General features: G+C 45.1%; 2 protein-coding genes across 8 annotated transcripts; one reads left to right on the top strand and one right to left on the bottom strand.

Moving 5' to 3' along the window:
• Positions 1–25,973: 25,973 nt before the first annotated feature.
• LOC146339397 (aldo-keto reductase family 1 member B1-like) lies at positions 25,974–53,568 on the bottom strand. Its single transcript, XM_084809250.1, has 10 exons — positions 53,425–53,568; positions 46,738–46,905; positions 44,264–44,380; positions 41,363–41,440; positions 40,284–40,406; positions 33,802–33,908; positions 32,462–32,543; positions 31,100–31,183; positions 28,816–28,898; positions 25,974–26,545 (listed from the first exon to the last, which is right to left on the bottom strand). The coding sequence occupies exons 1-10, from the start codon at positions 53,488–53,490 to the stop codon at positions 26,503–26,505; spliced, it is 951 nt and encodes a 316-aa protein (XP_084665376.1). The 5' UTR covers positions 53,491–53,568; the 3' UTR covers positions 25,974–26,502.
• Positions 53,569–53,642: 74 nt separating this feature from the next.
• Positions 53,643–110,688, top strand: BPGM (bisphosphoglycerate mutase). Of its 7 annotated transcripts, none has more exons than XM_084809254.1 (4): positions 53,643–53,736; positions 87,028–87,093; positions 91,246–91,901; positions 109,074–110,688. In XM_084809254.1, exons 3-4 carry the CDS (start codon positions 91,301–91,303, stop codon positions 109,253–109,255), a joined length of 783 nt encoding a protein of 260 aa, XP_084665380.1. In that variant the 5' UTR covers positions 53,643–53,736; positions 87,028–87,093; positions 91,246–91,300; the 3' UTR covers positions 109,256–110,688. The 7 variants fall into 7 exon arrangements, with proteins under 7 accessions (XP_084665380.1, XP_084665382.1, XP_084665381.1 ...); XM_084809256.1 differs by having other exon boundaries at positions 87,032–87,093; positions 109,074–110,682; XM_084809253.1 differs by lacking the exon at positions 53,643–53,736 and adding an exon at positions 79,072–79,239.
• The last annotated feature ends 293 nt before the right edge of the window (positions 110,689–110,981 follow it).

Genomic DNA, 110,981 nt, shown 5'->3' with positions numbered 1-110,981 from the left:
GCTGGACAAGTTGTGATTCTTCAGGTTTTGGGCCTACAACTCCCATGATTCTTCACCATTGGCTATACAGGCTAGGGCTGATGGGAGTTGTACGCAAAGAATCTAGAGAGCCACAAGTTGCCCATCCCTGACCTAACAAGTGTTCAGTAGTAGGTAGCAGCTGTCTTGGCCCTCCATCATTGCAATGCTAAAGCAAAAGGTATATACAATTCTTGCCCTTTCCAGAGCGTTTAAGGTTGAGGAGCATGTTAGAGAGGATGCAACTTGACTAGAATTGCTAGTGGGAAGACTTCAAACTTCATTTGTCATTGCACGTAATAGGCAGTAAGCACCTCTGAATCAGCAGCCTTTACTTTTGATGGCAGACTAAAAGCAAGTGTTTTGAAGCAAGCGCTTGCTTATTAGGATCCAGTCCACGGATTCCTATTTAATTCTCATTGCTAGATAAGGTCACTAAACAGCAGGAAGGTATGTAGGATTTTACTGCCCCCAGGCTAAGGCCTTTTATCTTATCTGCAGAGCAGGATCTAGATATTCTTAGGTGAAATTGGCTACTTTCAACAAGCTTACGTGTTTACTTCTCTTTCACTAGCAAAAAGCCACAATGTCAATATGCAGACTAGCAACAGTTTAGCTACACACATATAAGCATACTCAAACAAATATGAATGTGTGAAACAACGATTACACCCCAAAACTTCCTAAAGATAACCCTAAAAATCTGCATGCTTGCATCTCAGCAACCTATTACACCAACTCTCTTACCTGCCCGGGAAAAACCACACAATGTATGAACAAGTCTCTCCCTATCTCCCCTTTTAAATACTTGTGGTGCTGTCATGGAGGCAGAGCAAAGAGGTCAAGATGGACATTTGGAGAACCAATGGAAGGAGTAGCATTGTTTCCCCAATCAGTTAATGATAGAAGATAGGTAGAGTAAGAGTCAGATAATGACCTTGAGAAGAACTAATTGAATTGTAACCTGTGTTTAAGGCGGCTACTGGTCCACTCAACAACAAGGCTCTTACTCAGATTTAATCCTCCATTGTGTATTGTTAAGGAGCTAGTCCCTGATATTCCTGTTCTGCTTGATTTCTTTTCCACCCTGTCATGAGGTATCAGAGTAGGTTAGAGTATATCCACATCCCATTTTATTACCATAACATTCCTGTTAGATATGTTAGATTGAAAGGGAGTAATCTTCTTATTTGTTAACATAAAATGAAAACGATGGGGACTAGCCCCTTAATAACCAGGGTTGCCACCCATTTGCAGGGAACAGTGTTCTTCTGCTTCAACAGCTTCAAGACAGACAGCATTTCAATGAAGGAAGCTTTTCTTAGCATGAAAATGTAATGTTAGGAAAGCCTTACTTGTTGCATTTTTCTTTGCTGTGCCTCAGTGAAAGACAGAAGCATCCTGCCTGAATAAAAGCTGGCATCCTGTTCCCCTCATTTCATGAAAGAATACCTTGCCCCCTTCCTTTGTAGTTGGTAACTCAATACCTGCATTCAAAGACTCCTGCTATCTTTAGGGAGTGATTCAAGCTGGAGCCTGTTCTTTCCTTCAAATTCAAGTTGGCTGGACATATCCTGATGGATTTGGGGTAGTCTAAATGACTTTCAGGACCCCTTCCTGCCCAGTGCCTCTGATTGCAAAGGGATTCAGGTTCTAACTCTGTAATTCTTGACTCCAAGGCAGCAGTGGGCCAAGGCAGGGAGATCTAGGGGCCATTTTCACAACCCAACAACTAACAATGGGTTCTCTTCAAGGGTTGTTCATGGTTAACAAACCGTGTTTTGTTAGCACAGCTTGGTTTCACACAACACAACCAGACATGATTCAAGAACAGCCTGTGGTTCAACGGCAACCCATACTCAACCTGTGCTCTGGCTTGTTGTGTTGTGTGAACTCAGCTAATGCCTCTTAAGATAAGACAAAAGACAGTTGATAGCCAGTATCATTCCAGTGATATGTTTCAAGGATGGCCCAAGGAGGCATAGGATAGGTGATGGGCAGAGATGATTTATCTCCCCCCTCCCCAACAACAACGGGAAGCAGCAAACTAAGTTTGTGTGTGTAGCAGGAACTAAGTCTGTGTTGGAACTGGATCTGAAGAGGAGGCAGAGAGCCAACTTTGTTCTCTGCAAGAAATCCTGTGGCACTGTGGGTTCCCCTAGAACAGGGGCAGGGGACCTGTGGCCCTCCAGATGCTTTGGGCTTCTACTGAGCCCCAGCCAGCATGGCCAAAGCTCAGGAATCATGGGAGTTGTAGTCCAACAACATCTAGAGGAAAGGCTGCAGTTTCCATAGCCCTGCCCTAGAAGACTGATGGGGGATGGGAGTCAGTTGGACCACTAATGTTGTGAATCGTATCATATGCTCAATATGTATCGGTGTAAAGGGATGAAGTGCCACCTTTTCAACATCATTTTGATGCACCAGTCAAGTCGCTAGCTCCTGAAACCCAAAGTTCTGGGGCCTAGTTGGGATCTGAGAGCAGAGTCTGCTGAGTCTGGGGGTAGTGCCAAGGGTGGGATGGAACCTGGTGGGTTTGGTTAGGTCCAGAGACAAGCATTGCTTGGTCCAGGGGCTGTTGCTCAGTGGTAGAAGGCACTCTTTGCATACAGAAGGTGGAAGGTTCTATCCCTGCCGTCTCCACTTAAAGGACCAGGGAGCAGGAGATGAGCAAGCCGGGCTGGGATAAGACGTTTTGTTGCCCGAGGTGGAGCTGCAAATGGCTGCTCTCCCCTCACCTCCAAAGTAATGGTACATGGTATGTAGTACCCAAAGCCAGCAATATTATTTTGGCCCCTGAGGCAGACATTCTCATAAGTACCTCTCCTCCTCCGTGGAAGTGAAAATACAATGACAATAAATTAATAACTAACCATTTGCTGCCATGGCAAATCTGCTGCCTGAGGCAGCCATCTCACTCTGCCTAATGGTAGGGCTGGCCCTGCTAGCAAGACCTTTGCCAGAGATCCCGGTGAGCCAGTTAGAGCTGGCAAAATACTGGACTGGTTGGACAAATAGCATGACCTGGTATAAGACATGCCTCCTGTGGTGGGTCCAGGGAGAGAGTTTTGCCAGTTAGGCTCCAGAACCATGCACAAAAGTTGTTGTTTGTGTGGTGTAGTGGTTAGAGTGTTGGACTAAGAGTAGGGAAACCTGGGTTCCAGTCCCTACTCGGCCATGAAGCTCACTGGGTGACTTTGTCCAGTCACTGACTCTCAGCCTAACTCCCCTCACAGGGTTGTTGTAAAGATAAAATGGAGAGGAGGAGGATAATGTAAGCCGCCTTGGGTTCCTTGAAGGAAAAAGGCAGGATATAAATGTGATAAATAAATACATCAGTGTTTTATACAGCTTTAAAATATGGCTGGGAGGAACAATCTTGCTCTCTTTCTCTTGTAGCACCTGGCCTGAAATCAACAAACGAAGAAACACCCACCCCGGCTCCCCAGGCCAGATTTCTTTCCCCTGGTCATTCACTTGGCAGAGCAAATGGATGATATGAGCTGGAGGAAGGTGATGAAAGGTTACGGACCGTATCCCTGCAGCAGAAGAGACAAGCAAAGACAACAGTAATTTTGGGGCAGGTGGTGAACAGCATACCTCAGTGAGAGACAGCAACAGATCTCTTATCAGGCGAGATTAGACCTCCCCAAGCTGGCGCCCTCCAGATGTGTTGGACTACAACCCCTATCATCCCCAGCCAGACAGCATGGCAACTGGAAGGGGTCAGGCTGGGGAATGCTGGGATACATGTTATACGAAGTGTGTGTGTGTGTGTGTGTAGGCGCAGGAAGAGAGGAAAACAAAACCTGATTTGATGCAAGATCTTGCCTGATTCAAGGTGCAATCTTATGCGTGTTTAGACAGAAAAAAGGCCTACAACTCCCACTGGCTGGGGCCTTTTTTTCTGTCTAAACATGCATAGGATTGCACCCAAAAGTTCTGGAGATCTCAAAAGCTTGCTCACAATTTTGTCCATTTTTGCACTGGTCCTAATCAGGGTATTGCCTGATCGTGCATTTTAGGATTTTCCAGTGGACCAACATGGCTTAGGGAGCAATCCTATGGCTGCTAGTCTGTGGCTAGATGGCCATAGGATATGTGGTTTTCCGGGTACTGACCCCGGAGCCCACACTCTGAGGTTGGTTCCCGGAGAACCGACCTCCTGGAGAACGGCCCCATGCTCCCCGCTTGGAAGAGGAGCATGGAGCGGCCGAAATGGGGCATTCTGGGGCAGAGAAGGCGGCAATGCCAGTATGACACATTCTATGTGTTGTCCGGCAGCCTCCTCCCCTGCTCCACCGTCCCATGGCTAGACAGCAGAAATTAGCTGTCTAGCTGCAAATGCAGGGCAGGAGAAGCGTGGGGGGAACGATCCCCTCCCTGCTTCTCCTGCCCTGCATTGGATAGGCGGTTCGGAGGTGGCCGCCTAGCCCCATAGGATTGCGCCCCTACTTTGTTTTTTATGGTATGGGCAGGTTACTGGAAATCAAACAGCAGGAGAGTGCCATTGCCTTCATCCTCTGCTTGTGCAATCCCAGAGGTATCTGGTTGGCTGCTGCTGCTGGAGGAAACAGAATCAGATGGACACAGGGCCTAATCCAAACCAGTAGATCTGAATGTGTTCTGTTGTGTCTTTAGTGAGTATTATTTTCACTTCAGTGATTTGGGGCCCTCTACTGTGGGTGTTTGGAACTGTGCCTCCTAGATTAGGACAGCCTCTTCACAGTATTTGAAGGCGAAACCAGCTGTCACTGTGTGCCCCACGAGGTATAAAGGCGCAAGGAGGATATAGCGTCACCAAGATGGCATCGTATCGAGGTGTAGATCTGGGTCCCACAGGTGTTTAAACTGGTGCAAGTTGTAAACAGGGAAACCAGAGCCAGCCAAGGCCCAGGTTGCTGTCCATTTCCAATGTCCTCTGTGAATGGCTATCCACCTTGGTTCCAGATGCAGATGGTTCCAACTGGGTGCGGGTTGGGTGACTTACAAGACCTTCTCCAGCCAGTGCTTCTGTTGGAGACCCTGCTTTGCTCTTTCCCCAATCAAGTGGGGCTTGCAGGAGCGGGCTGAATCCTGAGGTCGGGACTCAGTTAGGTCCTGCAAGTGCCAGCTGAGAATGCAGCTAGTTTTGACCTCTCTGCCCCCTCTCCCTTCTGAGCGGGTGGGCTTGTGGGAGGGAAAGGGTCATGCTTAAGGCCTCATGGGCTGGAATGGCCAGCTTGGTGGGCCAAATTGCCCTGCACACCACAGGTTCTCCATCGCTGCCATAAACCTATCACGTTTCATGCAAATCACACGCAGAGCCCTTTTGCATGGGTCTTTCCAGTTCAAACCCAGGTGTTTGGGTTTAACCTTAGCTGGCTAAAAAATAAATCTGGAAGCTTGTTCTGCTCTGTCCACCCTCCTGCCCCTGCCTTCATAGCTGGGTAGAACCAGTTGGATGTGGTTCTTTGACAATGAGGAAAATGATTATCACCAATTAAAGCTGTTGTGAATGGTCACCATGGTGCTCTGCAATGTCACACACTGTACCTTGCATTCCATGGTCATTTGGCCCTACAGTTTACAACGGTGTATTTCCCTCCCAGGTGTGTTTGTATGTCTGCCAAATGATAGACAGTTGAGGATAACGCGTCATGCAAGGCCTCTAGTCCATGAAAGCTCATGGCATAATAAATCTGTTGGCCTTTAAGGTGCCCCAGGATTCCGTGTGTGTGTGCCAACAATGATGGAAAAGGCATCCTGACAGGGATGCCGGAAGAGTTTTTAAGAAGGGGGAAGGGCGCTCAGTCAGTCCCGTCCAGCCCAATACTACACTGGAAATTAAATTCAAAAGAAATTGCAACAGCATTGAAAAGACACAGTTCATGAATCTTACAGAATGGTAGAACCGGAAGCTCACTTTTCAGGGCTTGGACACTCTCCAGCTTCAGGGCCAGAGTCAAGGGTAGGTATAGTTGGGCACCTCCAGAGAGCCCACACCCCAGCAGGAGCCCTTTGATGAGCATCCTCTGGACTTGCTCCTCCTCTGCACTGTTGCAACCGGCTTGTTCTTGCTTTGGCTCAGACAACGTTGGTGGTGAGAAGGACGGCCAGCCAATGCTGCTGCCGACTTCCTCACTGGCTCTCTGCCTGTCAAGCAAGGAACTGGCGACGACGATGGTGAGACGGTCGACTTGCTGAGGAAGGGGCCCCACTGAGGGGGTCTTGTCCAAGGGCCCTTGAAAACCTGGAGCCGGCACCATCAAGCTCAATTCTCCCTCCTGCCATCCCCACATGAGCTTCCAGCTCAGCTCTTTCTCCCATAGCAAAGCTTCCAAGGTGAAGCAAGCAAGGCTGTGCAGTCAATTGCTGAGGCCTAGAAAATGGGCTACATCTCTGCCTTTTCCTTTGTAAATTAGCCTCCACTACAACAGCAGTTTTTGGCCTGGAGTGTGGGGTTCATCTCCTGGCCAATTCTAGGGGAGGCTCAAGCCCCTTCTGCCGCCCTCCCTCGGGATCCCTGTATTGCTGGCCCATGAAATTCTGTTGCCTGAGGCAAAGGATAAGATGGCGCCAGCCTCCATTCCATATACAGAGGTCAACTGGATGGCGGTTAGATATTATTTTACTACTGGCAATGGGATAGGGTCCTCCAGCACCCCTGAGGGCATCAGGCTACTTTAGGGGGGTGCAGGACACACAGCATTGTCCTCTACGAGAGGGGCATGCCCCAAGGAGGGGCTTAGGAGGAATGGCGGGGGGGGTGTCTGCCAACACTGCCCCCCTCCCAGCATCTGCCATCTGAGGTCTTTGCCTCATTCAGCCTAATGGTAGGGGTGGCCCTCGGTCCCTGCATTTTGCACATGCTCAGAGGTATCCCCACTCTGATCAATTCACATTCCAGGGCTCTGCCTTTGCACTGGATAGAAGTCCCAAGGCTGAGCCGCAGCTCAGAGTTTGCCATAGGGGTTTCTTGGAGGAAAAAAGGTGGGATATAAATGAAATAAGTAAGATAGATAGATAGATAGATAGATAGATAGATGTTAATATAAATGAGCCCCACTGATGGTCTCATTATTGGCATTTTCCTCTACCTGATGGGCAGCCTCTAGTGACCACTTCTTGACAGAAAAACAGAGTTATGTGAGATTAATGCCAATTCTTTCCATTTGCAAATAACAAAGGGCAAACGTCAGCACCAGCTCTAGGTTTCTGAGGGCCCTTGAGCAGGACACCCTCCATGCCTCCTCCCTGTCATGAGGCTAGCCCCACACCGCCATGGTCACCATCTGCTCTTGCTCCTCCTCCTCTTCCTCATCGTTGCCACCACTTGCTTGCTCGGCAGGCAGAGAGCCAGGGAGCAAGGAGGCCGTGGCATCTACTGCTCTTACTTCTCACCACCACCATTGCCTGCGCCAGAGTGAAAGACAGGTGGACAAGTGGGTTGCAACGGTGAAGAGGAGGAGCAACTGCAGGGAACTCTTGTCAGTGGGCCCCTGCTGGAATGTGGGCCCTTGGCAGCTGCCTGACTGTTCCCACCCTTGACGCCAGCCCTGGCAGATATGCATCTTATGTATTTGACTTGATGGCGGCAAGCTGGACCAATTAGTTGCCTGGTGTGTGAAGCAGGTATCTCAGATCAAAAGGCATCACAGACATAGAACATCTCTACACCAGCCTAAAATCCCGCATTTAAAATGGGGCCTGCAGCTTCCATTTTAAATGCAGGATCACGACGGACTCCCTTTACACCCACTTCCTTCCCCCCGCCCCTTTCCTCCTCCTTTCCCCCCTTAACTCAGTCTTCCATATATTTCATTATACAGTCACTAGATGGTGCTGTGGTCTAGCTCCTCTTATTGCTGCTTTTCCTTTTTCAGGGAGGGACCTCAAACTGGGTAATTTGAAAGCTCCTTATCTCTGATCTTTTAAAAAATGGAATAAGGGTCATTTAGTGCAGGAGACGTTCTGGAAATTGACGACGTCATGTAGAGGTGTAATGGCCCCAGGAGTGTAACCAAGTCACCTGTTGTTCTAGAGGGGCCTAGAGATCCATAATGCTTGGCTTAGGTTCATTATAAGTGCAATTTCCTTGCTAGTGGGCCTCTGAGCATGAGGGATAAGTCAAAGGTCAATAGCGTGGCCTCAGCACATTCCATGCTAACCAAGGCTAGTATCTTATCAGGGCCTAGGATGTGCCTGAGAAGTGAGGCTATGTTTATGCTGAGTTACAGGTGGCTGTGCTGGGAAAGTTCTGATTGTTTTCCCTCTGAACAAGTACTGTTAGCCTACGCTGGGAAAGTTGCAAATGAATGTGAATTAATGCTTGCTTCTGTCATGCTGTCTCAATGCTGACATGTATGGTATAAAACCCATTTTATCCCATGGCTCTGGGTTCAGAGAAGCTCTCTGATTCAACCTTTGGGTACGCCGGTGTGCTGTAAGTACTCAATAAAGTTTCCATGTAAGCAAACCTGGATCTGGCTTATCACTATCTCGGCACCTCCAAACCTTAGCAGCCCACGGCCAGGGCATACAAAAGGACCCAAAAGCTCTGTGTGAAGAAGCCCATAGGCTCTTTTTCTCTACAAGTCAGTCTTTTTCCCCTTATTCCTCCACCCCCGAAGAGAACATAAGAAGTTGCTTTACACCAGTTCAGATTATTTGTCCACCTGGCCCAGTATTGTATTGTCTACTCTAACTGGCAGCAGCCCCGCAGGGTCTCAGGTAGAGGTCTGCCCCCAGCACCAGCTAACTGATCTAATGGGAGATGCTGGAGACTGAACAAGGGGTCTTCTGTGTGCAACGCATGGAGCTTCTTCCATTGAGCTTTGGCCCCCGAAGCTCACGTGTTCACTTAAGCTTGACATGGCATTTGCCAATTTCGCCTGCCAATCTACAGCTATGCCAACCTTTTGAGAAGTTAATTGCTGGGTCAGTTGACTTCACAGTCTTGTTCTTGGGCTACAAAATGGCACCTCTTCTTTCATCAATGCTGCAAAACACCCGCTGCATGGCCGCTGCTTCCATATCTTCCGGGGTCGTGCTGCAGCACAGACCAGTCAGATCAGGACTGTCGCCTTGTTCCCTATGCGACCAAGAGAGGAATGTGCTATGCTGCAGAGCATAGCCCTGGAAGATGGGAATGCATCTCTGTGTTGCCAGGGCAACTTGGCTGCTCTCCTGCTTTTCTGGAGCTGAGTAGTCCAGCACCGGAAGAATGAGATGCTGATGATAATCGTGGCTGCAAAGAGCTACAGAAGAAGCACATTTTAAGGCATGTTTGTGGGTTTCCCCTGAGGATTTCACGCCCTGCAAATATCCAAATTTGCCCCCATTTTCTGCTGGGTGATAGTTTCATTCAGCCTAAGAGTGCAACCCTATACATGTTTAGCAAGAAAAAAGTCCTAGACCTCCCAGCATGCTCCAGCCAGCCATGCTGGCTGGGGCATGCTGGGAGATGTAGGGCTTTTTCTCTCTCTAAACATGCATAGGATTGCGCCCTAACTATTTTGACACTTGGATGACTTATTTTCCAGATGCAAGCGTATCTTCTAAATGCTCCGAGGTATGTGAAATGTGGGAATGGACCCTAGCTCGGAGACAGAGCACGTGCTATTGCATGCATGAAGGTCCCAGGCTCAAGTAGCAGGGCTGATCGTGGGTGGGATCCTGGAGTGTCACAGCCAGCCAGCGGAAACAGCACTCGACTAGGTGAAGCATAGCTCTTACTCAGCATAAGAGAAATCCCGGCCTCTTAATTTGAAAGGCACTTAAGTTTCAATCAGACTGCAGACACCATCTGAACTCCCCCAACCCCCGGATAAGCCTTCTATAGAAAAGCCTTCCCCAACCTGCTGCCCTCCAGATGTTTTGGACTTCATCTCCCATCAGCCCCAGCCAGCATGGCCAATGGTCAGGAATGCTGGCAGTCCAAATCCCTTATATACCTTGCTTTTCAACCAAGATTGGCTCCTAAAGTGGTTCACATTACGATTTTGATCTGCCCGCAAGTTACAATAAAAAGGTGTGCAGTTCACTCTTCTAGGACAATGTGTTTTTTCTTCTTTCATGCATTTTGGGTTGCTCTTGCCCTAGGCCGATCTACATTGCGCCCGGCATCGCAATGAAGTCAGTGTATTCTCAGGTTAAATGCAATCGCATTAAAACTTGATTATCCACACTCACCCCGTTTCCCCATTCCAGTACTTCGTCGAATGCGTAAGCACGGTTCACACTCCAGCACCACGCTGTTTTCCAGCTCTCCAGAAAGGCACCTCTCATTGGAGGAACAGCAACTCTTCCTGTTTTAGCCGATTCCCCGCCCACCTTCCCTCTCTTCCTCTATCCCTGTGTGTGTGTGTGTAAGGATGGCGTGAGCATCCTGTTGGGGCTTGAAGCCCAGCGAGAAGTTGCCACTCCGCCCCCCCCCCCGGACACCAGTTCCCTCAGCAAGAAAGGGGAAGAAGGCAGCGCCTCTCATCCTCCCCCCATCATTGCTACAGTGGCAGTGACATGGGAGAGGCTGGTAGTTCTCCATAAGTTCTCCTGGCCTTAGGAGAAACGACCAGCTTGTCCCTTGCTGCTGCTGCTGCTGCGGTAGCAGGTGGGGGTGGAGGGAAGAAGGAGGCACCTCTTCTCCCCCCGACCTACTGGAGGCCAGGGTGAGAGGCTGGGGGGGGTGTCTCCCGATGCTCTTTTCCCTGCGCCAGCCCTTGATAGCCGGCGTGAGAAAGAGGGGCAGTGGCGGCAGCACCCAGCACTTGGGTTGGGGGGGGGGCTGCTAGCATCTTTGAAGCTTTGATGACTGCCCTGTGTTTGTCCACCGCTCATGAGTTGGCGCTAAAATTGTCCATGGAGATTTTTATTGATGTTAGTCCATGAGTAGTGATGATTGTCTGCCTGGATATGTGTGTGTGTGTTTTTCCGTGCTGTGAACATGGTGAAAAAAATTATGCTTGCCTGGGCTTGCCCGGGCAAGTGTGCAGAGAAATCGGGCTGGAGAAGCTACGATCCTTCGAAGATTTGAAGATAATGCCTTAATTTTTTTTTTTTAAGCCAAAGCAGGGGATAGAAGGAGGTAAAACTTAGTGTCATTTGAAGGGAGAGAACAAGCTCCTGCAGGAAGCCTGATTCCCAGGCGGTCGGTCACCCATCCACGTACCAACCAGGGCCGACCCTGCTGAGCTTCCGAGATCAGACAAGTGTGCGCACATCCAGCCCTTTGCTGGTTGATGAAGAAACGTTGAGTGCTGAGGAAGCTATGCAACCAGTATCCGGAAGACTGCATGGGGGCGTTGAGAGCTGTGATTGGACAGGAGGGAAATAGAAACACTGCCATATATGGGCAGGCGTGGGAGGGGACTACGACCTTATACGGTGACGGACACGGAAAAGCAGAGCACATGAATGGGAAATACCGGAATATCGGGGTATTGAAAGCGGTAGCAGGGAAGTGGGAAATTGTGGTTCCAATATGAGGCGGGGACGGCGTAATGTGAAAGACGGGGGGCGAAACTTCGTTGGAAGCGTAAAAACTCTAAGAGTAGATCGGCCCCTAGTGTGCTCGGCTCTGTGCGTTTTAAAATGGGGCCCGTTACTGAACCTTCCTCAGAAACACAGTTGCTATTCTGATGATGGCAGAGAGATAGGATTTCCACCCCCTCCTGCTGTGTGTTTAAAGAAGTTTCATCAAATATTTTGCAGCATCTGGTGGAACATGGAGAAGCTGGCATCGCCTTTTGCTGGCGATGATGGTTGAGAGAGCATTTCAGTTCATCATGTCACCCCCATTCTGTAGCTAACTTGCTAACTGCTGGGCATTATGACTTGGTAATAGCCAAGCTCTCCCTTTCCCAATACTGCAAACCCCATGCTTTTAAAAAGCATCCATTGGTGCCTATTCGCAACATGGGGGGCATATTTGTGGGAGTTGCTGCTGGGGAGAAAAGGGTTAACCCTCCCCTCCCCAAGGCTGTGACTCTCCTCAGCACCCCCCCCCTTTAAAAAAAGCTTCCACTGGCAGCAAAGGAGGCTTTTTAAAAAGCCTAATATTCACAGGGGAGGCATTTGGGGGGGGGGAGTGTGCTGCGTGCGAGTACGAGTCTGTATTTGTCTGGGCAATCATGCCGGGGGCCGCTGCCAGCAGTAGGGTGGCCCTGCCCACTGCTGGCATGCACCCCCCAATGTGCTTGCCCAGAGCGAGTTAGGCTAAAAAGAGTTCCCCACCTCTGCTCTATTTAGCCCAGTTGACAATACTGGTCTAGATGGACCAACGGTCTGACTCCGGGGCCGGCCCTACCATTAGGTAATTGCCTCAAGTGGCAGATGCTAAGAGGGCAGCAGTAGCAGCCTTCCAGCTGTTCTCCTCTGTTGCAGGACAGAGCTGCGTATGCCACACAACCTGATCTGGGCTCGCTAAATGAGCCTCCTGCCTCTAGTGTAGTGGAGGACACTCTCTCATTGCCAGTGTTGAAGTAAGATTCAACTGCCAGTTCAGCTGGCTTCTGTATATGGATTGAGAACAGGGCGCCATCCTGTCCTTTGCCTCAGGCAGCAAAGCATCTTGGGCTGGCCCTGCCTGACTCAGGATAAGGGATGCTCCTATGTTCTCTATTGTGACCCTGCCTGACGATAAAGGCTGGGATTCCTCCCTAGAAGCGTGCCCCAACCGGGCAGACATAGACAGGCCTGGAAGGATGAATCAGCTGTTTAGTGATCGCAGGAATGCTGAAGGCTAGCCAGGAAGGAAACATACAGTTACAGTTTCCACAGAGATGTTAACTCTCCTTGCTGGGCGCATTCACAATAAGGCCTGTGAAGATACCATCAAAGCACTGGGCAACATGACCTCCCTGCTTGGTAAACAGAAGCTGCCGGGAAATGACCAGGCGTGGCAGCATTGGCCTTTTCTGATGCTTTGTTCAAAGGCATATCTTCCACTGTGATGCCTCTCTTGTGCTTTGACTGGTGTACTAGGATCGGGGTGGGGCGGGGCGGCCACTTAAGCATGGCCAAGAGGGGCGGACTGCATCGCCAGAAAAAGAAGGCGAAAGAGGACACGTTTGCTTGAAAGGTATACATGCTGATCTATATTGTATAGAAGCACATTTGGAAAAAATTACTATAATTTAAATACAATGCATCTTAAGATTTGGGAAAGTAGACTGTGACCTGCTGATCTTTGAGCCTGGTCACAATCTTGCTGCAGTCCAGATGCTAACTGGCGATGGGTAACTCCAAGACCCAAACTGCTCTCCCTTCTTAAGGTTCTTTATCTTTAAAGGACACTTGGACTACAGAGATTGTCCTCTGTAAAGTAGGACAAACACCTGTAAAACGGTTCTATCCTAAACCAATCACGGACAACAAATAAAAGGTTTCAGGAAAATTATTTATATCCAAATAAATAACAAATATATAACAATTTTTATATAAAAACTAATATTTCATACAAAGTTTAAAACAATAGATTAGCCGTCCAAAAGTTTATCATACATACATTGCTATACTGATTTCCGAAAAAGGCTATACAAATATACAACGCCTATATCCCAGTGTCTAGGCTTTTTGTAGGAGTTGGCCAGTGTGCCAGTATTTTAAAAAACTGTTGTAAACAACAGTCCTGTTTGTTTTTTTATTGGTGTGGTAAATGGCCACTTTAGACGGAAGGAACTAATCATCTTTCTATCTAGGAGGGAATGTTCTTGTCCCTCACTCCTTTTTTTTGCATTCAGGTACCAACTGCATGATGAGGATTACAGAATCCATATAGTTCATATTTACTGGTTCAATGCTAAAAATATAACACAATGAAAAGATTGTTGTAATGACTTCTGGCTGGGACCGATGTCACTCTGGCAGCTTCCCACGGGTGCTCCCCGTGGGAGCTTTCTCAAACAGCTTTTTAAATGTTGAAAAACCTTTTCATCTCCCCCCTGAACTGAAAGAGGGGGGCAAGGCAGTAGCTCTGGGTAACAGCTTGGAGAAAAGTAACCCCCATGAGATAGTGGGGGGGGGGCTGGATTCCAGGATTATCTCCCCAGAGCTTTACCAATGCAAAAAGCTGTACTGAGACTCCTATTTTATAGGAGAAAACAGGGCTGACGTGTTCCATAGCTTTAAGAAATATCAGCAACTTCTGAGGGATGATTTAAGAAACATTAAGAATATTTGAGAACACCTGAGGACCTGTAAGATCTGTTTGAGAGAAACATGTCTGCGCAGAGGAGAAGAAAGGAGCTGGCATTAACTCCCCCCGCATTATCTGTGTCAAAAGTGTCAAGAACAGAAGATATAGGGGAATTATTTACGCCAATAAAGACTTTATCTTCGCAATTTACGGAGCAACTCAAAAGGCTGGATTTAATCCAAAATTCCATCACCGCCCTGCAAGGAGCTGTAGATTTAATTAATGTGTCACGGCAAAAAGTGGAGACAAAAATTAATGAGCTGGAAGACCAAGTGGCAGGAAATAGGGGTGGACAAAAGTCACTTACCTTTTCTCGCAGCTTGTTCGCGGTGGGGGGGAGCGCTTCGCTGCTCCCCCCGTGAAGTTCAGGCTGGGGGGGGAGGCTTCCCGCCTCGCCCGGCCGAAATTCAGGCCGGGGGGGGAGGCTTCCCGCCTCGCCCGGCCGAAATTCAGGCCGGGGAGGAGGCTTCCCGCCTCGCCCGGCCGCGAACACAAAAGTAAAAAAAAAAAAAACCAACGTCCCCTGATAGGCTACGTGACGATTCACGTAGCCTATCACGGCTAGATCTGGAAAGTCAGCCGTGATAGGCTACGTGAATCGTCACGTAGCCTATCACGGGTAACTTAAAAAAAAAAGCGCGTACGCGAATGGCGGCCCCCATAGGGAGCCGCCATTCGCGTTCCTTATTTAGTTGCTGTAGTCTACGTAAATGTTTACGTAGACTACGGCGAAAATAAGGGCAACGCTATTTGCGTTGCCCTTATTTTCGCCGTAGTCTACGTAAACATTGACATAGACTACAGCGACCAAATAAGGAAGGGGAATGGCGGCTCCCTATGGGGGCCGCCATTCGCGTACGCGCTTTTTTTTTTTTTTAAAGTCACCCGTGATAGGCTACGTGACAATTCACGTAGCCTATCACGGCTGACTTTGCAAATCTTGCCGTGATAGGCTACGTGAATCGTCACGTAGCCTATCAGGGGACGTGTTGTTTTTTTTTTCTTTCATTGCAATGGCGGGGGCGGCAGCCGGTCGAAAGACCGGCTGCCGCTCCCGCCCTGCTCGAACACCGGACGAACCGCCAGCCGGACCCGCCGCCGGGAGGGACATTCAGGGAAGGTAAGTCCCGTCCCGGGGGGGGTGCGGGGGGCGGGGGGGTGCGGAGGATTTCTCCCCGAAACTTGTTCGGGGGGCCGAACACGTTGGCACTCGGCCCCCCGAAGTTTCGGGGAGAAATTCTCCGCCATCCCTAGCAGGAAATGAAACTACAGCATGAATTTGTTTTAAAAATATCTCTGATAAAATTTCTCAACTGGAGGCCTTCATGAAAAGATCCAATGTACGTATTATTGGGATTAAAAATTTGCTTAATGATGTAAAATTGCCTGTTTTTGTGGATAAACTTTTGCATGAGATACTCCCTATCCCATCTGATTATTTACTTGATATTGAGCAGGCATTTCGTGTGCCAAATGCTAAAGGGACTGATTACACGATCATAGCTCAATTTGCAAAAGTCTCCACAAAGAATTATATCCTGCGTTTGGCACAGGAGGCTGGAAGCCTTTCCTGGAAACGAGATTTATGTTATTTCCAGACTACATCAAAGAGGTGGCGAATAAAAGAAGGCAATTTATCAAAGAAAAGAATATGGCAAAACAAATGAACTTACAATATTACTTAAAATAGCCTGCTACACTTTGTATTGTGTCTGAAGGTCAGATGAAGAAGTTTCTAAATCATGAAATGGCGGAGGCATGGCTGAATGTAAAAATGCGTGAGAATTCTGTTACAACCCCATGAACCGGAATCTTTAAACAATCTTTGTTAACTGTTTGTCTTTAATCTACATGATCCAGGCTAATTCAGAAGATACATGATTATATATATATTGGTTTACTCTCTTTCATCTTTTATGCTTTCTTTTCTTTATATTTTTTTATTTCAAAATAGATAATATATCTAGTATAAAATATATTACTGATGGTTGAAGGTTTATATTAAGTTTTATTATTATATAATACTACATATTTTATTATTATTATTATTAATAATAATAATAATATAGGCTTTTGGGAATGAATTGTAGATATAAGATTGATGATATGATATAGAAATGTAAGGTTGTTTATTAAACTGTAAGATCGTTAAGGTTATAGATATAGTTTTTAAAATAGAATGGCATCAGAGGCTGGGGGGTGTTGGAGTTTAAACTTAGTTCTTTAAGGGGAAGGGGGAGGGAAGGGGAGGAATTTTCTTCTTTTTTCTTCACTTCCTTTCCTCCTCCCTTTCCCCCCCTTTTTTTTCTTTTTTTCTCTTTTTTCTTCTCTCTTTGTTATTGTGGTGTCCTCATCAGAATATTGTACTGTTGGGAAATTGAAGTATTGATTAGATTGCTGGTAATTTTGGTATTGTTTATTTTACTTATAAAGATAAAATAAATAAAAATATATTTTTAAAAAAGAGAAAAGATTGTTGTAACAAGGGCTGTAATTATTGTCTATATATTTTTTCCTACAGATGAGGACCAGTTTTTGGTCAAAAGGTGTTTGGGATATAGGCACTGTATATTTCTATAGGCTTTTTTTTTTTAATCGGTATTGCAACTATGTCTGTATGATAAACTGTTGGACTGCTAATCTATTGTTTTAAACTTTGTGTGAAATATTAGTTCTTATATTAAATTTGTTATATATTTTATATACATAATTTTCCTCAAACCTTTTGGTTTTATTCTCTGAAAAGTAGGACACATGGAATCTGCTAAGACTAACCCATACAATATGCTTATTATAATATTGGCTCGCCTTACAGACTGGCGGTTATAATTGCTGAGATAAATGATCTCAAAGCAATTTTATTCAGCAGGTCAGCAATCCTAACAAATTTTCATCAAAGTGTGCACAGTTTCTTCTCTACAGAAAAGAAGCAATGAGTCTCTCTCTGTGTATCACTGAGCGAACACAGCTGGTGCATGCCCATGGGATTGAGGCCAAAATAAGGCCACTGAGAAACAAAAGGGACATATCACTTGCTTGGGGGAACCCCAAGGGTTGCAGGAGCACAAAAATATTTTAAAACAAAGAAACTTGAGGGGGCAACCCTGTCCACAGAAAAAAAAAACTACCCAGTGAGGACTGAGCATGCTCAGTAGCTATGGAATTGAGAGTGACCATTGGAAAATACCTGATGCAATACGTGACGGAGTTCCTCTCCTGGTATGAACATACCCGTTCACTCCAATCATCATCTGAGGCCCTCTTCCAAGGGCCTTGTCTGAGGGAGGTTTGGAGGATGGTAACAAAGGAGAGGGCCTTCTTGGTGGTGGCCCTCGAATTGTGGAACGCTCTCCCCAATGAGGTCCACTTGATGCCAACATCTTTTCGGTGCCAGGTCAAGACTTTCTTCTACTTGCAAGCATTTGACAGTGTATGATAAGGTCTTTTAATGGGTTCTGGGATTTTTATTATTGATTGTTTAAAATTGTTTTTATATTTTTGTATGCTAATGGTTTTATATTATGTTATTATATTGTATTTTCATGGTTTTAATCTTTGTAAACTGCTCAGAGAGCTCTGGGTATTGGGAGGTATAGAAATGTAATAAACGAAATAAATGAAATGGGCTCGAGTGCCATTTTTTGGTAGAAAGGCAGGGTACAAATCCAATCCAATCAATCAATAAAAGAAAAACAGAAAGTGAAATTATGAAGCTGTTGGGCAGAGCAACCCTATGTTTTCCGAAGAAGCACTCCAATGTTGGAGTACTCCAAACATCCAGTGCTCTGCCAGCAGGCACCCAGCAGAGCAGAAGGAGCAATGGAGGTAGGGATGGACAAAAGTCCCTTACCTGGTCCGCAGCTTTTTTTGGGGTGGGGAGGAGCTCCGTTTCTCCCCCTGAAATTCTTGGCAGGTGGGGAAGCACCCCGCCCCTCCCCGCCAAAATTCTGGCCGGGGGGGAGGTGCCCCATCCCTCCCCGCCGAAATTCTGGCCCGGGGGGAGCGCCCCGTCTCCCCGGCCGCGAAAGAAGAAAGTAAAAAAAAAAAAAAAGTGATAGGCTACGTAAAGATTTACGTAGCCTATCATGGCTAGATTTTCAAAGTCAGCCGTGATAGGCTACGTAAATCTTTACGTAGCCTATCATGGCTGACTTTGAGGGGGGGAAGTGCGTATGCAAATGGCGGCGCCCATGGGCGCCGCCATTTGCATTCCTTATTTGGGCACGGGTAGTCTACATAAAGATTTAGGTAGACTACGGCGAAAATAAGGGCAACGCAAATTGCGTTGCCCTTATTTTCGCCGTAGTCTACATAAATCTTTACGTAGACTACCCGTGCCCAAATAAGGAATGCAAATGGCGGCGCCCATGGGCGCCGCCATTTGCATACGCACTTCCCCCCCCTCAAAGTCAGCCATGATAGACTACGTAAAACTTTATGTAGCCTATCACGTTTTTTTTTTTTTAACTTTACTTGGAAATGGCAGCGGTGGCAGCCGGTCGGAAGACCGGCCGCCGCTGCCGCCGCTGCCGAACCGCTGCCGAACCGCCACCGGGACCCACCGCTGCGAGGGACATTCGCACGAGGTAAGTCCCATCCCGGGGGGCGGGGGGGGGAGAATTTCCCCACCAATTTCGGGGGGCTGAATGCGTTAGCATTCGGCCTCCCGGAGATTCGTGGAGAAATTCTCCAACAACCCTAAATGGAGGTGATTTCACCTCCTGGTCCTCCTTTCTGTTCCTTTTTTCAATAGACATGGTTTTGAGCATGCCTAGTGGAGTCGCTGGAGAAGGAAATGGCAACCCACTCCAGTATTCTTGCCAAGAAAACCCCATGGAACGTATCACAAGGCTAAAAGGTATGACGCCGGAAGATGAGCCACTCAGGTCGGAAGGTGTCCAATATATTACTGGGGAAGAGCAGAGGGAATTTCCAAGTAGCGCCAGAAAGAGGGAAGCGGCTGGGCCAAAGCCGAAAGGACACTCAGCTGTGGATGTGTCTGGTGGTGAAAAGAAAATCCGATGCTGTAAAGAACAATATTGTTTAGGAACCTGGAATGTAAGGTCAATGAATCAAGGTAAGCTGGAGGTGGTCAAACATGAGATGGCAAGATTGAACATCAACCTCTTGGGAATCAGCGAACTAAAATGGACAAGCATGGGCGAATTTAATTCAGGTGACCATTATATCTACTACTGTGGGCATTGGCAAGAATCCCTTAGAAGAAATGGAGTAGTACTCATAGTCAACAAAAGGGTGGGAAAAGCAGTACTGGGGTACAATCCAAAAATGATAGAATGATCTCAGTACGAATCCAAGGCAAACCATTCAACATCACAGTAATTCAAGTCTATGCCCCAACCACTGAGGCCGAAGAAGCTGAGGTTGATCGGTTCTATGAAGACCTACGAAACCTTCTAGAACTAACACCAAAAAAAGATGTCTTTTTCATTATAAGGGATTGGAATGCTAAAGTAGGAAGTCAAGAAATCACCGGGATAACAGGCAAGCATGGCCTTGGTGTACAAAATGAAGCAGGACAAAGGCTAATAGAGTTTTGCCAAGAGAACATGCTGATCATAGCAAACACTCTTTTCCAACAGCACAAGAGGCAACTCTACACATCGACATCACCAGATGATCAATATCGAAATCAGATTGATTATGTCCTTTGCAGCCAAAGATGGAGAAGCTCTATACAGTCAGTAAAAACAAGACCTGGAGCTGACTGTGGCTCAGATCATGAACTTCTTCTTGCAAAATTTCGGCTTAAATTGAAGAACGTAGGGAAAACCACTAGACCATTCAGGTATGACCTAAATCATATCCCTTATGAATATACAGTGGAGGTGACGAATAGATTTAAGGGACTAGACCTGATAGACAGAGTGCCTGAGGAGCTATGGACAGAGGTCTGTAACATTGTTCAGGAGGCAGCAACTCAATCCATCCCAAAGAAAAAGAAATGCAAGAAAGCCAAGTGGCTGTCTGATGAGGCTTTACAAGTAGCTGAGGAAAGAAGGGAAGCTAAGAGGATCTAAAGAGCCTCTTGTTGAGGGTGAAAGTGGAGAGTGCAAAAACTGGTCTGAAACTCAACATTAAAAAAACTAAGATCATGGCATCTGGCCCCATCACTTCCTGGCATATAGAAGGGGAAGAAATGGAAGCAGTGACAGATTTTATTTTCTTGGGCTCCAAGATCACTGCAAATGGTGACTGTAGCCATGAAATTAAAAGATGCTTGCTCCTTGGGAGGAAAGCTATGGCAAACCTAGACAGCATAGTAAGAAGCAGAGACATCACCTTGCCGACAAAGGTTCGTATAATCAAAGCTATGGTTTTCCCAGTAGTAACGTATGGCTGTGAGAGCTGGACTATAAGGAAGGCTGTGCACTGAAGAATTTTGAATTGTAGTGCTGGAGAAGACTCTTACGAGTCCCCTGGACTGCAAGGAGGTCAAATCAGTCCATCCTAAAGGAAATCAACCCTGACTGCTCATTGGAAGGACAGATACTGAAGCTGAAGCTCAAATATTTTGGCTACCTAATGTGAAAAGTCACTGGAAAAGACCCTGATGCTGGGAAAGATTGAAGGCAAAAGGAGAAGGGGACAGCAGAGGATGAGAAGGCTAGATAGCATCACCGATGCAATTAATATGAACTTGAGCACACTCCGGGAGAGAGCGGAGGACAGGAAGGCCTGGCATGCTATGGTGCACGGGGTCGCGAAGAGTCGGACACAACTTAATGACTGAACAACAACAAGTGGAATCGCACAGATGGGGGTGATGGCGGGAGCTGGGAGGCTTTAAGAAGTTGCAGATCCTCAGAGCCTCCCCTTCCTGTCCCCTGCCACTCATTTGCATCCTCACCAGGTGCTGGAGCTCTGACCTCAGGTGGGAAAGGCATCACAGCACTTTCTGTGAGCAGCTGTGATTTCCCCTCCTGAGGTTGTAGCAGTGTCTACAGCCTTGAAGGGGGAACTCCAAAATATCCTATGGTCCTTGGGGTGCTCTCCCAGGGGCGACAGGATTGCTCCCTTAATGTTTTACTGTTTTCAGTGTTCTTGTTTTTTTTAATGTACTAAAGTTTTATTGTTTAAATTTTTTGTACACCACCTTGATTTTTTTCAAATCGCCTGGAAGATACTCATAATAGCAAGGTTACAGAATCTCAGGCCCAGGGACCAGGTCTGGCCCTCTGGGGTTCTCAGGCAGCCATGCTCCCTTCTCCGGGCCCCACTCCCTTCCCTCCAACAGCCAATAATTCGTTTCTGGCTTTTGTCCTATTTTCCCCACTCTAAAAGGCTGAAATGCCTCTCCTAAGGCTTAGTTACTGACAGCGGCCAGGTTTGGATAAGCACAGGGGGGAAAGAAGTCATTGTGGCTTCTTTCCCCTACCCTGTGCGTGCCGCCCACGTGACTGCCATTTCCCTGGCATGGGTTATCATGTCATTTGAACCCGGCAAGGTGTGTGATGTGGCATGGGTTATCATGTCATTCTAACACAGCAAGGTGTGCAGTGGGGGTGGCTTCTAAACCACCCCACAAACCCTATAACAAGCCATGGATTGTGGGGTGGTTTAGAAGCTACCCCTACCGTGCACATTGCCAGGTTCAGATGACATAATGTGTGCTGCATCATGATAATCTAAACCTGGCCAGCAAGAGCTTTAAGTCACAATACACTAGCCTTTTGGGCCCTACCCCCTTTACCTTCAGGCCCACCCAGCATGGGAATGCAGCTCAAGAGCTTCTCTGAAATGGAATTTGTCCCTTGGATTGAAGGAAATTCAACACGCCTGCATTAATAGAATCCAATCCTTGGCATAAGCCAGACCAAGTTATTGGCAGAAAGACTTTTATGTTGGTGGCCTGAGCATCTTGCCAGGTTGACTTCGGACCAACTAGGGCCAATTCAAAGTTTCATGCATCGCAAGAAGAATTTGGCACTAACTGGCAAGGTTTCTCCTAAATACCTTCTCACACATATATTTTGGAGTGGTTGCCTGTGATGCAGCCTCTGCGCCCCCATTCCTCCTGGAAAATCTGACGTGTTAGCAGGCCTGTTTGTATCAATTTAAATCAGAAGGAGTTATCATACTTGTGTCAGTAATGGAGTAGGGAGTTGGAATGGCCATTAAACCTCAGCAGTCACTTGTAGCACCCTCATCTACCAAAACACCCTCTCTTAACCTGAGGGTTCATTTCTCCCAACAAAAAACTAATATTGGTCTTACTGGACACCACAAAGGCTCCACCACAAATAATTATCTCTGTTCTCGAGGTGTTGGTGGTGCAGAAATTGAGTCCCTTATCCACATCATGAAAAGGTGTGCAGTTGTAAGCCTTTGGGGCAAAACCTTGGTAATCATTTAGCTCTGGGAACCTCAGTAATGTTTTGTTGAATTACATCCCTGCTATCAACTGGGAGGTCATGTGTGCATTAGGGTCAGCCTAATGCATGGTGCTTTGAAACAGAAAGAAGTCATTGCCTTCTACACAACTTCCTGTTCTTATCTGAACAGGCATTAATAGATGTGAGTGCAACTAAAATGATCTGGAGCAACTCCCTATGGGGGAAGGTTACAACAACTGGGATTGTTTAGTGTGGAGAAAAGGCGAGTGAGGGGAGACATAATAAGAGGTGTACACAATTATGCATGGTGTGGGGAATGCGGATAGGGAGACATTTTTCTCTCCCTTTCATAATACTAGAACCCAAGTTCATCCCATGAAGCTGATTGGTGGGAGATCCAGGACAGATAAAAATACTTCTTCACACAGCACAGTTAAACTACAGAATTCCCTACCACAAGATGTAATTATGGACACCAATTTGGATGTCTTTAATGGGGGGGGGGTTTAAACAAAGTGCTGGGGAAGGCAATAAATGGCTACTAGTCCTGATGGCTATATGCTACCTCCAGTATTAGAGGCAGTGAGCCTATGTACACCAGTTGCTGGGGAACATGGGCAGTGACACAGTGTGATTTTGTTCTTGTCATCTTCCCTAAATCCACATATATATGTCCCTTAAGTAGTTAAGTTTATATCGTAAATGTAACAAATGCAGTGAGAAACTAAAAGGATGTATGCAAAGCTTGATGCTGAATGCAACTTGAATTGTAAATATCCTGAGTGTATCCTTTTAGTTAAAACTTTTAAGTGTCAATAGAGGTTAATGTGACAACAATTCTGTGTAATATCCATATGAAACATTCTAGCCCAGGTCAGGAGATTGGAGAATGAATGGTTTCATTGCAGGAAGGCCAAATAGGGATACTTTGGTATGTGCTGAAGATTACCAAAGTATCAGTTACAAAAGATGGAGATGGGCCAATAAAGAGGGGTATCAACAGATGTTTTAATAACAAAGAGCAGTACTTTACAATCTTGAAAGATGTTGGGGAGTCAGAAGGATGTCAATTTGTCAGTAACAACCATCAGTCTTGGGATCTGGGATCAACAAAGAACACACAGAATCCCTCCTTGATGCCATAGGCCCCAAGGAAGGAAAAAGAGTATAAAACTCAGGAGCCTGCCAGTGTTCAGGAGGGGTGTAGTTGCATCTGGATCATTGTATATGCACACACCAACAGTACCCTTGATCCACAGGACATATGTCATCAAGTGCTCTGGCCAAGTGCTTGGCAGCGTGTGGTATGTGTTGGGTAGAATTCAGGGAATAGGATTTTACCATCCAGGGCATAGATAAGGCACAGTTATCTTTGTACTGTCATACTCACTGTTTTGGAGGTTTTCATACAGACAGCAGGTTCTGGCTTGAACCTGGCTGAAACTGTATGCCTGTTACACAAGCAGGCTCTGGCTTTAGCTTGGCTGCAGGGAAGCTGTGTAACAGAGACTAACTGTATATTTAGTCATTTAATGCACCATGTTTGGGTTATGACCAAGGAGTGTGTAGTTACTAGGACGTGAATGCACCATGTTTGGTCACCAAGGAGCATGTAGTTCCTTAAGTTGTTTGTAACTAAGAGGTGTGCTGCCTCTTAAGCCTCAAATAGTTTGCAACTCTCTGGGGAGGCTCAGCTGTTTGTTTCTTTATTTTCAATAAATATTTTTCTTTCATCTACATTGGTTGTGTGTGCTCTATCTCCACCTCATAAGATCCTAAACTCTTCAGCCTGATCAACTGAAGAGTCCTGGGTATAACATAAAATTCAAGTCTCACAGCAGGATGGTGCTGTTGCACGCGTGTCCTGTGGGTTTCCTGTCGACAGCTGGTTGGCCGCTGTATGAACAGAATGTTGGACTGGATGGACCCTTGGTCTGATCCAGCATGGTTCTTATGTTCTTAAGATGATAAACATGAGAACATTTGGTCAACTTTTCTCAAGACTTAGGCGTCCTAATCAGCAATATTTGTCTTTCCAATTTATATGACCACTACACCTTAACCCATTTCCCCCATCCCCATTTTAACTCTCCCCATTTATTTTTTGTTTGAATGTCATTTTATTTGAATTGTTAAAAAATGGTAACTTTAAAACCTCTTCAGTTTTAATGTGCAGCGTGAAAGAACTTCTTTTGTCCGTCTAGATTCTTCCACCATTCAGCTTCATTAGATCACTCCAGGTTCTATTCTTAGGAGACGGGTAGAAAAACATTTCCCTTTCCACTTTCTCCCATGTATAATTTTGTACAGGTCTAGAATGAGCACAGTGTTCATTCTCATGGTTTGGAGGATTTTCTGAAGGCAGCCGTTGTGCCTTGGGGGAGGAAGCATTGGTTATTGTTGTTGTTGTTCAGTCGTGTCCGACTCTTCGTGACCCCATGGACCACAGCACGCCAGGCCTTCCTGTCCTGCGCTCTCTCCCAGAGTGTTCTCAAGTCCATATTCATTGCATCAGTGATGCTATCTAGCCATCTCATCCTCTGCTGTCCCCTTCTCCTTTTGCCTTCAATCTTTCCCAGCATCAGGGTCTTTTCCAGTGCCTTTTCTCTTCGCATTAGGTGGCCAAAATATTTGAGCTTCAGCTTCAGTATCTGTCCTTCCAATGAGCAGTCAGGGTTGATTTCCTTTAGGATGGACTGATTTGACCTCCTTGCAGTCCAGGGGACTCGTTATACTGCTACTGAAAAGATGTGCAATAGGTTCTTTTGCCTGCTTCTGATGGTGCACCTCAGCTGGTCCCATCAGCAGAAGCTAGAATGCTTTGCTTGCAAATTACAAGAAAGAAGACAGTGGAACTGTGGCTTCTTTCTATGTTGCTAGCCAAGCCAACTGTATTCTAGTCTGCTCAACTGTGATCAGGCCAGATTGTTTGGGTCCCTGTAAAACATGTGTCAGTGTTTTCAAAGGAGTTGTTTAATGGGTTGGGGGTCAGATCCCCAACTCTGCCTTATACCCAGTCTTTTGGGCAGGTTATCTGTCCTTTGTGACTATTCACGGCTCATAACAGCCATTCTGTGGCGGTGCCTAGGACAGTTCCTCAAATTGCCTAATGTGCCCACTGGCCCAAAAAGGTTGCCTGCAGTAAATAATGGTCTCCATTCCTTTGGTCAGCATTTTGCATCTAGCTGTCTCCTGCTCCCCCCATTTTACTCGTAGACCTTGGGATTGTAGTAAAAATGAAGTAGATCCCACAAACAGAAAGTCTTCTGTCCACTTCTGCTCTGGTATGACAATGTGAGCAAAACAAGCTTTCTGCATCTGAATATGTTCTAAAAGTGTTTTAAAATAAAAAATAGAACAGATAATGGTTTTTGAAATACTACATAGCTGTATTATCAGAAAAAAAATATGCAAAAACCACGAGTAACCAGAAAATTTTATTAGAAGAAATACTGTCAGAAGAAAATATTCCAAATCCTTGAAAGTGAGCTACCTAGCTTTAACACCCCCCCCCCCACACACACATAAACACACAATCACTGAAACTCTAAAGGCCTCAGTCTGGAGTCAAGGCAAAACAGTGTTCAGAAACAGTCATTTTAAACACAAAAACATTAAGAACCGCTTTCCCCACAAAGTTGCTAACACTCTGCCTTTTCAGATGGGAGGGGAAACTAGTCTGACCTGGCTTCAGAAGCATCAGCAGTACAGAACTTGAAGTTACTATTCATCTCCCTACAATTCCAGCCAGGTGCCTTGGCAAAGATGATCCTGCCAAGCGAGGACGATGAAACAACTGGTTCTTTAAAAAATGCCGTCACTCGGAACATATCGAATCTAGGCTGAAAAGGTTTACAGATGCTATGTAGAGAGGGCAGATTATATTTTGTTTAAAAAGCCAAGAAGAGCAACACAAAGAGTTCACACTGTGGTTTCAGCAGAACCGGACTTTTAATATTCAGCTTTGAAAGGATAATCTTTGTGATTGATGCACCTAAGGAAAGAAAGCGTTAGTCAGAAGATGGAATCAAACTTTACTTATACTACTGCCTATTTTCGGGGAGTGGGCAAAATCAGAAGTGTGAACTATATACAGTAATACCCTCAACGTGATATCCCCAAATGTCTCAGCAATGTCCAGCACAGGCAGGCTTGTGAAGTTTGTGCCCCCCTCAACAAAATGCAGCCTACCAGCCATGTACGCTGGTCTGCCAGGGCGTCATAAGCCTCTTGTTTATAAGCCCTTAACGGCTTGGGGCCAGGTTACCTGAAGGATCGCCTCCTCCCATATCTGCCTGCCCGAACCTTAAGATCATCATCAGCGGCCCTTCTCCGTGAGCCCCTGCCAAAGGAAGTGAGGCGGGTGGCTACTAGGAGGAGGGCTTTTTCTGCTGTGGCACCCCGGCTCTGGAATGAGCTCCCTAGTGAGGTTCGCCTGGTGCCTACATTGTACTCCTTTCGGCGCCAGGTGAAGACCTTTTTATTTTCCCAGGCATTTTAGCTTTCTAAATTTTTATCTTTGCTGTTTTAAATCTGTATTTTAAACTCCTGTACTGCTGCTAGGTTTTATTGTGGTTGTATTGTTATATTGTGGTTTTAATGTTCTATATATTTTAAATTGTTTTATTGTGTGTTGTTTGGTTTTAATTTTTGTGAACCGCCCAGAGAGCTTCGGCTATTGGGCAGTATAGAAATGAAATAAATAATAATAATAATTGTTTTTGCTGCCTTCCCCGAACTGCAAAGACTGGATGTTGTCAAGTACCTGTCAAGCTGCACTATATGGCTGATAGGTCACATGCCGTGAGATCCTGCCTGCCTGATCCAGTGCCATGTGAGTGGAAGTCTGCCCGCAGCATGAAAAGAATTACCATTTTAATTATGTACTTGCTGTATAGTACAGGATGTCTAAAGCGGTTTTATGATTTTACAGCAGGGTCCAGAAATAAAGCTTGAAATTCAGTAATAGGAGATTGGGTAAACTGTGTGAAGGTTGTCCTGTCTACAGCAAGAAAGCCATTAAAAGATCTTAAGGAAAAAACCAGAACCATACAGTGGTCAGCAGACTGGATCTCAAATGGCCACAGAACATAAATGCTCACAACTGTGGAAAAGCCACATTAAAGCGGGCCTGAAAATGGAAAGCATCTATTTTACCTCCAGAAACACAGATAAACAGTAGTAGGAAACAATTAAATAAACATTTCCATCCCTTTCTAGTAGGACACCTCTGGGATGCAGAAACTAGTTTTGGGATACATTTTGACAGGCCAACTATCAAGAGATTGAGGCTGGCCCCAAGGTTGCTCTGAGAGCAGGCCAAAAGATTGTATCCCAGGATATAACAGGTATGCTTCCCAGCCACTGTTTCGGTGAGTAAGGAACATCATGGTCCCCCTTTCTTGTTAGGTGTGCCTTTAATAATTTAAAAACACCTGGAAGGGGCAGCTTCAAAGCTCTCTTTCGCAGTGGCTGGACTCCAATCTACATGTGACACTAAACCGGGGGGGGGGGGGGGGGGATGCTGTCCTGCCAAATTTGACAGTGGTGAAAAATATTTTTTCTAGAAGAAACCCCGTGCTTTTAGCACTGCAGAGCGCCATTTTCTCCGCCCAGAAACAAATGGTGCTTTTAGCACGAAAAGGGTCAAGTTTGCAAACAAAATGTGACCCTTTTAGCTCTACAAAGGGAGGTTGCTTTTTAATACTTAAATTACTGACTGGTTGTTAGCTGCCTGCAAGTCTTTGGACATCAGGCGGGGTATAAATGTTTTTATATTAATAAAGAAAACAAACCATCTACTGACCTAACGCACGAATGTCTTTTTAGAAAAAAAACTAGAAGTGCCACCAGCTAAACTTACAGCTAAATGTGACCAGCGATAGCAAGTGCCTGCAGGACCGGTTAAAGCCTGACCCATTTAGCAAGTTTGAATTATGCATATGAATAAAAATTAATTCCAAAGAGAAAACTCCACTTCGTTTCGAGATGATCAACACACATCATCACAGGCATCATCTTTTGCTATGTGCTGAAAACAGACTGACATCAGTCCCCTTTATTTTTTAAATAAATATTTGTATTAAAAATATTCTTTTAAGGTACTGCTGCCCAACTAATCACCTTTTCAAAAACAAAGAGCATTTGATCCATCTAAGCAGTTACCTAACTAAGCACTGCAGCACTATTATATGCTGATCTGGACATCCGAGTCAGATGCTGGCAGAATTGCTCCTTTAAAGTTTTCCAAATACTGTTACTTACGTGCTCAGCGCACACACTCTCCAGTTCCGGTTGAAGCTGAGGATGGTTTCCATCTCCTTCTTAGACAACTCAAAGTCAAACACCTAGAAAGGAAGGGGGGAAAAGATATCCAAATAATGCTGACAAGAACCCAAAGATTCACAAGAGTTGTGGAGGTAACACAATTTATTGCATTCAGAGAAATTGGAACGAGTTCAGAGAAGGGCAACAAAGTTGATCAGGAGACAAGAAACAAAGTCCTGTGAGGAAAGATGGAAGGAACTGGGTATGTGTAGTCTTGAGAAGACTGAGGGGGCACTTTTCAAGTACCTAATGGGATGCTACACAGAAGAAGGACACAACTTGTTCTCTATTATCCAAGACTGTAGGACACAAAATAATGGGCTTAAGTTTCAGGAAAGCAGATTTTGGTTGAACATCAGGAAAAACTTCCTAACGGTCAGAGCGGTCAGACAGTGGAACCAACTGCCTAGGGAGGTGATGGGCTCTCCGTGGCTGGAGGAATTCAAGCAGAGACTGGACAGCCATCTCTCAGGGATGCTTTAAACTGGATTCCTGCACTGAGCTGTGAGTTGGACTTGAAAGCCTAAATGGCCCCTTCCAACTCTTACAGTTCTATTGTATGTATGTACTACAACGACATTCTGCCCCACAAATCTTTAACACACCATATGTTGGAGTTATTCCGTTTTACCCTTCTTAAAATCTTGGCAAGTAGGTCAGAGATAGTGACTAGCCCAGGGTCATGTAATATGATTGGTCTCCTTGGTGTGTGTGTGTGTGTGTGTGTGTGTGTGGTGTTTTGGGGACAACCCCGAAACAGGGAGAAGGGAGCAACAAAATGATTCACACCATTTCTAGGGGGATGGCGAGGAGACTTACAGTGGTGGAAGGGGGTTCCTACTCTTTTTCCCTTAAAAAACCACTTATAAAAGCAGCAGGAGCGGAGTGCTATTGGGAAGGCAGGCAATGGAAGTGGCCAGAGCTCTGTTCCTGCTGCTACTAAATCTACTAGAAGACCTGGCAGCTTTTAGAAAGGGGAAAAAAATGGAAGGAAGGTGAGAGGAAAATGGTGAGCCCCCTGTGCCACTGAAGCAGCTGGAGTGGTGAAATCCCAGGCCCTGAATAACCACTTGCTTTGCAGTGTGGACAGGCATAGAGCATGACACTGGAGAAAATAATGCTTCTGTTCAATGCCATCAGAAACCCCCATTTTAATTCTGCTTCCAGCTGATACAGAACAGCAACTTTTCCACACTGGGACTGTTCAGTGCTGGTGAAGCAACCCAGGTCTTATGTTGACCTGTTACCCCTATCCTCTGCCTTGTCACATGAAGAAATGCCAGGGTGACCCAATGAAGAAAGGGGTCAGGGTGAAAGCAAGTTCTGAAGAAAGCTACATCTTATTTCTTTTCTCTCTAGAGAAGTAGCAATTCAGGAAACTTCCACCAAATTCACAGCACTTTACACTGGAATTATCTGGAGGAAGACCATGTAAGCCAACTTGGGCTCCTTGCAAGAGGGAAAAAGAAGGGATATAAATGTAGCAATAAATAAATGAACAAATAAGTATTATTTCATGCAATACTGATAACTGAGCCATAGCAAAACTAGGGAGATTGTGACATTGCCAATTACTGTTCTAACTTTTTTTGCTCTTGGTATCTGTGTATGCATGTCCCATATCTGCCAGCTAAGGAGGACAAGGATTCTTTTTTAGAGCAACGCCATTGTGGCATCCATAGTCAAGGATATCTCTCAAACTGGAGAAGCAGTGCTAGTCCTAGGGGGTTGAGAGGACAGTTGGGGGTTGCAGCTGGTTCCCCATACATAGTTTACTGCTATCCCCTCTCTCTCCGTTTTCAGACCCTCCCCAACCAGCTAGATTATTCACTTAATAGTAGCCTTAATTTGTATGTGCGGGGGTGGGCAGGAAGTAGATTGACAGAAGTTTTGGACTTAAACTCTCAGCATTCCTGATCATTGGCCATGCTGCCAGGGGCTTCTGGGAGATGAAGTCGAAAACATCCTCCATTCAGAGCAGTGGTTGAGAATGTGGAACCCTCCAGATGTTGGTGGACTGCAACTCCCATCATCCCTAGCTAGATGAGGGATGATGAACATTGCAGCCCAACAACATTGGCAGGGCCACGTGTTCCCTATCCCCTATGTAGAGGATGACACATGCTATGAAGGGCCCAGATGATCCAGTTGGGAGGGTTCCACCCTTAAAACCAGCCTAAACGTAATTTTAAATGATTTTTAAAGTTCTTTTTAATCTTACCTTGAAGTTTTCCTCAATACGTGAAGGGGTGACAGATTTAGGAATGACAATCACATTTCTTTGGATATGAAAACGGATCAGGACCTAATAAATCAGGACAGGGCCAAACACAGTAAGTCTTTCTGTTCAGTCAATGAATTATTCCTCTCTCTTTCAATCTCTCTCTCTACATATAAAGAGCTTTGCCAGGGAAAAAATACACAGGACATCAGCTTAGCAAAATGGCACCCCTTTCTGCACAGTCGGGCTTCACCTCCAGAACTTCAAAGCCCCAGCCAGTGGAGGTTAATTACTAAGGGACTCAAGAGATGCGTAACAGGACAACTGAGCAGAACCCACGTCTGTCGCTAAGCATAAGAGATCATATCCCTGAAACTCCATTAACTAATCGGGAATAGTTACCCACAATTGCTAACGTTTAAAAACCTCATCTCAACTCTACAGCATTGAAGAAATGGAAAAGTCTTGCCTTTGATCACCATGTGATTGCCTTTGATCACTATGCGATCACCCCGGGCTGTAATACAGCAGGATATTTTAAAAAGTACTAAAAGGGCAATTAATCCACACTACACAATCTTGAGTATTTGCCTTGCAGTTAACAGCTTCTTTCTTCAACTGAAGTAGACTGTGGGTGGGAAAAAGGCAGACTGGGATCTACTGGCAGATTTCTGGGTGATTTGCATTAAATATGCAAAGGAGATTCTCATTAAGAACACCCCTACCACCACCAACACACACACTGAAATTTGAAATGGCACCACCTTTTACTGTTCTTTTGTGAGACAAGAGCATCTTTTTATTCAACCAGGCCTTTTAAACAACTTGTGTTTTAAACATACAACATCTGGGTTGCATTTTACCATTCAGTGTTTTACATTATTACTTTGTATTTGCAAATATTGCATTTTTTCTCTCTGTAACCAGTCCAGGGAACATGTGTTGATGGGTGGTCAAAGAAACAAACATAATAATAATACTAAGGGGGAGAGATACAGCAGCCTTCTCGAACCTGTCACACTCAAAATGTTTTAGACTACAATTCCTATCAGACCCAGCCAACATATCCAATGATCAAGGATGATGGGGGGGCACAAGTTGGGGAAGGATGGGATATAGGAAAGAGAGCCCTTGGTATCACATTAAGGGTGCCATCATATGTGTGTTTAGATTGGCTTGGGCATGCTGGGAGTTGTGGGAATTTTTTCTGTCTAAACATGCATAGGATTGTGCCCTAAGTGGCTTCCAAGGATCTTTTGCTCAATCAAGCCTGCCTTCTGCTCCCTCGTGAAACTCTCCTCTTCCTCCTTCTGCCAATCCACCAGGTTCTTTGCTTATGTACATACACCCTGCCTAACACACCTGAGCAGCAGTTTTATTGTGCTTAGTAGCAATCTCCTTGATCTTGGGATCATCCAGGAGAGATGGATCCTCTGGCTTGGCCCTAGGAAAAACAAAACAAAAGCCAACAGTTAATTAACAGCACTAAGAGAACTTCCTAACCATTTAATAGGAACAGAATAGTTACTGCTGGCCAGAGACTGGCCAGAGGTGGCAGAGGACAGAACTCCTCAACCTTTTAACAGGAAGTTTCATCAAAGGCAGTTCTTCTCCGCCACTGTATGACTGGCTGAAGTTACCTCTTCTACACAACTATTACAAGTACAGAGCTGGTATAGCGTAGCAGCCAAGGTATGAATCAGGAAGCCTACCATTTGAATCTCGCCCCTGCCAGGAACTCACTCAAGAGCAAGCCACTTTCTTTCAACCTCGGTCCTCCCATCTGTAGCGTGGGTCATAACAACTTGCTTTACAGGTCTTACCTTGTGGCAAGATTTAGAACTAGATAATGCACGTGAAGCACTTTGAACGCCTGGAAGGGATGTATAAAGGTTAAGCACAAGAGCCCTGTGCAAGCAATCCTGCTACAGATCACTTATTGGCAGACTTGACAACCTTCTCTGTCATAACACTGGCAGACACCTTCTATTACTTAGGTTTTATATATTCTGGACTGCTGGACACAGACTAGTTATTCCTTAATCCACTTTCATTACCCATTTATCCACCAGGCTGGGGTGGGTGAAGGGTTTGGGGAGCTCTGAGCTCAAGGCACATTTTGCCAAGCACTAACAAAGCGATGGGGAACCTTCAACCTGCAGGGGCTCATCTGGCCCATGGGGGCTCCCCATTCAGCCCGAAAGCTCCTTCCCTTGGCTCCGCTTCCTCTGCCACAGATGGAAAAGCTCCTATCTCCAATCAGCAGCGGAGTGGAGATAAGAGCTTTCCGGGAGGGCGGGCAGAGGGAGCAGGGCCAGGGGAGGAAGCTGCTAAATGGAGGAAGTCCTGCTTCCTACTGAACCTTGTCCTGCAGAGCCTTGTCCTGCTTACTTCAGAGTAGACATGCAGAGACTTGCTTTGCTTAGGTCTGAGTAGACATGCTATTTGAAAGTGCTGCTGAGTGATTCTTTCCTGCTTACTCCTGAATAGCTTGTCCTGCTAATTTGTGAGTAGACCTGCTGCTCATGCTTACTTCTGGGAAGAAATGCTTCCTACTACGAATTTGTAGCAATGGAACTGGATTTCTCAGCCCTGCCCACCACTGGAATGCCGCCCTCTGAGACTTCTTTGAAATGGCATTCGGGCTGAAAAAGGTTAGTCACTCCTGCATGAACAAGGGGAAGGCTAGGAAATGTTCTCACCATGGTCTGTCAGGAGAGCCAAGGGGGCTGTAGGCTGTGACAGATATCCCTTTTGACTGACAGTAACTGATCAGCTTTTCTTGGGTAAGATAAGGGTGGCACTCAATCTGCAAAACATAAGCAACAATCACTATATTTTATATTTATTTACTTTCAGCATTTATACCCAACCTTTCAAACATTCAAGGCAGCTTGCAATCAAAATAAAACAATACACAATATTTTTTTTAAATATAAGATTTTTCTTCAGGAAAGGATCAACCCCGCACAAAAACAGGAAGTTTCCTGGCAAGTTTCCACAAGAGCCATTCACATTGCAGAAGAGGCAAACCACTTTTCCGATTCAAATATAGCTTGCCTCTTCAGAAATGCACATGGTAAATTTTTGTTTGTTTCTTAGGAAATCACCATCTTCAACTACACTCGTGTTTCTTCCCCATAGGCCATATAGCTTTGTTGGATTGCGATCCTTATGTTATAGCTAACAGGTTTTTCACACTACACTCATGTGTTGGTGTTTAATAAAGGCCAGCAGCTAGCCAATAATTTTGCCTCTGCATAATAATAATCTCTCGAGCACTTTGAATACACAATTCAATTTTTCAGTCACTCCAGTAAGATACAATATGCTGCTCAAGGCCACCCAGAAAGTTTCATGGTCAAGCCAAGTTTCAAACCTGGGGCTTCCACATCCAAACCCATCATGCTATCCATGACAGGATGGCTCGATCTGGTTTTTGTACCTAATCCTCTGGGGTTGCCGATTCTGGACTTTCATCTAAAGCAGGGCATTGAACCTCTTTCAGCCCAAGGGACACATTCAGTTTCGGAGAAGCTCTCGGGGGCTGCATTCCAGTTCGGGTGGGATGGGGACAAAATACCAGCATATTTTATCTTAACGCTCTTACTGTCAGTAACTAAGCCTTAGGGGGAGGCATTTCAGCCTTTCAGAATGGAAAAAGATTGTACAAAAGCCAGGAAACCACCAAATGATCATGGGAAAGGGGGCATGGCTAGAGGGCTGGATTGGGACCCCTGACCTAAAGACTCCTGAGAGCAGGTAAACTGTATGATACATAGCTAGGAAGCTGAACAAGCACGTTCATTCCAAGGGCTGAAACTAGCAGCCTTTTTGTTTCCTATATAATGGCATCAGATTAATATTATGTTTGATTGCGTTGACTTTCCCCCACAAAGAGGAAGCCTACTGACAGCTGGTACTCCAAATGCGCAGTTAATCTATACATCTCCATTATTTAGTCAACCATCTTACTAATTCTACTAAGGAATTCATATCCCTAAGTAATCGATTTTGTCTTTGGCCAAATGCAAGGACCACAATTCAAAAGGTCGAGCATTATATTGAGATCTCAAGCCAAGCAGCTCTGATTTGTTCCAATTAACAGAACAACCTGACAAGGACCCAAAGTCTAGAAATAATTGCAGCCATTTAGGAATGGAAGATACGGGATCGGACAGGGTCAGCAGCGTCTGCTGCTTCTGAATAGCATGAATGGGTCTGAGACAAATCTCATTCATAACTGCTCTTGATTTTGGAAAACTAGAAAATGTCAATTAATAACAGGCGAGCCATGAATAGTAAAAGTAACAATGGCCAATTCATGTTGACAAAAACAGCCTTTCAACAAGTGTTAGGATTATCAGTGCATCATGCAATTTCCCTGTGAAATTAATGATAGTCCTTAGTAAGAGAATATGATCGGCACTCTATCCTGTTTGTATACAATTGACTGGGTGAATTAAATCAGGTATTACTGTTTGCAATCTAGTGGCTACACCGGAAAGGAAATTAGCTGATAGCTAACGCAATGAATCAGATCCCTGTCCAGCTTGAGAATCAGTGGGATCGCGCATAATGCTAACCCACGGTTTATTTAACCCATAGGTTGTCGCAATGTGTGAACCCAACTGCATTAACAATGGTTTGTTATCCATTAACAACCCAGAAAGAAAACTCATGGGGAGCCAGTTCACACATATCAACAGCCCATGGGTTAAACAGATGGGCTGTTGAGATGAGTGGGTGCACTGCCCACAGTCACTTTCACTTTTAACAAGCAACCTACAACTGGCCCATTCATAGGTCATTGAGAATGATGTGTGAACCCAGAGCGCTGGGCTATTTAGCCCCTAAACAACCAAGTAGTCCAGGTTCTCACATCATGCTCAACAACCTATGACCCAGCCAACCGTAGGTTGTTAATTAAAAGCAGAAGTGGTACGGACAGGGGGCAGCTCATCCACTCTTTCCTGCTTGTGCACAATAACCCATGGGTTGTTTAAGCCATGGGCTGTCATTACGCATGAACTGGGTCATTGTTTGTTGTGAACTGTGGGTTTTTTAAACCATGGGTTGTCATTATATATGAACCTAGAACTGTGGATTGTTTCAGAGGCCTACAGAGGCAAGGGTGGTAAAAAAAACCAGCTGCTCTATATGCTAATACCACAGCACTGCAAAAGCATTTGGGATACAGGGAGGGAAATAAATAACTCGGAGACTGAGGAAACAAACCATGGCTTGTTCAATCGTCTTCTAGACAAACCTTGGGTAGGGCAACACACCATGGGTTAAATAAACCATGGATTAGGGTTATGTGTGAACCAGGTCAATAAAAGGTTGGACTCCAAATAGGATGAAGTGGAGGAGTGAGCCAAAAGATCCCCCCACCCCACTTCAGAATTTTATCCTGCTTCCTCTTGGGTTTGACATCTCACAGGCTCCATAGAACAGCAATGAAACAGAAAAAGAGTCACGGAGCCACAACATCCAAATTCCTAGAGGTAGCATTCAGGCAACGCTAGGTTTGAAGAGGAGCCAGCTGTCTCCTGCTTGCTCCTCTGACTCTTCTCTGTTCCTTTCCCTCTCTGCACAGTGGAGGGGAAGAGTGGTACAGCTTGGCTACCCTCCCCACCAGCTGGCTGAACCCACCCGGTGTTCACAGGCCGCTGCCTCTCCCGGCTTAGAGGCAATAAGATGTTATGTGTCTGCTAATAAGACTTCTTTCATTAGGAGATTTGCAATTGGGGCGGGAAGGGAGGGAGATGGGAAGGAGAGCAGAACTCCCAGATTTTGCACGCTTGCCCTGTGTGTGTGTGTGTGTGTGTGTGTGTGTAGAGGGGGGTTTCCGTAAAAATCAGGACAGCGGGTATGCAAGGGAGGACAGCCTGTTTTGGGAGGGCTTATAAATAAAATAAAAAATAAAGTGGATTCCCATGGCTTCATTCCATACTGAAATATTTCCTAAACACAGGGGCAAGCCTATGATCCTGGTACCAAGTTCAGCGAGGGGAATGAGTGAGAAAAAGTTGTGTGGTCCAAAAGGAAAGAATAGGGGTAGGGTGAAGAAATCTACTGGAATTAGAAAGAAATCCATCCTCTCCTGCTCCACCCTTTCCCTACCCTTTCATTCTCACAGCTTGCTTATCAGAGCAAATAAGTCTGATGTGAGAGATTGTGAGGGGCGGAGACCCAGGCTGGGCTTGCTCCCACTGCTGCTCCACCTGAAGAGGGTTACGGCACCCCAGAAATGGGTGGGGACGGGACACCAAGGACAAGCAGTGAGTCCAGCAGAGGCTGCTAGATAAAAGGGTGTGGTAGAGAGAGACAGGGGAGGGGCAGGGAACAGCAAAAGCTGGAAGTCCAAGTGGTGGAGACGGATGAGGCCCAAGGCAAGCTTTGCTTCCTGGATATAACAGCAGATAGATTTAATGAGTTGGGGAGCAGGTATAGTAAACACTTTGACCTCTGGAATGAGTTGAATACGTGGAACAAAAATAGTCTCAGACAACTCAAGTCAGACAGACAGACAAGACTATACAAAGAAAGGAAAGGATAGGGAGTTATTGCAGGTCAGATTTAAACTATCTTCACTTGGAAGTAAATCTCTTATCATGTTTGGCCAGCAGCTTTGGCTTGACACTTGAGGAGCGTGGCTGCGTGGGCTGTCACTATGAACTCTTGCACTTCAAAATTTCCCACTGCCAATATTATTTCCAAGCCAATGTATCCATGTAATAAGATTTTGCAAGAAATTGATAGAAAAGGAAAAATAACCTAATGGAGGGCAATTGCTATTTAAGGGTACGGCAATGGTATAATCTCCCTCATTAGGGAGGGATAATCTCCCTCAGCATCTACAAGTACCAAGATCTTGCTTACAGTTCAAAATAACTTCGCGTGCTTTGGATGACTGCACATGTAAGCACGATTTCTGTCTATCAATGGGGTTCGCACTCCACAACAGGCACCCCCAAATGACAGCAATAACCCATCTCAATGACTGCCCGAAATAACTCATGAAAGAAGTCTGGTGAATCTGTTTGGAGCAGCTTTCCCCATCCTGGTGTGCTCCACAAGTGTTGAACTACAACTCCCAGCATGCCCTAGTCCAACAGATGTGGAGGGCACCAGGTTAGGAAAAGCTGGTTTGGAGCATAGATATTGATTACAACATACATTATATTACTTTCTTCAACACTCAGTGAGAAAAAAATGAACCTGCCACCACTCTGCAGTCTTAGTTTGTTGGGACCGTGTCTTGCTGGTGAGCTAACAAGAATGCTGAACTGTACTGGACAGAGTTACACAGTTGCTGGGAGTTTATCGTATGCAATGCTAACTGATAAGACACCATGACAACTCCCCAGAAATCCTGTGTATGACTTCTAAATATTAGTTATCAGTTCACATCTAGACCTTACTGAATGGGCTCTGCAGAAAACATCATTTTGGACAGCATTCACAAATTCAACTGCTTGTTTGAAGAAGTAAGCTAGGCAAATTGGCCAGGTACCTGCGCACAGAGACGAATATAGCAGAACATGTAGGCTATATTTAGAATGTAATACTACCCTGAAGTATCAGTACACATTTCTCTTTGCAGCTTACTCTTAGTGTCGCTTAGTGCAGATTACTTGCCCATTCTCACACATCAACGATTCTTATGACTGGTCGTTGCAAGTCACTCTGGGAGCCTTTTCAGCTGAAGAGCAGGATACAAATTCTTTACAATCAACCAATAATAACTAACTAAATATTAACCTTTCCATTAAAGGAAAAGCAATGTAAGTGTGCTTAACTCTGGGTGAATCATGCCCTTGAATTTCCCGTAACCATTTGTCCCAAAGCAATCCTTTGCTGTATTTTGTGGCTACGATTCTTCGAAAGGAAAGCCACCATGTCACCACCTTCCAAACAACGCACCTTTCTGGACATAACACAATCAGCGGTTGAGTTGGTACTTGTATGGGAGAGATTAAGGATGCATGGATGCTCATATCAGTGCATCAACTGCAGTTCTCCACTTTTCTGAAAAGGACAGGATTGCATGGAAGGCCGAGCCTGAAAATGGTCAGTTCATGCATGGTAATATGGGGGGCTGAAGTTATGCACCTGACAGAGCAGCGCTCAAAACATTTGCTCAGAAACAAGTAGAAAACGCACGTTCCACACACTTTAAATCTTATCTCCTGCTCAAACAGAATTAGCTTGCTACAAGCTAGCAATGATGCAACAAGGGCATTTTCCTCTCCGACGGCTCAGCGTTGTCCAGCTGCAGGCAGCCCTCCCGAATCTGTTATTATTTTTATTTAAAAAATAAAATTGGATTTGAAAAATCCTGACTGGATTACTGTAACACGCTGTATGCGGGACTGTCCTTGAGGACTCAAGATGTTTCAGCTAGTGCAGAATTTGGCAGCCGCAACGGCAACTAATACAGCCACATGGAATCATGTTATACAGATTCTGGAGAAGCTGCACTGGCTGCCTATTTGCACCAGAGCCCACCTTAAGGTGCTGGTGCTTATCTTTAAAGCCCATAATAGCTTGGGACCCAAATATCTGAAGGAGTGCCTCTCACTCTATTTGTCTGCTGTGCCTTAAGATGAGCGGGGAGACTCCTCTTCAAGAACCTTGGGTTTATTATGTGACAAGGGAGAAAGACAGCTTGCTTTGCTGTGGCACCCCGAATGCAGAATACCCTTCCATTGCAACCTTTTTGGTGTCAGGTCAAAATGGTTTTGCTTGCCCAGGGATTTTTAAGTAGTTAGTATGATCTCTCCGTTCTATTGTTTTTGCAGGTTTTAAAATGTTTTTATGATTATTGTGCTTTATTGTTTTTATTTTATACACCATATGATGGTTTTTATCACACTCTTGTACGCTGGTAACTGTGAAGCTGAAGGGCAATTTTAAAATATTTTAAATGAACAACAAAATAAGCAAGTAAGAAATGGAAAGCACTCTATAATGCTGTGATGGCTATGGAAATTATACAGTGTAGTGGTAGAAAAGCAGGGCTGTCATGCATTCAGATGTTCTCTACAGGCATGGGTACCTGTCTAGTTAACAGTGGCTTTAAAACTCCTTGTCTATCCTCCGCTGTAAAACCCCATGTCTATCTTCCACCTGCCACCATCCCCCAAACATCTCCAGTTTATATCACAAGGCATCTTACCTGGCAATTGGCAGGCTTGTACTTCAAACCAGGCTTATTCAAAATTCTCTCAATCTGTTCATGATTGAAATTGGAAATGCCAACAGCTTTCACCAGTCCGGCATCCACGAGCTCCTCCATTGCCTAAGGGCACACCAAAGACCAAACATTACATATAAACGTGATACACACATTATCACAGCAATCTCACTGCACTCTTCCCTGGCTGGCCTTGAGAAGTCTTGACATTTTAGGAGTCTTCTATAGCCTCTACCAATGAGATGTTCAGAAATATGACATGGTACAGTCCTTCTGGGACTACACTCCCTTAGAAAGCAGGTGGGGAGGGAATGGGGGACGATGACATACATGCTTGAAAATCCCCCCACATTAATGCCAACCTTCTCTGTCACATGCTTTAGTTTCACCTGTAGGCGATGATGTGGGAAGCACCAAAAAAGACTATGCAGATACAGCAACACGGTGACACTGCAGCTTCTTACCTCCTGGCTCACCCCATGTTTTAAAATGGATTCCAGGGGGAAACAGGGTTCTTAGTTTTCTTCCTGACGTACTAGTTTACACAGAGAGAAGGTTTGGGGTTCACTTCAAACATGGGGGATTATTCACTCATGTAATTCCCCCATTTGCATTCTGAAGTGGTACGGTCGCACGTACACTGGTGGACATGCTAACAGCTGATATTCTTGCTGGCCTTCTCTTGGACAGTCACAGCAACGCTATTGCCATGGAAGAACTGCAGAAGGCATGTCACAGACAGATGAGCAGATGAAGGTACAATATTAGGATGCAACCTGGGTTGCTAAACAGGTTAACCATCATTAGCATGAACATACCCTAAGCTGAGAAGGTGAAAGCACAGCAGATGTCCATATAACAATAAATCCCAATTGTCATCCCTCACTCTATGATTAGGGTGCAGGGTGGCTAACAGAAACTTAATTGTATATAGAAATGGCTCCATGCCTCTTAAAGGGTGCCCCCCCCATCTCTCACAACACACACAAATAGACGACATAAATGGAGCGGGGGGGGGGGATACAGATCAAGGAGAAACATTTGATTGCAGCTGAACATACCTCCCAGGTGTCTACAATATTTGTGTTACTGGGTATTATCATGCCTTTTTCATCCAAAGGAAACAGGTCATCTCCAGCCTGTCAATGCAAAGCAAGAACATCAGTTGGCTTTCTTCCAAGCGTTTGAAGTTACCTTATCTAGACGCCCCCAACCTAGTGCCCTCCAGAAGTTTTGGACTACAACTCCCATCTTCCCCGACAGTATGGCCAATGATCAGGGATTATGGCTGTTATAATCCACTAGAGGGCACCACGTTGGAGAAGGCAGCCTTACAGAGTCAAACAACAGGTCTTTCCCAGGCCTTTTACCCAACTTACTTTAATGAAAAGTGCTGGAGGTTGGATATGTTTAGCACAGGGGTGGACTACCTTTTTCCTTCCCCACCTCCACCCCAGGGCAGCCTATGGCTCTGGGTTGGGGCCTGCATGTCAACAGTGGTGCCTGGGCTCCCTCCTACCCCACAAATACAACCATCCTTCCCCACACCATCTCAGCGGGCTGTGATACCATGGACTGAGATACCATTGTTGAGAACAGCTGAGGAGCATACCAACTGGCCCGCTCCTCAGCTGATCCTAGTGCCAATCAGCTGGGCAGCAGGGAGGGAGGAGGTGAATTGGCTGGGAAACTGTGGGGGGTGGGGGCAGAATCAGCCTTTTAAAATGTTAAAAAACTGCTTTGAGGGGAAGGTGGGTTTGTGAAGTCACTGGTTTCGAGCTAGTCAGTGTAAGCACAGCCCATTTCTGCTATGAACACATAGAACTAGTTTTCCCCGAGTTTGTTCCAGGATAAAAGACTGCACATCTGAACAAAGCATGGTGAATGTGCTTCCACAGCAGTCTCACCACTCAAATTACGTACATCTATCTGGACCCTCACTCTCTTGCTCAAACAATGCAGGTCAAGACTGCAGAGGAAGAAGCCTATTGACTTTTATGGCTTAGTGTGAAATCAATGCAGGGTGCGATCCTATGCATGTTTAGGCAGAAAAAAGTCCTACAACTTCCAGCATGCCCCAGCCACAGGACTTTTTCTGTCTATACATGCATAGGATTGCACCTTTCAAATACCAAAAACCCTGATTAAAAAAGGACTCTGAAAAGTAACCTGAGGAATGTTCTGAAGCAATCTACTCAAGCTTTGCCTGGAATGAAGGTTCACATTTTTTTTTTAATAAACACATACACATGTAACAATTTCAGTCTATATCAATGTAATCCAAATCTGCTATACATTAATGGAAAAAGAGCCCTGCTGGATCAGACCAAAGGTCAGAGTCCAGCATTTTGTTCCTACAGTGTCCAACCAGATGCTATGGGAGCCCACAAGCAGGAAACAAGTGCAATCGCACCATCATGCTCATGATCTCCAGCAACTGGTATTGAAAGGCATACTGCCTCCAATTCTGGAGGCAATATATAGCCATTTTGAGCGGTAGCCATAGGTAGATATCCTCAGTGAATTTGTCTAACCCTTTTTTAAAGCCATCCAAGTTAGCGGCCATCATTCCATCTTGTGGAAGTGAATTCCTCAGTTTAATTATGGAAATATTTAATCTCAATTCATAATTGTTTGGTATTACTACAATAGACCTGTTAATACAATAGCACGTAACGACAACCCATTGGTTTAAAAACCGGCAGCACGCCCACCTCTTCCCCTTTCACCCCACAATCGGCTCCTTTGTAGGTTGTGGAATATGATGTGCAAACCCGGACCGCCGTGTTTAGTCTCTAAACAACCCAGGGGCTAACCCAGCAACAAACCATGGGTTAATCGCTGGGTTGTTTAGCCCCTAAACAATCCAGTGGTCTGGGTTTGCCCACTGCACTCCCCTCCAAAGGTGCCGATTGTGGGTTGTGTAGTAAAAGTGGAAGAGGCGGGCACGCTGCAGGCAGTGTACCAACTCATTCCCACTTGTGCACGACAACTCATCGGTTTTTAAACTAAAGGGTTGTCATTATATATGAACCAGGTCAAAATTTTTGTGAACCACCCAGAGAGCATTGACTATTGGCCAGTATAAAAATGAAATAAGCATAACCTAATAACATTACAAGAGGGCTTTAAAGGTATTATGTAACCTAAAACCAAATTGTATTGTTAACCTTTTCACGAATTGACATAATTTTTGGACAAGCACACCAAATATGGTAAAAAAATCACATTTGGTTGAACACACCTCCAACATTGGTCTGTTCCTTGTTTATAGAACTTATACAGAAAAGGGATGTTTATAATGCTTCTTTGTTATATTCAGGAAGAATATAAGAATATAATTGCCGGACCTTTAGTAAATATAAACTGCCACACCTGATCTGAACTTGTAATTTTCCCATGATGGTTTAAATTAGTTTCCATGCAGATCAGTTCTTAACAGTAGCTCATAAATTCTCATTTAATTTTTATTATATTTATATTCTTATTTCTAGTTATGAAATGATACAGTATCAAGTACTGAAACCACTGAGGTTGCAGGTTTCTCAATTTGTCCACAGAACCACTTATAACTTAAATTCCTTATAATGCACAAATGTTGGTAATACCACGCTCACGCTAAGATATTGCCTTACTTTATCCCATATTTCTAAAACTGCATTTATACCAACGCTGGCTTTTTCCAATATTGATTTTCATGTAGATTATTTTTTAACGTAAGCTCATGGCTTGTGACTTGTGACTATCAACACAGCTTCATTCTGTATCAGCTTTCCCCAGCCTGGGAAGTAGCTGTGCTGGCTGGGAATTATGGGAGTTGTAGTCCAACATATCTGGAGGACACCAGGTTGGGGAAGGCTGTTCTATATAATATCACGATGGTTCACCCATCAGGTCCCCTCTCAAAAAAAGGACAGGGGCCTTGTAAGGTTCATCCGGAAAGGGGAGGTGGTTCAGAGTACCTTGAATCCCAGGGGCCAGTGAATTAGGTAGAGGTCCAGGTAGTCCAACTTCAGGGCTGCAAGAGTTGCTTTACAGGCACCCTTCACCAGGGGTTTCGCATGGAACGTGGACCAGAGCTGCAGGAGGGGAAGCGGGACACACACACACACACACACACACACACCAAGCAGAGAGGTTAACTCAGCAGGTGAAATCTATTCTACAAGGGTTCCCACCCTACCCCTCCATACACAAAAAAGATCTCACACACTGGAACTGGAAGAAATGGCCCCATTTATCCAACAATCTAAAGACTGCAGGGGATGGGTCTGGTACAGTTTAGAGCAGGGGTGGACAGAAAGTAGCTCTCCAGATGTTTTACATTTCAACTCCTAGCATTCTTGACCATTGACTATGTTGGCAGGAGCTTCTGGGAGTCCAAGTCAAAAACATCTGGAGATCTACCCTGGTCCAGAAACAAAATTTCTGAGAAGCCAAGGATTCAGCAACTGCACCTGGACTTTCAAAATAGCTCAGCTGCCCCATTCAGAGAACGTTCAAGAAAAGTCGGTCTGGATTTTAGGTAAGAAACAGCTGAAGAATCTGGATACAACCCTTCCCCACCCCAAAATAACAGCAACAGGATGCCCACATATGCCTGTCAACATATGCCTGGGATCAGTAACGGACAGGATGAGGGCCAATAAGTTGAAGTTAAATCCTAGTTGAAGCTCAATCCAAATTAAGTCAAAGATGCTATCGGTACATGGCTTGTTCCATCTGGGAGACGGCATTTGGCCTGCTGTGGATGAGGTTGCACACTCTCTTAAGGATCAGGTTCACAATCTGGGGATGCTATTAGATCTGGTTTTATCTTTAGAGACTCAAGTGATCTCAAGAATCTTTCATCAGCTTACGCTGGTGCAGCTCTCCTAGACAGAGGTAGCCTGGCCAGTTATTCATGCTCTGGTAATGTCCAGCAAGACTTTGTATGTGGGGCTGTCCTTGAAGATGGCTCAGAAACCACAGTTAATATAAAAGGCAGCAGCTACGTTGTTACCTGGGCATACGGAACACATCTTGCCAGTCTAAAAAAAGCTGTGCTGACTCCCAGTCTATTTCTGAGCCCAATATAAGGTGCTGATCTTTAATGGTTAAACACCTAAACTCCTTAGGTAGAACTGGAATACCTGAAGGACCATACCTTCCCAAACAAGCTGGCCCAGGTTATAAGATCCTCTTCAGAGGCCTTTCTATATGTCCATTTGCTGTCTGAGCTGGAAGGGCGGGGAACTGGGATAGGGCCTTTTCTGTTTTAGCTGCTGCCTTTGGAACATTCTCCTCAGGGAAGCTCAACTGGTGTGGTCTCTTATTTTGGCACCAACGAGGAACGTTTTATGTGCCCTGGCATTTTAGTGGTTTAAAAAAACACCTCACCTTGCTCTGATGGAGTTTCCTCTTTTTTAAAAGGTTATTTTTCAGTTGCTGACCTTTTTAATATACAAGTTTTTATTGAGTCCCTTCCCTCCATTTTAATAGTCTTTAACCACTTTGAGAGATTGCTTAGATATGAAAAACAGTACATAAAAAATAAAACATATCTATGTGGCACAGAGTAGTCCAAGCAAGCACTTGCCCCGCAGTGAACTGTTGCACTGGTTGAGTTGCTAACTACAGAGTCCAAAGGCCAAATAAATAGGAATTTCTGTCCCTAGGTTGTAAAGGAACAGGAAATTATACATCCTCTCTTTGGACAGCAATAGATACATTAAAGGTGCAATCCTATACACGTCGAGACAGAAAAAAGTCCTACAACTCCCAACATTCCCCAGACAACATGGCTGGTTGGGGAATGCTGGGAGTTATAGGACTTTTTTCTGTCTCAACATGCATAGGATTGTACCTTACGGGACTCACGCTCCCAATTTTAGAAATTAAAACATTACACTGCTATAATGAGAAGGAAACTCATCACATTCCAAGCCAGCTGTTCTTACCACCACCATGACTGCTTGCCTGCTTCTTGAGCTGTGCCTTAGTCCCTCTGTCCTATGCATTAAGATTATCAGGGGATGGGTTGCTTCAAGTTCCACCACTGTCAGCAAGGCCTTTTTAGCAATAGCTTTGGTGTTATACAATGCTTCTCCCCAGCTAGTCCATCAGGCCGACTCTAGCTCAATGTCTGAAGTTCCAATAAATGTCTGTCATTTCTGCCAAGCCTTCTGGGATCTCTAAGTTTTTCGATTTGTAAGATTTGGCTGCTGTTTTAAAATGCATTGGCTTCTAAAACTGTTGTTCATGCAACTCCTTGTAGACGTGGACAATCTGTCTCAAAAATTACATTCTCTATGCACCTGCACGGCTGGAGGTATTCAGGACAGTACATCATGCATAAGAGATTTAGGATTAAATAAATCTTACTGTAAGCCATTTAAAAACCCATATGGGCAAAAAATGAAATAGAAAAGGGGGTATAAAATGTAGTTATAAATACCTTACTAACAACAAAGAGATCCTCACGCTTTACAACCCCAGTCTTGATTTTCTCTTGGATACCGTTACCAACTTCTTCTTCATTTTGGTAGACATAGGCGCAGTCTATATGACGATATCCCACGTCAATGGCCTTCTTCACAGCATCTGTAACTTGTCCTGGTGGAGACTAGATGACAGAAACCCTATTCAAATATCTTACTTGGTTAACTTATCACATGCTCATTTTTTCCTCCACAATCCTTTTATACTTTCATGTGTAACAAATGTCACCATGCTGGCCTGGTATAGACATAATGCTTAATGGGGTTTCTTGCCTTAGCCCCAGGTAAAATTCTAAATTATGAGTTTAGCTTGCCAAGCAACATCCTGCTCCTAGAAGGTGTGCACAGGGAGACACCAATGGCACCTGCCTGTCACCTTGCAAACAAAAAGGTTGGCAAGATGAAGAAATGGTCTTAATCACCCTCAGTGTAGATGTAAATGCTTAACCATAATTAATGAACACCATGGTATACAGACCCACTTCAAACTATGGTTTCACATCCTGGTTTGCAACCAATCTTTAACCATGGCTTATCTAGTCAAGCATAATGCTTAACGATAGGCAAGGGAAAAAACACTGTGCTTCAGCATTATGTCTGCATAGGGCTACTATGCAGGTTTCATGAATAGTGCTACCTCCAGATTCTGGAGGCCCCTTGGGCAAGACACCCTCAATGGGCCCGCTCCCTCACTGAATCTACCTTCTGAATACCACCGTCACCTGCTGCTATTGTTCCTCATTCTCATCACTGCTACTATTTGCTTGCTTGACCACTACCGTAGTCTGGGCCAGAGCGAGAGCCAGATGGACAAGCAGGTTGCAATGGTGGAGAGTAACTCCAGGGGGCTGTTGTCCATGGGCCAAGAGAGTGTGAGCCCTTGGCATGTAACCATGCCTACCCCTGACCTGTTCATGAATTACTGAAATGCTAACTACAAAGTAACTAAGCACAATCAACTCCCTTGCACCAAATAAATGTGCATTACAAACAAGGTTGAAAGCAATTCAGCTTTAACCTCAAGGAGGAGTGTTGGGTGGAAAAGAAAAATGGAAAACGTTTGTGTGCGTGTAATACGAATGTCCTGCTTGAACTCTTTACACCATCCTGGGTGAGGGCATGGCTGGCTGGCTCCTGAAACAGGAGCACTTCTGTTAGATGAGAATACACTGCAACACTCTTGTTGCCAATTCTACTTGTAATCTGTACAGCCCAGCATGCTTCTATCACAATCTTTGTCAGGGGCACTGGTAAGACACATAGAAACTACACAGTGCTGCATGGTTTTAGCAGTGGCGGTGTTTGCCTAGAACATTAAGGCAGCATTCTGGGGAATCCTGGCTTATTGTCTTGTGTTAACATGGCCAGTCCCTTGACAAAAGCTTTTAGTCAATGTGATGTGCATAAAAATATAACTTGGGTGGATATTAGTGGTTCTCTCTTCTTTCATTTCTACACCACTGCCTTCCCCCACTCCCCGCAATCAAAGAATGATACAGCAAGACATGGAGAGCATTAACAAGAAGCTTGAGATGACAAACAGCCTGCCAGAACTGCTTGTCTAGAACAGTCTTTCTACCCCTCAGGGCATCTGGCTAAACAGCAAATAATTTGCAGGTTGATTTGATTGAGGATGCCTACACCACACCAGGATTAGGCCTAAAGGCTGAAATTTTCATTAGACAGAAGAATCAGGAAAAGGAAACCTCACTTGGGAGCAGTGGCCTCCACAGCCACAGATCCGGCTGAACTGATTCCTTGTCACTGCTAATCACCGACACTAATTTGCTCAACAGTGTTCCTCAGGTTGTGTTGTGACACTAGTTTATCAAGAAGAACCACGGGGGGGGGGGGGATCAGGTTTCTGGAAAGCTACATTTTCAACCAGACATATGGATTTCTACTGTGTGCATCACGTGGAAAGTGCTTTGTGTAAACGCAAAGCCAGTACCATTAGCCTACTACTGGGAAGGAACCAGTAAGAAAAGATCTAGCAGGATTCTTCACTTCATTGGTTTTTGAACTGTTTGCTTAAGCTTCTGGGGAACCTCAGGGTATTTATCAGGGTTCCTTAACAAGATTGGCAATGGCAGACCAGTTTCCCTCCAAGACAGCTCATCTGCCATTACTGATCTTCCCCTAAAACATGCAGCCATGGGAAAGGGTGGATCACACTTTCAGTTCACACAGAGCAACAGTTTGGCCCGGAGGCGCTCCCATTATAATAACCTTTCCTCTATTTTCTGTTCCTTGCATTGGCTCCTTGTTCCAGCCCACACTGAATGCAAGTTATCAGATATGCTAACAGCAAACTGAATTATCTGACTGCCAGTTCATATGTAGCCAAATTGGCACCACCCACACACAGGAGGCTTGGGGACACCACAATGTTTCCTAAAGTACAAAAAAAACCCTTTTGAGAAACAGAAAGCTAGATGCAAAGGGGGGGGGGAATAGAATGGTGTACTGTTAAATCACTACATGCTCTTATCTCCTTCTATCTTCTTTCCCTGATCTCTCTCTCTAGATCTTTCTTTCAATACTGTATGATTTGTTAACCCATACGTCAGTTGCTTCTTTACACCCTTTCCCTCTCTACAGAGCAATTACCCAGATCATACAGGAGTACTTCCTGTTTCCTGCAGCAAGCAAGATGGAGCCATGGGTGATCCTTAGACAGTGACCAATGATCGTTTGGTGCTCCTTTTTCAGGATGTCTGCAGTCCTAGCAAATGGCACTGTAGAAGTGGCTTTGCTATGCGGCCTAGGTTTGCCCCCATCGGCTTCAGGGCTAGGAATTTGCCATTCCTACCCTTGTTAACAAGCGAAACCATAACAGAAAGAACGGGGGGGGGGGCGAATAGCTGGCTGGGGAAAGCTGGGAGTTGTGGGACTTTTTTCTATCTAAACATGTATTGGATTGCACCCTTAATAGATTTTTTGTGGAAAGAAAAAAGATGGAAGCAACAGTGGGAAAATGCAGGAGGCTTATAAGTGGAAGACTTTGTCATCTGGACTTCCCATAAAATTCCGTTAATGTGGCAGTATTGGTACAATAAAAGCTTAGTCTAGAAGAGTGGTGTGGTGGTAAATTTTGAAGCACAGGCATTCATCATGACATTCTCTGTAGCCACATTCCCAAGGAGAGTCCAAAAATGCAGACAACATGTGTTGATCCATCTCTCTAGGTGTGTTTGTGTGCATTACAGCTTTTCCAAAACTGGTGCCTGCCAGATGTTTGGACTACAACCCCCAGCATTCCTGGCTATTGGCCATGCTGTCTAAGGGTGATGGGAGTTGAACTCAAAACATCTGCAGGCCACGAGGTTGGGAAAGGCTGGTGTATTCCATATGCCCTCTGTAAAGCTAACAGATTTTAATTACCCATTCAAGCCTGAGCCATTCCAAAATACTTAGCACCAAATGGGGATAGCTCACAATAATATATCATTACTGGGAAAAATTCATTTCCTCCAGCTACTGTGAAGGTTGCAGCTTAGGCTCAGAGGGAACAGGGAAGCCTGAGGGGGGTGGAAGATGACATCCTCATCCCTCTTAATCGAACCTGTCAGCCCTTGCTCCACTACAGCACTGGTCTGGAAGTACCCTAAAAAAGGGGGAAAAAGATAAGCTGCTGCCTATACTGTGGCATTCTCCGCTTCATAGAGTATTTGCTAATATTGACCACAACCCCTAAGGAGGGAAAGGCGGAATAGCTACTGTTCATTACTTGTTCTAGGGTTTCAGGGTGGTTTGTAACCCACCCCAGCCACCCACCCTCACCATGACAACCTGCGCCCGCTGAAGGTAATTATTGTAATTAGGTGGCTCACAACCTGCACGTGTGGGGAGGGAAAATAAGTCACAGTGGCTTATTTTCCCTCTGTCATCGAGCAAACCTGTTCAATGTCTTTTCTTCGGTAGAATGAAGAGATGTCTCCTTGGAAGCACCCTTCAGCCACTTTGTTACACCCAGCCTCCAATTTGCCAGATTACAACAAAACACCACCCGAGAATACAGAAATTTGCTAGCACGTTAATAATTTTTTTGCAGTATTTATTTAGTTTTGATAATTTTTTTATTTTTTAAAAACAAAACAAAACAACAAACACACAATAGACATACAGTAAAATATCTCTTACGATTATAAGGTATCTTTGGCTCCATCTACACAACAAATGCTCATTATTATTTTCTAATTCTTATCTTGGTTGTGTATCATACATTGAGTTCACAGACATTATATTATTTCTCTCCTAATTTTAGCAGTAAAAGAGTTAACCATCTCAAAGTTCAAAATCCAGATACATAGATATCATTTTTCTCTATTTCTTGTACAAATTCTATGAAAGGTTTCCAGTCTAACATAAATTTAGTTGTTGATCCTTAGTCAGTTTTGCCATCTCTGCCAGCTCCATCATTTTCATAATCCACTCATTCGCAGTTGGTATTATTTCATTCTTCCACTTTTGTGCATACAATAACCTTGCAGCCATTGTCATGTAGAGAAAGAGGGTTTTCCCCCTTCTCTTTTACGTGTTTATCTATTAGTCCCAATAAAAAAAAGTTTCTGGCTTTAATTCTATAGTAGTCTTTAATATTCTTTGCGCTAAAGACTGTATTCGTTTCCAAAATGTTTTAGCTTTTTTACAAGTCCACCATAAATGATTAGCATGTTATAGTTTTATGTTGTACCAGAAAGTCGCCATTTTGAACTGACAATACCAAGAACACTGCATACTCTATAAAGAGCCAATTGTCTTCAAAAAGACCCCCTGAAGCCAATTGCCCTCAAACCATGTAAAGAAAAAGAGTGATTCCCCAGGCTGTTTTCTCACTAAAATAACTAGCCAAACATAAGATGCTGCCGCTTCTCCTCATGAGAAAACAGGATATTTCTTCTTTTTTTCCTTTGAGGCCCTCAATATGATGTTTGGCCAGGGGCAATATCGCACTGCATACAAAAGTCTAGAAAACGAATGTGTACCCATACTCTTAATCTTGGCTAAGATTAAAGAGGCCCAAAGAATGTAAGATACACATAAAAAAATTATTCGCTGAACTTTCTAGAAACTCCGCCTGCGATTTCCCCAACTGCTTCTTGAGTTCACTGCGTAACGTTACTTTACCTGTTTCAAATTTAAATATTTACAAGTGGGACTTGCATCAAAATGTTGAAGTGCAGTGTACTCCTGTTCAGTCAGTCAGGACATGACCACCTCAATACTCAAGTCTATTCCAGTTCCCCCTCATGACCTAGTTTTCCATCCCACCCATTAAAAAACACAGTCAGGGTTTTATGACATAGTTTTGTACTTCCACAAACATCAGGGTTCCCCCAAGTCTGATACCTCCTTTTTGAGCAGAGGTGGTGCTGTTTTGGCTATGTAAACACCACCACTCACCTCTGAACGTCGGCAATAGAAGAAATGATTAAAAGATTTCTAACATCTTTCTTTCCAGTGGAAGAAATGCCTTCCCTTTTTAAGGAACAAGGAGTTTTTGTAAATAAATGTTTGCTTGCCATTTTTTTTAGGTTGTGGTTTGTTTGCTTATGTGTTAGCAAGCAAGGCTCAGAGACCAAAACAGCTCTGTTTTGTTTTTTAAAGGAGAATATAAAAAAACAAAAGTCAAATACGAACAGAACTCGCCACTTTTTTTTAAAGGGACCCATTGAGCTCAGAGGGACTAACTTCCAAGTAAACATGCATAAAATCAGTCTGCTCGATTGCCAACTTTTTTCTTAGTAAGGCTCCTTTACCCTTACCTGCTGTGCAATCAGGAGAAATTCAGGGGGCAAACCTTTCCCCCAAAGCTTGTAGATGAAACTTTTTCTTGTCGTTACAACTGCAGAATTTCTGCTTGTCACAGAAGCACACAACGGGACTTACTGTTAAAAAGGGGGGGCGGGGGAGAGAAATACAGCTGCTGTCCCAAACATGAAGCTATGCCAAAGTTGTGGCCCTTAACCTTTTTTTGGCGGGAGGGGAAGGTTTTAATGGTAATGGAGGGAAAATGGCTTGGAAAACTATATTACCTAAAACTAAAAGCAGCTTCAGATAGACCAAAGGATTTCCAGAAAGACATATTAAAATCGGATTTCAATTCACCCCACGTTTTTATTCCCGTCCCGTCTCTGTGCCTCGCTCCACCCACATCCATCCGGGAACATCAGACGAAATCCTATTTCTGCAACGGTTCTATGTCAGCCTTGGGGGCATAAAAACGGGACGCTCATAAAACACTGAACGGATGTTATCTAACCGCCACGTGCATCTCAGAGAGGAAGGAGCTTCTCCTCTCCATCGCCCACAAAAACACTGAACAAAAAAAATCTCTCATAAGCAATGTCAGTTAGATAAGGAACCCCGGATGCCTTAAGGAGCAGACAGGACTAAATCAACACCAGGAAGCCAGCTCTGCAACCATCCGCTGAGCATTGCGTCCTGTTTGAGAAAGCCTCCAGCAAAAAGAAGGGAAAGTAACGGGGCCCCCTTTTTTTTTTGGCGGACGCAGTTCAAAGCTTTGTCAAGGGAGAGGAAAAAGGAGCTCGCAAGCAAAAATTGGAGAGAGGATGGTTAGAGAAAAAAGATGCAATAGACCGCAGGCGCCCATAACCATCGCCCTTTCTGCAAATTCCTACCTTCCAGGTGCCCAGGCCCAAAATGGGCATCTTTGCCTTCGAGTACAGCTCCACGTACTTGGCCATGGCGCCCCCCGCCCGGTCTCCGACGCGAGACGCACAACGAGGCCAAGAGGCGAGGCAGCAGCACTCGCGACTGACGCCGTCGCCACCTCGGCAGCAAGCCCATTTAATAAGCCTCTAGCCACGCCTTGGCAGGCGCCGGGCGGGAGGCCCGCGGAGGGAAGAGGAGGAGCTGGAGAAAAGCCGCTTTGCAGGGGAGTGCGGGAGGACCGTGTTTCGTTTTTGAGGCCGGCGAAACTGCCGCGGCGCGTGAGTTGTGCATTTTCAGCCGATGCTTTTTTTCCCCTCTCTTTTCTTCTCGTCTCGGACATTCAACGGAACTTACTCTCCAAAAAAAGCGTGGACAGGACTGCAGCCGTTGGGGTGTGGCGATGGGATGAGGATGCTCCCGGCTAGCTAGGAAGAGTAGCGCGGTTCTTTGCAAAGCGCCCATAACAGGGGCTAGGCAGCCTGGTGCCCTTCAGATGTTTGGGACTATAACTCCCACAAGCCCCAGCCAACATGGCCAATAGTTAGGAATTGTGGAGTTGTAGGCCAAAACGTCTGAAGGCACTGGGTTGCCTACCACTCTTCTATAAAATTAAGAGCGCAACCCTGTGCATGTTTAGACAGAAAAAAAGTCCTCAACTCCCAGAATGCCATCCGAAATATGCGTAGGATTGCGCCCTGAGTTACTCACTGGGCCTTCACTATGGAAAGGTTACATGTTAAAAGTTCTATCAAAAGGGGGCAAATAATAAAAACAAACCACAAACCCCAACGTTAAAAAGATGTAGAGCAAAGAAAACAGGAAGTTGTCTTATGCTGAATTGGATCATTGGCTTGAAAGCTTGCACATGTTTGTGGAATTGTGGTTGGGCATAGTAAAGGTATTGCCCAACTATGGATCTTGGATTTTTTCTTCTCATGGACCAGCACAGCTATCTTTGTTTTTAGGTCCATCTGTCTCAGTCTACACCAGCTTTCTGCAACCTGGTGCCCTCCAGATGTTTTGGATTTCAACTCCGATCAGCCCTGGCCAGTATAGCTAAATGGTCAGGAATGCTGGGAGTTGTAGTCCAAAACATCTGGAGGGTACCAGGTTTGGGAAGGCTGGTCTGCATGCTAACCTGCAGGGATTCTCCAAGGTTTCAGAGATGAGTCTTTCCCAGAATTACATGGAGAAACTAGGGACAGAACCTGGGACCTTTTGCTTGCCCTTTGACTGACTGACCAGTGAGATGCAGCATTTCCCAATGTAACATTTCAAGTGTTTTGGAGGTGGCTTGAACGCACATTTGCCACCCTGAAAACAATTGCTTTGGAATGCAGCAAACATGTATTTAAACCTTTTCTACCACCCCATTTCCAGCACAAACTTATTTTGTCTACTTAGAAGTGAGCCCTATTGAGTTGAATGGGACTTTACTCCCAGGTAAGTGTGTATAGGATTGCAGCCTAAAGTGGCAGCCACTAGAGGCATCCTAGGCAAGCTTTTTCCTCCTTGCATTTAATTTATTGAAACAATGGAACTACAGCTACTGCGGGGAATAATGTTAGCCAGTCGCTATTATATGGAGCATATCGCTCAGTATGGAGTTCACAATTACATGTTTGTATGTGAATAGTGTCATAAGTTATGAGCAAACACAAAATCCTTTTTAATAACAGCTCCCAGAGACACTTTTCTAATATTCCACATAATGTGATAATTGAGCGCAATGGGGATCCTCTAGGTATTAAATGGGGTGTGACAAATAGAGTTTATTAAAATGTAATTGTTCCGCATAGGCAAAGATTTGTAAGGTAGCGTTATAATTGCTGAAGCCTTCGTAGTTTTATGCTAGTTAGATTTTGTTTGTACTGTTCATTTTTTGTTTTGGGAGAATGCAGCAGGGGCAATCTATTCTGTGATCGCTAATTAAAAATATATTGCTTGAAATCCAGCACTTAAAACATATTAAACTTGGAATCTTTAACCTCTTATCAGTAGCTGCCCATTATTAGTGATATAGCTGCCCTCATTTGCCAGGTAATTGTGGCGTAGAGTCCACAATTGCCATGAAGCCCATGTAGGGGCTATAAAAGAGAGAATAAAAAGCTTCCATTGGTGCCAATGGATTCATTTTTCTTTCTTTCTTTTTTTCTTTCTTTTTATTTATTTATTTATTAAATTTATTAATCGCCCATCTGGCTGGTCACCCAGCCACTCTGGGTGATGTACAACATATAATAAAACAGTTTAAAACAATAAAATTCTACAATAAAAACATTTTCTAAAATACCCTAACCCACCCCAAATGCCTGCCTGAACAACCACGTTTTTAATGCACGGTGGAAGCTCATTAAAGAGGGGGCATGACGGAGTTCCCTAGGGAGGGAGTTCCACAGAGTGGGGGCCACCACAGAAAAGGCCGTCTCCCTCGTCCCCACCAGTCTAGCTGTCCTGGCTGATGGGACAGAGAGAAGGCCATCTGAGGCTGATCTTGTTAAGCGGCCTGTCTGGTGCTGCTGGAGGCACTCCTTAAGATAGGCTGGGCCGGAACCATATAGGGTTTTAAAGGTCAAAACCAACACCTTGAATTTGGCCTGGAAAACAACTGGTAACCAGTGCAACTCCTTCAGCACTGGAGTGATGTGATCTTGCTGGCGGCTGCCTTTAATCAAGCAAGCCGCAGCGTTCTGTACCAGCTGCAGTTTCTGAACTGTCTTCAAGGGTAACCCCACGTAGAGCGCATTACAGTAGTCTAAACAAGAGGAGACCAGGGCATCTACTACCGATGGGAGCAGATGGTCGGGAAGGAAGGGGCGCAGCCGCCGTATCAGATGGGGTTGATACAGCGCTGTCCGGCTCACAGCTGACACCTGAGCCTCCATGGACAGCTGGGAGTCCAAAATGACCCCCAGGCTGCAGACTTGGTCTTTCAAGGGTAGCCGTACCCCATTCAACACCAGGTCAACATCCCCCAGCCTCCTCTTGTCTCCCACCAAAAGTACCTCGGTGTTGTCAGGGTTCAGCTTCAGCTTATTCCTCCCCATCCAGCCACTCACCGTCTCCAGATATTTGGACAGGGATTCTACGGCCAGCCTTGGTGAAGATTTGAACCAGAGGAAGAGCTGCGTGTCATCTGCATATTGATGACACCACACCCCAAACCTCCTGATGATAGCCCCCAGCGGCTTCACATAGATGTTAAATAGCATTGGGGAGAGGATGGAACCCTGTGGCACCCCACAAGTGAGTGGCCACGGCTCCGAAACCTGCTCTCCCAGTGCTACCCTCTGGTACCTGCCGGAGAGGAAGGACCGGAACCACCGCAATACGGTGTCTCCAATGCCCAACCCCTCCAGGCGGTCCAGGAGGACCAGGAGGTCAACGGTATCAAAAGCCGCTGAGAGGTCGAGGAGAACAAGGAAGGAGCATTCACCCCTATCCAGAGCCCTCCTCATATCATCCACCAAGGCGACCAAGGCCGTTTCTGTCCCATGCCCAAGCCTGAAGCCTGACTGAAATGGGTCTAGATAATCGGTTTCTTCCAAGTGTGCCTTCAACTGCATCGCCACCACCCGTTCAATCACCTTGCCCCAAAATGGCAGATTTGAGACTGGGCGAAAGTTGTTCAGAACCTGGGGGTCCAAGGAGGGCTTCTATAAGAGTGGACTTATCACTGACTCCTTGAGGGCTGATGGCATCACTCCCTCCTCAAGGGAGGCGTTCACCACTGCCCTGATCCCCTCACCCAGTCTCTCTCTGCAGCCCATAATGAGCCAAGATGGGCAAGGATCAAGTAAGCAGGTGGTCGGCCTTACAGATGAAAGCACCTTGTTCACTTCATCAGAAGAAAGAAACTGGAACCGATCCCACAAAACTGGTTTGCCACAGGCCGCCTCTTGCTCACTAACTGTATCCACAGCGTGCGGAGTAACACTCCTAATCCCCCACTACAAAAAAAGGGGGGGTAGGAAAACAGGTGGCTGAGAGGGTAAGGTTTAAACTTACCCTACCTGTGTACAGTGGTCCCAATCCAGATCAGGGCCCCACATGCTTATCTGTAAGTAAAATAGAGAGGGTAACCTGCATGCTACATATTTAACGTAGTTTAGCCCAGTAAAAGCAATCAGAGGAACAAAACATATCCATGAAAACATAAAATAACTCTGCCATTTATCTCTACTGCATTTTGAGGTTAACCCTTTCCCAAGGAATATAAGCTTTACAAATAAACGAAGGCAGCTGAAATCTGTTACACTGAAAGAGGATGACAGTCCTCAGCTTTCACCAAGCCATCATATGCAGTATTTTCAAATGTTATTCTCAGGGTCACTATACACTGAAGTGGGTTCTTGCCTCCAGATAAATGTTGCAAAACACAGAAGGTGTAATACCTTGTGCAATTCACCTGAAAATGTATCATAGCATTTCTATCTGCACACATGCCCTCTAGAAAAACACAATTTAATGCACCTGTCTTAATGTAATGTAAGTCAAAATGTATCATACTGGTCTGACCACACATCCCATTGAACTCCGTGGGACAGGACTGGACTGATAAAGCATAACATTCAGCCAAATTTGAGCACTCCATTGATTTCATTACAGAAGACTGAAGCACCCATCTGATTTCCCCACTGAAATCAGTGGTGCTTGTTTCAGAGTTGGTGTACTGCACCCCACAGACTCAGACAGACTCTGCCTTCCAAACAAACCTAAGCTTTATTTAAACAAAGCCTTTCCACTGAGTTCTCTCAGGCAGTGGCCTTTCTCTCCTCTTCCAGGAAGCACAACTCAGGCCGAATGCAGTACTTTTTTCATATTGTTACAGTGCTGGCTTTAGCTTTTGGAGGGCTCTTGGGCAAGATGTCCTCAGTAGGTCCCTTCTCTGAGTGGTTTCCCCTCCTCCACACCATTCCCTTGCCCTTTCCTGCCCGGAGGGAGAGGGAAAGGCAAGTAACTGGAGGAGGATGCTCCATGTTGTCACTGCTCCTATGCTTGAAGAGGATAGGTGAACAGGCAGGAACAGCGAGGAGTAGCGGGCCCCTTAAAGGATTGTGGGTCTCAGCAGCTGCCCTACAATACCAACCCCTGATATCAGCTCTCCTGCTCAACATGAAATAGCACCCCCCCCCAAGATTCTTGGATCTGCCACCATGATAGGAGTTCCCACTATTTTAAGCATTTAAAAGCAGCTGGGTGGGGGGCATAGTGTTGGGGAGGGTTAATTCTTCCCTTCTACACCATTTTCTTGATGAACCTCCCTCTCCGGCTATTTGCCTCATAGAACATAACATCCAACTACCCATATGCTAAAACACTTAGGGAAAAGTCTCCAAGGGAGCAATCCTATGTGGATCAATGGTCGCCTGGAAGCCCAGGGGTGACCGCCGATCCAGTGCAGGGCAGGAGAAGTGGTGAGGAGTGGAGGAGTGGATCTCCCCCATACTCCCCTGCCCTGCTTGCATGGCCAGACAGCCGATTTCAGCTGTCTAGCCACGGGACCTCGGAGCGTGGAAAGCGACGGCCGAATGATGTGTTGTACTGGCGTTTCTGACCTCCTCGCCCTACCCCTGGGAATGCCTCGTTTCCCCCGCTCCATGCTCCTCTTACGAGCGCGGGGCCAATTTCCGCTGCCTACAAGGCAGCATGGGAGGGGGTGGGGGTGGGTTCTCTGGGAACTGACATATCCTATGGCTGTCTAGCCGCTGACTAGCGGCCATAGGGTGCAATCCTATGCATGTTTAGGCAGAAAAAAGTCCTACAACTCCCAGCCAGCCATGCTGGGGAGTTGTACGACTTTTGTCTGTGTAAGTATGCATAGGATTCGCCCTTAAACTGAAAAAATCCTTAGATTTTTTTTCTGTTTTAACACTTTCCCTAGCTTTTAGAATGACAAGGCTACGGAGTAGATATAGAGAAGTCCTTTTCAAGTTCTTATCCCATCTGTTCCCCCCAAATTTACATACTATACTTCCCCCCCATATACTTTTTTTTACTTGTTTCAGGTTTTAATTTATAACTTTCCTGTCCTAAACTTGCTTTATCTTTTTAAAACGCCTTTCCTGTAAAATTGTTGAAACTTTGTTCTGACAGTTGCTTTTAAAAATGACCTTCCTTCCTTCCTCCCTCCCTCCCTCCCTCCCTCCCCGCTAGCCATAGAGCAATCTGACTCCTTGCAAGGTTAGCTGATTGTGCGCATTGTGTAAGTCCGGGTTTGGTAGACTTCAGTCTCGCAGTGGGAGCCCGTTACAAAAGACGCACACTTAGAATTCTTAGAATTAAAGAATTCTGAGCCTAAGACTTTGTTTTCTGTATCAGAACTGAACAGAGCTCACAGTCCTTCCACACAAAAATCCACTCCTTTTACCACTCTTTTATTTCATTAGTATAGTTTAGGGCAGGTGGGGGTCATTTTGTCGCTGGTATTGTTAAATGACTGGGAGTCAAAAATCCTTGTGATCTACTGCAAATTACCCAGATTTAGCAGTACATCCAAATCTATCTTCTGTCCACCACTGGTATAAGCAACTGGGCCTTGTGGGAAAAAGGGATGTGTTGTGGATGGTGTTTATGGTATGCTTGAGAGGGAAAAGTCAGCAATGGCCAGTATCTTCTGTATTATTTCTTATATTAGTAAAGTGTGTACCTTATGTGGTGATGTGCTGAGCACCCAAATGGAGGGGCGGGGAGTAGGAGTTGGTCTCCACCAAAGGGGAGTGGAGACAGGAGTAATGTAGACAGGAAAATTCTGCTTTTTGAACCCCTTGCTCCCCACCCCCGAAGAAACCTGACTGGAGCCGAGACTTCTACAGGCACACTGATTCCATGCAGCCTCTGTATGTTGGCAGCAAACAGCAATGTGCTGACGCAATCTCTCAGCCACTGGCATTGTGAGTTAGGCTGCCTACTTTCCCCTTCAGCCTGGATTTAATGGGGGAAGGAACTGGGCCCTCTGCTCAGTTCTCCACATTAAAATATCCCTTGAAGCAGTCTTTCCCAACCTGGTGCCCTCTAGATTAGATTCAGTGCCCATCAGCCCCAGTTATGGTGGTCATTTGCACATCACTCAAAAAAGAGGACTAAAGAGGACACAAATTTGAAGATAATTTGTGTATGCTAATTTATGTGTATAGATACAAATTTAGAATGAATAACTATAATTTAAATGGAAATACAATACATCTTGCTATAGTTGGGAAGACTGTGACCAGGGGCCCTGTGTGATATGTCTCCTCAGTCTGTTGTCCAGGTGCTTACAGTCAATGAGCAATGTCTAGTTCCCTGCTCTCCTTCATTATGTTTCTTTGATTGGGTTTGGACGATCATGGCAGGAAAAGAAGCTACCATGGCTTCTTCCCCTGCCTGCATGTGTGCTGCATGCACGACTGCTATTTGCATTATTACCTGAGATGCCATGCGGGTTGCCATGATGTCCAAATTGAGTCCAGTGTGTGGTGGTGGTGGTTTCTTACCCACCACCCAACCTATGGCTTGTGGTAGGGGTTGTGAGGTGGATAAGAAGCCACCCGGCCCCATGCCCCAACCAGCATGACTGGAGTTGTAGTCCAAAACATCTGGAGGTCACCAGCTCAGAGAAGGTTGCTTGAAAGTGACTGGGACTGCCCTTCACAGTAAAGGATTTCAGCGGGATGATCTGTACTACCCTCCCCACAAGCGTAATTTGACCTTTTCCAAGAATCCTTTAAAATTGTGTGGGGAACTGCCTCTTTTACAGTTAAAAGGATCACAGTGGGTGGAGGAATTGGCCTTAGCAAATGTGTACCTTCAGGCCTCTGTACCATTTAAAGGACTGGAATGGGAATTGGCCTTGCAAGACATGGCATCCTCTTCCAAGGTCATTTCTCTCCCCCCACTTTGAACCATGAAATATATTCCATAGATCTCTGCTTATTCATAAATCATCCGAAGGTTCTTCTGCCATTTAGCCAAGGCAGTGAGAGAACAGTGATCTCAGAGGTGTTAATCACAATTGATTTTGCCTCATGGGGAAATTCTGCTCTGCCAAATGGCCTCATGAGACGTTGTGCACTTTGTTGTGCATTGGAAACTCAAAGCTAAATCATACGCAGGGAAGCATTCCCAGCAGTTGTTTGCGGATAGATAGTTAAAGAAATATCTCATTAAATACCTTTCCCACATGGCAGTCCCATGTTCAAAATGTTTAACTGCAACCACCATAAAAGCTAGAAATGCAAAACAAAACTTCATTGCACTGGTGGCCATCCATGACTGGAATTGTGGCTGTTGAATGAGCAAACAACTCTTCAGTATCATACACTAATAGGTAGCCTCTATGAGTTGGAACTCTTACTCCCCATGTCATGCTTTGGTCTCTGAGCATGCGGAGAACTGATGTTTTCAGGAAGGGAGTCTGAGGAATTGAAGCAAATAGTGGTGACAAAAGATGACGTTTTCAACCATATTGATAAAATGAAAGTAAAGAAATCACTGGGCTCAGATGGTATCCATCCTAGAGTTCTCAAAGAACTCAAATATGAAATTGCTGATCTTTTAACCAAAATATGCAATATGTCCCTAAGATCAGCCTCTGTACTGTTAAAAAACACCCATTTTTAAAAAGGGATCCGAGGGAATCTGGGAAATTATAGGCCAGTTAGCTTAATGTCTGTTGTGGGTAAAATTGGTTTAAACCATTATTAAAGACAAAATTAGTAAGCGTATAGAAGGAGAAGCGCTGCTGAAAAAGAATCAGCACAGCTTATGCAAAGCTAAGTGCTGTCTCACTAAGCTTTTAGAGTTCTCTGAGAGTGTCAATAGACATGTAGACAGGGGTGATTTGGAGTGATAGGTGAAGTGGCCAGGTTTGCTGATGACACCAAATTATTTAGGGTGGTTAAAACAAAAAGGGATTGTGAGGAGCTCCAAAAAGATTTTTCCAGACTGGGAGAATGGGCATCTAAATGGAAAATGCAGTTCAATGTAAACAAGTGTAAAGTGTTGCACGTTGGGGCAAAAAATCCCAACTTCAAGTATAACCTGATGGTTTCTGAGCTAGTGGTGATTGACCAAGAAAGAGATCTTCTGGTTGTGGTGGACAGCCCAATGAAAATGTCAACCCAATGTGCGGCCGCTCTAAAAAAGGCAAACTCCATGTTAGGCATAATTAGAAAAGGAATTGAGAATAAAATTGCCAATATCATACAGCCCTTATACAAATCTATTGTGTGACCACACTGGGAATATTGTGTACAGTTCTGGTCACCATACCTAAAGAAGGATTTTGTAGAACTGGAGAAAGTGCAGAAAAGGGCAACTAAAATGATCAAGGGGTTGGAGCATGTCCCCTATGAAGGAAGGTTACAATAGCTGGAATTGTTTAGCTTGGAAAAGGAAGGGTGAGGGGAGACATGATAGAGGTGTACAAAATTATGCATGGTGTGGAGAATGTGGCCAGAGAGACTTTTTTTCTCCCTCTTTCTTATAATACTAGAACCTGGGGCATCCCATGAAGCTGATGAGTGGGAGATTCAGGAAAGATAAAAGGAAGTATTTCTTTACACAGTGCATAGTTAAAGCTATGGAATTCGCTACCACAAGATGTAGTGATGGCCACCAGCTTGGATGGCTTTAAAAGGGGGTTAGACAAATTCCTAGAGGAGAAGGCTATCAGTGGCTACTAGGCTTGATGGCTATGTGCTACCTCCAGTACCAGAGACGGTATGCCTATTACACCAGTTGCTGGGGAACATGGGTGGGAAGGTGCTGTTGCACTTGTGTCCTGCTAGTGCTTTCCTGGTCGGCAGCTGGTTGGCCACTGTGTGAATGGAATGCTGGACTGGATGGACTCTTGGTCTGATTCAGAATAGCTCTTCTTATGTTCCTATGTGAGTAGTGAAGTGGCCAAGTTTGCCAATGACCTCAAATTATTTAGGGTGGTTAAAACAAAAAGGGATTGTGAGGAGCTCCAAAAGGATCTCTCCAAACTGGGAGAATGGGCATCCAAATGGCAAATGCGATTCAGTGTAAGCAAGTGTAAAGTGATGCACACTGGGGCAAAAAACCCAACTTAAGTATAACCTGATGGGTTATACTTCCCCCCATGCCTTGCTTGTGGGTTCCTGGTTGACAGCTGGTTGGCCACTGTGCGAACGGAATGCTGGACCTTTGGTCTGATCCAGCATAGCTCTTCTTATGTTCTTATGAGTGTGCGATTTTCGTACAGCACAGGGAGCTGTGTGTATAGGTTCCTGGGGTTTGTGGCTTTTAAGGAAGACTGAGCCCTGGCACACATTTTAAAAAAAGATGTTAAGTAGTAGAGTAATAGAGGGATATGGGTATTACTTTTCCTTGGAGGCCAAACATTCTCTCAAGGATCCTAACCATCCCCTTCTCTTCATAAGGGGCAAGGACTTGCTCCCATATAGACCAGCCCAGAAGTTAAGATCAATGTTAGATTTGGTGTGTAAGCACAAGAGTCAGGGTCTTTTATGTGATAGTGCTGGGACTCTGGAATCCCCTCCCAACTGCAATTCATCAGGCTCCGTCTTTGGGTGTGTCTTTTGCCAAAAATTAAAGCCATTTCTATGTCAGTCTCTAACACCACATTATATTGTTTTTAGTTTGGATGTCTGACATCTTGTATGCTTATTTATTATTGATTTTATTACATTTGTGCCTTGCCTTTCTATTGAAAATGCCCCAAATAGCTAGCAATAAAATCTACAATAAAAAGTCACATAACAAACAATATAAATCTATCTAAAAACCAAATAAGAACATATAAAAATAGCATCCAGTGAAAACATAGCTTAATTAAAATACAGGTTAAATGCACACAATAGCAGAGAAAACAAATCAGCTATATAGACGAAGCACCTGTTTAAATTAAATTTTTTTTTTGGCTGCCTGCAGAAGACCATCAATGAGGAGTCTAGATGGGCCTCTAGATAGTAAGGGGTTCCTAAGTCTGGGTCCAGCCACTGAGAAGGACCTTTCACAAGTTTCTCTTCCTCTTGCTGCTGCTAGATTTGTATTTTGCTTTGTTTCAAGTGTCGGTTATATTTTGTTACTGAATTTGGAAACTCTTGTACTTACATTTTTCCTGATTTTATTATTACGGTTTATGCCACTGTGGCTACTTTTAGTAGAAGAGTGGGATATTACTATTAATTCTTCTTCTACTACTACTACTACCACCACCACAACCACCACCACCACCAATGAACACATTTTCCTGAAGGAGTTGGTTGAGTGAGTACTGGGCTCTTGCAGGCAGCTTTAGGATGCAATCCTATGCACGCTTAGACAGAAAAAAGTCCTTCAACGGTTCATGCTGGCTGGGGAACGCTGGGGGTTGTAGGACTTTTTCCTGTCTAACTAAGCATGCATAGGATTGCGCCCTTAGTCAGTGCCATGATAGATAGCCTCCCATCCAACAGGGAAAGCAAAATCCTCATCTGACAGCAACTGGTATAGCCAAGAGAGTGTGCATTAATTAGGGAGTCCCTGATTCAAATCTCGCCCCAAACTTGAACTTCTTCAGCTGCACTTCGAGAATAATACTGCTTTCTTAAAGATTGAGATAATATCTGTGCAGCACTTTGAATCCTCTAAAACACCATATAGATTCTCCTTCTTTCTTCTCCCAGCTGCACCAAGCTGGATATGTGCAACTCCAGGCCAAAAGTCTGAGGGACAGGAGGAGTACCACAAACACCCCATATATCCCCCACCCATATAATTTTTATACCCTCCACCCATATAATAAATTGGTTTTTATTTGCAGTGCCTTTATGTTCTCTCAAATCATCAGAGCACCATGAAAACTATAGTAGAAAGAGTTTCATCAGGTGCAAGCATGCAGGGACAGGTGTTTCTCAAGCACACAGGAACAGGCCACAGTAGCTTTTGGCATGACCAAACTTTGGGTATTTTGGCACCAATTTTTGCAGTAAATAAATATGAACACACATGCCATCCATCATTTCACAGATGAGAACAGGGGCAGACACATTTGTGCAATACACCTATTATCTAATGCCTACCACTCCATCTTCCATTACACATACTGAAGGTTTTTCTCTGCCTAGGGTTGTCGGAAAAATCTCCAATGGATTCAAATGTGTTTGGATTTTTATGAATCTGACCTGCGGCTTCTTCCGAGTCATGTGGACTTGCAGAACGTTTTTTTTAGGGGGGGAGGGGGATTTGCATGAATTCGCACTTGCGCTCGTATGCATTAACACAAGTGTTCACTTGTGCAAGTGGAACAAAATTCTTGTACATCACTGCAAAAAATCCAATTCTGCCAATGAAAAGATGACAGAACAAAAGATGCCTGACAATCCGCAAAACACAGACGGAATGGATTTAGCAAAATCCATAAATCCCTATCTCTGCCTATTAAATGCTGCATTCATTTAACCAGGAATAGCCTGTCTCTGTTATAGGGACACAAATAGAAACACAAAATTCAGATTAGTCATGGCAAATAGAGATAAGAGAGGGAATCTTACTTTCCCTCATTTTGTCCTCAAGCTAATCAAAAACTGACCTCTAGTGGCTGAAGGAGCAAAGCAGGCGTGTTATATCCAGCACTTAGTTCAGCAGTACATTGAAGAACCACAGCTGACCAACACACACTGCAGAAAATAACATGTAAATCGTTTTTAGCATTATTTCCACTATTTTTATAAGATGTGTTTTTAAAACGACAAAAACAATGAACATTGTCTGGAAAGGAGTTGCTCTGTCTGCAGTTGGGCCAATGGAGTAATTCACTAAACTGACCCAGAATGCTTTGCTACACCTGTCTTTGATCACAGGGATTTCAGGACTGATGGTGTGCTAGGCCAGTTGGACCCAGGTCTATCCCTGCAGCAGAAGGATGTTTCTGATGGCTTACGGGCCAGCCTGCGCTCAGATACCGTTATGGCCTGAGTTCTCTCCAAAATGTGTTAAAGGACTCTGATAATGTGAACAGTGTGATAGTCTTTTTGCTAATTGAAAGCTTTTGCCAATGCCCTGCTAATGAGGGCTTGAATCAAGCCAGCATTAGTTATTTTTGTCAATCTCTGAGGTGGCTGTTAGTAACCCAAATAATAATGTTGCTTTTCTGGGTTTTCTTGTCCTGTATATTATCTTTATGATCCCTTTGGTGCTCAGATTCCTTGTAAACATAGAATCATAGAGTTGGAAGGTACCTCAGAGATCATATCTCATCTTGTTAGATTTAGCCCAGTGTTCCATCCTGTCTGGATCCTTTTGAATCTTGATCCTGTCTTCTGTGGCATTGACTATCCCTCTTAGCTTCACATCATCTGCAAATGTTATAAGCAACCCCTCTGCACCAAGCCATCCAAGTCATTTATAAAAATGTTGAACAGCACAGGGCCTAGGACAGAGCCCTGCAGCATTCCACCATAGCACTTCATGCTGAGCCATTAATTAGCACTTGGAATCCCTGATGAATCTTGGTTTGGGAGTAGTGACCAATGGGCAGAGGTGGTGATCAATGGAGAAAGGCTGCCCTAGCCACACACAAGGCAAGACCAGGCTCACCCTACTCTCGGTCTATGTACACTGCCTTGAACTGGATCCACAGAACTGCCATTCCCCCACCCTGGAAGAACCTGCGTACCATACTATATACTTGTTGTTACTTTTGTCCCCCCAAACTTCTTATACAGGAGACTGCATTTCCTGGGGACAATGTACGTTGCTCCACTGACTCTATCAGGCATGGGCAGTGTGTGGCCTCCAGAGGTTTTGGCCTACAACCCCCATCAGCCCTAGCCAGCATAGCCAGTAGTGAGGGATGATGGGAATTGTAGATCAAAACATCTGGAGGACCACAAGGTGCCCACCCCTGGACTATATCATAGTTTGTAACTTCAAACATTCTCTAATAAAAACAATAAACTCCCTCTCAGACCTCTTTGTTGACTGCCCAAGAGGACTTGGATCAGATGATCTGTATGGTAATTTTTGTGCAGTGACAATACTATGTTTTGGCAAGAGTGGAGTTTGGAGCAGTAGCACTGTTGTCACCTGGACTGGAAGAATAGTGGAAGAACCTGGATTTTTCTAACATTTTAGATCGACATAGTATGGGTAGTATACAACATTGCACACTGCCAGTACAACTGGAAGCCAGAGGTTTCTGGAGCAACTGGAAATTAGCAGAAGCACTCATTTCCAGAACAGGTCAAGTCAGTGGAGCTTGTGGAAGGGATCACCGTTGACCTGTAAGTTTCCAGAAATGAGTGTTTCTGCTCATTTTCGGGATTGCTTTAGGAAACACTAGCTTCCTGTTACACTAGTAGTTGGTCTCATGGGCTCCACAGAATGAGTGAAGGTTCAATGGCAGTATTGGATATTGCCCTATACTATTATGTATAGGATTTATTGTTCAGACCCATAGAATAGTGGCTTTGTGATGAAGACCTGAACACACTTTAATCATCTTTATGTTTCAACTCTACTCTTTTCCTTTGGATAACTATTAAAGCCCTGCTTCACTAATTCAAGGCTGGTCATATCTTCATATGTACAAGTCTTTGAAATTTCTAGGGTTGAGCTGGAATATCAGATTTATGTTATATACCGCAAATGTAGATGTTGCTTTTCAGCCTTCATATTTTCCAGCAACAGGCATCATGTTCCTCAAAGACATTGTGTCACAGCAATAACAAATTCAGTGAGGATAATGGGTTCTGCTGTTTTGAAGTGATCTGAGTATTTCAGTGAGGAAGTGATCCTCACACTGCTTGGATTACACCAGGGGTAGGGAACCTGAGGCCCGCAGTCCCAGTCTGGTTCTCCAGATGGCCACAGCCCTTTCCCCCGGCACTCTTTCCACCAACCACCGATCATGGTGGTTTCCTGGCCTTTGTGCAATTTTTTCCTTATTTTAAAATGTTTAAATACCTCTACCAAAGCTTAGTTACTGGCTGTAAGAAATTTAAGCTACAATATCCTGGTATGTTTTGTAATTTGGCACTGACCCTTTGGCTGCACCCACCACTAGAATGCAGCCCCCAAGAGCTTCTCTGAAATTGAATTTGGCTCTCGGCTGGAAGAGCACTCCCATCTCTGGATTACACAAATCCCATTACGTGTATTAGGGCTTCCAGTAGCATAACTACTTGTACGGTTTGTGCTCCCTGTGTATATCATTAAATCTTTAGGGAATTGCTTACTATCGGTATACTTACAAATTCCAACCCTTTTGCTGAGCACATGTATGTGTATATATACAGTCGAGGCCAGAAATATTGGAACAAGGATTACTGTTTTGGCACTTGGCCTCTGTACACCACCACATTGAACTTGAAAGGAAACACACCCAGATGGGAGCGAAGTCAGGACTTTCAGCTGTAATTCAAGGGGTTTGACAAAAGTGGGGCACTAACCATTCAGAAAGTACAGCCAGTGGCATACACCCCCCCCAATCGTTGGTGGCTCATAAGTAATGGAACGAATGGCTGACAAGCAGCTGCATGGCCAGGTGTGGCCTGTTTCCTGGGTACCCCATGACCAATCAAGCAGATAAAAGGCCTGGAGGTGGTTCTGAGTGTTACATTTGCATTTGGTAGCTGTTCACTGGAACTCCCAACATGAGGTCCAAAGAGGTGTCCATGCGAGTGAAGAAGGCCATCATTAGGCTGAGGAAACAAAATAAACCCATCAGAGAGATAGCAAAAACAGTGGGAGTGGCCAATACAACAGTTTGGAACATCCTGAAAAAGAAGGAATTAACTGGCAAGCTCAGCAACAGCAAAAGGCCTGGAAGACCAAGGAAGACAACTAAAGTGGATGACTGCAGAATTCTGCTCATGATAAAGAGGAACCCTTTCACAACATCTAGCCAGGTCAAGAATGTTCTTGCGGAGGTAGGCATGTCATTGTCAACATCTACAGTCAAGAGACAGCTTTATGAATGTCAATACAGAGGCTTCACAACAAGGTGCAAACCACTGGTAACGCTCAAGAACCGAAAGGCCAGATTAGCCTTTGCCAGCAAACACCTAAGAAAGCCTGCCCAGTTCTGGAATAAGATTCTTTGGACTGATGAAACCAAGATTAACTTGTACCAGAATTATGGGAAGAGAAAAGTATGGAGAAGGAAAGGAACAGCTCATGATCCAAAGCATACCACATTGTCTGTCAAACATGGTGGAGGCAGTGTTATGGAATGGGCGTGTATGGCTGCCAATGGAACCGGGACACTGGTGTTTATTGATGACCTGACTGCTGATAAAAGCAGCAGGATGAATTCTGAAGTGTATAGGGCTATACTTTCTGCTCAGATTCAGCCCAATGCTGCCAAACTGATAGGGTGCTGCCTCATATTGCAGATGGATAATGACCCAAAACATGCAGCAAAAGCTACCCAAGAGTTTCCCAAGGCAAAGAAGTGGGATGTTCTTCAATGGCCAAGTCAGTCACCTGATCTCAACCCAATAGAGCATGCTTTTCACTTACTGAAGGCAAGACTGAAGGCAGAAAGACCCACAAACAAGCAGCAGCTGAAGGCAGCTGCAGTAAAGGCCTGGCAAAGCATCTCGAGGGAGGAAACTCAGCATTTGGTCATGTCCATGGGTTCCAGACTTCAGGCAGTCATTGACTGCAAAGGATTTTCATCCAGGTATTAAAGGCGATCCTTAAGTTTGAAATGATGTTGGTTTGTTCCATTACTTATGAGCCCCCAATGATGGGTGTGTGTGTATGCCACTGGCTGTCCTTCCTGAATGGGTAGTGCCCCACTTTTGCCAAACCCCTTGAATTACAGTGGAAAGTCCTGACTTTGCTCCCATCTGGGTGTGTTTCCTTTCAACTTCAATGTGGTGGTGTACAGAGGCCAACTGCCAAAACAGTTATCCTTGTTCCAATATTTCTGGCCCTGACTGTATGTATGTATAGTTCTATAGTGTCTGAATTTTCAATATGTTCATAATCCCACAAGGTTGTCCACTTTCCCCATTGATATTCGAGTTATGCTTGGAACCCGTGGCGTGTGCTATTAGACAAAACAGTAGTATTCCTGGATTTGTGTATTCTTGCTTAGAATTTAAAATTACCCTTTATGCTGATGATCTTTTGCTGTTCTTTTCGAAACTCCAGTTGTCGGTTCCAGCTTTGATGAAATTGTTCAATACTTTCAGTGATTTATCTGGCTATTCAATTAATTGGTCAAAGTCGGAAATAATGCCGATTGGAGATAGGGTTTACTCTAGTATATTAGCCAACTGGCAGTTTCGATGGTGCCCGGAGTTTATTACTTATTTGGGAATAATTATCCCTAGAGATATATCTCAAATGATTAAATTAAATTTAAATGACTAATGACATTTCATGAGATGTAGACAGATGGGCATCTTTAAAGTTGAGTTTATTGGGTAAGATTAATACACTTAAGTTTAATACTATAGCTTGAATTGTTTATGTTATATTTGGGATCCCCTTACTTATACTTGGCAAATATTTCCAAAAGTGTAATGCTTTGTTTCGTAAATTCTTTTGGGGTTCCTCTCCACCAAGACAATCTTTGAAAAGGATGCAACTTCCAGTTAAAGAAGGTGGGTTTGGCTTTCTGGACCTTGCTACTTATAATCGGGCTTATTTGCTGACCTGTACGAAATTTTGGTCTTTTCCACTCAGATTTGATTTTCTACCTTGGTCAGTTTTGAAATCTTCCTGTCTGGAGCCTCTCTTCAAATGGATGGCATTAGGTTCTCAGCATACTAAGGTGGATAGAGCTCCTCCCACAATCTTGTCATAGCGTACGTATAATGTCACGTCAATTACAATTTCACCTATTTTCACATGCTACATTGACTTTATGGGGAAATTCAGATCGAAGAATAGGAAAGAAAATGTTTCTGTGGTGGACCTGGACAGATAAAATGAACTTCACCCTGGATCAATTATTGGGTGTTGATGATGAGTTTTTGCCATTTTCAACTTTGCGAAATACATTTGTCTGCTACAGCTGAATGGCAGTATTTGCAATTGAAACATTTGTTAGTATCTAGATTCAGTCCTGCTGCTTTTACTGCCTCAGAGTCTCCTTTGCTATTGCAAACACTTATTGAAGCTGACCAGGTATATTGACTCAGGATTCATGTTTATAAATACTTATCAGTGAATAAATATGATGCACGGGGTCTACAGCAGGAATAGAACAGGGAATTGGAATGTGCTATTTTGTTTAATCAATGGACTGCTGTTTTGGCGTCTGTATCTAATATCTCTATGGACCTCCGGTTATGTCTTATTCAGCAAAAACTTTTGTTTCAGGTCTATTGAATGCCATGATGTCTCTTTAACAAAGGTTTGTCAAACTCAGCTAATTGCTGGAGGTATAATACAGTTAATGCTTCTTTTGTTCATATGTTTTGGAAATGTCCAATAGTTGCCTCCTTTTGAGAGGAAGTTATCATATGTATAACCTTTGTATTGGAAAGCTCTTTAATATTTACTGATGTATATGTTCTCTTAAACTATCTACCTGCTTTTTGGAATGTAACATATGGTTAGCATAAATGGATTTTTTGCTCCCTCTTGGCTGCTAAAAGACTGATACTACAATACTGGAAGGATAAAAGCTCACTGCCTATAATGCAATGGATTGAACTTAACAATACTAGCAACATTTAAAATAGCGGTATATGGGTGTCACTTGTGAATGGACTTATATTTGGAAATCTGGTCTGCTTTTACTGAAGTTTATGTGTAATCTATTATTCCCCCATCCCCCGCCCTAGAATGTTGTAATATTTGAAACTGAGGACTTTAGAGTATGTTGTTACATTTTCAATTTTTTGGTTTTATGTCTTGGTTTGTTTTGTTGAAACTCACAATAAAAAATTGATAAAAAATTATCCCACATTGCCATTCAAGCCTCAAATGAAACCATAAATTATTTTACTCTAATCCACAAAGAATTTGTGCCATAAAGCATTTGTTAGCCTTTTAAGATGCTGCAACACTTCTTTGTTGTGTTTACAAGGTTCTTGGTTGTTGTTTTTCCAGAAAATAGTTTAGACCTTTTTGAAATATCAGTTGGAGGGATGGGTGGGTGGGTGGGGGGACCTGCCACAAAGTATCCACAAGATGGCAGTGGCTGTTGACTGTACCGAGGAAAAAAGCATTTATGTGTAGTCACAGCTCAAAAACTGGTAGCTCTCAGGTCCAGTTCATACATGCGTGTACATAAGTTGATTGCACAGCCAGATGTGTGAAATTCTTCCATGAAAAGGAGTGTTTGAAGTTATATAAACCTCTGTTTGTGATGGCTCTTCTGCCCTTGCAAGTCTCACCAGAACGTGAGTCATCAAGCGGAGAATATGACACTTTCGTATTGGAGACCCTGTTAGTGACCCTTGGCCCACTATTTCCATCCTAATTGGGCATCCAATTAGCCTGACCATAGAAGAGCTGGAATGTTTTCCCATTGTGACCTTTTTCTATGGAGCAGTCACTACCTCTTAAATTGTGTTTTGAGAAGAATATCTCTTGACCATGATATTTCATACGAAAATAAATGGTTTAAGAGAATCTCCTCTCACTGCTGTTCAGCTAAGAATCCTGGCTGAAATGATGGTATAAATGTCAAGCCCACATATGAAGTCTAGTCACAGTATGACCTAGAATGACAGAGGTGCACCTAGGTCATTTTAGACTGTGGACTTACAAAGGTCTTACAGGGGAGCCCTTTAGATGGCCACTTCAGGTGTGAAGCACACAACTTACTTTTCTCCCCTCTCCAACCTATGCTGTACAACTGCCTCTCCATCTCTGTTAGAACAAAAAGATAACAACAGAACCTTTTGCCAAGTCTGATAAAAAAATAACTCTGAGCATGTGCAGTTTTGCATTTTAAACTCTCTGAAATAATGGCACCATCATGACTTCAGGAAGTTTGCTTCTGCTGCCCTGACGCTAAACATATTTACTTGGGAACAAGCACCATTTTCTTGAAGAAAACTATAGTATATTTTTAAAAGTACAAACAATAAATGAGCACCTGTAGCCATGTAAATCCCAACAGCCACCCCGAGTATATATTTTTTTAAATAGGAAAAATAATGCTGCAGTGATCAGTGTCAGTCCTGGTGCTTATGGCAGGCTTATTTTCTACTGCCCCGTCACCTGCTGCTCTTTGCATGGTCATTGGGGGGGGGCCCTGGACTTCGTCCACAAGTCCAGCCATAACTGCACCATTGTTTTCAATTACTAAACAAATGGCACAGAGTTAATTTTATACTAGTTTCATCCGGTGGTAATAGCCCTGAATTATTAGGTGCTGATCATTATTATTAGGGTGCATTGGAGTGCTGTTAGGGTGACCACTTACCCTTGGCCAAAAAAGAGGAAATGCATCACCCAAAAAGAGGACAAAAGAGACTTTTTTGCATAAAATTTGCATATGCTAATTTGTATGTACAGGTGCACATTCAGAAATACTTTGTTGTTGTTGTTCAGTTGTATAGAAATACATCTACTATGATGGGAAAGACTGTGATGAGGGGACCTGTGTGCCTGCTCAGTCCACCGTCCAGGTGCTAAGTGTTGATGAGCAAGTTCAAGGGTCCTGCCCTCCCCTTAAGTAAGGCTGCAGTTCTATACATGCTTGTTGTTGTTCAGTCGTTAAGTCGTGTCCGACTCTTTGTGACCCCATGGACCATAGCACACCAGGCCTTCCTGTCCTGCGCTCTCTCCCGGAGCGTGCTCAAGTTCATATTCATTGCATCGGTGATGCTAATCTAGCCATCTCACCCTCTGCCGTCCCCTTCTCCTTTTGCCTTCAATCTTTCCCAGCATCAGGGTCTTTTCCAGTGAGTTTTCTCTTCTCATTAGGTGGCCAAAATATTTGAGCTTCAGCTTCAGTATCTGTCCTTCCAATGAGCACTCAGCGTTGATTTCCTTTAGGATTGACTGATTTGACCTCCTTGCAGTCCAGGGGACTCGTAAGAGTCTTCTCCAGCACCACAGTTCGAAGGCATCAATTCTTCGGCGCTCAGCCTTCCTTATAGTCCAGCTCTCACAGCCATACGTTACTACTGGGAAAACCATAGCTTTGATTATACGAACCTTTGTCGGCAAGGTGATGTTTCTGCTTCTTACTATGCTGTCTAGGTTTGTCATAGCTTTCCTCTCAAGGAGCAAGCGTCTTTTAATTTCATGGCTACCGTCACCGTCTGCTGTGATCTTGGAGCCCAAGAAAATAAAATCTGTCACTGCTTCCATTTCTTCCCCTTCTATATGCCAGGAAGTGATGGGGCCAGATGCCATGATCTTAGTTTTTTTAATGTTGAGTTTCAAACCAGCTTTTGCATTCTCCACTTTCACCCTCAACAAGAGGCTCTTTAGATCCTCTTCGCTTTCTGCCATTAGGGTGGTATCATCTGCATATTGGAGGTTGTTGATAATTCTCCCAGCAATCTTAATTCCGACCTGTGATTCATCCAACCTGGCATTTCTCATGATGTACTCTGCATATAAGTTAAATAAGCAGGGCGACAATATGCAGCCTTGTCATACTCCTTTCCCAATTTTGAACCAATCAGTTGTTCCATGTCTGGTTCTTACTGTTGCTTCTTGACCCTCGTACAGGTTTCTCAGGAGACAGGTAAGGTGGTCTGGTACTCCCATCTCTTTAAGAATTTGCCAGTTTGTTGTGATCCACACAATCAAAGGCTTTAGCATAGTCAATGAAGCAGAAATAGACATTTTTCTGGAATTCTCTTGCTTTCTCCATGATGCAGCGAACGTTGGCGATTTGATCTGTAGTTCCCCTGCCTCTTCGAAACCCCGCTTGTACTTCCGGTAGTTCTTGGTTCACATACTGCTGAAGCCTAGCTTGTAGGATTTTGAGCATCACTTTGCTGGCAATGTAAAATGAGCGCAATTGTACGGTAATTTGAACACACTTTGGCATTGCCCTTCTTTGGAATCGGAATGTGAACCGACCTTTTCCAGTCTTGTGGCCACTGTTGAGTGTTCCAAATTTGTTGGCATATTGAGTGCAGCACTTTAACAGCATCATCTTTTAGGATTTTAAATAGCTCAGCTGGAATACTGTCATCTCCGCTAGCTTTGTTGTTAGTAATGCTTCCTAAGGCGCACTTGACTTCACTCTCCAGGATGTCTGGCTCAAGTTTAGTGACCGCACTATCATGGCTATCAGGGACATTCAGATCTTTCCTGTATAGTTCTTCTGTGCATTCTTTCCACCTCTTCTTGATCTCATCTGCTTCTGTTAGGTCCCTGCCTTCTTTGTCCTTTATCATGCCCATCTTTGCACAAAACGTTCCCTTGAGATCTCCGATTTTCTTGAAGAGATCTCTAGTCTTTCCCATTTATTGTTTTCCGCGATTTCTTTGCATTGTTCATTTAAGAAGACCTTCTTGTCTCTCCTTGCTATTCTCTGGAACTCTGCATTCAGTTGGATATATCTTCCCCTTTCTCCCTTGCTTTTCGCTTCCCTTCTTTCGTCAGCTACTTGTAAAGCCTCATCGGACAGCCACTTTGCTTTCTTGCATTTCTTTTTCATTATTATTATTATTATTATTTTTATTAAATTTATTAATCGCCCATCTGGCTGGTCACCCAGCCACTCTGGGCAATGTACAACATACAATAAAACAGTTTAAAATTCTACAATAAAAACATTTTCTAAAATACCCTAACCCACCCCAAATGCCTGCCTGAACAACCACGTTTTTAATGCACGACGGAAGCTCATTAAAGATGGATTTAGTTGCTGCCTCCTGAACAATGTTACAGACCTCTGTCCATATGTGCTGTTGGAAAAGAGTGTTTGCTATGATCAGCATGTTCTCTTGGCAAAACTCTATTAGCCTTTGTCCTGCTTCATTTTGTACACCAAGGCCATGCTTGCCTGTTATCCTGGTGATTTCTTGACTTCCTACTTTAGCATTCCAATCCCCTATGATGAAGAGGACATCTTTTTTTGGTGTTAGTTCTAGAAGGTATTGTAGGTCTTCATAGAACCGATCAACCTCAGCTTCTTCGGCCTCAGTGGTTGGGGCATAGACTTGAATTACTGTGATGTTGAATGGTTTGCCTTGGATTCGTACTGAGATCATTCTATCATTTTTGAGATTGTACCCCAGTGCTGCTTTTCCCACCCTTTTATTGACTTTGAGTGCTACCCCATTTCTTCTAAGGGATTCTTGCCCACAGTAGTAGATATAATGGTCACCTGAATTAAATTTGCCCATGCTTGTCCATTTTAGTTCCTTGATTCCCAAGAGGTTGATGTTCAATCTTGCCATCTCATGTTTGACCACCTCCAGCTTACCTTGATTCATTGATCTGACATTCCAGGTTCCTAAACAATATTGTTCTTTACAGCATCAGATTTTCTTTTCACCACCAGACACATCCACAGCTGAGTGTCCTTTTGGCTTTGGCCCAGCCGCTTCACTCTTTCTAGCGCTACTTGGAAATTCCCTCTTCTCTTCCCCAGTAGTGTATTGGACACCTTCCGACCTGAGGGGCTCATCTTCCGGCGTCATATCTTTTAGCCTTGTGATACATTCCATGGGGTTTTCTTGGCAAGAATACTGGAGTGGGTTGCCATTTCCTTCTCCAGTGGACCACATTTTGTCAGAACTCTCCGCCATGACCTGTCCGTCTTGGGTGGCCCTGCACGGCATAGCTTATGGCTTCATTGAGTTATGCAAGCCCCTTCGCCACAACAAGGCAGTGATCCATGAAGGGGTATACATGCTTATCAAACAGTAATTCCCACTGAATTCAGTGGGACTTACTTCTGAGTAAATGCACTTTTGAGTTGTGCGGTACATAAATGTTAAAAGTTTTGAAATGAAAGTTTTAAAATTGTAAATCACCTTGGAGACCCTTTTGGGCCAAAAGGCAATTCATAAATAATTTTATAAAGTTATTATTATTAAGAAAAATAAAATATTTATATAAAAATAGATGAAAGAAGAGCAAAGAAAAGGGTAGGAGGAACCTGGGGATCCATATGGAAGGACTCTAGGGAAGTAAAAATCCTGCAGAAAAAAGGAGTGGACTCAGCACTGGCTTTCAGCACAAAGGATAGGAAGACATGGATGTGCCTCCATTGAGGGTGATGGTGGTGAGGTTTAAGCTGGTGAGTTTCTGCCTGGTATTGAGCTGATAAAGACCCTAAATCCTTGCAGGAAATTAGTTGGTAATTATACTTAAACCATGTGGTTACTTTTAAGTTAACCTACAAAAAATGCCCGAGCTGTTTTCGCTTTTTTCTTTTAAAGAGAGTACTGAAACGCATGCAATTTTTAAAAATACAACGTTTAACAGAGCCACAGATGGCATACAAGGGAAGAGACACACGAAGGGCACGATCCTACCAAAGAAAACACTTAAGCACCATCGATTTTTCAGTAAAATTTGGAATTCCCTCGAAATCTGTGGGACTGAGCTCTATGCAATGCAAGTATCCTTGGAAGCCTATGCAAGCATACTGAGCCTATGCAAGCATACACTGACGGCAGTGGGTTGTTGTTGTTGTTCAGTCGTTCAGTTGTGTCCGACTCTTTGTGACCCCATGGACCATAGCACGCCAGGCCTTCCTGTCCTGCGCTCTCTCCCGGAGTGTGCTCAAGTTCATATTCATTGCATCGGTGATGCTATCTAGCCATCTCATCCTCTGCCGTCCCCTTCTCCTTTTGCCTTCAGTCTTTCCCAGCATCAGGGTCTTTTCCAGGGAGTTTTCTCTTCGCATTAGGTGGCCAGAATATTTGAGCTTCAGCTTCAGTATCTGTCCTTCCAATGAGCACTCAGGGTTGATTTCCTTTAGGATGGACTGATCTGACCTCCTTGCAGTCCAGGGGACTCGTAAGAGTCTTCTCCAGCACCACAGTTCGAAAGCATCAATTCTTCGGCGCTCAGCCTTCTTTATAGTCCAGCTCTCACAGCCATACATTACTACTGGGAAAACCATAGCTTTGATTAGACGGACCTTTGTCGGCAAGGTGATGTCTCTGCTTCTTACTATGCTGTCTAGGTTGGCCATAGCTTTCCTCCCAAGGAGCAAGCGTCTTTTAATTTCATGGCTACAGTCACCGTCTGCGGTGCACCATCTGCAGTGACGGCAGTGGGTTACTCTGAAGTAAAGGTGCATCGGATCAAGTCGTTCAAAAAATACCTAATTTGGGGCTGATTGTGCCTAAACTCTCACTGCCTCCCTCACTTAGCGGCGCCATCCTAAAACCGTTTCCTAGACAGCAATCCCCACTGAGCTCAGCGGGATTTACTTCCAAGTAAATACGGGCAGGGCCGCGCCGCACGGACACATCCGAAGCCATCTTCAGATGCCGCCCTTGATCAGTTCACACCACGCAGAGCGCCACGGCCCGTAAACAAACTATTGCATTGGCTCTGGATTGCGTCAGTCACCCCTCGGCCAATCCAGCCTCATCTTCCTCCAGCACCGTCGCGGGGCGTTCGGGGCGGATCTCGATTTATTAGGCCGCTTGAGTTCTTCCTGATAGGAAGCGGAGCTGTTGGCTAACAACGAGTGGCAGCCTAACCCTCCAATCAGAGGGAGAAACCGAGGGACGTCGCTAGTTCTTTCCCCTCCATTAATAGCCGGTCTGGAGCTGCTAACGACTGTTAGCTGCAGCTGCATCAGCAGCAGCGGTGCATGGTGGCGGGTGTTGTTTTTTTTAAACTGTTTGCTGCAGCTGCATCAGCGGTGCATGGTGGTGGTTGTTTCGTTTTGTTTTAAACTTTTGCTGATTGGACTCTGTTGTTTCAAGGTAAATCATGATCTAGTGTTTTGTTTTGTTTTTTTGTTTAAAAAAAAAATATTATCTGCATGCAGGTTTCAATTAAACCAAAGTAGCATAAGGAAGAATAATTAAATATATTCCTCGTAACTGGAGGATGGGTTGGGACGCCTTTGGTTTTGAAATGCATCTTGCATGGAGATGTTGCCTGGTGTGTTTATCTTGGGATATTCGCCTCGCTTTATTCTCCTTCTCTTAGGCTCGGCTGAATGATGCTGAATGATGTTTGGAAGCAGGTCTCTGAGACCCGCGCAACCATATCAGGGTGTTGGTGTTAGCGGGCACGTACTGGTTGTTTTGCCTTGTGGTCTGAGTCAGGATTGGATCTCGGCATCCCGCGATTGGTTTGAGTCCACGGGTCATGCCAGTTTTGCTCCAGGCATAAAAATGGGCAAATGTTTATTTATTTATTATTTATTTATTTACGCTTCATAGAAGCGTATGATGGCTTTCCTGCGTTGCGCTCTTTAAAATATCTTTTTAAATACCTAGTACAGTCTCATCTACAGTCAGTTAGCATGTGATGATACTCAGCTTCTGCTGACTTCTGCCAATCTGACCTGCTGTTAAAAGGCCCAAGAGCAGGATAAGCTGCTTTCCCCCTTGATTGGTAATCTTACCTGTAATATGGGTCAATATCCCCATAGGAAGAGGAGTGGGGGAGATCACGTAATTTACATATGTAGTAATATGTATCCTCTACAGTAGTGATATATTAATACCAGGGCTGCAGCGTGCTGAAAGATACCTTAATCAAATTTAGTTGATCTGTCAAATTTGCGTTTTGAGAAACATTTCTGAAGCATGCTTCTGTTATTGGGTGAGCCACAGATGTTGTTTCACTGTAGAAGAGGTATTCCTCCTCTGTGTGTGAGAGGAAGGAGGATGCCTCTTTTAAAAGATGGCGCTTGTTATCTGTGGTTTTATAGGTACAAAATCTAGCCAGTTAAGTGGGAGCACATTTTAGGGAGCAATCCTATGGCCCTCTAGATACTGTCTAGCAGGCCATAGGATATGCTCATTTCTGGGAACCGACCACCCTTCCCGTCTGTGCTGCCTCTGAGGCAATGCGGAGAAGCCCCATCCTCCGCACTCGCAAGAGGAGTGTGGAGCAACTGAAAAGGGGAGTGATATATCCAATGTGTCATATGGCAGCTTTCTCTCCTGATTGCCCCCCCCCTCCCCGCTGTTAGACAGCCGAAAATGGCTGTTTAGTGAAAAACAGCAAGGCAGGAGAGGTGTGGAGGGAACGATCCCCCCCATGTCTCTCCTGTCTTGCTTTGGATAGGCAGTTGCCTTCGAGTTCAGAGGCAGCCACCTATCTAGTTAAGATTGTGCCCTTAATTGACTAAACTTTTAAAAGATCCATTAATTTAATCCAGTGATGGGCGGACTTCACCCTTGAGGGATCACTTTTTTTTTTTTACTACAACCTCCAGATCCGCCAACTGGAGCCTGGTGCAAAAGACATGGTCTTAGAATTGAATAATTCTGAGCCCAGAATTTGTTTTGAGTAGCAGAACTGAATGGAAGCCACAGCCCTCCTGCTCAAAAATCCACTGTTTATCTCTTCCCCCCACCCCAGTTTTCTTCATTTCAGCAGTATAATTTAGGATGGGGCAGAGTCATTTGTTAAACAGGAGTAAAAACAACAACCCCACCACTGCTGATCTACTGCAAAACACACAGAGGTCTACCAGTAGATCCAGGTCTACCTTCTGCCCACCCCAGTATAAAGTTTGGCTAAAGTTTGAAGCCATAAAGAATAGTACTTTCAGGACCAGTTATTTTGGAAAGCAAAGTTTAGCATTTGGTTAGGCAGTTTTAGCAAAAAATAAATACTTGCAGTGATCATGATATTGAGCTTGGTCTTCCGTTAACACAAACTCTTCCAAGTATATTTTCAATGATATGTGCAGTAAGAGTGCTCACAGGTTGTGGGATAGCATGAGATGTGTATTAGAATCTCAGTCTTAAGTCTTAAATCTCATAAATGGATCTTTATTCTTGGTTGTGCTTGTCTGCTAGCCATATAACCTGCAGGTTGAAAGCCTTTTCATGGGATGGGTGGGCATGACCTAAATTGGAACTTGATTTTTTCAGATGTAACAAGTCTTTGTCCAAGCAATGAATTAATAGCACAAACCTTAATACGATTGTTGAGAATTCAGTCCCATTCAGTTCAGTGGAGCTTACTCCATAGTACAGGGGTTGCCAATCTTTTTGGGCCGGTGGGTACAGCTGGTATTTTGAGAGAGTGCTGCCAAAATGGCTGCCATGCAGGGACTTGCCCATTCACAAAATGGCTGCCATTGTGGGCATGGCCAGTCTCACACCACCCATTTCTCAAAGACAAACTCATGAGGCTAAATGAAAAGTAACCTGCCAAAGAACCTAAGTAGAAGACAGAGGTATGGCCTGAGTGCCAAAACACAACACCACCCTTTTCTATCGACAGTTTTCTGCTCCAGCACCACTTCACAGAGTGCAAACCGCTGAGACTCAGAGATGAGCAACTTGGCAAAAAATAAGGCAGAGGTGGAGTCTGAGCCCCAAGTGACTTACTTGCCCCAACACAGCATGACAAAAGACCCAACTTCACAGAAGGAAACTGGTGCTCCAAGGAATGCACACCAGGGAAAATGCACCCACCAAAGCCAGGCAGCTAATGCACATCACACTAAAGATAATAGGCAAAACACACACACACAGCACAGGCATAACATTCCCTCATTCCCTGCCAACCCTCTAGCTCTCTTTTAAACCACCCAGGGAATCTTTGAAAACCGCCCAGAGAGCTTTGGCTATGGGGGCGGTATAGAAATGTAATAAATAAAATAAATAGCCTTCCAGGATGCTTCCCATCACCTGCCTACCTTTTTTCTGGGCATGCTTCAAAATGAAGTGCTAGGCTCTAGCCACCCACCATTTTTATTTTCTGTGAATCCCTCTGCACTCCATGTGGGCATTCTTGGAAATAAAGGTGGCACTGGAGGCCAGTGTATTGCTTTGCAACATGCCAGTCTTCCAGGGTTTTTTTTAAACAAAATTAATTAAAAAATCTTTTTAAAAAAATCAGAAGGGGCAGGGAGTCTGGAGGGCACCATGGCAGGTGTCCACTGGCACATTGGTGCCATATGCGGCGGGACTCCAGCCATAGTGAGGGTGTTTAGATTGTGGGCAAGGTTAATTTTTATAGTAGCTCCCTGTGGCTGTGCAGCACATCAGTGCAAACCTGAGAAATCAGGATGGGCGTATCAAATTAGCATGTGTCTGAGATCCTAGTTTGGCATATTCTGCACAGTCTCCAGTGACCTTACATTTCCTCTGTCAACAACCCCTAGAAGGTCAGTATAGGTAGAAGGCCCTGCACTTGTGCACTTCAGTGGCAGATGCCAAGGTGGATAAGACTTGGTACTTTCCATAAGCAATTTCGGTAAATGCAGTTTTTCTCTCCACTGCCTGATAGGCTGAAATGACCTCTTCTGCACAACTGGAAAAGTGAGAAACAGTAGGATATAGGGCACTTTCCCCCCAACCTAAGGTGGATGTAGTAGTCAGGATGTCAGGCTAGGAGCAGGAAGACTGTCCGATTCTTCATCAGCCATGGAACTCATGGGTGACCTTGGAACTGTTCTCTCTTAGACTAACCTTCCTTATAGGGTTGCTTTTTATGTTTGTATTTGGATTTTAGAGGATTTTTTCAGCAGCAGAGTAACAAAACAAACATTAAGGGGGCTGAGAGACATAATTAATCATGGCACAGCCAATAAGCGAATCCTCCAGAGGAGAACAGGCAACACTGTCAGTGCATAGTGCTTTTTTGGACTGAAACTGAGAGCTTGGCAGCCTAAGAATGGCAGGATATTGATTGGCCTGAGAGGTGAATGCCTGCCATGTAGTGTGAAAAGTCCTTGGGCATAGCCCTTGGAACTTGGGTTTGTGGGTTGGGTTATCAAGCAAGGGCACTTGCCAGATCCGCTCATACCATTGTTCAATCTACCAGCTTTCTCTGCTTCCATCTACACAGTCACCACCAGAAAAGTAATCAAGTATGCATGGAGAATGTATTTATTGTCTTCATTGAAATCTATAATAAAGCCATCTCGGGTCTAGGCTGAATGTTCTGTTTGGTAATTTTAGACCAGGGCTGGTGTACCTGTGGCCCTCCGGATGTTGTTGGACTTCAGTTCCTGCCAGCATAGTTAATGGTCAGGGGTTATGGAAGTTGTGGTCCCACAACATCAGGTTCCCCAGCCGTGGTCTAGACATTTCTAAAAAAAAAAAGCGCCTCTTGAGACTTAATTGCCACTGGACAAATCTGCCACATGTGGACATAAGTTCCATGGACCTTCTGCTCCTGCCAGCATATAGGAGAGGCCTCTTTGAGCCTTTAGTGCTGTTTTGTTGGTGTTGGGTACCATCTATGCATTTTTTTTTTTAGGTGTCTTTTCCATTCCTTGTGTTCAAACTGTATATCATGTTTGTGCAGATTGTACATGAAATAAAGCAACATTGGCTCAAAGCGCCAACACGTGGACTGCATGTGCACACATGGACGTGTACCTCAACCCCTTTCCAAACTGTATTGTCCAGGTATCCTTACTAGCGATGAGCCCTGTTCTGTTTGCACACTGATGTTCTTTGAAAAAGTGGTTTATCCTGGTTTGCTTCCGTTTTGTTCTCCAGCAGTCTCGTGGGAATACCAGGAAGTTCCCCTTCCTCCCCTGGACTGATCAGGCATCAGTAAAAACAAAAGGAACACGCTGGCCATTAATGTGTGTGCCCCTTTTGACTCAACCAGTGGGTTCTTGTCTTCTGTCCTTATTGGCTTCCTAATTCTAAAGTACACTGGACAGTTGGGTAACTGGTGCCAGATGATTCAGCACTACTTAAAAAGTTTCCAGTTAGGGTTGCCACCTCCTTTCTCTTGAATGGCTGCATGACAAGCAGAAATTCAGCGTAGTAATTCTTTTTCTCAGTGTGAGTATGCAGTGATATAGGAAACCTCACTTGCTGAATTCTTGCCTATCGTGGAGGTAGCAGCGGTCCTGCCAGAAAAACGGTGACAACCTCGTGTCTAGCACTTTTCCAGAACTGGATATATGTGTGATAGTTGTTACCGCTTTATGGGCCTGATTCTGTACCCACCATCCAGAAGTTTAAGCTTTTCCTGGCATAGCGATAAATGTGATGGGAAAAGCTTCATCTGCTTTAATTCTGCATAAAAGCACAGAAGCAGGGCCAGTAGTAATAATGAAAAAGGTCTTAACTGAAATGTGAAATCTCCAGGAGGACTAAATTTGTAGACTAAATACAGTTTAGTGTGAGAGTTCCCTCAGCAATCTACCCTTATTTGATGAACGTGGTAAGGCAAGTGTGAGCAACTTGTGGCCTTCCAGATGTTTTGGCCTACATCAACCCTCACCATTTGCTGTGCTGGCTAAGGCTGATGGAAGTTGTAGGCCAAAACAGAGAAAAAGAAAATGGAAGCTATAGACACCCGACATGTTAAAGCTTAACCTTGTAAAAGCAGTTGGCTGGTATGGCATATATGAATTTCACTTTGAGGCATCGTTTGTGTGTTCCCTTGGTCGGGTGAGGGAATTTGGATACACTCATCCCCTGGAGTCGGTGGCAAGGTTTTGCAGACATTGGAGCTGCTCTGAATTTCAGTCCTGAGCTGCCACTTAGCATCACCATGAAAGAAGCATGACAGGGTTGGGGAGTTCTCAGTTTGGCCAAATGTACAAAGCCGATTTGGTTATTACCATTAGCAAACTGCCTCTGTGCACACTAGTGGGCAGGAATCTTCACTCTTTCCGTTCCACCATTATCGGCAGTATTTGTTCATGAAGATGTGTCTATGGAGGGGACACTAAGATGGGTAACAAGACAAAACAGGGTCAGGATGGATACAGGTGACTGTTCTATCACTGGCTGTATCATACGTTACCACATATCTGCATCTGATGGAAAACAACATGGCTGGATGATATCAGATGAATGAACTATTCTGTAGTGAGCAAACTCACCTGGTGCTAGACAGCTTGTCTGTATAGGGCTCACAGTCTGGAGCATAAGCAGAAATCTATAGCAGGATGAATATCATTTGGATGTTAGCATTGCTGGATGCAGCTGTGTGTCATCCCATTTGAAATTACGTCCAGATGGCCATATCTAAGGGCCAAACGAGATGTGATGCATGGGGGGAGTTAAAAATAGGGTTGTGTGTGGACTTTCCCTTGCTTCATTTTCCTCATTAAATTTCCTCCCTGCAATGCTGCTAACCACGCAGCAGCCTTCCCCAATCCGGTGCCCTCCAGATGTGTCAGATTGCAACTCCCATCTTCCCCAGCCCATGTGACCAAATGGAATTTGCAGCTGCCATCTGGAGGCCCCAGTTGCCATACAGTAACCATACAGCTACTTCTGTGTTTTTCCTTGAAGTGCAAATGGCAGCTTTGAGGACTGATTTAAACTGGGAATATGGGGTGGGGGTGGAGTGAGAAGATTTAACAGCTTCACCCTTTGGTTGTTCTGATCTAAAAATAAAAACTGGAGATCTTATTCACAGATCTTCCACATCCAATTCTGTTGTATCATCGCCCAACTGTGGATTTTAGATTTTTTTTTTCATGGACCAGCACAGCCACCTTTGTTTTTTAATGTTTAAGGGCACAATCCTATGCATGTTTAAAGTCCTACAACTCCCAGCATGCCCCAACCATGTTGGACTTCTGTCTAAACATGCATAGGATTGCGCCTTAAAGGAGACATCTGAATATATAGCATGCTGTGTACACAGCGAACTATTGCAGTGGCTTTTTATTCCTTGGGGGTGATGGTGGATTTCAAAATGAGGCAGAGGTTACCTACCCCTCAGTTATAGAAAATGTTAAGACTGCATGCTGACCCGTTTTCTTAAAACTGACCAATAGCCTAGGATACGGTGCTTTCATACAGCGTATCAGTGCTGTAAGTAAAATAAAGTGAGTGACACCCTCTACTCTCAGAGGGGAAAGGTGTCTGTCTTCATTCTGGCCATGAAATAACATCCCCGTTTCTGTTTCCAAGACTTATGGCACCCACAGTGGGGTGGGGTTAGCCCTTCACTTTGTGCTGAGTCTTGGGGAAAATTAGAAGCAGCATAAATATCGCTTATATGTGCGTTTCCCTAGTGCACATGATGAAATGACCGTGTCTCACTTCACACCAGACAATTGTTTTTCTTGCCAACTCTGACCTCCACACGTGTCTCTGATTCTGACTTTGCCCAAAGTCTGGTACAAATTGAGAGACAAAACCCTTCCCACGTGTTCTCTGTGTGCCAGTCTAGGACAGAAGAGGGGGAGGTCAGGGTTTGGGGTGTGTGTGTGACTGAAAATCATGCTTGACTGTCAATCCCAGCGTGAACAGATAAGTCCAGATATACAAGACCTGGGGCACATTGTCCCTGATGCCTCCCATTGTTGGCCAACCAGCATTCAGCCCGGCGATCAGTTTATTGGCATGGTTGCAACCACATGCCAAAGAACACGTGCAGTTGAAAATGAGTGTGTTGCAAGTGTTGTGTACGCTTATGATAGGTGTCCTCGGCTTATATAATTACCTGATCTACTTTTCCAACTGCATGGATTCCCCACCTCCCTGCATGATATGTATTTACTGAGCATAATATTTCTTGACTCCTGTCCATTATTAGAACATTTTGCGATCTCTCAAGCAAAAGTATTATTATTCCCATTTCTCTTATAGGTAGGCTGCAATATTAGGTGTTTCGCCTGAGGTTTGTGTAGGATGAATTTGTTTGCAACAGATAAGGTGAGTTTGAATTATTTTATGTGACATGCATTTACTTTTTTTTTTAATGATACACTACACGTTTTCTAAAAAGATTATAAAAAGGGGATCTTTTTCATAGTCTGAAATGGTTCTATTGGAACATTAGGTCCAGTGTTACAAATGGCAATGGTGTGGAAAATACCCATGTGATCTGGGAGACTCACCTGGTACAGAACACTTTAGTTCTGCCTTCCCCAAGCTGGGACTGTCTTTGATGACACCTCCCAGTATCGCTGACCATTGCCCATGCAAGGTGGGGCTGATGGGAGTTGTAGCCCAAAACATCTGAAGGGATCTAGGTTGAAGAAGGCTGCCCGAGACCATGCCCCAGTGATGGTAGTTAACCAGTCATATTGGCAAAAAAGGTTTCATAACGTTTCAGCTAATTGGGTATGTTGTAGTTAGGATGTTATAAAACATAATGGGATTATGATATGGAACTGCCTCCTTACGTTATGGGTTTGTAAGTTTGCCACTGCAGCCTTTTTCTTATGTCATAAAGACCATGTCCAGTATTTCACTGGTCCCAGACATGTAGGTGCAACTTCTGCTTTGCTCTTCCATCTCTCTGGAAGTTAAAGTTGAGTTTTGCTTCATGAGACGGCTCCTTTGCACCAAAATGGCTGAGGCCTGGTCCCAGCTACATTTGAATGGAACTTACTTTCAAGTAAGTATGTTTAAGGTTGCATCCTTTGAGGTTTATATTACCTTCTGAATTGGGCAAGGGGAGATTTGATGAATGGGGGGAGTTTCTTACTCGGAAATAAGGTTTCTAGAAATATATAAGTCAGGTCGACAGCTATGTTTGACTAAAATAATGTTTTTGCTGGGAAAGAGAGGTTAAATAAGTTCTATAGGTATAAAGCAATGGGCTGCAGGTCAGATAAGGATATACTTGATGCGTTCTTGTTAATTGGTAGGTTACCAAGATAAAAATGGAATAGCAATACAGGGTGTGGGAAAGAACTGATTAATAAGGAGAAAGTGGTCTGATCTTTAATCAACATGTGGGTAGGAATTTGAAAACTAGCTCACTTGCCTCTCATGGGCTATCGCATGCAGCTTTCTGGCACATTTCTGCTTGAGGGCAGAGTTTCATTGGGTGTGTGGTGCAGGCATTCTCCATTAGGGATGTATGAGAATTTCATTCCTGTTCGCAAATCATGTGAACATGTCCTGTTCACAACCCTGAAAGCAAGCAGGAACGCAATTCTCAGGAGATTTTTGCGATTTCCTGAACTTGTGTTTACATTCAGAAGTGCACACTTGCGCAAATCGGCCCCAAAGTTGCATTTTCACTGTTTAGCCTAGGAGGGAAAATGCATATTGGTCAGAGGGAGGGGAATGTGTATTTATAAAATTGTGCATTTTTAAAGTACACAGCTTTTCCCAGTTGTAAAAATATGAATTTTTCCTGATTGTTAAATTTCGCCTAATTGAGGGGGAAAAGGCATTTGCATTTGGGAATGTAAATGAGGCGAAATGAGCTTTGAGGAAGAATTCGGAGAACATCAACGAACTCGAACATTAAATGTTCACCCATCCTTATTGGCCATGTTCGCATACAATGGTAAGCCAGAATTCCAGAGAATCTTGGCTTACTGTTGACTCTCACTTGGCTCCTCCCACGAGTGGGAGTGGCTAAACTAGGCGGACACAGAAAACTTAGTATGTCATCCAAACTGGGATTCCTAGCTTGTTGTGCCCCTTGCAAGCCAGGATTTGTTCTTGATTTATGAAACTTGGCTTGTTTGGGGGCAGCAAGCCAGGAGTTCCAGTTCAGACGACATACTAAGCTTTCAGTTTCTGTTTAGTTTAGTTAGCCTTGTTGGCAGGAAAAGCCAAGCGGGAGCAAATGGGCTGTGTATGCTAGCATGCAACTCATTGATGGTAAACGAGGATTCTGCAGAATTCTGGCTGAGCGCTGCATGAAAACACACCCATTGTTCAACTACATGGAAAATGTCTTGTGTTGTGTTGTCATGTATCCAACAGGAAATAAGTGAGTGTTGAAGCAAACATCTAATTTTTCACACTCTCTGCTTCTACTGATGATGTGAATCCCCCCCCCAAATGCCAGTGCAAATTAAACCCTTTATACTGTTTAAATTGATATTATCTGTATGCCACGCTAAAATTTTAATGATATAGGGCGGGATGTAAATGTTTTAAATAAATTAGTTTCATTTGCATAGGAAAATTTTCAGTAGCGTTGGAAAATGTTCTGATGCCCTAGAGCAGGGATGGGAAACTTGTAGGCCAAAACTTCAGGAGGGCCACAACTCCCGGCAACCCTCACCATTGGATGTGCATGCTGGCTAGAGCAGATGGTGCTATGTGCCAAAACATGCCCTGTTTCCGGGCTGGACGCTGTGGGAACAGAGTGCTGGACTAGATAGACCTTTGGTCTGAGCCAGCAAGGTGGTTCTTATGTTTTTAATCTGCTTCCAGGTCCTAGTCGAAGTAATGTCTGAGAAAGTGCTGCCATTTCTCCCCTACTGCAGGGGAAGGCAACTTGTAGTCCTCCAGATGTTTTGGCCTTCGACTCCTATCATTCCTCACCATTGGCTGTGTTAGCTAAGGCTGATGGAAGTTATAGGCAAAAAGATCTGGAGGGCAACAAGTTGCCCACTCCTGCAGTGATGGTTGTTGTTACATCCAGACCCAACCATAAACTGTACTCTGTTCCAGGAACAGAGCCTTGGAGGAAGGTGCTGAAATGCTGGTATGCTGCTATGGGAGAAGGTGGTCCTTTAGGTACATTCTATCTAGTGAGACTTTCAGAGGTGATGCTAGGCACTTAAAAGATTAGGGGCCTAGTCTCATAGGATATAAATCCGCTTAACATTTGCATATGTTGACTTATGTCTATATAGGCAAACATGGAAATAATGATTAGGATTTATTTACATGTCACAGAAGTAACGTGTAATTAATTATACCAGCCAATTAATTTCTCATCCAAATTTCAAAATAAAATTAATTTGTGCCCTGCCCCCAAAACATCCCTAGCTAATGGGAAAAGTTTTTTTTGCTAACTGTAATTGCCATGCAGGGAGAGATTTGGGCAGGGGTGTGTGTGTTGCAGCATGTGGAGAGGTAGGGAGTTAACTCTTCCCTCCCCAGCTGCCATCCCCCTTGAAAATTGCCCCCTGAATGGCAATTTAAGAAGAAACATTCCATGGGCACCAATGGACACTTGGAGCTCTGTGAAATAGATCTGTGCCCTTGGGAAATAGATTTGAGACGGGGGCACGCATGGGGCCTGACCTAGCAATGCCTCTGGACATTCTCATGAGCCAAAGTGTTTTCAGATCTTCTATTTTCAAGGACCCTTTCTGCATCAACTTCTTTGCTTAGGAGCTACTGCACATCTGCCATGGAAACCCAGTAGCTTGCAGAGGATCCTGGGGGGCATGTTCTACCACTCAAGTTCAGTTCATGCGTGGCACTGGTTAAACCTGTTGAGCGTACCTTTGCTCTGCTTGAACTGAGAGTGTGATCCAGAACACACCCAACACTCTCCCGGAGCTGCACATTGTAGGGGAAGATCAATAGCAGAAGACAAGCTGCCTTTCAAGGATCATCTCCTCCTGTGTGTTCCTGCCCAGACCCTAAGATCATTTTCAGTGGTCCTTCTACGGGAGCCCCTGCCAAAGGAAGTGAGGTGGGTGGCTACCAGGAAGAGGGCCTTCTCTGCGGTGGCACCCTAGTTGTGGAATGCGCTTCCTAGAGAGGCTTCACTGGCACCTAGACTGGCACCTCTTTCTGGCGCCAGGGAAACCTTTTTAGTTTCCTGGGCATTTTAGTCTTTTAGCTCTGTTTTAAATCTGCAGTTGTGTTTTAAATCTCTGCATTGCTGCTAGGCTTTATTCTTGCTGTACTTTTTATACTGTAGTTTCAAGCTTTTATATTGGATTTTATGCTGTATTTCGTGATTTTAATTTTTGTGAACTGCCCAGAGAGCATTGGCTATTTGTCAGTATAGAAATGCAATCAATAAATAAATACATTTTGTCTGCTGCAGATCATCTCATCGGGGAACCCTTGACAAGCTTCTGAGGAACCTTTGGGGTTCCCCGCAACACAGTAGCTCAAAGCTTCTGACCTATTTGTTTTATTGCTATATAGATGGTTCATCATTAGGCTCTACTGCTCTTGCAAATCCGAGGACGTCCCTGTCAAGATGGCCAAGTTTAGACTCGTCCTGCTTAGGCACGGTGAAGGGGCCTGGAACAAAGAGAACCGCTTCTGCAGCTGGGTGGACCAGAAGCTGAGCAGCGACGGGGTGAAGGAAGCTCAGAACTGCGGCAAGCACCTCAAAGCGCTCGGCTTTGAATTTGACCTCGTGTTCACGTCCATCCTCAGCCGTTCTATTCAGACTGCCTGGCATGTGCTCGAGGAGATGGGGCAGGAGTGGGTTCCCACTGAGTCTTCCTGGCGGCTGAATGAGCGGCACTATGGCGCGCTGATTGGCCTCAACAGGGCAGAAATGGCTCTGAACCATGGCGAAGAGCAGGTGCAAAGGTGGCGGAGGAGTTACGCTGTCACGCCACCTCCCATCACGGAGTCCCATCCTTACTACCATGAAATCTACAATGACCGTCGATACAAGCACTGCGACGTGCCCTTGGAGAAACTCCCAAAGGCCGAAAGCTTAAAAGAAGTGCTTGATAGACTCCTTCCCTATTGGGATGAGAGGATAGCGCCCGAGGTGAAGAGGGGCAGGACGGTTCTCATTTCTGCTCATGGGAACAGCACGAGGGCTCTGCTGAAACACTTGGAAGGTAATTTGTTGCTGCTGATTTGGTTTTAAACTTTGTAAATATAGTGTAATCCTTAAACTTTGTAAATATAGTGTAATCCTGTAAACTTTGCAAAGAGTGTAACTCTTACTAATTATCAATTTCTTCAGAAAAAAACTAATCTTTTTTTTTTAAGGGCATATCGGTACTATTGGTTTTATACCAGTCGAACTGTCATGGCTTCCCCCGAAGAATCCTGGGAATTATAGTCTAGCAAGCATTCTGCTAATTCTCTTAGGGAACCCTAGTCATCCTTGGGAAGCTGCCGCTCCCCGGTGCACCAGAGAGAGGAAACTACTATCAAGTCTGTTTGTCTGTAAAGCATTCCCCATTGTCCAGCATGGCCTGTGATCAGGAATGCTGGGCACTGTAGTCCAAAGCATCTGGAGGGCGCCAGTTTGGGGGAAGGCCGGTCCATAGTGTGGCTTTGTGCTTAGAGAACTGGGTATACTCTCTTTGAGACCTTTAAACTCTACAGCAAAACAGCAAGCCAGATGATTGTGCTGGGCCATTTTCTGTAGCACTTCTTAGTTCATAACATGCTTTACACGGTTCTTGCCTCAGTCATCCTCCCAACAAGTCTGCGAGGGAGGTTAGGCTACATGAGAGTGCTGCGCGTGACCTTCATGCCCCCGAAGATCAAATCTAATCCTTCAAATCCCCACCTCTCTGACCCCAGCATGGTGTATTGTGCAAATGTCCCATTATGCCAGCTTTCCCTGACTTGGTTCCTTCCAGATATGTTGGGGTACAACTCCCATCATCCCCAGCTAGCTTCGGTGAGCAAAGTTGCAGGCCAGAACAGTTGGAGGGCCCCACAATGCCCACCCCTGCTGTAGAGGGGTATAGCTGCAGGCATCTTTTTAGAGTCGCAGAGGATAAGCTGTGTCTTTGCTGCCAGTACTTTTTCTTTCCTTTTTGGTAATATTTAAATGTCGCTCACCAATGCGCTTACTGAAAAACAAGCTGCACTGGCTGCCGGGCAACCGCACATGCCACATTCCCAAAGTGCGCTTTGCATTTTCATGGGCTAATAACGATATTCTTCAGTGGCAATGGCTGTGAAATTGCTATGTCCAGACAAAACACTTCTTTTGAATGTCATGTTTCTAATGCTTATTAGTTCAACCTACAGCCTAAACAGGAGATGGTACAGAGCTAGAAAAGCAATAATTGCTGGTGTCAGCATTTCCAGTAGTACATGAGACTAACTATGTATTGAAACCACTTCTTAGCATAAAACATTGATTGAAGTATATGCACTCCTTCTCACAGAATGTTTTAGTGCGAAGACCCTACACTGTAGAAGGTGGAGGAGTCGAGGAAGATCTATGGGGCAATCTTGTGCAAAACATACAGTCCACACATCTTTGGAGGGAGCCCATTTGGGGGAAGGGGAAAGGGAAATCTAACACGCATAGACAAACCCCAGGAACCTGTAAGTAGAAATAGTCACTCCCCTTTTCCTTGCCGATAATCTCTCCTCCCCCCAGATTTCCTGTTAAATAGGACCTATTTGGAAACAGTTATGTCAGGTGCTCAGGGCAAAAAGCAGGCAAGTACCTGGGGGAAGGGGAAGAGGGATTAGCAGGCAGGTCAAAGATCCCAGTCTGGAAATGCAGAGGGAGAACCAGGTTGGCACCAGGTTGGAGAGGACTGTCCTACGCTATGTGGTTTGGTGTGGTGGAGCAGGATGCCAGGAGTAGCACTGGCAGTAGGTGTTGGTGGCCTCCCTGGGCAGGAGCAGGAGGGCCAATGGTCCTGGTTGTGGCATCAGTTCACATGCCCCTCCCACCTGCCTCACCAGCACTGTGCTTTCGTTTGCTCTCTAGCTTGGTAGACTAGATGCCTCTATGCAGTGCGTAGCGGGCTGCATATGTACTGCACGCGGCGGGCTCAACTTGTGGCACTCCTGCAAGCAAGATGCTACGCAGAGATGCTATCTTTTATTTTGGGTGGGATTTCCCCACCCCACTCCCAGAGTAATTGAACAATCACTGTCATGTTGCAATTTTTAAAATGGCCTTTCAGTCACACCTACATAGGTTTGATATTGGGAAATATTGTATTGATCTGTCAGTAGGCAATTTAATTAGCAACTGGCTGACCTCCTCCCTGCACAGGTCAGCCAGTTCCTTGGAAGGCTGAAAGGGTGGGTGTTAATAACTCTTAGGCATTTGCCAAATTTGGGGCAGGTGACTCTGAGTTGAGAGCCTCCATAAATCAATATGGCATGTCTTTTATGTCCTACTTTAGCCCCTGCCTGAGCTGTAGGGTCATAGTAACACAACAGGCATTAGGAAGAAGAATAGGAATAGGAGGTGCTTTACAAGTAACACAGTTCAATTGACTTGCTTGCTGTGTGCCAGTTGTTGGTCTGTTTCCCAAGTGATGTTTGTATCAGGGGTATGTTTATATAACGTGTTTGTGTGTCTGCAGAAGAAGGGAGCCAGGCAAAGCGACATAAACTCATCCCTGGAATGTTGAGGAGTTGAGATGCTGGGAGTCTGGGTGCTGTCCTGTTTTAGCCATGCACCAAGATCAAAGAAATTGCCTTGCTGGAACAGACCAAGGTCCATTTAATCCAGCAGCCTGACAGATGTCTCTGGGAAGCATATGTGCGTGGCATTGGTGCTATTCACTTGTCCTCAGCATTTGGTGCAGCCTCTGTATCTGCACTTTCCATGTGCTTATCATGAGTAGCTGCCACTCCTAGACATTATCCCCCCAAGAATTTGTCTAAGTCTGGAGGGAGAAGTTTGTGGGCCGCATGTAGCCTCCAACCCAGCCCACTCCCTGCCCTAGAAAGGAGAGCAGAGCACCTTCAGAGGGTGTCACTGCCTTGGTGGGGAGTGTTTGGCCTGCCCCACCAGGGAGAGTGGAGCACTTAAAAACGCTTCCTTGCCTGAACGTTGGGGGAATAGGAAGAGAGTGTGTTCCTCACTGCTGTTCTAATGAAATCTAAATCTCACAAGAGATCGCTCTCAAGAAACCTCTTGATTTTGAAGTTCTGTGTGTCCCATTTTGGGCATCCAATCCCTGACCATGATGCACGTTACTGTATTTTTGAAGATGTCACTCCATCCATTTCATGCTCCCGCTGCACCTTTTGCACACTTCTTAATAGTGTGTCAGCCATTTTTTTGCCTTTTCTTTCATTGATGTTTTTGAGGCAGGATAAATCTTGAGTGGGATCGTGTGCACAACCTGAAACCTACTGAAAATCGGTGGCATCTTGCAAACTGGATGGTTGCTGTTCATGCACGTGTTTCAGAACTTATCCCTGCCCGGGCATTTGAGAAAGGAGAGAGAGAGAAAGAAGGGGTGCCCCTTCCTACCACCTGCATGCAGTTCCTGAGAGATTACCCCCGAGGGAATGTGACTTGATAGGAAAAAAGGTTCCCCACCCCTGGTGTAAGCCTTTTTTAAAAAGCCATCTAAGCTGGCATCGAGTGGAAATGAGACTAGATTACAAGTGGCTGGAGATGGCTTCACCCCTTGGACTGTAATGGAATGGAGCCAGTGTTTCTGCCAGTATTTAAGGAAGGGAAGTATCAGGGGCAACACTAGCTCTACTTCCATGGCACATCCTTGCAATCTTGACAACTTGATAGGTGAAACAGGAACAAAGGAAGCTACCTTATACAGAGTCAGATGACTGGCGTATCTAGCCCAGTGTTGCCAATGCTGACTGGCTGCGGCTCTCTAGGGTTTCAGGCAGGAGTTTTCCAGCCTTACCTGGAGATGCTGGAAATTGAACCTGAGACCTTCTGCAAGCAAAGCATGAGCTCTGCCACAGAGCTACGGCCCTTCCCATGTGTGCAAAATCATAAGAAGGAAATACGATGATGTGCTGCTGTTTTTACAACACTGCAAGACAAAGTAGGGAGAGGGATGGCTTTGTTTTGCTGGGTCAGACCTCAAGTCCATCTTGTACAGGAGGTGCCTCCAACAGTGACCAGCTAGAGCAGGTGTGGGCAGCTTCTGGCCCACCAGATGTTTTGGCCTTCAGCTCCCATCAGCACAGCCAATGGTGAGGGATGATAGGGGTTGTAGCCAGAACATCTGGAGGACCAGAACCTGCCCACCCCTGAACTAGAGGATTCCCTGGACTTTCAAGTAATGGAGGTAGCTGTCCCCTCTTCTTTGTCCCCTGAATCTGTTAATCACAGGTATAATTCCTCTGAACATGGAGGCTCTATTCTTAGCCATAAAACAGATTGTCATGACTGTGGTCTCCCCAAGTTGGGCATGTTTTTCATCGAGGGTGTGTTTGCACTGTGCTACTTCTGTAGTTGGAATGGGAAGCAACTCTCATCCTGGAGAATAGATGCCTGTCCTGTTCCCAGCATTGTAAACTTGTGCTGGAAGATCCAGTACTAGTTGGCAGCTGCTGGAGTGCTTCTGAACTTGAAAGCCGATTCAGATTGAGAGAGCTGCACAGCCCGGACCGACCTGTAGAATGTTGTCTTGCCAAAGAAAACAGAACAAGGGGTTATAGAACAGCTTCCTAGTGTTCAGGAGTAAGGCAGAAGAAAGTTTGAAACTCTGGGTCTTATGATTAATTATAAGCACTATTACTTGCTTATGTACAAGTAATCTAGCATTTGAACAGCACCTAATGGACAAGTTAATGCTAAAATAAATGCAGTAATAGATTTGGCACTAGTAATGCAGTGTTGTAAAATGGAGAAGGGCGACTGGTTGCCTGTGGGCAGGATCTGATCTGTGAGATTTGGCCTTTGTGAGTCTCCCTCCATTTTTCGATGGCTCAGAACTCTTTAAACATACACTGCCTTTTTAATGAGTCAGAACAAAGGGCTGCATTACTTAGCCCTGTCTAACCGGCCTTCTCACACTTTGGCCCTCCAGATGTGCTGGCTGTTGGCCATGCTGGCTGAGGATGCTGGCAGTTGTAGTCCAAGACATCTGGAAGGCACCAGGTTGGTCTACATGGACTGTTAGCGGCTCTCCAAGCTCTCAGGCAAATCCTTTCCCAGCCTTGCTACCGGATATATATATATTTTAATCTGGAAATGCCTGGGCTGCAAAGCAGATGCTCAGTCACTGAGTTGCAACTCCTCTCCTCCCTTGTTAGTCTCTAATCTTATTGGTACTCTCTGAGAAAGAGTTCAGTGTTAACCAACTGAGGATTTTGTACTCTTTGTCTGTTGGTATGGGTCAGATGTAATGAATCCTCTCACCTAATTTGTGTGTCTCGTTGTGGGTGCCATATTAGTTTTGCTACATGACTGGCAGTGCCCTGATCCTGTGGGATTGGCTTAGGCTGCAGGTGCGCAAGTAGTAACTGCTGGCAACACTGCAGCTGAAGTGTGGGCTAATAGGTTCTTGTTATTCCTCATTCAGACATTAGGATCCTTATGCTGTATCCCAGCCTTTCCCAACCTTATGCCCTCCAGAATGTTGGAATATAGTCTTCATCACCCCCAGCCAGCAAGGTCACTGGGACCCTTCCTCTCCCTTAAGGGATGGAGTCTTTTCCCTGACCTTGTTACTGCACCCCTGAAACTCAGCACGAAGTGAAGGACAGTTCTCAAGGCAATGGTTTCTGCAGTCCTATTGTGCTTCTGTGGTATTCCTAGATGAAGCTGGAGAGGGCTGGGCCTTGGCTTGGTGCTGTATGGAGCTCCAAGATTGGGAGGAAGGCTGGTACTTGTTGCACTTGCCAGAGAGCAGTGGCGCACTCGCCACGGCGAGCGTGATGGGTGGAGCGATGGATGCCTGCTTCCCTTGAACGCAGTTCTGAAAACTGCTGTTTTGTAGGAGACTACATGTGGAGAATCATGCCTTCGGACAGGTGTTAAATGTGGTAACCCTCCAGTCCATTTGAGTTAACATTGTTCCCCAACAACTGCATGTATGAGGTTAAGCTGAACTGAGAGTTGACCACCTCTACAAGGACTGTGAAATCCACTGTATTGATGGAGAGGTCGATTCTCTCTTCCACTGGATTTTTTATTTTATTAAATTTATTAATCGCCCATCTGGCTGGTCAACCAGCCACTCTGGGCGATGTACAACATACAATAAAAACAGTTTAAAACAATAAAATTCTACAATAAAAACATTTTCTAAAATACCCTAACCCACCCCAAATGCCTGCCTGAACAACAACGTTTTTAATGCACGACGGAAGCTCATTAAAGAGGGGGCATGACGGAGTTCCCTAGGGAGGGAGTTCCACAGAGTGGGGGCCACCACAGAAAAGGCCCTCTCCCTCGTCCCCACCAGTCTAGCTGTCCTGGCTGATGGGACAGAGAGAAGGCCATCCGAGGCTGATCTTGTTAAGCGGCCTGTCTGGTGCTGCTGGAGGCGCTCCTTAAGATAGGCTGGGCCAGAACCATATAGGGTTTTAAAGGTCAAAACCAATACCTTGAATTTGGCCTGGAAAACAACTGGTAACCAGTGCAACTCCTTCAGCACTGGAGTGATGTGATCTCGCCGGCAGCTGCCTTTAATCAGGCGAGCTGCCGCGTTCTGTACCAGCTGCAGTTTCCGAACCGTCTTCAAGGGTAACCCCACGTAGAGTGCATTACAGTAGTCTAAACAAGAGGAGACCAGGGCATGTACTACCGATGGGAGCAGATGGTCGGGAAGGAAGGGGCGCAGCCACTGTATCAGATGGAGTTGATACAGCGCTGTCCGGCTCACAGCTGACACCTGAGCCTCCCTGGACAGCTGGGAGTCCAAAATGACCCCCAGGCTGCGGACCTGGTCTTTCAAGGGTAGCCGTACCCCATTCAACACCAGGTCAACATCCCCCAGCCTCCTCTTGTCTCCCACCAAAAGTACCTTGGTCTTGTCAGGGTTCAGCTTCAGCCTATTCCTCCCCATCCAGCCACTCACCGTCTCCAGACATTTGGACAGGGATTCTACGGCCAACCTTGGTGAAGATTTAAACGAGAGGTAGAGCTGCGTGTCATGCGCATATTGATGACACCACACCCCAAACCTCCTGATGATAGCCCCCAGCGGCTTCACATAGATGTTAAATAGCATCGGGGAGAGGATGGAACCCTGTGGCACCCCACAAGTAAGTGGCCACGGGTCCGAAACCTCCTCTCCCAGTGCTACCCTCTGGTACCTGCCAGAGAGGAAGGACCGGAACCACCACAATATGGTGTCCCCAATGCCCAACCCCTCCAGGCGGTCCAGGAGGATACCGTGGTCAACCGTATCGAAAGCCGCTGAGAGGTCGAGGAGAACAAGGAAGGAGCATTCACCCCTATCCAGAGCCCTCCTCATATCATCTACCAAGGCGACCAAGGCCATTTCTGTCCCATGCCCAGGCCTGAAGCCCGACTGAAATGGGTCTAGATAATCAGTTTCTTCCAAGTGTGCCTTCAACTGCACCGCCACCACCCGCTCAATCACCTTGCCCAAAAATGGCAGATTTGAGACTGGGCGAAAGTTGTTCAAAACTTGAGGATCCAAGGAGGGCTTCTTTAAGAGCGGCCTTATCACTGCCTCCTTGAGGGCTGATGGCATCACTCCCTCCTCAAGGGAGGCTTTCACCACCACCTTGATCCCCTCACCCAGTCTCTCTCTGCAGCTCATAATGAGCCAAGATGGGCAAGGATCAAGTAAGCAGGTGGTCGGCCGTACCGATGAAAGCACCTTGTCCGCTTCATCAGGAGGAAGAAGCTGGAACCGATCCCACAAAACCGGTTTGCCACAGGCCGCCTCTTGCTCACTAACTGTATCCACAGCGTGCAGAGTAACACTCCTAATCTGATCAATTTTATCTGCAAAGTGCCTTGCCAAAGCCTCACAGGAGGCCTTAGAATGCTCCAGTGGTTCCGGAGCCACAGGACCGACCAGGCTCCGGACCACTTGGAACAGCCTCCTGGGACAGCACTCTGCAGACGCGATGGAGGCAGCATAATATTCCTTTTTTGCTGCCTTCACCGCCACGTGATAGGCTGAAGATACAGCTCTAGCCCGTGTCTGATCGTCTTTGGAGCGAGACTTCCGCCACCGGCGCTCTAGCCGTCTCACCTCCTGCTTCAGAGCTCGTAACCGCGGATTGAACCATGGTGCAGTCCGAGCCCTGTTCAGGGGGAGAGGGCGTTTCGGAGCCACCTGATCTAATGCTCTAGTGATTGCGGCATTCCAGCCACCCACCAGGGTCTCGACCGAGTGGCCGTTGGCATGCCCCAGAGAATTCCCAAGCATGTTCAGGAATCCATTTGGATCCATAAGACGCCTGGGGTGGACCATTTTAATGGGTCCTCCACCCCTGCGGAAGGGTTGTGGAACCGAGAAGTCCAACGTCACCAGATAGTCTGACCATGACAAGGGGGTGGTGGATATACCCCCGACTTCCAGATCACTCCCCACTTCTCCAGAAACAAACACAAGGTCTAGTGCATGACCGGCTACATGGGTGGGCCCAGTTAGAATATGGTGCAGCTCCCAGGAGGCCATGGTCTCCATGAAGTCCCGAGGTGCTCCTGTGAGGATGGCCTCCGAATGTACATTGAAGTCCCCCAACACCAGTAAGTTAGGGGACTGTACATGCACATCAGAGACCACCTCAAGCACCTCAGCCAGGGAGTCAGTCGTGCAGCGGGGTGGACGGTACACGAGCAGAATCCCCAGACTGCCCTTCGGGCCCAACCTCCAGTACATGCACTCAGCAACCTCGGTCTCCCGGAGAGGGGGTCTGGTGAAGACCAAGGACTCTCACTAGATAACAGCCACTCCCCCTCCCTGATCCCCAGCCCTCGGCTGCTGTGCATACGAAAATCCAGCTGGACACATGGCTGCAAGGGTTGGAGCAGCAGCCTCGGCCAGCCAGGTCTCCGTAATACATGCCAGGTCTGCACCCTCATCCAGGATCATGTCATGGATGAGGGAGGTTTTCTGGGTAACAGACCTGGCATTGCAGAGCAGCAAACGAAGGCCAGAAGATGGGGTCACGCCTCCCCCAGCCATCCTTTGGCTCTGGACAGGCCCGGAGCAGGGGACAGATACTACACATCTCTCCCTTGTTCCCCTTACCTGGCATGGCCTGCCCCTAGCGCTCCGCCAGCGCCTGCCGCCCAGCCTCGGTATCTTCTGGCCCCCAACACTCTCCCCACTGCCTCCATCAGGTGGACACATGCCCCCTCGCTCCCGCCTATCAGGCAGGCTACCCACCCCTAAAAACACAACAAAATCCCCCAGAAATTAAAACAAAACAAAACAAAAATTAAAAATCCCCTTAAAAATAATAACGCCAGGCAGGAGTCCACAGGGAAGGCCAGGTGGTGGTGGTGGTGGCGGCGGTGGTGGTGGCAGCAGCAGGTCCGCCTCTTCCCTGGTGATGGTGGTGGCCTCTCCTGCAGGCCCTGGCTCTCCCAGGCCACCTCAGCCAGCCAGCTTATGTAGCCCCTCCAGGGAGGGCAGGTGGAGCAGGGCAGGTGGCTCGGTACCTGGGGGCCTGGTCCTGCAGGGACTGGCTGTCTGCCAGGCAGAAGTCTCCAGGGAAGTCCTGGTGGTGGTGGCAGCGGTGGCAGCAGCAGCAGGCCCGGCAGCAGCAGGCCTGCCTCTTCCCTGGTGGTGGTGGTAGTAGTGGCCTCTCCTGCAGGCCCTGGCTCTCCCAGGCCACCTCAGCCAGCCAGCTTATGTAGCCCCTCCAGGGAGGGCAGGTGGAGCAGCACAGCTGGCTCGGTACCTGGGGGCCTGGTCCTGCAGGGACTGGTGGTCTGCCAGGCAGAAGTCTCCAGGGAAGGCCTGGTGGTGGCGGCAGCGTCAGCGGCGGCGTCAGTGGCAGCAGCAGCAGCAGGCCCAGCAACAGCAGGCCCAGCAGCAGCAGGCCCGCCTCTTCCCCGGTGGTGGTGGTGGCCTCTCCTGCAGGATTCAAGATGGAGAAGGGATGTAGAGCCTGCCAGAGCTGCTCAAAATGATCACTCGTGCCAGAGTTATGTCTGTCTCCTCGTGAATTGAGACTATGAAGGGACAACTTCAGACTGTATGTGGGCTGAGTTTGTGATCCCTAAGGAATTTCGCATTAGGTTTGCAGGTTCTTAGCTGTGCAAATTCTGCATATCCCAATTTAAATAACTCAAGTCAGTATCTGCCTTTGCATGGATTGCTTTGTTACACTTTTTGGTGAGATAATTATGTTGATATAAGCTGAGATACTGTAAACTTTATTAGGTTCTTGACTACCAGGTTGTCCTGCATATGTGTGTGTGTGTGTGTGTATATATGTATGTATGTATGTGTATGTATATATGTATGTGTGTGTGTATGTGTGTGTGTGTGTGTGTGTGTATATATATATATATGTTGCTTTCAAGCAAAACCTTTAAGCAGACTTTCCTCTTTGACTCATTTATAAAGCTTTTTGATGCAGCCTCTTCAAACAGAAGGCTAACAGGTTCCTCTACATTTTAATTGGGGTGTGTGTGTGTGTGTGTGCGCGCACGTGTGTGTGTGTGGGGAGTGGAGGATTTGGTTTTGCTAACCGCATAAAAGCATGTCTGAAACTGCAGATTAAAGGGCCCGACAAGTTTTTCATTGTACTTGTGTTAAATGGTAGGGAAGGATCTGAGCAGGATGTGCTATAATGCCTTAAATAATTAAGTCATGGTTTCCAGTTTGTGGGTAAAGGTGATTTATTTCATGAGAGGAGGGGGGGGGTGAATCTAAGCAGTTTGCCTGGAAGTATTTGTTTTTCTATCTTCAGGCCCTTACAGTTAAAAATGGACCTGTTGGAAGTGTGTGCTATACAGGGAGTGCATTTCAACTGACATGGCTTAGAATTATTCTGCAGGTGTCAGCCGTCCAGGAAAGGATTTGGGGCCAACTGCATCTTGGGACCACTCCCTCTAAAATGGGTGGTTTGCGCCAACAGTGATTGATGTGGGCTTGCTTCCCCAAGCGGCCATCCCTCAATGTGAAGGAATAGAAGCGCGGCTGTATCACCTGGTGCGCTGTAAAAGATCTGGGAGTTGGCCAATGGCCCATAAGGTGCATCCTCCAGTCAGTTCTTGAGGTGTGAGTCATCAGTCTGCCACTTGATTTACCAATGCGGTTCTGCATCTTCCACCTTTGCTTCCTCCTGGGCCGCATGCGTGATGCCTCCTTCTGCTGCCTACCTGCCACTTTTGCTTCTTCCTCCTCAAAACACCCTCTTTTCCATGAAGCCTTTGATACCCTGTTGCAGAGGTATTGAACCTCATGTCTGTGAGCCCAATATGGCCCTCTTGGGTCGCTCAGATGGCCACGCCCCTTCCCCGATCACTGGCGTTTGCCTGTTTCCACCCATTCTAAGCAGTGGAAATGCCTCTCCTGTGGCTTAGTTACTGGCAGCGAGAGCTTTAAGCTAAAATATGCTGCTCTTTTTGGCTCAGAACTGGAATGTGGCCCCTGAGAGCTTGTCTGAAATGGACTTCGGTGTTCAGGCTGAAAGAGGTTCGACACCTCTGCCCTATTGCAACTCAGCCAAACTGCATGTAATTGAAATAATAGGTATATTCTTTCCCTGTTTACCCCATATCCATCTCCTTTCCCTTCCTGCCTTTCCCTGTGTTGAATTTTAGATTGCAAGGTCCTTGGGGCAGGGATCTGTCCTCCAATACTTTGCAAAGCGCCAAACACATTGATGGTGCTATGTAAATGCGAAGTAACGATGGCTGTAATCCCTGACAGCCATAGTATGGGCTATGGAGTACATAGTGTAGAGCACATTATCAACTGGAGGTGGAGTGAACGTCTTTATTGCAGGCAAGCTGGCTTTACACAAGCACACCCTGTGCTCACTGGCTGGCAGCTGCAAAAATATAAGTTCCTCAGTTTTGTACAAGTAAAATTGTGAATATTTCCAATATGAGAAAGATCACTGCAAACTGCTGGATCCTATGCCACCCAAGCACATGCCATCTCAGAAGCAGGGGAGGAAAGCTGGAAACAGGAGCCCCAAATTTTGTACACAACAAGTGTATTATTTAGACAGTGTCATGCATTCACAATATTAAGGACTAGTAGCATATTTGTATATCAAGCTAACCTTTATGACACTGAAATACTCAACTCGATAGTATATGTAGGAATAATCATTCACTAATGATGTGGATAAGCCTCCCCCAAGGTGCTGCCCTCAAGATGTGTTGTACTACAACTTTCAGCATCCCTAGCCAGTTATGCTGAGGATGCTGGCAGCTGTTGTCCAGCACATCTAGAGGGCACCAGCTCAGGGAAGTCTGCTATAGATTGTCTTACCAAAACAATCTTAATACTATACACTGTGAGTGTGTAAAGCCTTATCTTAAAAAAAATTTTGCTCTTTCCTCCAAAATTTCCAATTTTACATTGGGGGAAAATGTCCGGTGGTGGGAATAGTCCCCCCACCCCCCCCGCACCTTCACATCCCTATGCAAATGTGCCATTAAACTGTCATGGCTGATTTCCTGTTGCATCCGAGTCTTAACATGGACTTCAGTGTTTTTGCTCAGCTTGATCCTGAAAAGAGATGTGGATGGAGAAATGCAATTAAAGGTCAGCCGGTTTGTATTACAAGTGTACTAAGTAATTGGACACTGGCCTTGGTTGACCTTCACGTTGTGCACCAGCATGTCGATAACTTGTAGAAGCTTCCCAGCACTTGTTTTCAGTACGCTTGAGAAGAGACCAAGTGAGGAAAGAGTCCTAAGTCATCCAGGGTCTCTTCTTCTCTTCCCAAACATCCCTCTATATCTTCAAAGAAATCTGAGGCTGGCCTCCTAATAAGAGGAGAGCTGGGAGGTGCATCGACCATTGATTTTAATACTATACTTATGGAATGGAATGCTATTTTAGAAAGGTAGGGACGTATGTATGTAAAGGGCATGACTGTTGCTCCCTGTCTAAATGTAGGGGCTAATCTAACTGTGCAAGGACCCCCAAGATTCTCCACGCAACAGGCATCCTTCATGGCAGTGCCAGCCCCAGGTTTTTGAGGGTCCTTGTGCAAGACACCCTCAATGGCCCCCCTCCCTCAGTGAAACTGCCTTCTCACCTCCATTGTCACCAGCTGCTATTGCTTCTCCTCCTCTTTTTCATCATTGCTACCGCTTGCTTGACCGACAGAGAGCCAGTGAGCAAGTAGGCCATGGCATCTATTGCTCCTCCTCATCACTGGTGTCTGGGCCAGAGTGAAAGGCCGGTGAACAAGCAGGTTGCAAAGGGTAAAGAGGAGGAGCAGGTCCATGGGACTCCTGTCAGTGGGGCGCTGCTGCGGTGTGAGCCCTTGGCAGGTGCCTAACCATACCTATCCTTGATGCCAGTGGTGCCATCTTAATGAATACTACACAACTGCAGGAGTTCTACCGTTTTCCGTCTTCCTGACTGTTCAGTTCCCATCAGGATAACAAATGCCTCTGTGTTTTAAAACCATTCTCCTAATCGATTGCTTCCTGCCTGGTTGCCTGTAAGGAGTAACACTTGCAATTGGAAGGGAATGGGTTCGTGCCTCTGCAAACTGTTAACGTAAACACACTGACACGTAGGTGTATGTGGGCAGGCAATCTGGTAATGTTTGTGGCCTTGTTTGCAAAGCTCCTAAGTAGACGTTTATCTGAAGACTTGTAATAAGAGAATGTAAATAAGGGTGTACGATAAAACATCTGTTAGTGTGAACTGAGGTCATGCAATCAGCGTTGTTGTTCAGTCCTTAAGTTGAGTCCGACTCTTCGTGACCCCGTGGACGCCAGGCCTTCCTGTCCTCCGCTGTCTCCCGGAGCGTGCTCAAGTTCATATTAATAGCATCGGTGATGCTATCTAGCCATCTCATCCTCTGCCGTCCCCTTCTCCTTTTGCCTTCAATCTTTCCCAGCATCAGGGTCTTTTCCAGTGAGCATGCAATCAATAGACAGCCTAAATAAAGGTGTATACGAAGGCATTTGTCAGTGGGAGTTGAGATCGCCACCTCTAGCTTTGAGCAGGTCAGTTCGATGCACGCTTACTTGGAAGTTAGTCCCTATGGTTACAGTGGTCTTACTTGCAAATGTGTGTTGGATTGCAGCCTTTGCAGAGCTGTGAATTTCCCAGGGTATCCTTCGCCTCCTTTTCTAATGTGAGAACCAGTTGACAAATGTACAACTCTGTGAAGGTTCCCTATTTACTCAGCTGTCAGTAGATTTCCCAGTATTTATTCTTCATTCTTTATGTGTGTTTTATACCAAGAGGATGGAAGGTTTGAAGCTGTTCTCTGTGTCTTCCAGCCCTCTTATTAACCGTAAGATGATGATAATACTTGGGACAAATTCTGTCACTGCCAGCTGTAAGTGGTGATGTGTGTTTTTTGTTGGTGTGGCAGGATTGATGTAATGTGATTTTGTGTGCGTGCGCAAGCACTTGATTTGCTCTCTTTTACTGGGCTTTGGCTAATACAGTGCCACCATTCTTAATAGTCATACTGACTCATTGATTCTGCCCTCGAATGCTCGAGCAAAGAGCATTACTTCACTGGAGAGAAGGATGAAGCAAATGTGAAGGAAGGGAAGATCATACAGGGCAGCCGACGTACCAGCCAAGGTGCACCATTCAGGCTAGGAAAGCTGGGAAAAGGTTGCAAAAAGCACCAAGCATCATAGACTTGAACTCCTTCCCTCAAGATGTGTTGATGGCCACTGGCTTCCATGGCATTTAAAAGACTGGACAAATTTATGGAGGATATATGGCTACTATGTTGTGAACTACTTCAGGATTTTTAAAATAGGAAGTGGTATATAAATGTTCTAAAATAAAAGTAGATAATAAATATTAGTCTTGAGGGCCATATGGAAAGTGCAGGTTCAGAGGCTATGTGCCTATGAATACCCGTGTGCATTAGAAGGAAGGGTGTGTGTGTGTGTTGCTGGGGGGGAGGAGTGGGGAAAGATGGTTACCATTAAGCCCTGCTTGTGGGCTTCCTGGTGACATCTGGCTGAACACTGATGGGAACTGGATTCTGAACTGATCCAGCATATATCTTCTTTTGGAAAGGAAGGAAAGAAATGCCCTTACTGGCTGGTTCAGAGGTAGAGGCAGCAAGGTCGAATAGATCCTTATACTATTAAAAATGTATTGTCACTGTAATGGTGTGTGTTGGGGTTGGAGACCGGGCCCCTGAGGGGCATGGTACTTCTTTGACCCCTTCTTATTCTGAGTAGGGGTGGGCAGAACAGATTTAATCTAGTTTGTCTCCATTTTGCATATGTTAACCATCAAGTCTGTTCTGTCCCATTTCCATGGAGATTTTAAAAGAAAAAAATCCTACAGTCCATACTGTTTGACAACCTTTATTTTTTGTTGAAGTAAAAGGGTTGGCTTTTATCTTTTCTTCTACAATTTTGAGCTGCTTGGAGCAACTAGAAAGTGGGCAAGTCAACAGTACTTGTGAAGCTGCTCCATCCAGGAAGTGGCTGTACGCCATTACTTGCAGCCCTTTCCTGGGACATGCTGCCCTTTCCTAGGTCATTGCATGGAAAAAAATATGGCCGCCCTGAGCCATGTGCCAGTGGGGGAGGCCATTTTATTTCTGCACAATGATGTAGGAAGGGGCAGCATGTAATGGTGTACAGCCACTTCCTGGAGCATTTTCACAAATATTTTCAATCCGCATGGCAGGTGCTGCACTTTTTAGAGCTCCAAGCTGCTTGAAAGAGTTAAAAAAACAAACCCCTTTTTAAAAGAGGCAACCTTCGGACCATCTTGTAAAACTGTAAATAGTCTGTTTTCGGGCCTAGTTCAAAGTGGTTGTATTAACCTTAAAAGTCATTAACAGATTGGGGCCAAATTACCGGGATTAGCATCTCCTCTCAGATATACTTTATCAGGCCCTAAAGTCACCTTCTGAGGCCCTTTTCCAGGGGCCCCTACAGGATGAGGTGGGGTGGGTGGCAACTTAGACAGAGGGCCTTCTCAGTGGTGATGACCCATTTGTGGAATGCCCTCTCCGGAGAGGCTTGTCTGGTGCCTATGTTGTGGTCTTTTTGGCTCCAGGGGAGTCCTACTCTTCCAGGCTTTTTAGCCTTTCAGTTTAACAAAACATGTTGATGCTTTTTAGATTCTGGCTGTTGTTGTCCTCTGTTTTACTTTTGTTTTGTTCTATAGCTCTTGGAAAATCTACAGCAAATTTAAAATCACCTTTTATTGTATGTGTGTATTACAGTTGTACTGTGTATTATAGTTTTAACTCTTTAAATTGTGAACCGCCCAGGGACTTTTGACTACTGAGCAGTATAGAAATGCAGTAAATATATAAATAAACCTAAGCTTTCCACAAAATCGGTCCACAAAATGGACCCATTTTTCTACAAAAATGGCAACTGAAATCCTCAAGCATCCCAAGACCCAAGTAGATGTTTCTAGAGCATTTGATTCCTTAATGGGGACATGTTAGTGTAGCATGAGAGGGACTGAAGTATGTTGCATAAACTATGGAATTCACTATCACAAGATGTGGTGATGGCTACCAATTCGGATGGCTTTAAAAGGGGTTAGACAAATTCCTGGAGGAGAGGTCTAGCAATGGCTACTAGTCCTGATGGCTCTGTGCTACCTCCACTACCAGAGATAGTATGCCTATGTACACCAGTTGCTGAGGACATGGGTGGGAGGGTGCTGTTGTGTCCTGCTTGTGGGTTCCCAGTCAGTAGCTGGTTGGCCAGTGTATGAACAGAATGCTGGGCTAGATGGACCCTTGGTCTGATGCAGCATGGCTCTTACGTCTTGGAAACATCGAGAGTTTGTGTTGGATGCATCTACCATTCTCTGCCAATCTGAGCACAGAAACTACAAGAGGCATTGTGTCCTGTCACCAACCCTGTCGATGTATGTACAGTGACACATCCCAAGGAAGGGTGTAATGATGCATCAGGATTGTCTGATGCAGCCCATGCTATGACTGATGGCATGGTGGAATACCAGCAGAAAAATCATTGCCTGGGAAGCACAGTCTCATCTTTGGGCTCTGAATGGGCAAATGAGAGAACAGGATGCTGTATCTTTGCTCGTAAGACCATGGCATTCCTTCAGGCCTGATTGGGGAGCTGGAGGGATGGCACCTGTACTCCAAATATTGAAAGTTTGGAAAAAGCTCTTTGGAGGGGGACATCTCGTAGCAGCTCAAGAGCCTACATAGCATAAGGGTTGTGTAAATGTTTATTGTCTTCTCCTTTGCAGGCATCTCTGATGAGGCCATAGTCAACGTGACTCTTCCCACTGGCATCCCGGTTCTCCTTGAGCTTGATGAGAATCTCTGTGCACTTGGCCAACACCAGTTTCTTGGTGACCAACAAGCAATTCAAGCTGCCATCAAGAAAGTGGAAGATCAAGGGAAAGCCAAGCCTATCGTTGAGAAATAAAGACCATTTTATGAATGCTCTGCCCCCATCTCTTACCATACATGGTGAAGGATAACGCTTTGTGATTGCACTATGCCGACTTTTGTCTAATTTTTAATTTTGAGTTCTCAGTAAGTGGTAGATAATGGCAGTTAGATTTTAATTTTGAGTTCTCAGTAAGTGGTAGATAATGGCATTTAGATTTTAGCATTATGTTTTTGGAGACTAGAGTTCAGATTGTGATATGAATAACAGTGGAGAGTGAATTGGCCAGATTTCAGCTAGAACAGCAGAACACTGTTGTATAAGCTTCCCACATCCTTTGTATAAAAGAAGCCCAGCGCAAGAATCAAATGTATTACAAATCAGTGTCAAGAAGCATCTTTATGATCTACAGAGAAAACACCTTCTGATTAACCTAGCCTCAAGGGAGGGTCACACATTCTCAGGTTCACAAACGCTACATCTTCACAGAAATGCTGGTTCTTCTATTCTACTCCCTGAAAAATAGTTTTTTTTTTTAAATTGTTGATAATTGGACAGCATCTGGTATCGGATTAATCTTTTCGTTAGGTGTCTTTTTTATGGCATGGCTGACATTGTAATTTTGAATAAAGCCCTTTTTACATGCACAAAAATACTCTCTTTGCCTGAACCTTTCCACGTTTTGTTTTCCATGTTAGAGAAGACTGGTAAGAAGCAAAGCCAGTTAGATTTGACCTTCACATAAAACTAAAGAGCAGTGAATGTTGATGGTACCATTAAGATCCCCCTTCCCATTCTCTCTTTAAAAAATATTAATGAACTGGTAGGGTTGTATCAAATGCTGGTTGCCTGCCAGTAGAACAGAAACAGCAGAATGGATTTCCCCCTCCCCCTGCAGTCCTCACATGCCCCCCAAAATGTGCTCCAGATGTTTGGGAGACCCTCCAGAGCAGACTGGGGGGAGGCTGCAACAGGGGAAGAGAGCAAGGGAAAGTCCAGTTGGATTTAATATGTAAATGTTGTACTGGATGACTGTGCTTCAGAGATGTTTAAGTAGCAGGGTGAGATGTTTCCTTTTGTTCCCACACCAGTAGTTCCTTTGCACCACTGCACTCCATAGGAGCTCTGTCTACCTCCCTCCATGTTTTCTGCATGATTTGGATCTGACAATTTTTTTATATCCCCAAGGTCTACCATGCAACACAAGTGAAAAGAAAGCCAACGCTATAAAAAGTGATGTATGCCATAACATCCCCATTGGGAATTTGACTGTTTAAAGTCCGCTTTGTGCTACTGAGTGTTGGCTCTAATGCGATCCAGTAGAGTGAGCTACAAATAGCTGGGGCGGTATGTGGGCAACTGTTTAATTTTTTAAATGTATATTCCATTTTTCCAGGGCTCAACATGGTGAACAGAAATATAAAATACGAAACTAGTATAAAATAAAATGTTCTATTTGTTGTTCAGTCGTTCAGTCGTGTCCGACTCTTCGTGACCCCATGGACCATAGCACACCAGACCTTCCTGTCCTGCGCTCTCTCCCGGAGTGTGCTCAAGTTCATATTCATTGCATCGGTGATGCTATCTAGCCATTTCATCAACTGCCATCCCCTTCTCCTTTTGCCTTCAGTCTTTCCCAGCATCAGGGTCTTTTCCAGAGAGTTTTCTCTTCGCATTAGGTGGCCAAAATATTTGAGCTTCAGCTTCAGTATCTGTCCTTCCAATGAGCACTCAGGGTTGATTTCCCTTAGGATTCCCAAGG

The sequence above is a fragment of the Heloderma suspectum genome, chromosome 7 (assembly GCF_057233095.1).
Source record: "Heloderma suspectum isolate Gila_16-S chromosome 7, 16-S_ref, whole genome shotgun sequence".
Taxonomy (NCBI): domain Eukaryota; kingdom Metazoa; phylum Chordata; class Lepidosauria; order Squamata; family Helodermatidae; genus Heloderma; species Heloderma suspectum.
This window is presented reverse-complemented; position numbering and strand designations above follow the sequence as displayed.

What these genes read in the sequence shown, in the direction of transcription:
- LOC146339397 (XM_084809250.1), bottom strand. Translation starts at nt 53,490, where the DNA reads ATGGCCAAGTACGTGGAGCTGTACTCGAAGGCAAAGATGCCCATTTTG. An exon ending in TGGGCCTGGGCACCTGGAAG is followed by an intron (nt 46,906 to 53,424) that starts GTAGGAATTTGC and finishes TCTGTCATCTAG; the next exon opens with TCTCCACCAGGACAAGTTAC. An exon ending in GGCTCTCCTGACAGACCATG is followed by an intron (nt 32,544 to 33,801) that starts GTGAGAACATTT and finishes TGTTTTTCCTAG; the next exon opens with GGCCAAGCCAGAGGATCCAT.
- BPGM (XM_084809251.1), top strand. An exon ending in TCTGCTGAAACACTTGGAAG is followed by an intron (nt 91,902 to 109,073) that starts GTAATTTGTTGC and finishes TCTCCTTTGCAG; the next exon opens with GCATCTCTGATGAGGCCATA.